The sequence below is a fragment of the Tachypleus tridentatus genome, chromosome 1, assembly GCF_004210375.1.
Source record: "Tachypleus tridentatus isolate NWPU-2018 chromosome 1, ASM421037v1, whole genome shotgun sequence".
NCBI classification, from domain to species: Eukaryota; Metazoa; Arthropoda; class Merostomata; order Xiphosura; family Limulidae; genus Tachypleus; species Tachypleus tridentatus.
Window position 1 is genome coordinate 120276697 of NC_134825.1, and position 144179 is coordinate 120420875.

General features: G+C 35.0%; 1 protein-coding gene across 1 annotated transcript; it reads right to left on the reverse strand.

Moving 5' to 3' along the window:
• Positions 1-48722: 48722 nt before the first annotated feature.
• On the reverse strand, positions 48723-85477 carry LOC143222482 (cell adhesion molecule 2-like). Its single transcript, XM_076449086.1, has 7 exons — positions 85336-85477; positions 72341-72433; positions 61624-61838; positions 60724-60859; positions 56152-56285; positions 54393-54624; positions 48723-51853 (listed from the first exon to the last, which is right to left on the reverse strand). Exons 2-7 carry the CDS (start codon positions 72381-72383, stop codon positions 51735-51737), a joined length of 879 nt encoding a protein of 292 aa, XP_076305201.1. The 5' UTR covers positions 72384-72433; positions 85336-85477; the 3' UTR covers positions 48723-51734.
• Between the last annotated feature and the right edge of the window lie 58702 nt (positions 85478-144179).

Sequence of the window (144179 nt, forward strand, 5' to 3'; positions counted from 1 at the left end):
TCGGTGAGTTTTGCTGTCGTTGTTATCAGTTTCTTTTGCTTATGTTTCAATGAACCTCGGTGAGTTTTGCTGTCGTTGTTATCAGTTTCTTTTGCTTATGTTTCAATGAACCTCGGTGAGTTTTGCTGTCGTTGTTATCAGTTTCTTTTGCTTATGTTTCAATGAACCTCGGTGAGTTTTGCTGTCGTTGTTATCAGTTTCTTTTGCTTATGTTTCAATGAACCTCGGTGAGTTTTGCTGTCGTTGTTATCAGTTTCTTTTGCTTATGTTTCAATGAACCTCGGTGAGTTTTGCTGTCGTTGTTATCAGTTTCTTTTGCTTATGTTTCAATGAACCTCGGTGAGTTTTGCTGTCGTTGTTATCAGTTTCTTTTGCTTATGTTTCAATGAACCTCGGTGAGTTTTGCTGTCGTTGTTATCAGTTTCTTTTGCTTATGTTTCAATGAACCTCGGTGAGTTTTGCTGTCGTTGTTATCAGTTTCTTTTGCTTATGTTTCAATGAACCTCGGTGAGTTTTGCTGTCGTTGTTATCAGTTTCTTTTGCTTATGTTTCAATGAACCTCGGTGAGTTTTGCTGTCGTTGTTATCAGTTTCTTTTGCTTATGTTTCAATGAACCTCGGTGAGTTTTGCTGTCGTTGTTATCAGTTTCTTTTGCTTATGTTTCAATGAACCTCGGTGAGTTTTGCTGTCGTTGTTATCAGTTTCTTTTGCTTATGTTTCAATGAACCTCGGTGAGTTTTGCTGTCGTTGTTATCAGTTTCTTTTGCTTATGTTTCAATGAACCTCGGTGAGTTTTGCTGTCGTTGTTATCAGTTTCTTTTGCTTATGTTTCAATGAACCTCGGTGAGTTTTGCTGTCGTTGTTATCAGTTTCTTTTGCTTATGTTTCAATGAACCTCGGTGAGTTTTGCTGTCGTTGTTATCAGTTTCTTTTGCTTATGTTTCAATGAACCTCGGTGAGTTTTGCTGTCGTTGTTATCAGTTTCTTTTGCTTATGTTTCAATGAACCTCGGTGAGTTTTGCTGTCGTTGTTATCAGTTTCTTTTGCTTATGTTTCAATGAACCTCGGTGAGTTTTGCTGTCGTTGTTATCAGTTTCTTTTGCTTATGTTTCAATGAACCTCGGTGAGTTTTGCTGTCGTTGTTATCAGTTTCTTTTGCTTATGTTTCAATGAACCTCGGTGAGTTTTGCTGTCGTTGTTATCAGTTTCTTTTGCTTATGTTTCAATGAACCTCGGTGAGTTTTGCTGTCGTTGTTATCAGTTTCTTTTGCTTATGTTTCAATGAACCTCGGTGAGTTTTGCTGTCGTTGTTATCAGTTTCTTTTGCTTATGTTTCAATGAACCTCGGTGAGTTTTGCTGTCGTTGTTATCAGTTTCTTTTGCTGATGTTTCAATGAACCTCGGTGAGTTTTGCTGTCGTTGTTATATGTTTCTTTTGCTTATGTTTTAATGAACCTCGGTGAGTTTTGCTGTCGTTGTTATCAGTTTCTTTTGCTTATGTTTCAATGAACCTCGGTGAGTTTTGCTGTCGTTGTTATCAGTTTCTTTTGCTTATGTTTCAATGAACCTCGGTGAGTTTTGCTGTCGTTGTTATCAGTTTCTTTTGCTTATGTTTCAATGAACCTCGGTGAGTTTTGCTGTCGTTGTTATCAGTTTCTTTTGCTTATGTTTCAATGAACCTCGGTGAGTTTTGCTGTCGTTGTTATCAGTTTCTTTTGCTTATGTTTCAATGAACCTCGGTGAGTTTTGCTGTCGTTGTTATCAGTTTCTTTTGCTTATGTTTCAATGAACCTCGGTGAGTTTTGCTGTCGTTGTTATCAGTTTCTTTTGCTTATGTTTCAATGAACCTCGGTGAGTTTTGCTGTCGTTGTTATCAGTTTCTTTTGCTTATGTTTCAATGAACCTCGGTGAGTTTTTTTGCTTATGTTTCAATGAACCTCGGTGAGTTTTGTTTGTTATCAGTTTCTTTTGCTTATGTTTCAATGAACCTCGGTGAGTTTTGCTGTCGTTGTTATCAGTTTCTTTTGCTTATGTTTCAATGAACCTCGGTGAGTTTTGCTGTCGTTGTTATCAGTTTCTTTTGCTTATGTTTCAATGAACCTCGGTGAGTTTTGCTGTCGTTGTTATCAGTTTCTTTTGCTTATGTTTCAATGAACCTCGGTGAGTTTTGCTGTCGTTGTTATCAGTTTCTTTTGCTTATGTTTCAATGAACCTCGGTGAGTTTTGCTGTCGTTGTTATCAGTTTCTTTTGCTTATGTTTCAATGAACCTCGGTGAGTTTTGCTGTCGTTGTTATCAGTTTCTTTTGCTTATGTTTCAATGAACCTCGGTGAGTTTTGCTGTCGTTGTTATCAGTTTCTTTTGCTTATGTTTCAATGAACCTCGGTGAGTTTTGCTGTCGTTGTTATCAGTTTCTTTTGCTTATGTTTCAATGAACCTCGGTGAGTTTTGCTGTCGTTGTTATCAGTTTCTTTTGCTTATGTTTCAATGAACCTCGGTGAGTTTTGCTGTCGTTGTTATCAGTTTCTTTTGCTTATGTTTCAATGAACCTCGGTGAGTTTTGCTGTCGTTGTTATCAGTTTCTTTTGCTTATGTTTCAATGAACCTCGGTGAGTTTTGCTGTCGTTGTTATCAGTTTCTTTTGCTTATGTTTCAATGAACCTCGGTGAGTTTTGCTGTCGTTGTTATCAGTTTCTTTTGCTTATGTTTCAATGAACCTCGGTGAGTTTTGCTGTCGTTGTTATCAGTTTCTTTTGCTTATGTTTCAATGAACCTCGGTGAGTTTTGCTGTCGTTGTTATCAGTTTCTTTTGCTTATGTTTCAATGAACCTCGGTGAGTTTTGCTGTCGTTGTTATCAGTTTCTTTTGCTTATGTTTCAATGAACCTCGGTGAGTTTTGCTGTCGTTGTTATCAGTTTCTTTTGCTTATGTTTCAATGAACCTCGGTGAGTTTTGCGTTGTTATCAGTTTTGTTGTTTCAATGAACCTCGGTGAGTTTTGCTGTCGTTGTTATCAGTTTTTTTGCTTATGTTTCAATGAACCTCGGTGAGTTTTGCTGTCGTTGTTATCAGTTTCTTTTGCTTATGTTTCAATGAACCTCGGTGAGTTTTGCTGTCGTTGTTATCAGTTTCTTTTGCTTATGTTTCAATGAACCTCGGTGAGTTTTGCTGTCGTTGTTATCAGTTTCTTTTGCTTATGTTTCAATGAACCTCGGTGAGTTTTGCTGTCGTTGTTATCAGTTTCTTTTGCTTATGTTTCAATGAACCTCGGTGAGTTTTGCTGTCGTTGTTATCAGTTTCTTTTGCTTATGTTTCAATGAACCTCGGTGAGTTTTGCTGTCGTTGTTATCAGTTTCTTTTGCTTATGTTTCAATGAACCTCGGTGAGTTTTGCTGTCGTTGTTATCAGTTTCTTTTGCTTATGTTTCAATGAACCTCGGTGAGTTTTGCTGTCGTTGTTATCAGTTTCTTTTGCTTATGTTTCAATGAACCTCGGTGAGTTTTGCTGTCGTTGTTATCAGTTTCTTTTGCTTATGTTTCAATGAACCTCGGTGAGTTTTGCTGTCGTTGTTATCAGTTTCTTTTGCTTATGTTTCAATGAACCTCGGTGAGTTTTGCTGTCGTTGTTATCAGTTTCTTTTGCTTATGTTTCAATGAACCTCGGTGAGTTTTGCTGTCGTTGTTATCAGTTTCTTTTGCTTATGTTTCAATGAACCTCGGTGAGTTTTGCTGTCGTTGTTATCAGTTTCTTTTGCTTATGTTTCAATGAACCTCGGTGAGTTTTGCTGTCGTTGTTATCAGTTTCTTTTGCTTATGTTTCAATGAACCTCGGTGAGTTTTGCTGTCGTTGTTATCAGTTTCTTTTGCTTATGTTTCAATGAACCTCGGTGAGTTTTGCTGTCGTTGTTATCAGTTTCTTTTGCTTATGTTTCAATGAACCTCGGTGAGTTTTGCTGTCGTTGTTATCAGTTTCTTTTGCTTATGTTTCAATGAACCTCGGTGAGTTTTGCTGTCGTTGTTATCAGTTTCTTTTGCTTATGTTTCAATGAACCTCGGTGAGTTTTGTTGTCGTTGTTATCAGTTTCTTTTGCTTATGTTTCAATGAACCTCGGTGAGTTTTGCTGTCGTTGTTATCAGTTTCTTTTGCTTATGTTTCAATGAACCTCGGTGATGTTTGAACCTGTCGTTGTTATCAGTTTCTTTTGCTTATGTTTCAATGAACCTCGGTGAGTTTTGCTGTCGTTGTTATCAGTTTCTTTTGCTTATGTTTCAATGAACCTCGGTGAGTTTTGCTGTCGTTGTTATCAGTTTCTTTTGCTTATGTTTCAATGAACCTCGGTGAGTTTTGCTGTCGTTGTTATCAGTTTCTTTTGCTTATGTTTCAATGAACCTCGGTGAGTTTTGCTGTCGTTGTTATCAGTTTCTTTTGCTTATGTTTCAATGAACCTCGGTGAGTTTTGCTGTCGTTGTTATCAGTTTCTTTTGCTTATGTTTCAATGAACCTCGGTGAGTTTTGCTGTCGTTGTTATCAGTTTCTTTTGCTTATGTTTCAATGAACCTCGGTGAGTTTTGCTGTCGTTGTTATCAGTTTCTTTTGCTTATGTTTCAATGAACCTCGGTGAGTTTTGCTGTCGTTGTTATCAGTTTCTTTTGCTTATGTTTCAATGAACCTCGGTGAGTTTTGCTGTCGTTGTTATCAGTTTCTTTTGCTTATGTTTCAATGAACCTCGGTGAGTTTTGCTGTCGTTGTTATCAGTTTCTTTTGCTTATGTTTCAATGAACCTCGGTGAGTTTTGCTGTCGTTGTTATCAGTTTCTTTTGCTTATGTTTCAATGAACCTCGGTGAGTTTTGCTGTCGTTGTTATCAGTTTCTTTTGCTTATGTTTCAATGAACCTCGGTGAGTTTTGCTGTCGTTGTTATCAGTTTCTTTTGCTCATGTTTCAATGAACCTCGGTGAGTTTTTCTGTCGTTGTTATCAGTTTCTTTTGCTCATGTTTCAATGAACCTCGGTGAATTTTGCTGTGGTTGTTATCAGTTACTTTTGTGATGTTTCAATGAACCTCGGTGTTTTTGTCGTTGTTATCAGTTTCTTTTGCTTATGTTTCAATGAACCTCGGTGAGTTTTGCTGTCGTTGTTATCAGTTTCTTTTGCTTATGTTTCAATGAACCTCGGTGAGTTTTGCTGTCGTTGTTATCAGTTTCTTTTGCTTATGTTTCAATGAACCTCGGTGAGTTTTGCTGTCGTTGTTATCAGTTTCTTTTGCTTATGTTTCAATGAACCTCGGTGAGTTTTGCTGTCGTTGTTATCAGTTTCTTTTGCTTATGTTTCAATGAACCTCGGTGAGTTTTGCTGTCGTTGTTATCAGTTTCTTTTGCTTATGTTTCAATGAACCTCGGTGAGTTTTGCTGTCGTTGTTATCAGTTTCTTTTGCTTATGTTTCAATGAACCTCGGTGAGTTTTGCTGTCGTTGTTATCAGTTTCTTTTGCTTATGTTTCAATGAACCTCGGTGAGTTTTGCTGTCGTTGTTATCAGTTTCTTTTGCTTATGTTTCAATGAACCTCGGTGAGTTTTGCTGTCGTTGTTATCAGTTTCTTTTGCTTATGTTTCAATGAACCTCGGTGAGTTTTGCTGTCGTTGTTATCAGTTTCTTTTGCTTATGTTTCAATGAACCTCGGTGAGTTTTGCTGTCGTTGTTATCAGTTTCTTTTGCTTATGTTTCAATGAACCTCGGTGAGTTTTGCTGTCGTTGTTATCAGTTTCTTTTGCTTATGTTTCAATGAACCTCGGTGAGTTTTGCTGTCGTTGTTATCAGTTTCTTTTGCTTATGTTTCAATGAACCTCGGTGAGTTTTGCTGTCGTTGTTATCAGTTTCTTTTGCTTATGTTTCAATGAACCTCGGTGAGTTTTGCTGTCGTTGTTATCAGTTTCTTTTGCTTATGTTTCAATGAACCTCGGTGAGTTTTGCTGTCGTTGTTATCAGTTTCTTTTGCTTATGTTTCAATGAACCTCGGTGAGTTTTGCTGTCGTTGTTATCAGTTTCTTTTGCTTATGTTTCAATGAACCTCGGTGAGTTTTGCTGTCGTTGTTATCAGTTTCTTTTGCTTATGTTTCAATGAACCTCGGTGAGTTTTGCTGTCGTTGTTATCAGTTTCTTTTGCTTATGTTTCAATGAACCTCGGTGAGTTTTGCTGTCGTTGTTATCAGTTTCTTTTGCTTATGTTTCAATGAACCTCGGTGAGTTTTGCTGTCGTTGTTATCAGTTTCTTTTGCTTATGTTTCAATGAACCTCGGTGAGTTTTGCTGTCGTTGTTATCAGTTTCTTTTGCTTATGTTTCAATGAACCTCGGTGAGTTTTGTCGTGTCGTTGTTATCAGTTTCTTTTGCTTATGTTTCAATGAACCTCGGTGAGTTTTGCTGTCGTTGTTATCAGTTTCTTTTGCTTATGTTTCAATGAACCTCGGTGAGTTTTGCTGTCGTTGTTATCAGTTTCTTTTGCTTATGTTTCAATGAACCTCGGTGAGTTTTGCTGTCGTTGTTATCAGTTTCTTTTGCTTATGTTTCAATGAACCTCGGTGAGTTTTGCTGTCGTTGTTATCAGTTTCTTTTGCTTATGTTTCAATGAACCTCGGTGAGTTTTGCTGTCGTTGTTATCAGTTTCTTTTGCTTATGTTTCAATGAACCTCGGTGAGTTTTGCTGTCGTTGTTATCAGTTTCTTTTGCTTATGTTTCAATGAACCTCGGTGAGTTTTGCTGTCGTTGTTATCAGTTTCTTTTGCTTATGTTTCAATGAACCTCGGTGAGTTTTGCTGTCGTTGTTATCAGTTTCTTTTGCTTATGTTTCAATGAACCTCGGTGAGTTTTGCTGTCGTTGTTATCAGTTTCTTTTGCTTATGTTTCAATGAACCTCGGTGAGTTTTGCTGTCGTTGTTATCAGTTTCTTTTGCTTATGTTTCAATGAACCTCGGTGAGTTTTGCTGTCGTTGTTATCAGTTTCTTTTGCTTATGTTTCAATGAACCTCGGTGAGTTTTGCTGTCGTTGTTATCAGTTTCTTTTGCTTATGTTTCAATGAACCTCGGTGAGTTTTGCTGTCGTTGTTATCAGTTTCTTTTGCTTATGTTTCAATGAACCTCGGTGAGTTTTGCTGTCGTTGTTATCAGTTTCTTTTGCTTATGTTTCAATGAACCTCGGTGAGTTTTGCTGTCGTTGTTATCAGTTTCTTTTGCTTATGTTTCAATGAACCTCGGTGAGTTTTGCTGTCGTTGTTATCAGTTTCTTTTGCTTATGTTTTAATGAACCTCGGTGAGTTTTGCTGTCGTTGTTATCAGTTTCTTTTTGCTTATGTTTCAATGAACCTCGGTGAGTTTTGCTGTCGTTGTTATCAGTTTCTTTTGCTTATGTTTCAATGAACCTCGGTGAGTTTTGCTGTCGTTGTTATCAGTTTCTTTTGCTTATGTTTCAATGAACCTCGGTGAGTTTTGCTGTCGTTGTTATCAGTTTCTTTTGCTTATGTTTCAATGAACCTCGGTGAGTTTTGCTGTCGTTGTTATCAGTTTCTTTTGCTTATGTTTCAATGAACCTCGGTGAGTTTTGCTGTCGTTGTTATCAGTTTCTTTTGCTTATGTTTCAATGAACCTCGGTGAGTTTTGCTGTCGTTGTTATCAGTTTCTTTTGCTTATGTTTCAATGAACCTCCGTGAGTTTTGCTGTCGTTGTTATCAGTTCCTTTTGCTTATGTTTCAATGAACCTCGGTTTCAATGAACCTCGTTTTTGCTGTCGTTGTTATCAGTTTCTTTTGCTTATGTTTCAATGAACCTCGGTGAGTTTTGCTGTCGTTGTTATCAGTTTCTTTTGCTTATGTTTCAATGAACCTCGGTGAGTTTTGCTGTCGTTGTTATCAGTTTCTTTTGCTTATGTTTCAATGAACCTCGGTGAGTTTTGCTGTCGTTGTTATCAGTTTCTTTTGCTTATGTTTCAATGAACCTCGGTGAGTTTTGCTGTCGTTGTTATCAGTTTCTTTTGCTTATGTTTCAATGAACCTCGGTGAGTTTTGCTGTCGTTGTTATCAGTTTCTTTTGCTTATGTTTCAATGAACCTCGGTGAGTTTTGCTGTCGTTGTTATCAGTTTCTTTTGCTTATGTTTCAATGAACCTCGGTGAGTTTTGCTGTCGTTGTTATCAGTTTCTTTTGCTTATGTTTCAATGAACCTCGGTGAGTTTTGCTGTCGTTGTTATCAGTTTCTTTTGCTTATGTTTCAATGAACCTCGGTGAGTTTTGCTGTCGTTGTTATCAGTTTCTTTTGCTTATGTTTCAATGAACCTCGGTGAGTTTTGCTGTCGTTGTTATCAGTTTCTTTTGCTTATGTTTCAATGAACCTCGGTGAGTTTTGCTGTCGTTGTTATCAGTTTCTTTTGCTTATGTTTCAATGAACCTCGGTGAGTTTTGCTGTCGTTGTTATCAGTTTCTTTTGCTTATGTTTCAATGAACCTCGGTGAGTTTTGCTGTCGTTGTTATCAGTTTCTTTTGCTTATGTTTCAATGAACCTCGGTGAGTTTTGCTGTCGTTGTTATCAGTTTCTTTTGCTTATGTTTCAATGAACCTCGGTGAGTTTTGCTGTCGTTGTTATCAGTTTCTTTTGCTTATGTTTCAATGAACCTCGGTGAGTTTTGCTGTCGTTGTTATCAGTTTCTTTTGCTTATGTTTCAATGAACCTCGGTGAGTTTTGCTGTCGTTGTTATCAGTTTCTTTTGCTTATGTTTCAATGAACCTCGGTGAGTTTTGCTGTCGTTGTTATCAGTTTCTTTTGCTTATGTTTCAATGAACCTCGGTGAGTTTTGCTGTCGTTGTTATCAGTTTCTTTTGCTTATGTTTCAATGAACCTCGGTGAGTTTTGCTGTCGTTGTTATCAGTTTCTTTTGCTTATGTTTCAATGAACCTCGGTGAGTTTTGCTGTCGTTGTTATCAGTTTCTTTTGCTTATGTTTCAATGAACCTCGGTGAGTTTTGCTGTCGTTGTTATCAGTTTCTTTTGCTTATGTTTCAATGAACCTCGGTGAGTTTTGCTGTCGTTGTTATCAGTTTCTTTTGCTTATGTTTCAATGAACCTCGGTGAGTTTTGCTGTCGTTGTTATCAGTTTCTTTTGCTTATGTTTCAATGAACCTCGGTGAGTTTTGCTGTCGTTGTTATCAGTTTCTTTTGCTTATGTTTCAATGAACCTCGGTGAGTTTTGCTGTCGTTGTTATCAGTTTCTTTTGCTTATGTTTCAATGAACCTCGGTGAGTTTTGCTGTCGTTGTTATCAGTTTCTTTTGCTTATGTTTCAATGAACCTCGGTGAGTTTTGCTGTCGTTGTTATCAGTTTCTTTTGCTTATGTTTCAATGAACCTCGGTGAGTTTTGCTGTCGTTGTTATCAGTTTCTTTTGCTTATGTTTCAATGAACCTCGGTGAGTTTTGCTGTCGTTGTTATCAGTTTCTTTTGCTTATGTTTCAATGAACCTCGGTGAGTTTTGCTGTCGTTGTTATCAGTTTCTTTTGCTTATGTTTCAATGAACCTCGGTGAGTTTTGCTGTCGTTGTTATCAGTTTCTTTTGCTTATGTTTCAATGAACCTCGGTGAGTTTTGCTGTCGTTGTTATCAGTTTCTTTTGCTTATGTTTCAATGAACCTCGGTGAGTTTTGCTGTCGTTGTTATCAGTTTCTTTTGCTTATGTTTCAATGAACCTCGGTGAGTTTTGCTGTCGTTGTTATCAGTTTCTTTTGCTTATGTTTCAATGAACCTCGGTGAGTTTTGCTGTCGTTGTTATCAGTTTCTTTTGCTTATGTTTCAATGAACCTCGGTGAGTTTTGCTGTCGTTGTTATCAGTTTCTTTTGCTTATGTTTCAATGAACCTCGGTGAGTTTTGCTGTCGTTGTTATCAGTTTCTTTTGCTTATGTTTCAATGAACCTCGGTGAGTTTTGCTGTCGTTGTTATCAGTTTCTTTTGCTTATGTTTCAATGAACCTCGGTGAGTTTTGCTGTCGTTGTTATCAGTTTCTTTTGCTTATGTTTCAATGAACCTCGGTGAGTTTTGCTGTCGTTGTTATCAGTTTCTTTTGCTTATGTTTCAATGAACCTCGGTGAGTTTTGCTGTCGTTGTTATCAGTTTCTTTTGCTTATGTTTCAATGAACCTCCTCGTGAGTTTTGCTGTCGTTGTTATCAGTTTCTTTTGCTTATGTTTCAATGAACCTCGGTGAGTTTTGCTGTCGTTGTTATCAGTTTCTTTTGCTTATGTTTCAATGAACCTCGGTGAGTTTTGCTGTCGTTGTTATCAGTTTCTTTTGCTTATGTTTCAATGAACCTCGGTGAGTTTTGCTGTCGTTGTTATCAGTTTCTTTTGCTTATGTTTCAATGAACCTCGGTGAGTTTTGCTGTCGTTGTTATCAGTTTCTTTTGCTTATGTTTCAATGAACCTCGGTGAGTTTTGCTGTCGTTGTTATCAGTTTCTTTTGCTTATGTTTCAATGAACCTCGGTGAGTTTTGCTGTCGTTGTTATCAGTTTCTTTTGCTTATGTTTCAATGAACCTCGGTGAGTTTTGCTGTCGTTGTTATCAGTTTCTTTTGCTTATGTTTCAATGAACCTCGGTGAGTTTTGCTGTCGTTGTTATCAGTTTCTTTTGCTTATGTTTCAATGAACCTCGGTGAGTTTTGCTGTCGTTGTTATCAGTTTCTTTTGCTTATGTTTCAATGAACCTCGGTGAGTTTTGCTGTCGTTGTTATCAGTTTCTTTTGCTTATGTTTCAATGAACCTCGGTGAGTTTTGCTGTCGTTGTTATCAGTTTCTTTTGCTTATGTTTCAATGAACCTCGGTGAGTTTTGCTGTCGTTGTTATCAGTTTCTTTTGCTTATGTTTCAATGAACCTCGGTGAGTTTTGCTGTCGTTGTTATCAGTTTCTTTTGCTTATGTTTCAATGAACCTCGGTGAGTTTTGCTGTCGTTGTTATCAGTTTCTTTTGCTTATGTTTCAATGAACCTCGGTGAGTTTTGCTGTCGTTGTTATCAGTTTGTTTCTTTTTTTGCTGTCGTTGTTATCAGTTTCAATGAACCTCGGTGAGTTTTGCTGTCGTTGTTATCAGTTTCTTTTGCTTATGTTTCAATGAACCTCGGTGAGTTTTGCTGTCGTTGTTATCAGTTTCTTTTGCTTATGTTTCAATGAACCTCGGTGAGTTTTGCTGTCGTTGTTATCAGTTTCTTTTGCTTATGTTTCAATGAACCTCGGTGAGTTTTGCTGTCGTTGTTATCAGTTTCTTTTGCTTATGTTTCAATGAACCTCGGTGAGTTTTGCTGTCGTTGTTATCAGTTTCTTTTGCTTATGTTTCAATGAACCTCGGTGAGTTTTGCTGTCGTTGTTATCAGTTTCTTTTGCTTATGTTTCAATGAACCTCGGTGAGTTTTGCTGTCGTTGTTATCAGTTTCTTTTGCTTATGTTTCAATGAACCTCGGTGAGTTTTGCTGTCGTTGTTATCAGTTTCTTTTGCTTATGTTTCAATGAACCTCGGTGAGTTTTGCTGTCGTTGTTATCAGTTTCTTTTGCTTATGTTTCAATGAACCTCGGTGAGTTTTGCTGTCGTTGTTATCAGTTTCTTTTGCTTATGTTTCAATGAACCTCGGTGAGTTTTGCTGTCGTTGTTATCAGTTTCTTTTGCTTATGTTTCAATGAACCTCGGTGAGTTTTGCTGTCGTTGTTATCAGTTTCTTTTGCTTATGTTTCAATGAACCTCGGTGAGTTTTGCTGTCGTTGTTATCAGTTTCTTTTGCTTATGTTTCAATGAACCTCGGTGAGTTTTGCTGTCGTTGTTATCAGTTTCTTTTGCTTATGTTTCAATGAACCTCGGTGAGTTTTGCTGTCGTTGTTATCAGTTTCTTTTGCTTATGTTTCAATGAACCTCGGTGAGTTTTGCTGTCGTTGTTATCAGTTTCTTTTGCTTATGTTTCAATGAACCTCGGTGAGTTTTGCTGTCGTTGTTATCAGTTTCTTTTGCTTATGTTTCAATGAACCTCGGTGAGTTTTGCTGTCGTTGTTATCAGTTTCTTTTGCTTATGTTTCAATGAACCTCGGTGAGTTTTGCTGTCGTTGTTATCAGTTTCTTTTGCTTATGTTTCAATGAACCTCGGTGAGTTTTGCTGTCGTTGTTATCAGTTTCTTTTGCTTATGTTTCAATGAACCTCGGTGAGTTTTGAACCTCGCTGTCGTTGTTATCAGTTTCTTTTGCTTATGTTTCAATGAACCTCGGTGAGTTTTGCTGTCGTTGTTATCAGTTTCTTTTGCTTATGTTTCAATGAACCTCGGTGAGTTTTGCTGTCGTTGTTATCAGTTTCTTTTGCTTATGTTTCAATGAACCTCGGTGAGTTTTGCTGTCGTTGTTATCAGTTTCTTTTGCTTATGTTTCAATGAACCTCGGTGAGTTTTGCTGTCGTTGTTATCAGTTTCTTTTGCTTATGTTTCAATGAACCTCGGTGAGTTTTGCTGTCGTTGTTATCAGTTTCTTTTGCTTATGTTTCAATGAACCTCGGTGAGTTTTGCTGTCGTTGTTATCAGTTTCTTTTGCTTATGTTTCAATGAACCTCGGTGAGTTTTGCTGCGTTGTTGTTATCAGTTTCTTTTGCTTATGTTTCAATGAACCTCGTTGAGTTTTGCTGTCGTTGTTATCAGTTTCTTTTGCTTATGTTTCAATGAACCTCGGTGAGTTTTGCTGTCGTTGTTATCAGTTTCTTTTGCTTATGTTTCAATGAACCTCGGTGAGTTTTGCTGTCGTTGTTATCAGTTTCTTTTGCTTATGTTTCAATGAACCTCGGTGAGTTTTGCTGTCGTTGTTATCAGTTTCTTTTGCTTATGTTTCAATGAACCTCGGTGAGTTTTGCTGTCGTTGTTATCAGTTTCTTTTGCTTATGTTTCAATGAACCTCGGTGAGTTTTGCTGTCGTTGTTATCAGTTTCTTTTGCTTATGTTTCAATGAACCTCGGTGAGTTTTGCTGTCGTTGTTATCAGTTTCTTTTGCTTATGTTTCAATGAACCTCGGTGAGTTTTGCTGTCGTTGTTATCAGTTTCTTTTGCTTATGTTTCAATGAACCTCGGTGAGTTTTGCTGTCGTTGTTATCAGTTTCTTTTGCTTATGTTTCAATGAACCTCGGTGAGTTTTGCTGTCGTTGTTATCAGTTTCTTTTGCTTATGTTTCAATGAACCTCGGTGAGTTTTGCTGTCGTTGTTATCAGTTTCTTTTGCTTATGTTTCAATGAACCTCGGTGAGTTTTGCTGTCGTTGTTATCAGTTTCTTTTGCTTATGTTTCAATGAACCTCGGTGAGTTTTGCTGTCGTTGTTATCAGTTTCTTTTGCTTATGTTTCAATGAACCTCGGTGAGTTTTGCTGTCGTTGTTATCAGTTTCTTTTGCTTATGTTTCAATGAACCTCGGTGAGTTTTGTTGTCATTGTTATCAGTTTCTTTTGCTTATGTTTCAATGAACCTCGGTGAGTTTTGCTGTCGTTGTTATCAGTTTCTTTTGCTTATGTTTCAATGAACCTCGGTGAGTTTTGCTGTCGTTGTTATCAGTTTCTTTTGCTTATGTTTCAATGAACCTCGATGAGTTTTGCTGTCGTTGTTATCAGTTTCTTTTGCTTATGTTTCAATGAACCTCGTGAGTTTTGCTGTCGTTGTTATCAGTTTCTTTTGCTTATGTTTCAATGAACCTCGGTGAGTTTTGCTGTCGTTTTTATCAGTTTCTTTTGCTTATGTTCCAATGAACCTCGGTGAGTTTTGCTGTCGTTGTTATCAGTTTCTTTTGCTTATGTTTCAATGAACCTCGGTGAGTTTTGCTGTCGTTGTTATCAGTTTCTTTTGCTTATGTTTCAATGAACCTCGGTGAGTTTTGCTGTCGTTGTTATCAGTTTCTTTTGCTTATGTTTCAATGAACCTCGGTGAGTTTTGCTGTCGTTGTTATCAGTTTCTTTTGCTTATGTTTCAATGAACCTCGGTGAGTTTTGCTGTCGTTGTTATCAGTTTCTTTTGCTTATGTTTCAATGAACCTCGGTGAGTTTTGCTGTCGTTGTTATCAGTTTCTTTTGCTTATGTTTCAATGAACCTCGGTGAGTTTTGCTGTCGTTGTTATCAGTTTCTTTTGCTTATGTTTCAATGAACCTCGGTGAGTTTTGCTGTGTGTGTTATCGTTATCAGTTTCTTTTGCTTATGTTTCAATGAACCTCGGTGAGTTTTGCTGTCGTTGTTATCAGTTTCTTTTGCTTATGTTTCAATGAACCTCGGTGAGTTTTGCTGTCGTTGTTATCAGTTTCTTTTGCTTATGTTTCAATGAACCTCGGTGAGTTTTGCTGTCGTTGTTATCAGTTTCTTTTGCTTATGTTTCAATGAACCTCGGTGAGTTTTGCTGTCGTTGTTATCAGTTTCTTTTGCTTATGTTTCAATGAACCTCGGTGAGTTTTGCTGTCGTTGTTATCAGTTTCTTTTGCTTATGTTTCAATGAACCTCGGTGAGTTTTGCTGTCGTTGTTATCAGTTTCTTTTGCTTATGTTTCAATGAACCTCGGTGAGTTTTGCTGTCGTTGTTATCAGTTTCTTTTGCTTATGTTTCAATGAACCTCGGTGAGTTTTGCTGTCGTTGTTATCAGTTTCTTTTGCTTATGTTTCAATGAACCTCGGTGAGTTTTGCTGTCGTTGTTATCAGTTTCTTTTGCTTATGTTTCAATGAACCTCGGTGAGTTTTGCTGTCGTTGTTATCAGTTTCTTTTGCTTATGTTTCAATGAACCTCGGTGAGTTTTGCTGTCGTTGTTATCAGTTTCTTTTGCTTATGTTTCAATGAACCTCGGTGAGTTTTGCTGTCGTTGTTATCAGTTTCTTTTGCTTATGTTTCAATGAACCTCGGTGAGTTTTGCTGTCGTTGTTATCAGTTTCTTTTGCTTATGTTTCAATGAACCTCGGTGAGTTTTGCTGTCGTTGTTATCAGTTTCTTTTGCTTATGTTTCAATGAACCTCGGTGAGTTTTGCTGTCGTTGTTATCAGTTTCTTTTGCTTATGTTTCAATGAACCTCGGTGAGTTTTGCTGTCGTTGTTATCAGTTTCTTTTGCTTATGTTTCAATGAACCTCGGTGAGTTTTGCTGTCGTTGTTATCAGTTTCTTTTGCTTATGTTTCAATGAACCTCGGTGAGTTTTGCTGTCGTTGTTATCAGTTTCTTTTGCTTATGTTTCAATGAACCTCGGTGAGTTTTGCTGTCGTTGTTATCAGTTTCTTTTGCTTATGTTTCAATGAACCTCGGTGAGTTTTGCTGTCGTTGTTATCAGTTTCTTTTGCTTATGTTTCAATGAACCTCGGTGAGTTTTGCTGTCGTTGTTATCAGTTTCTTTTGCTTATGTTTCAATGAACCTCGGTGAGTTTTGCTGTCGTTGTTATCAGTTTCTTTTGCTTATGTTTCAATGAACCTCGGTGAGTTTTGCTGTCGTTGTTATCAGTTTCTTTTGCTTATGTTTCAATGAACCTCGGTGAGTTTTGCTGTCGTTGTTATCAGTTTCTTTTGCTTATGTTTCAATGAACCTCGGTGAGTTTTGCTGTCGTTGTTATCAGTTTCTTTTGCTTATGTTTCAATGAACCTCGGTGAGTTTTGCTGTCGTTGTTATCAGTTTCTTTTGCTTATGTTTCAATGAACCTCGGTGAGTTTTGCTGTCGTTGTTATCAGTTTCTTTTGCTTATGTTTCAATGAACCTCGGTGAGTTTTGCTGTCGTTGTTATCAGTTTCTTTTGCTTATGTTTCAATGAACCTCGGTGAGTTTTGCTGTCGTTGTTATCAGTTTCTTTTGCTTATGTTTCAATGAACCTCGGTGAGTTTTGCTGTCGTTGTTATCAGTTTCTTTTGCTTATGTTTCAATGAACCTCGGTGAGTTTTGCTGTCGTTGTTATCAGTTTCTTTTGCTTATGTTTCAATGAACCTCGGTGAGTTTTGCTGTCGTTGTTATCAGTTTCTTTTGCTTATGTTTCAATGAACCTCGGTGAGTTTTGCTGTCGTTGTTATCAGTTTCTTTTGCTTATGTTTCAATGAACCTCGGTGAGTTTTGCTGTCGTTGTTATCAGTTTCTTTTGCTTATGTTTCAATGAACCTCGGTGAGTTTTTTTGCTGTCGTTGTTATCAGTTTCTTTTGCTTATGTTTCAATGAACCTCGGTGAGTTTTGCTGTCGTTGTTATCAGTTTCTTTGTTTCAATGAACCTCGGTGAGTTTTGCTTATGTTTCTTTTGCTTATGTTTCAATGAACCTCGGTGAGTTTTGCTGTCGTTGTTATCAGTTTCTTTTGCTTATGTTTCAATGAACCTCGGTGAGTTTTGCTGTCGTTGTTATCAGTTTCTTTTGCTTATGTTTCAATGAACCTCGGTGAGTTTTGCTGTCGTTGTTATCAGTTTCTTTTGCTTATGTTTCAATGAACCTCGGTGAGTTTTGCTGTCGTTGTTATCAGTTTCTTTTGCTTATGTTTCAATGAACCTCGGTGAGTTTTGCTGTCGTTGTTATCAGTTTCTTTTGCTTATGTTTCAATGAACCTCGGTGAGTTTTGCTGTCGTTGTTATCAGTTTCTTTTGCTTATGTTTCAATGAACCTCGGTGAGTTTTGCTGTCGTTGTTATCAGTTTCTTTTGCTTATGTTTCAATGAACCTCGGTGAGTTTTGCTGTCGTTGTTATCAGTTCCTTTTGCTTATGTTTCAATGAACCTCGGTGAGTTTTGCTGTCGTTGTTATCAGTTTCTTTTGCTTATGTTTCAATGAACCTCGGTGAGTTTTGCTGTCGTTGTTATCAGTTTCTTTTGCTTATGTTTCAATGAACCTCGGTGAGTTTTGCTGTCGTTGTTATCAGTTTCTTTTGCTTATGTTTCAATGAACCTCGGTGAGTTTTGCTGTCGTTGTTATCAGTTTCTTTTGCTTATGTTTCAATGAACCTCGGTGAGTTTTGCTGTCGTTGTTATCAGTTTCTTTTGCTTATGTTTCAATGAACCTCGGTGAGTTTTGCTGTCGTTGTTATCAGTTTCTTTTGCTTATGTTTCAATGAACCTCGGTGAGTTTTGCTGTCGTTGTTATCAGTTTCTTTTGCTTATGTTTCAATGAACCTCGGTGAGTTTTGCTGTCGTTGTTATCAGTTTCTTTTGCTTATGTTTCAATGAACCTCGGTGAGTTTTGCTGTCGTTGTTATCAGTTTCTTTTGCTTATGTTTCAATGAACCTCGGTGAGTTTTGCTGTCGTTGTTATCAGTTTCTTTTGCTTATGTTTCAATGAACCTCGGTGAGTTTTGCTGTCGTTGTTATCAGTTTCTTTTGCTTATGTTTCAATGAACCTCGGTGAGTTTTGCTGTCGTTGTTATCAGTTTCTTTTGCTTATGTTTTCATGAACCTCGAACTGTCGTTGTTATCAGTTTCTTTTGCTTATGTTTTGAACCTCGGTGAGTTTTGCTGTCGTTGTTATCAGTTTCTTTTGCTTATGTTTCAATGAACCTCGGTGAGTTTTGCTGTCGTTGTTATCAGTTTTTTTTTTGCTTATGTTTCAATGAACCTCGGTGAGTTTTGCTGTCGTTGTTATCAGTTTCTTTTGCTTATGTTTCAATGAACCTCGGTGAGTTTTGCTGTCGTTGTTATCAGTTTCTTTTGCTTATGTTTCAATGAACCTCGGTGAGTTTTGCTGTCGTTGTTATCAGTTTCTTTTGCTTATGTTTCAATGAACCTCGGTGAGTTTTGCTGTCGTTGTTATCAGTTTCTTTTGCTTATGTTTCAATGAACCTCGGTGAGTTTTGCTGTCGTTGTTATCAGTTTCTTTTGCTTATGTTTCAATGAACCTCGGTGAGTTTTGCTGTCGTTGTTATCAGTTTCTTTTGCTTATGTTTCAATGAACCTCGGTGAGTTTTGCTGTCGTTGTTATCAGTTTCTTTTGCTTATGTTTCAATGAACCTCGGTGAGTTTTGCTGTCGTTGTTATCAGTTTCTTTTGCTTATGTTTCAATGAACCTCGGTGAGTTTTGCTGTCGTTGTTATCAGTTTCTTTTGCTTATGTTTCAATGAACCTCGGTGAGTTTTGCTGTCGTTGTTATCAGTTTCTTTTGCTTATGTTTCAATGAACCTCGGTGAGTTTTGCTGTCGTTGTTATCAGTTTCTTTTGCTTATGTTTCAATGAACCTCGGTGAGTTTTGCTGTCGTTGTTATCAGTTTCTTTTGCTTATGTTTCAATGAACCTCGGTGAGTTTTGCTGTCGTTGTTATCAGTTTCTTTTGCTTATGTTTCAATGAACCTCGGTGAGTTTTGCTGTCGTTGTTATCAGTTTCTTTTGCTTATGTTTCAATGAACCTCGGTGAGTTTTGCTGTCGTTGTTATCAGTTTCTTTTGCTTATGTTTCAATGAACCTCGGTGAGTTTTGCTGTCGTTGTTATCAGTTTCTTTTGCTTATGTTTCAATGAACCTCGGTGAGTTTTGCTGTCGTTGTTATCAGTTTCTTTTGCTTATGTTTCAATGAACCTCGGTGAGTTTTGCTGTCGTTGTTATCAGTTTCTTTTGCTTATGTTTCAATGAACCTCGGTGAGTTTTGCTGTCGTTGTTATCGTTGTTATCAATGTTTCTGTCTCGGCTTATGTTTCAATGTTTTTTGCTGTCGTTGTTATCAGTTTCTTTTTTATGTTTCAATGAACCTCGGTGAGTTTTGCTGTCGTTGTTATCAGTTTCTTTTGCTTATGTTTCAATGAACCTCGGTGAGTTTTGCTGTCGTTGTTATCAGTTTCTTTTGCTTATGTTTCAATGAACCTCGGTGAGTTTTGCTGTCGTTGTTATCAGTTTCTTTTGCTTATGTTTCAATGAACCTCGGTGAGTTTTGCTGTCGTTGTTATCAGTTTCTTTTGCTTATGTTTCAATGAACCTCGGTGAGTTTTGCTGTCGTTGTTATCAGTTTCTTTTGCTTATGTTTCAATGAACCTCGGTGAGTTTTGCTGTCGTTGTTATCAGTTTCTTTTGCTTATGTTTCAATGAACCTCGGTGAGTTTTGCTGTCGTTGTTATCAGTTTCTTTTGCTTATGTTTCAATGAACCTCGGTGAGTTTTATCAGCTGTCGTTGTTATCAGTTTCTTTTATCAGCTTTTGCTTATGTTTCAATGAACCTCGGTGAGTTTTGCTGTCGTTGTTATCAGTTTCTTTTGCTTATGTTTCAATGAACCTCGGTGAGTTTTGCTGTCGTTGTTATCAGTTTCTTTTGCTTATGTTTCAATGAACCTCGGTGAGTTTTGCTGTCGTTGTTATCAGTTTCTTTTGCTTATGTTTCAATGAACCTCGGTGAGTTTTGCTGTCGTTGTTATCAGTTTCTTTTGCTTATGTTTCAATGAACCTCGGTGAGTTTTGCTGTCGTTGTTATCAGTTTCTTTTGCTTATGTTTCAATGAACCTCGGTGAGTTTTGCTGTCGTTGTTATCAGTTTCTTTTGCTTATGTTTCAATGAACCTCGGTGAGTTTTGCTGTCGTTGTTATCAGTTTCTTTTGCTTATGTTTTGTTATCAATGTTTCAATGAACCTCGGTGAGTTTTGCTGTCGTTGTTATCAGTTTCTTTTGCTTATGTTTCAATGAACCTCGGTGAGTTTTGCTGTCGTTGTTATCAGTTTCTTTTGCTTATGTTTCAATGAACCTCGGTGAGTTTTGCTGTCGTTGTTATCAGTTTCTTTTGCTTATGTTTCAATGAACCTCGGTGAGTTTTGCTGTCGTTGTTATCAGTTTCTTTTGCTTATGTTTTAATGAACCTCGGTGAGTTTTGCTGTCGTTGTTATCAGTTTCTTTTGCTTATGTTTCAATGAACCTCGGTGAGTTTTGCTGTCGTTGTTATCAGTTTCTTTTGCTTATGTTTCAATGAACCTCGGTGAGTTTTGCTGTCGTTGTTATCAGTTTCTTTTGCTTATGTTTCAATGAACCTCGGTGAGTTTTGCTGTCGTTGTTATCAGTTTCTTTTGCTTATGTTTCAATGAACCTCGGTGAGTTTTGCTGTCGTTGTTATCAGTTTCTTTTGCTTATGTTTCAATGAACCTCGGTGAGTTTTGCTGTCGTTGTTATCAGTTTCTTTTGCTTATGTTTCAATGAACCTCGGTGAGTTTTGTCTTGTCGTTGTTATCAACCTCGTTTCTTTGTGCTTATTTTGCTGTTTGTTTGTTTCAATGAACCTCGGTGAGTTTTGCTGTCGTTGTTATCAGTTTCTTTTGCTTATGTTTCAATGAACCTCGGTGAGTTTTGCTGTCGTTGTTATCAGTTTCTTTTGCTTATGTTTCAATGAACCTCGGTGAGTTTTGCTGTCGTGAGTGTTTGTTATCAGTTTCTTTTGCTTATGTTTCAATGAACCTCGGTGAGTTTTGCTGTCGTTGTTATCAGTTTCTTTTGCTTATGTTTCAATGAACCTCGGTGAGTTTTGCTGTCGTTGTTATCAGTTTCTTTTGCTTATGTTTCAATGAACCTCGGTGAGTTTTGCTGTCGTTGTTATCAGTTTCTTTTGCTTATGTTTCAATGAACCTCGGTGAGTTTTGCTGTCGTTGTTATCAGTTTCTTTTGCTTATGTTTCAATGAACCTCGGTGAGTTTTGCTGTCGTTGTTATCAGTTTCTTTTGCTTATGTTTCAATGAACCTCGGTGAGTTTTGCTGTCGTTGTTATCAGTTTCTTTTGCTTATGTTTCAATGAACCTCGGTGAGTTTTGCTGTCGTTGTTATCAGTTTCTTTTGCTTATGTTTCAATGAACCTCGGTGAGTTTTGCTGTCGTTGTTATCAGTTTCTTTTGCTTATGTTTCAATGAACCTCGGTGAGTTTTGCTGTCGTTGTTATCAGTTTCTTTTGCTTATGTTTCAATGAACCTCGGTGAGTTTTGCTGTCGTTGTTATCAGTTTCTTTTGCTTATGTTTCAATGAACCTCGGTGAGTTTTGCTGTCGTTGTTATCAGTTTCTTTTGCTTATGTTTCAATGAACCTCGGTGAGTTTTGCTGTCGTTGTTATCAGTTTCTTTTGCTTATGTTTCAATGAACCTCGGTGAGTTTTGCTGTCGTTGTTATCAGTTTCTTTTGCTTATGTTTCAATGAACCTCGGTGAGTTTTGCTGTCGTTGTTATCAGTTTCTTTTGCTTATGTTTCAATGAACCTCGGTGAGTTTTGCTGTCGTTGTTATCAGTTTCTTTTGCTTATGTTTCAATGAACCTCGGTGAGTTTTGCTGTCGTTGTTATCAGTTTCTTTTGCTTATGTTTCAATGAACCTCGGTGAGTTTTGCTGTCGTTGTTATCAGTTTCTTTTGCTTATGTTTCAATGAACCTCGGTGAGTTTTGCTGTCGTTGTTATCAGTTTCTTTTGCTTATGTTTTAATGAACCTCGGTGAGTTTTGCTGTCGTTGTTATCAGTTTCTTTTGCTTATGTTTCAATGAACCTCGGTGAGTTTGGCTGTCGTTGTTATCAGTTTCTTTTGCTTATGTTTCAATGAACCTCGGTGAGTTTGGCTGTCGTTGTCCTATTATTCCATAAATATCTATTTCAAATTTCATGTCCTTTGCAGGTTAAGTGGGTTAAAGGTTAAATGTTTGAAACGTTCTTTCTGACTTTCTACAAATGAATGAATAAATGTCTGTATTTGAAAATAATAACCTTCACTAGAAACGATCAAACTTGGAAGTTTAATTCCGTCATTACGTTTTTTGAATAACGAAGTTTAATAAATACCGTATTTTCTTGAGTAATTCTACCAAATTTAACAATATGACATCAAGTTTCTCTATTGTATAGCTCTCGACTATGTTCATTATTCTTAATTGAAGGTCCCCCAGTGGCTTAGTGGTATGTCTGCGGACGTACAACGCTAAAAACCTGGTTTCGATACTCGTGATGGGCTTAGCACAGATAGCTTATTTACTAGCTTTGTGCTTAATTCAAAATAATAACGACAACTAAACTCAAGACCACTGGGCAAGGACATTAGAGGAAGCTAAGCAAACACAGTTGTTATTTCAACTATAAAGCTGTCTTGGATGATCTATACTGACCAGATTTCCTTTGTATCGTTTGGTAGAGAAAATTAAGAGCACAAGACAGGTCAATAGGAAACAATAGAAAACACAAAACTATAGAACTAATTGACTTGAATACTATAAAAAAAAAGAATGACGAGAATTTCCAAGTCCACAGATTGTCTTCTCAAATGTACAGTCCACGCTCAACCTTAAGCAAAGCAAGGTGTACAAGTATTTTATGTTAACTTTTCAATATGCCAATACACGTGATAGCAAAAGTATTAATAGCAAAGATTACAGCGTCTAGCTTTTACTTTAGTAAATAAAGTAGTCCATGTTAGCAGCTTGAGATATCTGTTCAAATAATGTCATAACTGCAGTAAGATTGGTTTTGGTTTTGTTTTGAATTTCGCGCAAAGCTACACGAGGGATATTTGCGCTAGCCGTCCCCATTTTAGTAGTGTAGAACTAGAGGGAATACAGCTAGTCATCACCAGTCACCGCCAACTCTTGGGCTACTCTTTTACCAACGAATAATGGGATTGACCGTATCTTTATAACGCCCTTACGACTGAAAAGGCGTGTATGTTTGGTACGACGGGGATTCGAACCCGCGACCCTCGGATTACGAGTCGAGTGCCTTAACCACCTGTCCAGTAACCGTCTGACTGTTCTCTGGCGGACACTGGTTCGAAACTAGATTCGTAGGGATATAAACGCCGAGGCTTTTCACTTGGCCACAAGTAGGGTTGCTAGAAAATTCGATCAATTATCTTTTATAATTTTGTTATTAACTTATTATATCATTAAGAATACCGATAAAGTAAATGAATCATTAATTATTGTTGTTTTCTTAGCAAAAAGCTACAAAATGGGCTATCTGCATTCCGGCCACAGTGTTGTAAACAAGTGCACTTACTGCTGACCAACCGATTTGAAATGAAATTAACGTATGAAATATCTAGTTTATTTTTTTCTAAGTTAAATGCATCGTTGTCTTCTTAAAATATCAACCACTGGGAAAACTATTTTCCATGTCGAACACTAACAACACTTTGAAATGAATATGTTTTACTTTTGTACATCATGTCTTTACTGCGAGTTGATTTAAATAAAGAACAAAAAAGGAAAGAAAAATGAACATTATCGAACAGCAATAATATAAATAATACAAAACTAGAAATGAGGTTGTACCTAGTTTTTTATCAAAATTATAAAATTCTGTTGAAGTGCCTTTGGATAATCAATCAGAACAATATTAAGTAGGTATAACGTTCTTTTTAGTACAAGGAAAAAAAACTCTGTTCATAATTGCGAATACTTTATACGTTTAGCCTAACAACTTCATTTTTACACTATATTACTGACACTCCAGTAATTTTCTAATCATTTAGAGTACTTAGTGCCTTATAGACTGACCAATGACCTGCCGACCTTTTGCCTCTCTCAAGTCTAACTTATATTTTTTACACCTAACTTCATAACAAAATATTATGATTTCACGTTTGAGACCCGTTACCACAAGAAAGAGATGTGCACTTTGAGTAGTTTGCTTGCCAAAAGAGTGACAGTCACTACCTAACCAGACAATATTAGCTTAAGATTCAGCAGTGGATACAGAACTAGTTTCATTCCCCCTAATCTGTTCTCCAGTTAGACAGACTTTCGATTCCCCACAGGGAACACAGAAATATCTCAATGTGACTTTGGCATAAAAGAAACAAACTCACTGATATTATATATATTTAGAACCATGGTACCTGTCTTCTATTTGAAACGATACGCACTCAAAGTTCAATATTTACTTTCATAAATGACAGAATAACAGGCTTGAACAATGTTGATGGCGAATTTAATTTAATAACTAGGATATTCTACACTAAGCTATTAGTTGATATAATTTAGTGTAGAACTGAAAATGTAACTTAACTTTAAAATACAAATGTAAATTAACTAAATGTTATTGTTGAATAACTGAAACGTTCAACAATTACTTTTACTTGTAGATGGTTTAATCAACTCACAGTTTTGTCTCTGAGTGAATCCAAGAATGCGACACAATTAACGTTTTTGAAATAGTTTAAATCCCTGGATCAATTTTTCCCACCCTGGGGACGGGCATTTTGCTTGTTTGTGTATTATGTATTAAGGCCAGCTATTGTGTAGCTTTGTGCGAAAGATTTAACATTTTGAATCAACATCACAATTAATTTATATTTTCAACAGAAAACTACAAGTTCTTTAGATTTGCAAAACAATGTCCACTTTTTTAATCCTACTTGTTCTTAGTAAACCAGTTTAAAACAATTTAAAATCCAAACGTGCTATGAAACAAATATACTCTTCTCTGTGGTTCACTTTTCATCTTGTTACATTGTATAAAAACTATTCTGATGGAAAAAGAGATTCGTTGTGAATGAATAAGAGAAAGTACTGAATTAAGGTTCAATTTTTTTTAATTTCTTAAGTATGAACTTGATTAATTAACCTGCTTTAGAAAACTAATATACTTCAAATTCAATTGAAGAATTCAAACGTGGTTGAAAATAGTAGTATGAACATTTCTGAATTGATATGGTATTTGACACGGCTGATTAGTAAACTCATACGTTGTTTTAAGGTGTTGTTTCGGTTGAAACTCATGCGTTGTTTCAATGTGCTGTTTCGGTTGAAACTCATGCGTTGTTTTAAGGTGTTGTTTCGGTTGAAACTCATGCGTTGTTTCAATGTGCTGTTTCGGTTGAAACTCATGCGTTGTTTTAAGGTGCTGTTTCGGTTGAAACTCATGCGTTGTTTTAAGGTGCTGTTTCGGTTGAAACTCATGCGTTGTTTTAAGGTGCTGTTTCGGATGAAACTCATGCGTTGTTTTAAGGTGTTGATTTGGTTGAAACTCATGCGTTGTTTTAAGGTGCTGTTTCGGTTGAAACCATCAAATGCTAATTTAATCTTTTTTTGTTAGTGTTTTCTCAATGAGTGTGTTTTTTTTTATAGCAAAACCACATCGGGCACTCTGCTGAGCCCACCGAATGGAATCGAAACCCTGATTTTAGCGTTGTATATCAGAAGACTTACCGCTGTACTAGTGGGGGGCGTTTTTTTCAATGATGTGTTTTAACAGAGAATTATCTTTTAATTTCCTATCAGAATATGATGTATAAATATGTATATTTGTTAAACATTGAAAACGTGTGTGGTAATGGTAAAATATTCGATGACACAAACATAACTTGACAGAATGTGCAAGGTTTGTCAAACAAACAAAATCGAAACGAACAGATAAAGTAAACAAATAGATATGAAAGATGATTGTAAAATAATTATTGCCCTATAAAGCATTTTACAAGTCGACAGCACGCGCAAACGACCTTTCGTTTGTTCTTTAGCGCCAAAGCTATATACAATGCGTTATCTGTGTTCTATCTACTGCAGGTATCGAAACCAAATTTGTAGCGTTAAAAACTCTCAGAAATAATGCTGAACCACAGAGAACGCAATGAAGCTTGTTTTGTTCTTGAATTTCATGCAAAGATACACGAAGCTTATTGCGCTATTTGTCACTAATTTAGCAGTGTAAGACTAGAGGGAAGGCAGCTAGTCATAATAACCCCTCGCCAACTCGTGGGCTACTATTTTACCAACGAATAGTGGGATTGACCGCACATTATAACGCTCCGAGGGATAAAAAGTCGGGCATGTTTAGTACAACGAGGATTCGAACCCGCGACGCTAAGATTACGATTCTAACGCCTTAACCTACCTAGCCATGCTGAACTACGAGATTAAGTTAGAAATATATTTGTTTTCGTAAATAATAAATGACTACTTTCTGGATAATATGATTTTAGTTAATCTCTACACGAAATATTTAGGTCTCACAACTGGACGAAGTCACTACTTTTCGCAGTAATTAGTGTTGTTAACTGTTTACCTTAATATCATACTGAACTGCAGTTTGCACGCGACTCCGTATCACTGGAAACCACGTACCTTAAAAAGCTATAATCCTACAGACAGCTTGATAAATAAATGGTCTTCAAAAATGGGCCCGGCATGGCCAAGTGTGTTAAGGCGTGCGACTCGTAATCTGAGGGTCGCGGGTTCGCATCCCGGTCGCGCCAAATATGCTCACCCTTTCAGCCGTGGGCGCGCCAAATATGCTCACCCTTTCAGCCGTGGGGCGCGTTATAATGTGACGGTCAATCCCACTATTCGTTGGTAAAAGAGTAGCCCAAGAGTTGGCGGTGGGTGGTGATGACTAGCTGCCTTCCCTCTAGTCTTACACTGCTAAATTAGGGACGGCTAGCACAGATAGCCCTCGAGTAGCTTTGTGCGAAATTCCAAAACAAACAAACAAGTCTTCAAAAATTGACTGACAAAAACAAACTAATCTCTTTACTAATTCCATCTGACAACGTTTAAACATTTTTGTAAATATTTATATTGTTTTATTCATAATTTCAGTATTTTGGGCCCAGTATGTATTTCTTTGTATTGTAACCAACTGGGAAATGTTCTATGTGATCACAATCTGAGAGAATTTGGTTAAAAATTACAAGAACACTTTAAATGTCTAAATTATAGGTAACAAATAATATGTGAAATGTAATGTGTCTGATCTCGGAAAACATAAACGTGTCGAAACGCGAAAAGTTTTTACGTTTCGCACAATAATTTAAGGCACCTTTGTCGCTAATTTTCAAAGATATAACCTGCAGTAACACCAAATGAATATTAAACATACGGTTGTTATTTACACAAATTATAAACTGGGTCTTTACGAAATTGTTCTGAGTAACTAGTAGATATTTGAACAAACCGAGTAGAATATATTACGTTGTTAACTTATCATGTGGAAATATCAGGTCTGTAAAATTCGTCTTCATATTACAATTATTTTACTAAAACAAGTCTTAACGACGTTATATTGTTTACTGTAGCAGCTATAATGTTACATCATAAAATAAATAACGTTCGTAATATTCAAAGGTTATTTCACGAATATAAAAACACTGAAAATTGTTATAACTAGATTCACTGTTTATTATTTCTGAGGCCTATCCTCTTAGGAGTTTTCTGGTCTCTGTTTATTTTACATAAATGCTGAAGAAAAAATGGGATATTTCTTTAAACTTTGGAATATCTACCACACATATGTTTATCTTTCCAGTTTATGGCTCTGAGAAACGCGAAATGAAAGTAACAAATATAGGATATCGGTAATTCTTTCTTATTTCAAACTGGGAAAGTGATATACATAAGGGTATACTGTTCACACACGAATATATACAATATGTATATGATATGCGCAATTACATGACCAGGAGGAGCGATAGTGAGCTTAATGTTTCTGGTGCATCAGGGAAAGTTTTGTGCTTTGACCACTGTATATATTTCATCCTTTAGCTGTTGAGTTTCTAGCTGTATGTTAATAGAGTTCCAAAGTTACCAACAAGCAAATTAAAATACCTTTTGTGTTACACCCCTAAACCAGAGCGGTTAGTTTAATTGTATTAGGCAAAGACTTTTTCTCAGTACTCAGCATTTCTTTGGTTTTTTTCTATGGCAAAGCCACATCGGGTCATCTGCTGAGCCCACCGAGGGGAACCGAACCCCTGATTTTAGCGTTGTAAATCCTTAGGCTTACCGCTGTACTAGTGCGGAGGGGGTATTACTCAACATTTAGAATTTGATATTATAAAGTATAAAGTGCAAATTTATCGAATTAACTATCACTTAACTTTATAAGCCGTCTTAAGGTTTTAAGATTGTTCAAGATAAAAATATGTTCTTGATAAATACGATTACAATTTTTTCTTACACACACTGAAACACAGTTAGTATTACCAACTGTAATAATTATTTAGAGCTCTCATTGGCTTAATAATAAGCCTGAATGATACACAGTTCAAAAGCCGGGTTTCGATACTCTTGGTAAGCACTTCGGGTTTCACAACAAAAGAAACAAACATTACTTCAATAATCGCACGCATGACCAGGTGGTTAGGACGCTAAGAACGTAATATAAGGAACAAGAGTTCGAATCCCTGTCACATCAAGCATGCTTGCCCTTTTACCCGTGAGGACGTTATAATGTGATAGTCAATCCTATTCTTCGTTGATAAAGTCCAGCTCAAGAGTTGGCGGTGGGTGGTGATGACTGGCTGCATTCCCCATAGGTTTATACTGTTAAATTAGAGACGACTTGCTGAGCTAGCCTTCGTGTAGCTTTGCACAAAATTCAAAATACAAACAAATTAAATTATCAGTATTCACTGCACTGGAATGCTCGCCCTTTCAGCCGTGGGGACGTTATAATGTTACGGTCAGTCCCAATATTCGTTGATAAAAGAGTAGCCCAAGAGTTGGCTGTGGTTGGTGATGACTAAATTAGAGACGGCTAGCGCAGATAGCCTTCGTGTAGCTTTGCGTGAAATTCAAAACACCGAACTGAAATTATCCGTGTCAGTAAACTTAGAGGGTAATTTGTTTGCTACATGCTGTTTAAATTGTGATTCTGTTGAAAACTTCAAGAGTATGTAAGTCTTAAAAATTAATTAAAATGTTTCAATTTAAACTGATTTAGTTAACTACAAAGTCGTTAGTCGTCAAAATGAGAAAACTATTTACAATTTATTTCTTTGAGTCAATGTGAAAAATGGAAACTGCTTTTGATTTCGTTTGGTGGCCCGGCCTGGCCAAGCGCGTTAAGACGTGCGACTCGTAATCTGAGGGTCGCGGGTTCGCATCCTCGTCGCGCCAAACATGCTCGCCCTTTCAGCCGTGGGAGCGTTCTAATGTGACGGTCAATCCCACTGTTCGTTGGTAAAAGAGTAGCACAAGAGTTGGCGGTGGGTGGTGATGACTAGCTGCCTTCCCTCTAGCCTTACACTGGTAAATTAGGGACGGCTAGCACAGGTAGCCCTCGAGTAGCTTTGTGCGAAATTCAAAAACAAAGAAACAAACAATTGATTTCGTTTGGTACACTCGTGATACAACGAAGTTCTCTTTATGCGGCTGTTGATAATTCACAGTGGTTTGATAGTTTAATACGTGAGAGTGTGTGTTTTTATGAAACATACCGTTTTTCGTAAATTATGTTATCTCAGGAAAATATGGTAAATTTTCAACCAGTTTATGTTCCGCTTTATTTAAGACATAAAACATTTAGGAAACATAATATCAAGAGACTGCGAATAAAATTCATTTTTAATGCAAATCTAGGAAATCGTGGCAGGGTTAATATTTCCTCTATCGATTTATGTATGCTTGAAAACAACTCTTAGATTTCTTATCATCAATCATTTTTTCGATTTCCAGGCAGAATATTTCTTTTGGTAAACTGTAAATCTATTGTTTTTGCCATTTGAAAAATTTACAAAGTACGCCATCTTGTCTTTGGAACACTTTCTGAAACGGTAATGACGGTAAACATGTTCTGAACCACACTTATTTTTGCAGGAGTGATACTGATGCACTTAATCTTTCACCTGTTACCCATACCACATCTATTATTAACATGAAAAAACAAGTTACATTTTTGATGATACTGTTTAAATTGTGAGCTAAAGATTTGTTCGTTTGTTTTTGAATTTCATGCAAACCTTCGAGAGGGGTCCTTAACCACCTGACCATGCTGAGTCGGTAATTGTAAGAAATCTTTATATATATAAATGGGTCTGGCATGGCCAAGCGTGTTAAGGCGGGCGACTCGTAATCCAAGTGTTGCGGGTTCGAATCTCGGTAGCACCAAACATGCTCGCCCTCCCTTCCGTGGGGGCATTATAACGTGAGGGTCAATCCCACTATTCGTTGGTAAAAGAGTAGCCCAAGAGTTGGCGGTGGGTGGTGATGACTAGCTGCCTTCCCTCTAGTCTTACACTGCTATATTAGGGACGGCTAGCGCAGATAGCCCTCGAGTAGATTTGCGCGAAATTAAAAAACAAACAAACAAAACAATATATTTAAATATAACGTAGAACGTGTTTGAAGTATCGCTGAAACTTACTAAGTTAAATCAACCGAGTTGTTCTTCTGATTGGTATATTATGTTTGTAGACAGTTAATTCTTTAAAAGTGTTAATATCAGTCAGTGGCCATATCGGTTGTTCAAATCAAAATTTCCCACACATTTGAAACAACAGATAGAAATAACATGATGATAACAATTCTTAACATGGAAAACTAACAGAATTAGCTGACCCTCTGAGTCGACTTATGATCCAAATAGTTTGCATTCACGAAACACACTGAAAGGTTGATAAAACTTGGTAAATCGGAGAAATTGTCGAACCCCAGTACATCGAAATGATATAACAAAACTAACGATATCAACGTATCTAATTTATAAATAGTCAAATAATATCGTGTTGAGGTCAAACGTGTGAATGATAGACTAATCTACACGAATTATCCCCTTTGTATGGAATACATTACAGCTATAACTGGATATGATGACATAAAGAAAGAACAGATGAAATCAGATGAAATGCTCCAAAGCATCGAAAATGGAGAGACAACAATATTTGGCACCGGCTTAAATTACCATCTTAATCACCAGAAAGAAAGATTCGAAAGAGCACCTGGAGATCATTGCACAAGATGAAGCAATTAGAAACATAGTGACGTCACATCTCCTCGCAATAATAAGCACATTTTAAACAAAGAACACAACATGTCATCAGTTGCAAAATGCTACTAACCTTAGTGGTCAAATCGACTTTATGTAGTTGACATAAGCAAAACAGATCGAGTGAAAAGCTGTCAGAAGAGATCTTTACAATACGTCATGGAATGCTAGAGATAAGTATGGAAAGTGAGGACAAGAATAAAACGAGGAAGGTCAAAACCACACCCAAGATAAAACGGTGGTAGGTAAGGTCAAAACCATACCCAAGATGAAACGGTGGAAGGTAAGGTCAAAACCATCCTAAGATGAAACGATGGAAGGTAAGGTCAAAACCATATCCAAGATGAAACAGTGGAACGTAGACTTCCAGCAAAAGGAAGACTCCAAAAGAAAGATGTTTTCACATTTCAATGAAATTAATGTATAGAAGTAATCTAACACAAAAATATGGAACACAGTTAAAAGGGTTGTATTTCTGTAAACGCGAAATACAAAACAAAACCAGTGCAGTTGAAAAGAGGTGAATCTCTTGATGAAGATACTTGATAGTGGACCAGCATCAGCAAATGAAATAAAAGTGTATACAAAATACAGTAATAATTTAAAAATGTCTAAGATATGGTGGCATTTATGGACTTCACGGTCAGTCCCACTATTTGTTTGTAAAAGAGTAGCCCAAGAGTTTGCGGTAGGTGGTGATGACTAGGTGCCTTCCCTCTTGTCTTACACTGCTAAATTATGGACGGCTAGCGCGGATAGCCCTCGAGCAGCTTTGCGCAATATTAAAAAAACAAACAAACTGGGATAATACCGCTAAAAACCAGGTTTTGATAACCGTTGTGGGCATAGAACAGATAGCCCTTGTGTAGCTTTACTCGAAAGTAAAAACAAACAAACAAATAATCACAGAATCCGTTTTGATTTATATCGGAATACTCAAGAATAGATTATACATTCGCCCAGAGGATTCTGACTGAGAAATACCGAGAAAAGAAATCTATTCTAGTAAGCACTTTGGATTTGAAAGAATAATAATACAGAAAACCAATGGAAGTGATTTTTGATAGTCTAAGAAAGAAAATAATTCCAGGAAAGTATATGAAACGTAATTTGTGTGGTTATAGAGACTTGGTCCGGTTTTGTAATGTGGTTAGGACGTTCGACTCGTAATCTAGCTACTTTACAATAATTATAAAACCTCACGGGAAACATAAGAATTCACTCATTATTATAACGATATTGTTTGTAGAAACGTGTTGCATACACGAGCTTAAAAATCTAGTCTATACACTGACTAATATTTTGTGGCCGACATTAAAGACCAAAACAAAACAAAAGCATTACATTTGAAATAAAAATATGAAATTATTTTTGCATATGAAATTTAAAAAAATATAAGAAAAACTTCGCTCTTGTGTGTTGTAATACATATTTATTACCCACGCTTGCAATGTTATCAAACACGAGTCTCCAAAGTTTATTCCTTGTGATGTTGTCCACACGAAGCTTGTGACATGTTACAGTTGCAATTCCTTCTTTCTTATGCATGATCTATATATTATTAAATCACCCACACCCACGTTATTAGCATAACATGAATATCTAATGCAGGGGTTCCCAACCTTTTGGCACTCGCGACCCCTTACCTAAAAGTTTGAAACCCATGTGACCCCCTACTTAGGGCTTACTCTCAGCAGCTTAATTTCTTTTATTTTCTGTGGAGGAGAGGGAAAGAAACATCTAAAAAAAATATTTAAAATTTCTGTAATTATTTATTAGCAAATTAAATCACATTTGTCCAACCTGAATTCACAAAAAGAACATATATTTCTTAAAATAATATTAACATCGGTTTAAACAGCTATCCAACCCAGCTAGTGAGATGCCTGATGTTGCATTTCAGCAGCAAGCTTTGAAATTCGTGGCCGAGCGTTTGTTAGAGCCAGTCTTATGTCATCTCCAACATCCAATCTGTTCCTATTCTTTGTTTTTATACTGACAAGAGTGGAAAATCCTGCCTCACACAAGTAGGTAGAAGCAAATGGAACAAGGACACGTAAAGCTATCATGCTGACTTTGGAGTATGACTGATACATAGCGCACCAGAACTGAGTCACGGATTTCACCTTGAAGAGATCACGAGCTGAAGAGTCGTTCCTTAGATCCAGAAATTCATCTTGGATATCATCTGGGATGCTGGATACATCAAGTACACTACAAAATGGGTTCCTTACCAGGGCCTCCTGTTCAGCTAGTCAAAAATGTCGGCTAGGTACGCAACCCTTTTATTCCATGCTTCATCTTCGAAGTGAGCTACAAGATCTTTCCTTTCTTGAGTCTCCAGGAATAGCTTTATTTCATCTTTCATTTCAAAGACACGATTAATAACGTTTCCTTTCGACAACCAACGTTCTGCTGTGTAGAAGAAAAGGACTTCGTAGTCAGCATTCATGTCTTTGCATAGTTCTTTGAATGGGCGAGTGTTGAGTGCTTGAGTCTTCACATAATTTACAATTTTGATTACAGATTCAAGCACTTCCTACAGAGAGGCAGGGAGAGTCTTACTGGCGAGAGCATATCGGTGAATCATGCAGTGGATGCCCTTTGCTTGAGGTGCTAGCTTCTTCACTATCGACTGGAATCCTGATTTCGATCCCAGCATAGCCGGTGCCCCATCCGTACAAACCCCACACACGTTTTTCCATTGAAGATCTTCGTCTTGAAAAAAGTTGAAACTTTTTCCATGACATCATCAGCCTTTGTTGTGGTTTCAAGTGCACTGCAGAATAAGGATTCGTCTTTGATGTCACCTGAATTAATGTATCTCACGAAGACAAGCAACTGAGAACATGAACTTACATCTGTTGACTCGTCGAGCTGAAAGGAGAACAAAGGGGAATCCTTGATTTCAGTCAAAACCTGTTCCTTCACATCCATAGACATTTTAGAAATGAGCCTCTGTATAGTATTATTTGACAGGGATACTTGCTGCATCTTCTTTGCACTGGCTTCTCCAAGAATAAGATTTACTGCTTTCATCATGCAGGGTTTAACAAGTGTTTCTCCAATCGTGTGACGCTTTTTTTTGTTTAGCAATTTCGAATGCAATCTCATATGAAGCTTCCACTACGGCTGCACTCTGCTGCTGAAACGACCCATTTCTATCGATTCTTTGGCTTTTAAGACACCGTTCATGCCGTTTGAAGAAATCCAAATCCTTCTTTGCGTGTTATGGATGTTTTGTCTCAAGATGACGCTTGAGTTTTGATGGTTTCATTGACTCTTCACTCAGGACAGCATGGCACAAAACACACTGTGGTTTCTCGATGCCGTCGTTGGCGAGCACAGTGGTGAAGCCAATGTTGAGGTAGCATTTTGAGTATCTGCGTCGTTTAGCCATGAACAACAACTCACCTCTACTGCTTACTTATCTCCTTGTTAAAATAAAATAAAAATGTTGAATAATGAACGCTTTGGCAACTGTAGATCTTACACTGACTACTTGTGGGGGGTACAGGTAGAGTAATGATGGGGTAAGTATTGGGAGGGAAGGGAGCGTGGCCAGTCGCGCGTTTCGTCATCCACCAATCAGCAACGGACATGTGACTCACGTGTCGACAGCGAGCACACACACACTTAATCACAGCTAAACAGACACACAAGCATACGTACATGCGCGTGCACTCACATACTCGCTACTCACTAGTACACACATACATACAGTTGCAGACACATACACATTCACACAGGCACATTCACTCACAGGCACGCATACATACACCCATAATATCACCTAATGACATTGAACTAACGTAGCACACGTTTTGCTTTGCACCGAAACAAAACAAAAAAAAATGTAAAAGCATGAAAATGTAATTGATGAAATAAAATTAATGTTATCCCAAGCTACTTCTAACAAGGCTACGCGACTTCCCTGCCAAAGTTGGGAACCCCTGATCTAATGCTATATCGTTTATGCATATTACACAAATAAAGAAAAACACATTCCTCCAGTAACGGTTTTGTTTGTTTTTTTTAATTTTGCACAAAGCTACTCGAGGGCTATCTGCGCTAGCCGTCCCTAATTTAGCAGTGTAAGACTAGAGGGAAGACAACGAGTCATCACCACCCACTGCCAAATCTTGGGCTACTTTTTTACCAACAAATAGTGGGATTAAATGCCATTATAACGCCCTTAAGGTTGAAAGGACGATCATGCTTGGTGTCACATGGATTCAAACCCGTAACCCTCGGATTACGACTCGAACTCCTTAACCCACCTGGCCATGCCGGGGCTCCAGTAACTGCGGTAAATATTAGATGGGTAATATATAACTCTATTAGAAACAAATTAAACAAGATAATTCGGATGTCACTTGCCTCGTTCCTATAGTTAAACAGTGTATAGAATGTCAGCCAACAAAAGTGGGTAAATTAAAACCAATTGTGATTGAAAGGTTATACATATGTTATTGCTGTATGTTAATTCTTGTCTCTTTTGTTTACATTGTTTTTAATGGAATGATACCAGCCATCTTACATCTTCAGAAAGAAGCGCAAAGCAACCGAGGGCGCCCTACTCATGAAGTAATATTTTCCTGGGCAAGTGATTAATAGCTAAACCGAAGGAATGTTTATGTATAACAGTTATACTGCAAGGTTGATGACAAAAGTCCGTAGGTGGTTTGCGAAAGGTTAAATATTGACCAAAAAAAACAAACAACAACAACAAAAGCCTGTGGGGGGGGGGGGAAACGGGAGTACCCCGAGAAAACCCACTTTCACGATCAGGCCGCCGAATAATCTACCCTGACCGTGCCCGCAAGTTGCTGAAAAGGACATCACGGTTAGTGAAGCTTACAGGAAAAAAACAAACGACAAACATACGAATTAGAGCAACAATGGATCATGAGACCGGTCTAAGGCACCAGGAGGATATAGATATGCCGTTCGTGGATATAAAACTGCGTGATCGATTCTATTCGTATCGATGAGTCGTTCTATTTTTGTTTGAGCCGATTTGTGTCTTATTTCTAATCTGGTTTGTGCCTTCTTACTGAACGTGACGTTGATGTCTGTCGCGGCTGACGCGTCTGTTGTCTTGACTTGTGTGGGTCGAGTCTAACTCGTGTCTGTATTCTTCGGATTAGGTCGCTGTTAAAGATTAATGTTAATGTCGGCCAGAGTATCCTTGTCTTTCTGCTCAGCATTAATTGTAGAAATGCTGCTGGCAACAGAGATATATTAAGCATGGATGAAGTTTGATTGACTGACTTCACATGTTGAAGAGGAGTTAGTCAACGCCGGGGGCGTTCGGCACTAAAATGAAAATAATGTAGAGTGCATAGGGTGCATCCGTGGTTGAGTATGTAATCAGCGACCTGCTTATGGTGAGTCACGACTTTCACAAAATTAGTTGGTAGGCCTGTGGTTTTGGAGTGCATTCTGTGAGCCGCGTGGAGTTTCTAGGATGTGGTTATTTCCAGTTGTATTTCGACTGTTGTTATGGAAAGATAAACGTTCCTAATGAATACAAATTACTACAAAAGTAATCTTCAAGGGATAATTATAGCATCACTTGCATTAGAATTACAGTTCTTTTTTTTATTACTACTAGTTATTGAAACTATTTCATTTAAGCGAAACTGAGTTACACTGTTATTTGGGTTTTTGGGTTATCATGCAATACAAACAAAACAGAATAACTGAGAATAAGAAAGTCAAACTTACTGCTGTCATATTTACAGACCTTACCAAAGCTTCTGATTTTGTTCATAGACACTGTTGTAAAATGAAACACTGTATACTACTGTAAAGTTTTATTGAAACCTATTGAGAAAGTATGCATCATACTATTTCGATGAACAATTGGCATGTATTATAGTAGTAAGTATATTTATAAGACGTTCTCACGGCAAAAACAAAGAAAGCTTACGAGTCACCATTTATTTAAACGTACTATCTTGTAACATTTTACACTTCTGAACCTCTCACGAACCAGATTTATCGATGAAGCCAGTTTATAAACTGGTACAGGAACCGGTATGTACGAATCTGAAGGGAAGGTTTGTTCTTTGCATTTTGCATAGCTAAAATAGGGCTATCTGCGCTAGCCGTCCCTAATTTACCAGTGTAAAACTAGAGGAAAGGCAGCTGGTCATCACCACCTATCAATAACTTTTGGACAACTCTTTGACCAACGAATAGTAGGATTCACCGTTGATTTATAACGCTTCTACGGCTGAAAGAGCGAGAATGTTTGGTTTGACGGGGATAGGAGGAAGAGAACCAATGAGTTTAACCATTCCTTTTTCCTTGTTCTGCTCCACCAATGATCGAAACGTCGCAACGGCTAAATATAGTCTTTCTTACTGTAAAAGCACATATATATATATATAATTGACTTCAATAAATTTGAAGTTATTATTCATAATTCGGCCAGCGAATATTAAGATTACACTAATCAATCAAAAATCGTTCTTGTTGAGTATATATTGTTTCAATAAAAAAAAACCTCAGTTATTCGCCTTTATTTTCTTTTTAGAGCTCCAAATTATATAGCAACTGGGTAGATGTGAATTAATAGCACGCAATACGTCGATTTTGTACTACGAACAGTTTTAGTATATAAGAATGAGTTACGCAAGTTTTTGTTCATATAAACTAGATTGGGAGAAATGTCTATAAATGCCCAAAGTTTGTGCCTGAAAGTCATTGTAACAATCGTCATAGGATATGTAAGAAAAAATACATTGCTTTAAAAATCTCTATTTGAGAGTAAAGCGAAAATCACAGAGCATCTGACAACCATGCTGTTTAACAAATTTCATTTCTAAACTGACCGGTTTCTGTTTTCATGAAATTCAACCGTTCTTGTGATGAAAGTTTCTACTCTTAGAGAATAATATTATCCCGCCGGTTGACATCTAATTCATGTTATTATTCAAGTGATAATTCATGTTATTTATCATGTTTGTTATTCATGTTTTTGAGATTTCTAACTTTTCAGATGTTTTTTATTTGAAATTCTCATTTAGTTTTTAAAAATCATATATCCAAAAAATCAGTACTGACAATTTTTACAATGTCTCCAGACAGTTTGGAAAGAAAACGAATTATAGTTTATTTCGCGAATATGAGCTAGACGTTGTAGTGATATATCTTCACGTGTTATAAATAAGACACCCAGAAAATGTAGTGTTACAGAGGGTTTAGGCTTAGCAGTAGGAGAATCATCAATTACTTATAAATTATCTTTATTTATACTTTTCTTCCGCAATGGGCCCGGCATGGCCAGATGGTTAGAAGGCTCCACTCGTAATCTGAGGGTTGTGGATTCATATCCATATCACACAAACCGTGTTCGCTTTTCAGCAGTGGGGGCGTCATACTGTGACGGTCAATCCCAATATTCGTTAGTAAAAGAGTACCCCAGGAGTTGGCGGTGAGTGGTGATGTCTAGCTGCCTTACCTCTAGTCTTACACTTCTAAATTAGGATGACTAGCGCAGATAGCCCGAGTGTAGCTTTGCGCAAAATTAAAAAACGAACAAACAACCCACTAAAGAGATGATGTAATCTGACATGTAGTATGTTTACGAAGGTATTCTAAGACGCACTTGCTACAAGAAAACTTATGTATTATCGACTTATGTATTGGGAAATAAAATGTCACGTTTAGGTTGGCTAACAAGAAAGCTTAAGTATTACCGACTTATGTATTGAGAAATAAAATGTCACGTTTAGGTTGGCTAACAAGAAAGCTTAAGTATTACCGACTTATGTATTGAAAAATAAAATGCCATGTTTAGGTTGGTTAACAAGAAAGCTTAAGTATTACCGACTTATGTGTTGAGAAATAAAATGTCACGTTTAGGTTGGCTAACAACAAAGCTTAAGTATTACCGACTTATGTATTGAGAAATAAAATGTCACGTTTAGGTTGGCTAACAACGAAACTTAAGTATTACCGACTTATGTATTGAGAAATAAAATGTCAGGTTTAGGTTGGCTAACAACAAAGCTTAAGTATTACCGACTTATGTATTGGGAAATAAAATGTCAGGTTTAGGTTGGCTAACAACAAAGCTTGAGTATTACCGACTTATGTACTGGGAAATAAAATGTCACGTTTAGGTTGGCTAACGCATGACTTCTTTCTTATGGATAAGAGCAATATAAAAGAAATAATCTCTTTGATATACCATAAAGCATATCTATAATAATTAAGTGTAAGAGACTGATTAAAAAAGCACTTCGGTAACAAATAATATTTCTCACAACAAAAAACATATGCCATGTGTTTCACATCTTGTAGTATTATTTGCCATGTGTTTCACATCTTGTAGTATTATTTGCCATGTGTTTCACATCTTGTAGTATTATTTTAGTTTATTTTCATATACATTTTCCTACATTTATGAATAGTGTGTCCATACTTTGAACGTTTGTTTTTGGTGTGTTTTTTTTCTCATTATTTAATTTCAAGGTACTTTCTGGGAACAACTAAAGAATTTGATATGGTCGTTAGGTTTAACGTAAGTCGCCAAATGTGGTCTAGTTTCATGTTATAAATTCATCCTTCAAATAAAGAAACAACAAACGAACACGTTACTCTAATTATTGGAGCCCTTCGGCGCTGGTTCAGGACAAGTGACAAAAACCAAACCAATCTGTTTATCTACTTACTTTGCTTTGTAAAGTTTAAAGACTAGTTATTATTATTACACAGTTTGGTTGAGGTTAGTTTTATTTATCTCCTAACGTCTTATTATACCAGATGAATCTCTGTTCCCCGCTTCGATAAACCATTCATTATCTTTGTTGGCAACGTTATAATCTGAAGTAGCTAAATTAGTGACTTAACGGTCCATTTATATGGTGCCCAAACTCCTCAAACATGTCATTATTTCATGTCCCCAGGAAGTTAATTATAAGGTTACGTTTAAGTAAATACTGTGTTCGACAGCATTTCATATAGCCTCAAGTTTTGCTTGGAATGCTCCTACTCGTAACGATAACGTAAAAACTAATACTGCATAGTTTCATTATTCATTATGCAAACGGTATCATACATATGAGAATTAAAAATAATTAATGATATTTCTCATTGCATGGTGATCCGTATCGCCACACTCGTCTCAGTAATTAAAATGTTATATCTCTTACGTTTGTTTCTTTGTGTTTAATGGACTATCTAAGCTGGGAAATCAGTGGGTTTATACACATTATTTTTAATGTGTAAGTCCTATAGTATGCTGTTCGGATATAAGGGAGCTACAGTAATGATAAATGATATTTCTTTTAAAACATATTAGGTTTCTGAGATCACTGAAGTGTATTAATAGGTATATTGTGATACTATGGCGTTCATATCATGTAAAATAAATTGTATTACATGTTATGAATTTAAGAAATTACAAGAGAAATAATACCGACTAAGGTCAGGGGAAAATAATAAATTTTTATTAGAAAGTTAATTAATTTGTTTATTACATATGGAAAAGTTATATATTAAAGAAGAGAATGCATCATAAATAGTCCGCGGATTTGCAACTCTAACATCAGCGATTCGATTCTCCCTCGGTGGATTCAGCAGGTAGCCTGATGTGACTTTGCTATAAGAAAACACACGCACACCCATCATAAAGATAGCTCGAATATTACGCAGCTTATCCAAACTTTAGATGAAATACAAATAAATATAAATTAACGAGACAAAAATCGTGACAATAAAAAATATATCCAACACCAGAGCACAAAAGATGAATCGTGAATCATCGTGTAATGTGCTCCGGTTTATTGAAAGTTTATTGGAGGTAAGATCCAATCAACGGTGATGGGGGCACATAATTACGTGATTGAGGTTTGATTTTTAAATTTCGAGCAAGGCAACAAGAGAGCTATCTGTGCTAGCCGTCCCTAATTTAGCAGTGTAAGACAAGAGGGTAGACACCTAGTCATCAAACCCCACCGCCAATTCTTGGGCTACTCTTTTACCAACGAATAGTGGGAGTGACCGTTATATTATAACGCTTCTGCGGCTGATAGACGAGCATGTTTGTTACGACGGGGATTCGAACCTGGGCCCACGTGATTAAGGAAGAATAAAATTCAGCATATGTGGATTTTCGAGCTCATAACGTTCCACATCTTTCTCTTTCTGCAGCCAGATATGGAAAGGTGGTTTTATAGGATGGTAATATAACTTCCAATACAATAATCTATCTAAAGAGACCCACTCAGTAGCAGGGCTTATATAAGAAGGTAATATAACTACCACTACAATAATTTACCAAAAGAGTTCCACCTAGTAGCAGGTCTTATATAAGAAGGTAATATAACTACCACACAATAATCTACCAAAAGAGTTCCACCTAGTAGCAGGTCTTATATAAGAAGGTAATATAACTACCACTACAATAATCTACCAAAAGTGTTCCACCTGGTAGCAGGTCTTATATAAGAAGGTACTATAACTACCAGTGCAATAATCTATCTAAAGAGTTCCACCTGGTAGCAGGTCTTATATAAGAAGGTAATATAACTTCCAATGCAATAAACTATCTAAAGAGACCCACTCAGTAGCAGGGCTTATATAAGAAGGTAATATAACTACCACTACAATAATTTACCAAAAGAGTTCCACCTAGTAGCAGGTCTTATATAAGAAGGTAATATAACTACCACACAATAATCTACCAAAAGAGTTCCACCTAGTAGCAGGTCTTATATAAGAAGGTAATATAACTACCACTACAATAATCTACCAAAAGTGTTCCACCTGGTAGCAGGTCTTATATAAGAAGGTACTATAACTACCAGTGCAATAATCTATCTAAAGAGTTCCACCTGGTAGCAGGTCTTATATAAGAAGGTAATATAACTTCCAATGCAATAATCTATCTAAAGAGTTCCACCTGGTAGCAGGTCTTATATAAGAAGGTAATATAACTCCCAATGCAATAATCTATCTAAAGAGTTCCACCTGGTAGCAGGTCTTGAAAAAGAAGGTAATATAACTTCCAATGCAATAATCTATCTAAAGAGTTCCACCTGGTAGCAGATCTTATATAAGAAGGTAATATAACTTCCAATGCAATAATCTATCTAAAGAGTTCCACCTGGTAGCAGGTCTTATATAAGAAGGTAATATAACTCCCAATGCAATAATCTATCTAAAGAGTTCCACCTGGTAGCAGGTCTTATATAAGAAGGTAATATAACTTCCACTAGAATAATCTACCTAAAGAGGTAAACGCAGTGATAGGTTTTATACTGGAAGGTAATAAACTACCACTACATTAATCTTCATAGATATCCACACAGTAGCAGGTCTTATATAGAAAGGTAATATAACTACCACTTCATCTGTTTACTTGTACAAGATATTAACTATCCAATATCCAATTCCAGTTTTTCCTCTTACAATACATTTTAGCAATTATGTTTCATTATGCTTACTATAATATTGTACAACCCACTGTTTTGAAATTTATATAAATATATTACATATATATGGTTATTTAAAGTTTTTTCCCTTGGAGCCAATTAAAAAATGAAGTTTTGTACTAATATATTGATATCAGATACTAAGAACTGTACATTACTAGAAATTATACATTAATTATAAAACTGTGTGTAAATAATAATAATAATACAGAAATCCGAAAATTTGCATTTTTTGTTATAAATATTAAAATAATTGTTAATTACCGAAATCTGGATAATGTACTTCAGTATCTTATGTTGAAGTATTCTCAATCTGTGTGTTTGTGTGTCTTCTTATAGCAAAGCAACATCGGGTTAGCTGAGGAGGTCATTGAGAGGAATCGAACCCCGCCTGCTTTAAGCATTGTAAATTTGTAGATTTACCGGAGTATAATGCTACCTTTGTAATGACCTATTTGAGGTTTATTATTAATGATCAAATCGTCATTTTTTTCTGTATGTTAAGGAAAATAATTCTAAATTTTAAATATATGTGAATTTAGTTTCGTAATAAAGAAGATATAAATTGGCAAAACAGTTCGAACAACTAGTATTAACTGGTATATCTATTTTATGTTTATAAATGCAGTTATCAAGATGAATATAATTATTATTTACACAAACAAATAAAAGTGATTTTAAGCTTATTAGCAGTAAATAGTTTATTCTTTCTATTGATAGATCTATTAATTCATGTACAATGAAACAAGTTTAAAATATGGCGCCCGTGATACCAAATGGGTGAAAACCCCCACAAAATCCGATGTCAGATTTTGATATAGCTTCGCGAACATATACTTCTAAACCAGTCCCACGACTAAGTGAGATTCCGACTGCCTTGTTCTCCTATTGATACACGTTGAAAGGCTACACCATATACATAAGAAAATCTCCAACTTCAAGGTTGGGGCTGCTGGTTATGTGTTGTGATATTTTAATAAAATAATTTATTCAAACACACACTTGAAAAACCTTTCATTTTATTGTTATCTATGTTCGTTGTCTTTAGAGAAAATATTTCATTTCAAAATGAAAGTAATTGTTTGTATAACAAAAATGGTTCTTTAAAACTATCTTCTGGAAGCTGACATCGAAATATCGAATCTAAATTACCAGTGTATCCCTTTCATATTGTTTGCTCATTTAACTATAATCGTCCCTATTTTTGTTGATTTTAATATTCCAATTGTATATATACATATTCATGAGATGGTGTTTATAAAATATACAACACGTTGGATTATTTGTACATTTGTTGAGTGGCGTTGTTTTCAATCTTTGGCAGTACTATCCTGTTACACCTGTCTTTGAAGTTTTCCAAACACATGCTGAAACTGATTCATTAAATTTTCTGTAACCAATCTTGCTGACATTTCAGTAGAAAAATCATATTACAATGAAACCATTTGTATAACAGAAATATATACTTACATCTAAGTTTTCGTAGGCTTAACACCAGTAGAAACTGGGTTTTAATACCCGTGGAGGGCAGAGCACAGATAGCTCATTGTGTAGCTTCGAGCGTAATTCTAAAACCGATCAAATCAAATCACACCAGTAATACTGTATTTGTGTGTCTGTTTATATAATACAAATACAGATTTGTATGGCTTTATATGATGGAATGTATCTTTGAATAATCTGTTCTTGAATAGATTCCGTGTACAGAGTCGTGAATTGTATCCGTTACAAATTACCCATCTTCACAAAAAAATACAATACTTTCATTTTCAGAAACAAACGAGGAACCCACTTTTTAGAAAATAAAAGTTGGGAGACGCTTGGATAATGAATAAAGTTTGTTTTGAATTTCGCGTAAAGTTACTCGAGGGCTATCTACGATAGCCGTCCTTAATTTAGCACTGTAAGACTATGGAGAAGGAAGTTACTTATCACCACCCACCGCCAACTCTTGGGCTACTTTTTTACCAACGAATAGTAGGATTGAATACCACATTATAACGCCCCAACAGCTGAAAGAGGCGAATATGATTGGTGCGACGGGGATTCGAACCCGCAACCCTCAGATTACAAGTCGAACGCTTTAATCCACCTAGCCATGCCGGGCGAATAATGAATAAAACCACGAATTTGGTGTTATTAGGTCATTTATTTATATTAATAAGATAATATAATGTTATTATGTACATTTATAATAGCTTTCTCCACTATTCATCCAAACCGTCATTTCTGGCTTGCCCTTAAAGAAAAAAAGTTCACCTTTCGACAGCACTCTGGTTATAGAATATACTGTTTAATCGACATCTTGAAGCTACGTGTTTTCCCTAACATCGTGAACATGTCTTCATTGTTACATACGTTGTTTTATATTTCTGACTGAGAATAAAATATTCAGTTTATTAATTGATATTAATGTCAGTATATCAGAGCTGATGGATATTTGCACTAGTATGACTCTAACTATATAGTTTGTTTTGAATTTTGCACAAAGCTACACGAGGACTATCTGTGCTAGCCGTCCCTAATTTAGCAGTGTAAGATTAGAGGGAAGGCAACTAGTCATCACCACCCACCGCCAACTCTTGGGCTACTCTTTTACCAACGAATAATGGGATTGACCGTCACATTATAATGCCCCCACGGCTAAAAGGGCAAAATATTTGGTGCGACGGGGATTCGAACCCGCAACCCTCGGATTATAAGTCGAACGCCTTAACACGCTTGGCGATGCCGGGCCAAACTATATTAGTATATTTGTGTCATATCAGGTTTACTGCTTTCCCTTAGAATAATCTGGTAGGAGCCGCAAAATAGCAGGAGGCTCGACGTAAAATGTTGTGTGAAGTGTGAAGCTGAATGTTAACCTCCACCGAGTTTGAAACAGTAAATAAGAATGAACACAATCTTTTCTAAACAGAAGTACAAGACTAGTATATTGTGCACCGCTTTTAATTGGGAGCTTTCTATATGATAAAATCCTTTTATATATCTCAATTTAGAGAGCTATCCTATTCCAAGCTCAGAAAAATCACTTTATGTACGAAGAACAAGAACATTATTGTTCTGCAATGTTCTGACGGTTACTCTCACTAAGGGATTCTAGATCCTTAGCGTATCACCTGAGTTTCAGTGAAAAATATCGCTGTCTATTTCAATATATTCACAAGAATATTTCCCTCGAGAAAGTACGTGTGACATTCTAGTTGAATGGCACAGATCAGAGCATAACTAGAGAACGAGGAACTTAATGACTACCTTGACTGACATTCAATATAAAGAATAAATACTCGTTATGCATAGAAATGATGAAATATTCTATTTAAAAAATGATTAGAAAACGCATAGTATTCTTGACGATTACATCTAGACTGGGATTGACGAACGTTCTAATAATGTATTTGTTGTTGAGAGGTTATTCCAAGAAGTGCTCTCCGCACTTAAGGGCTATAGGTGCACTACAACAACGACGACGAAATACAATTATTTGGTCAAATAAATCAGTAATGATTTAAGGAATAACTTGGTTCCAAAACACGAATGAATGAATATGAAATATTAATGATTTATCGGTTGATTATTGTCTATCCAATTGAAATTATACATATACGCCTATAGATGTCGTACCCATTCGCTGAGATAATTTCAACATTACAATAAAGGATACATCTCCATAAGAGACACGTCTATAAATCATATAATAATCATGCTTCAGTGAAGTCGGAAAGTTTGTTGAAATAGTAACATCAGTTATTCTTTTACTTATATATATATATATCATTTATCAACCATACACGACATTTTGAACCTTAGGCTGTATTCATTCGATTGCTTGTCCTTTCCAATACACCGGAATATTAAGTTACTAGACGATTTCAGTTCTCTATATGTAAATGAAACATTTTACGTATAAGTCTAATTTTGATCATGTAACATTAGCTTATCAAATCTAAAATACCCAATTGATCACGGTGGAGAAACTGCTTTTCGAATGTGAATAAATATGTTTTATATATTAAACCACGCTACGTCAAGGGCTAAATCTGGTTGCAAAAGGGAGATTGTCCGAGAAAAAAAACATGTCTACTGTAAAAAGTAAGTGAATAATTGGAGAATTGTGCCACATGTTCGAGGCTAGTCAACAAAATCCGCTCAAATTTGATAAATCTCTTTTGCGCAAGTCTACGCAAAAAGTTACTTGAGCTATCGGTCTGAATTTTTTTATCTATAGCTTTAAATAAGAGTAAAAGTGAACCAGATTTACTTACCTGTTTTTTTATTTGTCATTCATATTAAAAATGGCTGTTTTATAGGTGTGTAACCATGCTGTTATGTAAGTATTGATTGGACCAAGCAAACTAAATTAGCAGTTTTTAGCTGAAAGTTTTCATATTAATCATAGAGTAAACTATTATTGATTATTCCTTGCCAATTTTAAGCATAAATTTCATGAACTTCTCCTAATTAAAAAATGCTTAGCGCCACGTGTTGTTAGCTTAAGAGAAAATTGCTACTCTATATTTAAAATAATTTGGTTGGTTCTGTGTAGTATAGAAACCTGTTTCTAAAGCTATTATTAGTTACTATAGAGTGTTACTTTCTTAGTTGTTGTGGTTTGTTGGTATGTGTTGACAGAAATCGTGATATCCAATAAGAAACAGTTTAGTTGTGAAAAGAGTTGTGGTAAAAAAGAACTGAGTAAAAGCACAATTGAAGGCGAAACTGACAGCTGCACTTATAGCACTGATAATAATTTTACAGCAAATATTTATTCATTAGTTAGCTAGACCGCCTATCTTGTATGACCCACATCATGCTCCAAGTTACCCGAAGAAACAGTTACTATTTTTAGCGTTAGTATACATGAACTATAAAGTAGTGATGCGGCTCTAGAATTATTTCATTGTTACGCACTCAACTGACGCACCGCTAAAATAATTTCAATATTTAACCTTTGTCCAGTATTTGAAGCAGAAGAATATAACTGAACTACAGATATACTGACTGAGACATTTTAAATAATTGATTCGGTTTGAATTTCGCGCAAAGCTACACGAGGGCTACGCTAGCCTTCCCTAAGTTGGCAATGTAAGACTAGAAGTAAGGCAGCTAGTCATCCCCACCAACCACCAACTCTTGAGCTACTCTTTTATCAACGAATAGTGGGATTGACCGTTACATTATAATGCCCCAACGGCTGAAAGGAAGAGAATGTTTGGTGTGACGGGGATTCGAACCCTCGACCCTCGGATAAGTCAAACGCCTTAACCCACCTGGCCATGCCGGGCTTCTTAAGATATTGGCACTGCAACTATACTTCTAAAAAAATTCGAGAAACCTCTTTAGTTTTCCATAAAAGATACTGTCACAGCTTACTGAACAAATATTTATCCGAATAATCCAAATTCGAAGTAATAAACTGGTAAAATGACATTTAAAATGCAACATCTATGGTGGTTTAGACTAACTGACACCAATCAACAACCATATTTTTCATCACGTAATTCTGACTGTTGTATTATTCAAATTATTGTAAACTTGATGTACTAGATACTTTTCACATAGAAGTAGCATGAACAACAACATATGAAGTTATTACTGGGGTTGTTTCTGGTTATAAGAAAGGCTGTAAAAACGAGCATGTTTGGTGCGACTATGATCAGAACCCACCACTCTCAGAATACAGTCGAGTGCCTTAACCACCTGACTACGCCGGGCCTTTTCAATTATTATCTTAGAGTAATTTACTGCGGTTTTTCATATAAGTGAGATAGAGCTATGGAGAAATGTTAATTTATCTGAAATTTGTAACTGTTTGTAGCATTCAAGTACAAATTTAGTATAATGTATTAAATATAGTTTTTTAATTATTTGTTTCTTAGAATTTCAAGTTCAACAAACTTTGTAGAACTATGAAAATATTGTTTTATTCCGTTAAATAATCAGTTTCGACACATTTAAACTCACAAAATGTTTGAACATCAATAATTTATTGTTAAATACGACGGATAATAATATACATACGTATACGAAGAACAATACCAATAAAGATTTATGATGATTTACTAACGTATGTCTGCCATGGTAACGTTACAGTGTTAAAAATACTTTATCTTTGAATCCAGTTAGAGTATTGTAAAACGTTGACACAACAATAGTTAAAGAACTACAAATATATGTACAATAATGCCCAGAACACTGAAGTTCTTTCAAAAGATTGTCTCTTTTTTCATTACTGGTATTATAAATATATATATATGCCAGTAAGTAAATTTCTATAAGATCGTTAAAGGGACCAATTCTATGTAACAGTTGCTTCAAAATACGCAATTACGCAATTAAAAATTATGTTTAGATTGATATCAGTTTCGTGGTTTATTTTAACATTGTTTCGATGGAAGCAAAATAAATATTTACATTTTATCAGAATCACTAATTAAACAATATCTCAAGTATTCAAATATTTGACGTTTATATAAAACATTGTGAAATGCTACCATAGAAATTCACCCAATTAACCGTTATTTTTCAGTTTTCAAAACGACTTTTAAATTTTAATTAGAAATATGAAAATAACCTGCAAAATGCTATATAAATAAGTCTATACTTTAATTATCTGAGAGATCTTTTTAATGTATAAATAATATAAATATAAAATCGATTTTCAAAACAGTGTTATATCGTCTTTATTCAATACGTAATTGCGTTTTCTTCAATACACATTTGTATTTTTTCTGCTGAGAGATAGTGTTCTGACACTGCTGATGTTTATAATACAATGTTCTAACCATGTAAACTGTCCACCCTTAAAAAGGAATACTGCCAAAGTCTATTTTTTATTAGAGCTTCAATTTGATATATTATAAGCCTGAAAAAATGATTTTTTTTCTGGTAAACATCTTATTATTAATGTTGTCTCTTAGTGGCACAGCGGTGTATCTACATACTTAGAACGCTATAAATTGGGTTTCGATACCCGTGATGGGTAGAGCACAGTGTAGTTTTGTGATTAATAAAAACGTTAATATTAATAACGTGATAAATATTATATTATCAATTGTGGTCTTGCATTTATATTTCATTTACAAAGCTGTTATATTTTAAAGTCTAAACTATTTTGACTTTTTAAAAGTGACCCAGTAGTAAATTGGCAAATTTTCATTTGTCGTATTCATACTGCAGCAAAAACTCTTAGAGATTTTCAGCCGCGTTATCAGATCGTAATTATTATGTACCTAGTTACATTAGTTACACTCAGATAAAAAAACAAACTTCGTCGAATTACAGATTAAACTAGTTTTGGCTCATGATGCATTGTAATCCCAATCTGCCTACGCCTAACTAATGCTGAGCAAAACGTGCCAGGAGGCTATTTCGTATTGAATAGGCGTAGGAGTAGGTATGTTGCTTAGGTAACTTAGTAACATAACTTTGTCAACACGACTCACGACATATTTTATTTAAGGATGTTTATTTATCTTTAGGTAACTGAATTATTTAATTACACAGATCTGCGATGGCTTTCTTATTGCCCTGATATGTTTACGTATTCTGCAACAATTCATGTATGTACATTGAATCCGAAAATGATATTAATAGTTCTCTAACATGTACATACTTTTCACAAAACGTAACACGTAGTCATTTTTATTAAACTCGGATCACGTTTTTTTATGCTTAAAATGCTGACAGCCACTAGTCATAGATTTCTCTAGACCAATCGCGACGTCCGAGTCTTATCGATCGTTCTTCAACCAAAACGTAAGAATATAAAATGTTTCTCGTGATAAACGAAATAATAATTTCCTCTAAGTAAGAGGTTTATTTATCCCGATTTTTAAAAAGGTCTCACACTACAGAAAATGAATATAATTTACTAAATCTAGCTGAATTATGGAAAATTCGTTTTTAAAACCAAAATAGCTTTTATGTAGTTTAAATTAGCAGGCTTATGTTATTATTATTCATACTATTTTTATTTATAGGCTTTACAAGTCAGTACTTACATCAGGACAAGTGTTTGTAATGTTTAAAATCTAAAATTAGCGTGTTTTTTTGTTTTTTTATTGTCCTTGATTTTTCAAGTGCAATACTTAATGCTTTAGTGTTTCACGTATTAACTTGATAGTTTGTCTGCCTCATGGTGATTTACTCTTGTGGTAAATAAATGTGATAATAGTGTAGCAGGAGTGTTACATTTTATTCGTTAGACTTTAATGTATGTAACAAACGTAAACTTTGAAGTAATATCTTTAATGTTTTGCTTCCCCCTACGTTTTGAGTTGAATGTTTTTTTGTGTTTTTTTTAATTTTCTTTAAATACATTTGTCTGCAACGTGTTGGTTATTGACTTTGAGTTGTACAAAAAGCCAGACCGTTGTTCTTGGGGACAACTGGACTGAAGACAAGGATACACAGTTGTTAGTTTTAGGATTAACTCTCTCTATGATGAATAGTGTATGAGATATGATATAATTAACCCCCAAGTGGGGAGTTACAGCGCGAGAAACCAGGTTTCGATACCCGTTGTGGGCAAAGTACAGAGGTCCCATTATGTAGCTTTGTGTTTAACTTTAAACAAACAAAAACCCAATTAAAAACGTGACAAACCCAATTCAAGATGTGTGTGCAAATATTATCTGTACACGGGGATCAAAATTTGGTTTATAATGTTTGAAAGTCACTCGACATGCCGCTGTATTAAAGTGGGTAAATTAAAAGTTGAATCATATGCAATTTTTATGTAGTTTTTCAGTTTGAAAGCGAGAAATCACTAAACGCAACGTAGCGAATAGTAATGTTTCAAGAAACCATATAGCACGTTCAGTTATGTTCTGTGAATAAACCATTTGAAATGTTTTTAGATATATGTAATCGCAACAAAAGAAAACCTTGAAATACATATAAAAACATTGTTTTGTGTAGCTTAACCATAAGTTTTTAAATATTTATTTATAGACTGAGAAACATCACTAGAAATACATACACGAATGTAAATTTTACGTAAATTAAACATTAATTGAAAACAAAATTCTTGTAAAAACGCTTGAAGCACGTGGTAAAACTGTTGGTCTGCGTAGAATAACCGTAGTTTCTTGCAGAATAACAGACCAAAACAGTTATTGTAGTGTAAATGCCCGTAGCATTTAATGGCTACTTCCTATAAATTAGGTTTTAAGTCTTATGTTAGATACTTAAAGCTTATTGTAATTACTTATATTTTTTTATCTTGCAAACTAAATGACATGTGATAACAAAGGAGAAACTCAACTGCTTTTTTATTGGATTATACTGATTAATATCTATGGAACCATATCACATTATTAACGTCTAGTTTTAGCGTTACATTCACTTTAAAATTTGTGTACTCAGAAACGTAATGGATAATCATTTAACATTAAAACAAAGATGGATATACAACACTTTTGCCTAAACTAATTCCACTGCATTACATATGAAACAACAAGCAATCTGTAGAAATGTTTTTCATCTTTCACATAATTTAAATGTTTGTTTTTCTTTCTCAGGTTCTTAATAATTGGTATACCTGTTGTTGTTGTTTTCTTAACCGGAACAAAGGATTGGAAAATGTCTTCATATCACAGACATATCACTAAATACACAAACAAACTGAGATGTCAACATATAGGTCAAACTGGGGTCATGTGGGTGAATAATGCTGAATGGTAATATAGTAGCATAAGAAACTCGATACAAACGGACATGTTCAGTTGAACCGGTATAGTTTTCGCTGTCGCTTTCCCACCAACTGCAAAGTACCAAAATATTTGATTACGTTTTTCCAAAAATAAAAGTATCCTGTTCTTTGTTTTTTGTTTTTTTGAAGTTCAGAAAACATACTGTGAACCTATAATGCTTTTCAACTTATCTTTAAATGGTGAATGTATTATAAAATTGAATTATTTCACTATTTGCATAACTTACGTAGACCACATCAAGATGTGAATTTTTTTATTATCATTTGATAATCACGTAATTGTATTTTAAGAAAGTTTGCAATGTATACATTTTCTAATTTCTTTCATAACAGATTATAACGATTCCCAGCGAGAAAACAGAAGGAAAATACAAGCAGCGTTATTTATAGAGATAAAAGATAAATGGGAATATATAGAGAGAAGTCAGTTTTTGTAGTAGGGACATGTCATGGTGATGGATAAAGAGGGTCCCGGATGAAATATCTGACGTGGATACCAATAGGAAAACGGTTCACAGGTTCGATTTTGTTTGACTTTTCTCGTGCAGCTACACGAGGGTTACCTGCACTAACTGTCCCGAATTTAACAGTGACAGGTCAGAGGTAACTCCTTTACCAACGAATATTGGGATTGATTGTAACATTATAATGCCTTCACAGCTGGAAGAACAAGTATGTTGGAAGACAGGGATTCGAACCCGCGACCCTCAGAGTGAAAGTAGAACGCCCTAACTGCCTGACTATATCAGTTCGATCCCTTACGGAGAATAAGGAGAAAATGGAAACAAAATATTGAAAAATCAGTTCAAAATAGTGAAGGAGACCAAGGTTGTGTTTTAAACTTCGCACAGAGCGACAACAACACTAACGGTCCCTAATTTAGTAGTGAAAACTAGAGGGAAAACAGCTTGTCATCACCATTCACCGCCAACATTTGGACTATTATTTTACCAACTAATAAGATTGACTGTCACATTATGACGCTCTGACGTCTAAAAGGGCAGTCGTGGGGGTGTTATAATGTTACATTCAATCCCACTATTCGTTGGTAAAATAATAGTGTCTTACACTGCTAAATTAGGGACGGCTAGCACAGATAGCCTTCGTGTAGCTTTGCGCAAAATAAAAACAAAAATCCAAAAGCAAACCAAACTGAAAAGGAGAACATGTTCGATGACGAGAATTTGTATCCGCGATTAACAGATTGTGAGGAGACGAGATACAGTTAGGAATAGGACGTTTTGTGGAGTCTTATCTTAACAAGAAGAAGGAGAATATATTAAAATCAGGGATAAACTGAGGATAATCCGTCAAAACTAAATCAAAACTAATTCCATCCAATTTTAAATTTTGTTTTCAGTGTTTGGTTTCTTCTGGTAAAACTCTCCGTTTGTGATTGGTAAATCTACTAAAACTCTCTGTTTGTGATTGGTAAATCTACTAAAACTCTCTGTTTGTGATTGGAAAATCAAGTAAAACTCTCCGTTTGTGATTGGCAAATCAAGTAAAACTCTCCGTTTGTGATTGGTAAATCAAGTAAAACTCTCCGTTTGTGATTGGTAAATCTAGTAAAACTCTCTGTTTGTGATTGGTAAATCTACTAAAACTCTCTGTTTGTGATTGGCAAATCAAGTAAAACTCTCCGTTTGTGATTGGTAAATCAAGTAAAACTCTCCGTTTGTGATTGGTAAATCTAGTAAAACTCTTTGTTTGTGATTGGTAAATCTACTAAAACTCTCTGTTTGTGATTGGCAAATCAAGTAAAACTCTCTGTTTGCGATTGGTAAATCTAGTAAAACTCTCCGTTTGTGATTGGTAAATCTACTAAAACTCTCTGTTTGTGATTGGCAAATCAAGTAAAACTCTCTGTTTGTGATTGGTAAATCTACTAAAACTCTCTGTTTGTGATTGGCAAATCAAGTAAAACTCTCCGTTTGTGATTGGTAAATCAAGTAAAACTCTCCGTTTGTGATTGGTAAATCTAGTAAAACTCTTTGTTTGTGATTGGTAAATCTACTAAAACTCTCTGTTTGTGATTGGCAAATCAAGTAAAACTCTCTGTTTGCGATTGGTAAATCTAGTAAAACTCTCCGTTTGTGATTGGTAAATCTACTAAAACTCTCTGTTTGTGATTGGCAAATCAAGTAAAACTATCCGTTTGTGATTGGTAAATCAAGTAAAACTCTCCGTTTGTGATTGGTAAATCTAGTAAGACTCTTCGTTTGTGATTGATAAATCTAGTAAAACTCTCCGTTTGTGATTAGTAAATCAAACGGTTTGGTTTGTTTTGAATTTCGCGCTAAACTACACGAGGGCTATCTGCGCTATTCGTCCATAATTTAGCAGTGTAACGCTAGAGAGAAGGCAGCAAGTCATCGACACCCATCGCCAACTATTGGGCTACTCATTTTACGAAGGAATAGTGGGTTGATCGTAACATTATAATGCCTTCACGGCTGAAAGGGCGAGCACGTTTGGTGTGACGGAGACTCGAACCCGCGACCCTCAGATTACGAGTCGAGTAACTTAACCATCTGGTCATGGCAGGGCGTAAATCAAATGAACTTTATTAAAGAAATAATTGTATTACCTTGATTTATAGTGTTACTTATACGTAAATCAGAAGCATGCCGTTGCCTTGTAAATATCACCGCTTCGTTACTCAACTCAACAGCCCTAGAAACGGTTGCTGTGCATCGTAATTTAACTCTTCCGTTCCACAAGTGGTCATCTCTGACGTCAAACCGTAATCCGACTGTTGATGTTTTCAAGCCATCACCGTGATGTTTAGTTGGAAATGTTGTGATGTATTCCGCTTGAACCTACACAGGAAATTTTAGTTAATGAGATAAAAAGATGTATTAATCTATTTTGTTCTAAATACAAAAACAATAACAGTAAAGACACTACGTCATTAGCTAACCTAAAGCTATCAACCATTGCAATCCTTAACATAAAAATCATAAGAGAATCATGTTTATTATGGTTTATATTTTCTCTGCTCTTTTTTATATCTTAATTTATCAATTGTAAACATCATTTTATGTCTGTATATCAGAAGATTACCAAACTACAATGATGATGAATCTACTCTTCGAGGAACTGTTTAGGAGAAGCAAAACTGAGCATATGGTCAGTGAAACGATTAGAATTCTGATTTTAGTAGAATCTGACTTGTTATTTTTTTCTTGCCTGTTTGTTTTGAATTTCGCGGAAAACTACTCAAGGGCTATCTGCTCTATCTGTCCCTAATTTAGGAGTGTAAGATTAGGTAGAAGGCAGCTAGTTATCACCACCCACCGCCAACTCTTGAGCTACTTTTTTTACCAACAAATAGTAGGATTGACCGTCACATTATAAAGCGCCCACGGCTGAAAGGGCGAGCATGTTTGGTGCGACGGGGATTCGAACCGACCCTCAGATTACGAATCGAACGCCTTTACCCACCTGGCCATGCTGGGGCCTTTTTTATTGTTTTTTCATGTGCTATTGTTTCGACCTAACCTAGAATTATTCAAATGGGATAGCGCACTCACAAAACAATTAACTTAGGAAAGTCCTCAACGAAAGAAATTATAAGGATTCGGTTTTGTAAACCAAAATCAGTATTTATTTGTTATTAAGCACAAAGTTACATTATGATGTAATTTTGTTCTACACTTCCTGGGTATCAAACTTGGATTTGAAGAGCTTATAACACCTAGCTTTAACAAACAGCAATATCCTGTTAAGAGGTTGATAATATAGAATATACCAATAGTATCAAATAAACCTAACGTTTAAAGGTTGGCCTCGTCTCTGTATGTTTGTTTAGACCTAGTGCAGTACTACTAATTAGAGATTATATGTTCCAGATCCAAAAGAACTATGAAAACTTAAATAATAATTGGGCCAATATCTTTTATTTATTTATTTAGAAAACTGTTTTCTCATAACTACTTTAAAAACTGTATGCGACACACATATCACCTCTAAACACGCTGCGTAACAACAAGTAACAACAGTCATAATTTACTTTAAATTACTCGTAATTAAAGACCTTCAATCTTTCCAATACGTCATTAATAAATCCTTGAGGTTTATAAAGTTAATTAATGTTGTTATATTGACTTAAAATAACTTGTAATCTGTGTGAAAATTAGATTTCGACAGTGTGGTATACCTACCGGTTTATTTCTAACGTACCAGTGTATCTTAGCTTCAGGTTAATTGAATTCTGTGTGAAATTCAGGTTCTGATAAAGTCTGTTACACCTATTGGTTTATTTCTTACGTACCAGTGTATCTTAGCTACAGGTTGGTTAAATTATTTGTGAAAAAAATATATATGGTAAAGTGTGCTGCACTTACCGGTTTATTATTTATATACCAGCGTATCTGAGCCTCAGGTCTGGATTTGGCTGAAGTGCAATTGATGTTTACTGTGTCACCAACTGCATACTCATGTCTTCCCCCATTTATACGAGGTCCTTCTGTTGGAAAGACTAAATTAAAAGAAAAAAAAACATACTTTTATAATGTTACAAGAAACTACTATTTTATAAATTTCAAAACAAACATAACACTACGTAAGAAAAATTTTACTTTTTCTTGTTCCTGGACAGAAAGTGTTATTTCCCAATTGTTTATGCCTAAAGTAAATGGAAAAGACCTATTTTTCTCTTCAAACTTTGCTTTTGTAACCTGGGAGCGTATAACAAAAACATGATGGGAGACTATATTTGGGGACTGATACGTGAAAATGATTTACATTACAGTCGCAAATCTCAAAAAACTACTCACTTCTAAATATTTTTGTATAATTTTAGTATAAATACATGTAAATCTTGATTCATACGTTGTTTTATTCAGACCTTATGTAAATGAAAATGTACAAATTTACCCGTTTTTACATACAAAAAATAGGTTAATTTCTAAATTTCATAATCCAGGTCACAAAGCAAAGTTTGAAGGGAATAATGGTCATTTTCTGTACTTTTACAATATAAGCCATTAAGAAATAACATATATTATCCTGGAACAAAATTTATATTACTTAGTATTATTAATCTGACTTAAAAGTACGTATATATTCCCGTGCATATAGTGTTTTTCTTGTAGCAAAGCCACATCGTGCTATCTAATGAGCCCACCGAGGGGAATCGAACCCGTGCAGATAGAGGTGATACATAAATATTAATTTAAAATAACTCACTTCTTATAGTTTCCTTTATCTTTTAAGATTTTTGTAGAACTAAACTTTCTATATTAGTACAGATAGCTAGGTTAGTACATGAGGATCCTAATTTGTGTTTATGAAACTTAATTTTTTTCACATTTTACTTGTTTGGTTCGTGTTTATTAGCGGTGGCGCGCGTGCGTGTACTCGATCCGATTTTTATTGCTCATCGACATCTCAACCAACCTGCTGTCAAATCTAATTATAAAGTAGCACACATATGTAGAAATGAATAGTAACGTACCACTCATTTCTGTTATAGATATTATAACCTCAAAGTTATTCAGATTTTGTAAAAATTGTAATAAATTACGATATTTTATTATTTATCTTGAAACGAAAAATAATATTTAATTTATTAAATAAAGAAACTTTAAATACAATTAGTAAAATATTCTGTGATAAATATATGACTATATTAAATAAATAAAACAAAGTAAATTAAAGAATTTCTATTAAACGTTCCTAATAAATATTTTTAGTTACGAATAAGGTCTTAAAACAACTCGGCACAACTTTATGCGGATGAACACCTTACCTCATATAAAAGTTTGTTTAGAGTATGAAAACTGATAGTCAGAGTAAACTTAATAAGTCATGGTTGGGAATTATGATTATAATTAATTAGGTCAAATCACTCATTAGAGCCTTTAATACTAGTATAATTAGTTTACTGGGACTACAAATTAGTGCCTGAACACCATAGTGGGAACTAGAAAACATCTTTACGAGGTAAGTTTATTTTACTTACTTATCTCCAAGTGCTACTACTTTATTATTATTCAATCTTTATTTTTCTTCTTCCTTACTTTAGAGAGCAGATACTTTCCCACAACTATTTGCAGGCAGTGAAAGGTGACAAAGGTGCTGAACGTTGTGAGTTTGAGCACTCCCATCTTACTTTCCTACTTTCAATTATTTTTATTTCAATTTCTATTGTTTGTTTTGAATTTCATGTAAAGCTAGACGAGGGTTATTTGCACTAGCCATCCCTAATTTAGCAGTATAAGACTAGAGGGAAGGCAGCTAGTCATAAACACCCACTGCCAACTATTGGGCTACAATTTTACTAACGAAGAGTGGGATTAATCATCACATTATAACGCTCCCTGGCTGAAATGGCTAGCATGTTTGGTGCGACGGGGATTCGAACTCGCGACTCTGGGACTACGAGTCGAGCGCCTTAACCACCTGGCCAGACTGGGCCTTTATTTTATTCCTTGACGTTATTTCTTTATGTGAGACAGGTGAATGAAGTCGACTGATAGATGGTGTATCCCCACCGTAATATAGGTCCTACTTTTAACTCACGTCCAGAACTCACGGTACATTTTATATTCCACATTATAACCTGTACCCTGGGGTTCCTTTCAATAGGTGTAGCGTTTTTACTTTTGTTTTGGTTTGTCTTTTTGTTATATATATATATCAGTATTCTTTTCGGTAGAAGAAAAATTACTGGGACCCCAGACGAAAGAGTTCTATTTAAGCATTAGAGCGATGAAGGTATTTACTTTTTCTGTACGCTTGTCTGGAAAAGTCACTTATTTTCTTACTTGAATGAAACTTTGTAGAAATGGTAACTTCGATGTCCTCAATAAACAGGTATATATAGATTTAGAAAACAATATGATTTAGTTTGGCTCGGCCGATGCTCTGAAACAATCGTTGTTAATATTCAAACAATTGAAGCTGGTTTTAAACAAGTAATTTTTATGGCCGCCATTTGATTTTATTACGGTCCCTTCTATTAAGTGCTACCATACTAAATGATATATAGTAGATAATGACACTAGGTACGTGGTTTCTTTGTGTTGTTTCTAGAAAATGAATTGTAATAACCCAAATATAAGTTATAAGGCGTGTGAAATACGAAGTGTTCCTACTAAAATAATTGCTTCTACAGAGTAAGGTAGGCCCCTACTACACTTACCACGTATTGAATATTTATGAACTCCAATAAGGAAGGTTTTGAGGGAACTTGCGACAAATAATGAAACATTAAATATTAAATCTACCTTCAAGAAATATGTTTTGTAAAGGCTTAAGTTAATATGTTTTAAAAGAGTTTCAGGCACCAGTGTTTGTTAGAGTTTCAGGCACCATTGTTTGTTGTCTAAAGTAATTTGTTTTGTTTTTTACATTCCCATTTAACCCTTTTCAGTCGACCTGGGTGTCAAGGGTTGAACATATGTTCTGTGGAAACAACAAAACTACGAAACTAATTACATAATTTTATTTGAATGGGTCAGAGTTTCGTTCACTTTTAGTAAACTGGGCTGTGATAATGTAATTGTACTTTTCAATGCTTTATTGTTTTTATCTCTATGACGAGTTAGGACAGTTTCGTCCTGCATTCTCTTCAACAAACGAAAAATGTGCATAATTGAAATACACTATCTGTACAAACCTTATTGGTGATAATTTTAATCTAAGCAGTTTCATAACTTGTACAAGCAAGTCGTTTAGATCCACACTTCTGTAAATTAACACCTACAGTATCCTATGGAGAAATAATACTTGTTACTTACACACAAGTTATAATTAGCTAACGTTTTAACAACAATTATCCAATGAAAAACTTCATTAACTTGTCTGAGTTTTTTATTATTAACTATTCTGAATTTTAAACATTTGAAGTAAAAGCAGAATTTATCGAACTTTTCCATTAATTATGTCTGATAAAGATCTATGTATAAACTGGCTGTATGTTTTTTCAAACACAATAAGTTCGGAGATTATATATTTTGATGATTATTATCACAAGGTTATTTCAAGGAAATGATAACAAAGTACGTTCTGTTTTATTCGTTCTTCCAGTAGCCGTTTAAAAATAATTATTGACTTTAAGTTTAATTTCTTTGACATTCTCGTGTTAATTTAGTTACCCTAACTCGTATTAATGTGCTGAAAATATTTTATTGTGTATGACTATATAAAAGTATATATTTCATTTGAGATTCAAATGTTTTGGTTCTGGTGGTTCATGGCCAGGTGGTTAAGTCATTCGACTCGTAATGTGAGAGTCACAGGTTCGAATCCCGGTAGCATCAAACATGATCACCCTTTCAGCCGTGGGAGCGTTATATAGTGGTGGTCAATTCCACTATTTATTAGTAATAGTAACCCAACATTTGGCGGTGGGTAATCATGATTAGCTGCCTTCCCTCTAGTCTTACACTGCTAAATTAGGAACGGCTAGCGCAGATAGCCCTCGAGTAGCTTTGCGCGAAATTCAAAACAAACCAAACAGATCCAAAGAGTAAATACACAAGTGATTTTCATTTAATTTACGCACTGTATGATGGTGTATGTAAAATGTATTAATACTAGAAATAAACAACTTTATAACATCAAACTGATGCTTTGAATAGCTTTACAGCTAGTTCAAAAGCGTCCAATAAAATACAAACTGAAACTGACATTTAGGTATCAATAAGGTCGTTTGTTTTGAGTATCACAATTGCTTTGCTTTATCTGCTCAGTATAAGTATACATACAAGCGTGTGCGTGTATATATATATATATATCTATTGTACACGTATAGAAACTGGCATAAAGTTCGCATCAGTTCGTTACGGTATTTTCAAGATGGTATCTTTAAGTCCTTTTTAATTGTATATTCCTTTTTTATGCTAAATTTTCTGATTTAAAAAGAGAAACAACAACTTAAACCTCGTTTTAACATAAATTACAACACATACCTGTGACTTCCAATTGTTTACTTGCTTCGACTGTTTGAAAAGAGGGCGCTTCAGCAGAAACTTCACAACGATAAATTCCAGCAGATTCCAGACTAATGCGATTTAGGTAAACCTTGTTTTCACCTGACTTCGAAAGCTGGTGAGAACAAAAGGAAACAAATAGCACGTGATGGTGTATATTTAGTAATAGTTCTTAAGCTGATTTTATTTTGAGCTATTTTCTAGCCAATTACAAAAATATATATATATATATAATGCCCCCAAAATGTTCGACGTTTAATCATAGCGTCATCAAGTTGATTAGCTTTCATTATTAGCCTAATAAGTGATCAAGTTAGAGCAATTATACCAACTTGCTGTAAAAATCAAACTAAGGTTTATTTTAATAAAAATAATTTATTTACTATCGTTGCCACATTGTATGGTGTACAGAAGATTTTTGGAATAACTAAAGTCTAAAAGACGGCAAATATGTCACTCTTCAGTTTTTATATAAACTCTTGTGTCGACTTGTGTCGACCAGAACAGAAATTGTTTTTTTTTCAAAGTTTATACCTTTATCATACTGCATGACGTACAAGGAATTTGCTAAAAACTTCAATGTAGTTTCTTGTTTTTTCTCCTTTTTTTTGCTCCGAGCTGTAGTTTTAACTCGTTTGGAAACTAAGTTTGAATCCGCTCTTTAATTATATAAAATTAATTAGTTTAACTACCTTTTAAGAACTTCGTATACAACCTAAAAATCAGTACTATATTTAGTATCAATACAATGTCTTGAAGCAACAGTTGTGATACTTAATGGCTAAGTTTTATAGTTTTTTTTTCCAGTTATCTGCTTGTCATAACCTTTTGAAAGTATCCATGTGTAAAACGTCATCAAAGAGTGCAAACTACACTTACGTCAACTCGTACGCCTGGCAAGGGGAGGAACTGACCAGGGGGCCAGTCATTTGGTAAATATCTGTAGAATTCTGTGTTATTCTTGTACCACTTAACCGAATAAAGTTTGTCACCGTCCAGTTCATAAGAGCAAGTGAGTTCAATAGACTGCCCCGAAGCTGTCGGCGACGGGATATCCAATACTTTCAGGTGCACGCCCACAAGCTGTTGTATGTCTACAAATATAAACATATTCATATGAGTACCAGAAATAAGGGTCGAAAGTATCCAGTTGGCTTTATCTCCTACGGATACTAATGGTCCGCAATAACTTCATTTTTTTTTCTGTTTTTTAAATACTTGATGCAAACTTTCGAGCCATGAATTGGTTTTATTTTAACATCTCATGTAATCTGTAGTAACAACTGATTACGTAAATAAGCATAACATAAGAATTGAAGATTAACCGTACTAACATTTTCTGTCAACATGAATATCGTAACATGAATATTAACTTGGTGATTATCTATTATAGTATAGAAACTGCTTAATAAATCTGGTAGTAAAATCACCATTATACCACGATTTTATCTTCGAATAGTAAAATAAGACGATCATTCGTAATGATGAGAAAATACAAATAGTTGGTTAGTCTCTGTAAACACCAAAATAGACGATTGACCAATGTCCAGTCAAGCACTGTAAATTTGTTTTTGAATTTAACGCAAATACACATGAGGGCTATCTGCGCTGGCGTAAGACCAGGGTGAAGGCAGCTTGTTTTCACCACTCCTCGCCAACTCTTAGACTACTCTCTTATTGACGAATAGTAGGATTGAACGTACTATTATAAAACGCCCATGACTAAAAGGGTGAACATGTTTGAGAGGAATGGCCCGGCATGGCCAAGCGCGTTAAGGCATGCGACTCGTAATCCGAGGGTCGCGGGTTCGCATCCCCGTCACGCCAAACATGCTCGCTCTTTCAGCCGTGGGGGCATTATAATGTGACGATCAATCCCGCTATTCGTTGATAAAAGAGTAGCCCAAGAGTTGGCGGTGAGTGGTGATGACTAGCTGCCTTCCCTCTAGTCTTACACTGCTAAAATAGGGACGGCTAACACAGATAGCCCTCGAGTAGCTTTGTGCGAAATTCAAAAACAAACAAAACAAACATTGTTTAAGAGGAAGATTCCAAACCGTGGCCCTCAGATTGCGAGTTAAGTGGCTTATCTATCTGGCCATGCCGACACTAAATAAACGAATTGAGCAGTAAAATTGTAAATAAGTGACCTGACCACTAGCGATGAGACATTGAAAACAAGCATAAATATCGTTAGTGTTACGTTAACCGAAGGATACCTTAAATGTAGGTATTTTTGTCATTCACATGAGTACATTAAATACCAGCCATCTTCTGACGACTGTGAATTTCAATATTCGCAGTTGAATTTCCAAGAATATTGTTCTCTCCAGCTTAAAAGATGGTTACAACTGGCTGATTTGTGTTAAGCTACGATTTGGTAAAGATTTAAGAAAGTGCTACAATACAACTAAAACAGAAGCACATACTCTCCACCCTAGGAGTATAGCGGCATGTTCATAGACTTGACGCTAGAAATTTGGTATCCAGAGTACATGTATCTCTTTATAGGAGCACATATGTTGGACTTTATTTGACCTGTGTCATTCTTCGTCTGATGCAAAGTAAATAAAGACACCTCAGAACTAACGAGCTTTTTATACCAGTAAAAAGTATATAGCAGTAAACATATACGCTTGTTTGATTTGAATTTCTCTCCAAACTACACGAAGGCTATCTGTTCTAGCCGTCCCTAATTTAACAGTGTAAGACTAGAGGGAAGGCAGCTAGTCATTACCACCCACCGATAATTTTTGGACTACACTTTTATTAACGAATAGTGGGATTGACCATTACATTATAACGCCCCCACGGTTGAAAAGGCGAGCATGTCTGGACGACGGGGATTTGAATCTGCGACCCTTGGATTACAATTCGAGTACCTTAACCACCTGGCTATGCCGCGCCTCCCATATACTTGTAATAAGTTCTTTATATGAATTCCTAATGATTCTAGTCGGATCACAGCTGGTAATTGTATCAATATGCATGGTTTTTATTCAAAATGAGTGACTATGCCAACATTTTATCCCACTTGAAGTTTTAGACTAAGTTATAGCACTAATTATAACAATTATAGCAGTTATAGAAATGTACTGTTTATGTAAATTTCTGTTGGTTTTTTTTTCACTCGTACCAGGGTTTAACTTAACCCTTGCAATAATTATCTTTAAGTTTTTTTCTCAAATAACTGAATAAAATACACATTACTATTTACCATGGACAATGTTAAAGACAAGTTTTTGAAAAGATGTGTGTGCCGGGCAGGGGAAGTTTCTTACTTTACCATAAAGGTTTTATGCCTCATAGTAGATATATAAAAAAAAGGTTTTATGCCTCATAGTAGATATATAAAACTGGATCGGATTGCGTATAAGTAGGGAAAACTTTTAGCAGATATAAGGAAAGCCTAATTCGCCTGAGTTAATGGCACCGATAATACGTAAACACAATCTGAATTGGATGAAACGGAACTTATCGCCAATGCCTTTCAAGGCGTTTCAAATATTAAGAAAAATTTCTAAGAAATCTTAAAACTAATCTGACTAAGTGTACAGCACCGATAATATATAAACATCGTCTGGACTTGTTTACAGCCAATACCTTTTAAAACGTTATAAAACAAAACCCTAGACTTGTCTGCAACAAGATGAAGTACCCTTTAACTGACGGAGGATGTGTAAGCTTATACAAATTTTACAGCAAATATATTTGAAAGAAACAGCTTGAACGTAAATGTTAACACTAATTTAATAGTATAAAAAGCTTCTTCAATTGACTCTTCAGTTTACCTCTCATCTTCCACCCTAAAGACGTTGATGGATTCCGCAATTGAACACACTTTATGATCTGAATGACCATCACAAAAATATGGTGGTTTGAGGAACAGTTCAGTACCTTTTGATATTTTGAGCTTGAATCCCTTTAAATATTCAACATGATCTGAATCATCCACCTGTCAAGGTTGTTTGAGATAGACTTAAGTTGTTTTTGAATTGAGCTCAAAGTTACACAATGGGCTATTTGTGTTCTTTCCACTAAGGTCAAAGTGAGTTTTTAAAGTAATTTAACTAGAGTTAGTGTGATCTGACAAAAGGACCAGACAGTTATTGGAAGAGTAGTATATCACTGTAGTAACTCGCGCTATAATTGTAGGTGAATTATAGAAAAAAAGGAAATTAGTTCAGCTTGGCAGTTGAAATTCTAAAGCAATTGAATAGACCTAAGTGAACTTTTGAAAAGAAAATTTGTATAGTTTTTGATATGCCTATCCATCTCTTTAGTGTAGGATTTGTTTTGCATATGTTTATTTTGAAAACAAGTGAAGTGCGTGATGGTCGTTTATTTTAGAACTTATCGCCAACAAGTCACAGACACCTACCGTACAAGAATCCTTAGCCCAACACCCATATTACTCAACCTAATTGCTAAATGCTTCTCTATAAAATATTAAGAATAAGTTTATTGCGGCAGATACACATTTATAGATACTGAAACTTCATTATAATTTTATTCTGGAATAAGTCTTAGTTTCAATACGACAAATTACTATTTTGTAAAATTAAAAAGATACTGTTATATGTAGTGAAATTTCGAGTTAACAAAACTTTTGAAACATCATTCTAAACACCATTTTCTTTTTTTACACAACAGGTAGTTACTGTCCATTCTACTTTATTAATGTATACTCTACCAAAAAATAAAGCAACGTTATCTCTTTATTCATCGAAATCGACATGAACATTGAGAAACCAATGCATAATCTACTTACATTTTTGTAACTGCAAAATGCATTACTTCGTTTTAAAATTAAGAATTTAAGATGAACATTTTCTCGAACATTAAGTATGTTTTACTTAGTTAAGGAAGCTGGTGTGACTGTTTTTTAACTTAGCATATTAGTTCGTTGTATGGGTGTAAAAATATGCTTTTGATATGAAAATCGATGATAGCCTCACTATTCACAAACATAACTGAGTTCCATAAAATCGACCGTAAGGGTTATGCTAAATTAATTATTGCATTTTAATTTTCTCTAACCAGTAGCTGGGCGTAGAGCAGTGGTTAATTTGCCGCACTATAAATCCAAAGATCCATGGTTCTCTTCCAGTTACCGTTCAGTTTTGCTCTACATTATAAAAATGATGGTTAAATCCCACTATTAGATACGAGTAGCTCAAGTACTGGTCTTGAATCGTTGTATTCTCACTAGTTTAGTTAAAACCAAGGGCGTTAAACGCAGACTGACCCTTGTCTGTAGAAATATTTGAAACAAACATGCACAATTCTAGGGCTTAAATTTCCCTACATTTTCAGTTGGATGACTTTGAGCTCTTTGAATGAGCATCCAATCAAAAGAAAAGTGCTTCTTACACTTTAAAATAGATTCATTATTCCTCACCAAAAACCTCTTCTAAAAAAAGTAAATTCCAAAACGAATGTGAGCGACTTTACATGAATATTAGTGTAACTTGTTAAAATTTACATGAATATTAGTGTAACTTGTCAAAATTTACATGAATATTAGTGTAACTTGTTAAAATTTACATGAATATTAGTGTAACTTGTGAAAATTTACATGAATATTAGTGTAACTTACTAAAATTTACATGAATATTAGTGTAACTTGTTAAAATTTACATGAATATTAGTGTAACTTGTGAAAATTTACATGAATATTATTGTAACTTGTGAAAATTCACATGAATATTAGTGTAACTTGTTAAAATTTACATGAATATTTGTGTAACTTGTGAAAATTTACATGAATATTAGTGTAACTTGTGAAAATTTACATGAATATTTGTGTAACTTGTGAAAATTTACATGAATATTAGTGTAACTTGTAAAAATTTACATGAATATTAGTGTAGCTTGTTAAAATTTACATGAATATTTGTGTAACTTGTGAAAATTTACATGAATATTAGTGTAACTTGTAAAAATTTAAATCAATATTAGTGTAGCTTGTTAAAATTTACATGAAAATTTGTGTAACTTGTGAAAATTTACATAAATATTAGTGTAACTTGTTAAAATTTACATAAATATTAGTGTAACTTGTTAAAATTTACATGAGTATTAGTGTAACTTGTTAAAATTTACATGAATATTAGTGTAACTTGTGAAAATTTACATGAATATTAGTGTAACTTATCAAAATTTACATGAATATTAGTGTAACTTGTTAAAATTTACATGAATATTGCCCCCCCCCGCTAGTACAGCGGTATGTCTCCGGATTTACAACACTAAAATCAGAGGTTCGATTCCCCTCGGTGGGCTGAGCAGATAGCCCTTTGTGGCTTTGTTATACGAAGAACGCTCGTACATGAATATTTGTGTAACTTGTGAAAATTTACATGAATATTTGTGTAACTTGTTAAAATTTACATGAGTATTAGTGTAACTTGTTAATATTTACATGAATATTAGTGTAACTTGTGAAAATTTACATGAATATTAGTGTAACTTGTGAAAATTTACATCAATATTAGTGTAACTTGTTAAAATTTACATGAATATCAGTGTAACTTGTTAAAATTTACATGAATATCAGTGTAACTTGTTAAAATTTACATGAATATCAGTGTAACTTATTAAAATTTACATGAATATTTGTGTAACTTGTTAAAATTTACATGAATATCAGTGTAACTTATTAAAATTTACATGAATATTTGTGTGACTTGTTAAAATTTACATGAATATTAGTGTAACTTGTTAAAATGAAACTTAAACAACATGAAGGAACGTAAAGTAAACGGACATGAAAGTTCATTATAACAGGCCTAACTGTGCTGGTGAGCCTGGAACCTGAAACCCTGTAGTATATGGTACAGGGTATAGTCAATCAATTAATGCATTATATCTCTTTCTACATCACAGATTATTTTTCCAATTTCACCTTTTATGAAAAACAAAACTCTGTTACTATTAACATCATTTTACCTGATTTAAATTTCCAATTTAATCACCTGAAACATTTTCACAAAAAGGATTCAGTTACGTTTCTTATTGTAACGCAATCACGTTTCGATGTAAAACACAAAATAGCGAGTTAAGTGTAAAATAAAATTAGTGATGTCGAGAAAACCCACTTGTAGAGAAAAATATATATGTAGAAACGGATGGTTTGGGTTGAGAAAATATTTTACGTAAAGGAGCGAATAACTTGCACACCTTCACACGTTTTCGAACACTGCAAGTCAAATAAACACAACATAACCATAGAAAACACTCAAATACTAAATAAAGAAACAAACATAAACAAACGCAAAATTAAAGAAGCCTTACTTATACAACAACTTAAACCCAAAATAAATCAATATAAAGGAACGCCTTTATACCTATATTAAAAATAATATAACAAATAATAATAATAAAATAAATAATATAAAATTATATATTCAAACATCTAAACACGCCCTCTACATCCCGACACTCAGTTACACAACCCATTTCAAACATGTGGTCAGCTTCCGGTCAGTTACCTTTTTCTTTCTTTGTTAACCTGACGACGACCGAAGAAGGTCGAAACGTTGTTCGCTCCTTTACGTAAAAAAATTTTCTCAACCCAAACGAGCCGTTTCTACATATATTAAAATAAAATTAATAGCTTAATTATTAGAAGCAACCTGTGTTTTAAGTAGAGCATGCTTTTTGTGTCAAGTGCATATCAATTCATCATGGCGTATCCAAATTGTTATAAATTAGCGAATTTTTATATTTGTAAACATTTGGATGATTTATAAAAGAAGACATTATCTTCAGTTTTTTAGATATCCAATAACATACACGCGTGTATTACTTATACAATTAAAATTTAGTTTGAAATCGGACACATGTTTAACTGCTATAATTTTTGAGTACTCACTTGAGAGAAACAGTTAACGAAGGTCGCGTGTTGTAGTTTTCTGAGTTCTTGTGACAGGGAACTGTAACTAACGATAGGAAAGTTTCCGACTTAGAAAAAGAAAACACTTCATAATATGGGTCGCACTTGAACTAGAAAGCAATTATGTTCTAACTGGTTAGCGCAAACCACTCTATCGCCAAGAGATAAACGAAAGATAACGAATACTCATTACTGGATTTGCAGACGGTATACCCAATCAGTTAGACAAGAATAACTTCAGTGTTTGGGGCCTAACAATTATTCTTTTTTTTCTGATTGGTTATCTGGAAAAGTGGTCTTGTTATATGATGAGTCACAAACGACTACACAAATCATCACATCTAGAAACGTGTGGCAAAGTACAATAACAATCTTTATCTTGAGTGAACTAATTTGAAGAAATAAAATATTTCTTCCACAGGTTTGGTCAAAAGCGAAGGTAGAAAGGCAAAGATGGATGAAGACCAGTTTATAATTACAGACAAATACATGGAGGAAACACCAGAAATACGCCATCTATATGAAAAATCTAAAATAATGAGTGTGGAAAATGTGCTACAGACTTGTATATTAGTTTGAAGATTTGTTATAAAATTTAAATTTTGTCAATTTGCACAATACAAGAATGTGCCCATTTTATTTATATGTCAAATGTGGTGTATTGATATTATGAAGGTTCTCGATCATTTCCGCACATTACGAAGCTTCTGTAGTGAACATTTACAACTGTTTTTATAATTTTTATTATGCTGGAAATAAAAACAAACAAACAAACATTGTACATAACTACGAGCCCGACACGGCCAAGTGGTTAAGTCACTCGACTCGTAATTCGTAGGCCGAGGGTTCGAATTCCCGTCGCACCAAACATGCTCGCTCTTTCAGCCGTAGGAGTGTTATAATGTGACGGTCAATCCCACTATTCGTTTGTAAAAGAGTAGCCCAAGAGTTGGAGTTGGGTGGTGATGATTGGATGCCTTCCCTCTAGTCTTACACTGCAAAATTAGGGACGACAAGCGTAGATAGCCTTCGTGTATCTCTGCATGAAATTCAAAAAGAAACAAGCATACCTAGGTGGCTAAGCTGAAATATAATCAATTTGTTTGATATAAACATAAGGCGTCCATACTTTGCTGTTTATAAAAGTCGTAACTTCACTGAATTGAATGCGAGTAACAACTTCTTTTAATTTAAGATGTAGACATTTGGTATAAAATGTGTAAGATTTAATCTCTCTGTTCTCAGTGTAGTTTTGCCAACGAAACACAAACGCTGCAAAAGTACCCATTAATCATGACATAGTAATTATATCTGAGCTATAATGCTATGTGTACAGGAAACTTCACCTTGTTAAAACGGTAGATCACATGGCACGAATCTCTAAAATATGTGCTTGCTCTGAGAATTGCTGGCATATTTTCGACAAAAATACAAAGTTCACATTTTATACGCACGGACACAGTTACGAATATGCATAATACGATATTAATAGCTTATAATCACACTTTGCTGAATGTTTAACTTGCGTGACAAAATAAATCGGGAAAACAAAGAAAGTAAGTGTACTATTTGTAAAATTACTACACAGCTTGTTAAAACGTTTTTAATGAAATAAAACGCACGACGGTTTTGTACAACTTTTAGTAGGCCTTACATGGCGTGCGACTCGTAATCTGAGGGTCGCGGGTTCGCATCCTCCTCACGCCAAACACGCTCGCCGTTTCAGCCGTGGGGGCGTTATAATGTGACGGTCAATCCCACTATTCGTCGGTAAAAGAGTAGCCCAAGAGTTGGCGGTGAGTGGTGATGACTAGCTGCCTTCTCTCTAGTCTTACACTGCTAACTTAGGGACGGCTAGCACAGATAGCTCTCGAGTAGCTTTGTGCGAAATTCAAAAAAACAAACAAACAACTTTTAGTTTCAATATTCAGGATAGGAACTAATCATAAGAACTCTTTTAAACTTTGTAACAGTATTGAATAAGAATTTTCTTTCGTGATTTAAAAATCGCCATTACATGTACTCGTATTCAATGGCTAATAAATTTCAGGTTATTTGTACTCCAGAGTCAGTGATGAATCCCATGTACTCTTGAAAAGGTTGCGAGTTTAAATTTTGTCCGATAGATGTAGCTGCATCTTGAAAGGCGCTTTAACATGAAATGCTTCTCTTCACCTAGCTGTACAACAGGCATCAATGACTTGATTGTTTGGTTGCAGTTGAGCACGAAGCTACACGGCGGGCTGTCTGCGCTCTGCCCAGAACGAGTATCGAAACTCTGCTTCCAGCAGTGCGAGTCTACTAGCATACCGTAATGCTACAAGTTGCTGGGAGTCAGCCTTCAATGGAATGACATCCAATCCAGGATGATTTTGTCACTTGTATCATCTAGTTAGTACCTTAGGGACTAAATATCAAATTACTTGTATATATTTACCAATTAATTATTCTCCTAACTTTATTTCGACCATTTTGCAATTTCATTAGAAATGTAGAGTGAAATATTTTTCGAGGCTTAAATCATATGACAAATAACAAAATGTAAAACTTTATACGACAAAAAAATAATTTTAAAACAATTTTACAAACACATAGTTTCTCCCTCTGCTATGCTCCCTCCCCTTCCAGTGACACAGAGGGATGTCCGAAGACTCGCACTGCTAGAATCCGGTTTGATATGCGTGGTAGGCAGAGCACAGATAGCCCATCATGTAGTTTTGTGTTTAATTCCAAGCAATAAGCCTTTTCTTTTTTCTTAAAGACTAAAATAATTTTATCCTACGTAATACCCTTGTAGCCGTGTCGGTAACCGACGGGTCAAAGACAAGCTTAAGATCTTTCAGTGTTAAATTCGGCGGTTCGATTCCTTCCAATGAATCGAGCACAAGTAGCCCATTGCATTAAAACAAACAAACCAGAATAATTATTGGCTAATTTAAGAAAAAAATAATTTAAACGGCATGCTAATATTATTGGCTAAGTAGAATATGGTTGAAGAACAGTTTTGTTCTACCAAGCGGGGTAGACCTCGTAAAAGAGTATTGTGTGACCACATAACTGTAATGTGTAAGCTTCCATCTCTACGCTTCCATGGATATTAAATCAACTTATCCTTCTATTTAGTGCCGGATTCATTGTAATTTAGCCTATATCATATTTAATCAAGAAGAGGTTTAAATGCAGTTGTTGGTCCTGTGGTAAAGTTCTGAATTTTTAGAGCTTCAGATATGAGTTCAAGTTCGTACAATATAACAATAATGTTTCCCACAATTTAAACTGTGGGTGTGCAATGAGTGACACGCTTCTCGTGGATGGTGAATTTTATGGTGTTGAAAACCAAGTGCCTCCTCTGTGGTCAGCAGTTCAAAATCAAGGAAATTATATATTTGCGAAATTCAATACAAAACAAAGTCTTTATTATAATGTTCTAATTATTTGTTATCCTTGTGAATAGAGGGTCAGCATTCTTAAAAAATAACTTATTTTATATTGCCATAACTAAAACTGCATTCCTCTTCTTGTTTTAATGTGGATAGGAAAAATGGATTAGATAGGAATAAATGGATAATTTTCATGACTATGAAACTTCAAAATAGGGAGGCAAGTGCTTTCATTGCATACTTCCCAAATACAAAAGTCTTCAGGATAATGCATTATATGTTTCACTTCGTAACTTTAAATTGCTTGGCGTGTACTCACCTTTGAATAAGAGAACCACTAAGATATGAAAATGCAAAGCCATAGTTCTTAAAAAAATGCTTCTCGGATCTCACATTCCACTTTGATATAACGCTGAAAAAAACAAACAAAAAACAATTTTATAAGTATAATTTTCAAATATAGTATGTTAGTTAAAGTGTTACCAATTGTCTGTCTTGGAATGTTTCAACTCCGAAATCGGTAGTAACAGTAATTCATATAGTTATTTCAAATAACTAAATTTTAAAACATTTCTCCAACTAATATCATGATATTTTCTGGCATTTCTTGTGTTACAGTAAATGGAATTTGTGGGAAGTATAAGACAATACTATAAAGGTAAAACTGAGTAGTTCTTAACTTAAGAAATTCATATACGCGATAAAGGAACCTAATTTCTTCAACTACCTAGTGACTGAATATTACTAGTTTATTATTGATGAGTAATAAAGGAATTATATTTTATATGACAAAAAATATCGCAAAAGAACCTTGATATAGAACTGTGTGAACACGATAGTCGTGATGTATCAATAGAAGGTATCGAATAAGACGATAATGTATGCTTATACCTTGTAAACGTTATTGTAACAATTACAATAGACAAGGCTTAGCTCCGTAAAGTGCAGCTTATATTTTAAGTATTTGTAAATGGTTAATATACTCGACATAATAACCATAGGATTTCGATTATGTTACTTTAATACAAGTTTGAAAATTGCAATATAAATACACAAAACTGATTTTCTCGATTTTTTGCCACAAAATGGCCCATAAAAGTACCCCAAAATTTGGAGAAACTGGTACAATGGAAATTGACAGAAGTGATCAAAACATAAACTCGTATGCACATAAGATTCGTATGTTAATTTAAAATTAATATTGCTTTAGAACATTAGAATTATTTTTAGAAAGTATCTGAGGTTTTTCTATTATTGTAAAGTTGTGGTTATATTTCACGAAATATAATACCAACTTGTTTTAAAACTACTACAATAATTTTTTTCTCTCAAGTCAATATTCGTCAAAATATATATTTAAATTTGGATTAACCAAAACTTATTGTCTAAAAACCAAAATCTTGTTCTTATATATACCAACGTTATAAACAGTTAAATCATTATTTAGTATTTAGTAAGTACAGCGAATACCTAGCGAGGGCTAACTTCAATTATGAAAATTAGTGGTTGATCCTACAACATCAATTGATTCTTTAGATACTCAACACGGACACAGCTCTTTCAATTACAACAAAATACATTTCCTGTCTACATCTGTAAGTATCGTTTATCAGTTGACCCAGCTAAAAATTTTCAATTGTAATTTTAATTTAAGTTATATTTTATTTAAATATGTAAACATTGTAAATAAATTATATCAGAGAATCTATTGAGCGTTATAATACTTATTGAAAAGAGCTCTGACTTCATGAACTTAAGTTTTAGTTTTCCGATGGTATTTGTTTTGGAATTTCGCACAAAGCTACTCGAGGGCTATCCGTGCTAGCCGTCCCTAATTTAGCAGTGTAAGACTAGAGGGAAGGCAGCTAGTCATTATCACCCACCGCCAACTCTTGGGCTATTCTTTTACCAACGAATAGTGGGATTGACCGTAACATTATACACCCCTACGGCTGGGAGGGCGAGCATGTTTGGCGCGACGCGGGCGCGAACCCGCGACCCTCGGATTACGATTCGCGCGCCTTATGCGCTTGGCCATGCCGGGCCCCGATGGTATTTCAAGTTCAGCAGTCACAGACGAAAGAGCCCGCCATGGCCAGGTAATTAAAACACTCGACTTGTAATCTGAGGGTCACGAGTTTGAATCCCCGTCACACCAAACATGCTCGCCCTTTCAGCCGTGGTGGTGTTATAATGTTACGATCAATCCCACCTTCGTTGGTAAAAGAGTAGCCCAAGAGTTGGCGATAGGTAATGATGACTAGCTGCCTTCCCCTTGTCTTAAACTGCTAAATTATAGACGGCTAGCACGTATAGACCTCGTGTAGCTTTGCGCGAAATACAAAACATACAAAACACAGACTATAGAATTCAGTGTTGTGACCTTTTCGAACCTACCATTTAATTTTACAACTAATATTTTCACTTAGTAATTAACTTTTAATACAGCAACCACTTTTAGTTTCATATTAAAGTCTGAATTGGTTCCTATTTGTCACTATCTATATAATAGTACTGTATATTGTATGTCCATGTAACTTCATAGGATTTATATGGATATTCACTAAAACTGGTATGGAGGTCCGATATGTCTATACAAGAGTACATAATTTTCGGTTTTTGGTTTCTCATCACCACTTTAACTCCTAAGATAGAACTTCACCAAATTATAAGTTTTTTTGTTTGCTTATTTTTAAAGAGAGCGCAAGTCTTCACGTTGTTTTAAAACCTTTTACTTGTTATGAGTTAACATAACTTTGGTCCAGAGGACAGGTGCCCCAGGTAGTAGATAAATATATTAATATCATAATCTGATTTGCATCGGAAATGTTTTTCTTCAGCTAATTAAAATTCCATTTTTTCTTGACATAAATATGCCAGCTTCAGGTAATGTATTATTAGGGACGCAATTAGAACATCAAAGAATAACGATTTTTGTCGAAAGCACACATGCTGAATTATATATGTATATGTTACGTATTACGATTTCAAATAGCCTGAAACTGAGTTTAAATAGTAATTTGTATTTAGAAGTTATATACATAGACAATTGATTTGTTTGCCAACAAAATTGATACACACGATTTTCTTTCTTAACACAAATATATTTTAATATATATATATACGATTTATAATCGCGGTTATTGCAAACAATGATTTACATATTTTACAAACTTACACAGAGTATTGTTTTCTATTTGGTCTGAAACTGAATATTTTATCCATGGTTCATGATGAGTGAACTAGTTCCAAGTTGATATAGGTACAATTCATTTAACAAGGAGCTAGCTAGTTCTTCGCTGATCACACGCGAATTTTTACCCCTGAAGTTGTTTAATGTATTCGTAAAATATTAACGTTAATCTGTTGAAGTTAAACAGCTTTCAATGTTCAAAATCTATAAATGATTCTGGTTGAATATTTGGAGTTCCCGATTAATAAGCATTAACCCCAGTTATAACTTCCGAAGTTTGTAGCCTACCAACTGCTGCAAACCAACAATACATACTGTTTCTTCGCGTTGAGTTGGTTACCTATTATAAGCTTGGGAGAAGAATTTCTAGAAACTTCAGTTAAGGCAACAATATCGACAATCGCTAGTATTTACACACACACACACACAGTACATTGTTGATTCTTACAATCGAATATTCTATAACTTTAGGGATTAGACAGAAATTTTGCAATACATATTTTATAGAAATACCATACGTTTGTAAAAAAAATTACTTCAAGGGATAATTATAATTCCAGTATAAACAATGATATGGTGCTTTCATCTCTTGCTTTGCCATAAAGTATTAACATTCTTACATTTCGCTATTAATTTAATGTATTATTACTCACTTTCGTAAGCATTAACTTCTGTTAATGTTTTCAACACAGTACTGCTACTCGACGCTGTAGTTAAATGGTAGCAAGTGGCAAAGATGTTAAACTATTTTAAAAGTTACATTGGCAGAAGTTCAAAGGGTTTCATTGGGGAAAACTGGATGAAGTTTTGTGTATAATGAATGCGTTAAGCTCTTAAAGAGACATGGAATTAAAGATAATTCCAACTCCTAATGACAAGGCAAAACGTTATCTTTCTAAGAGCAAATCAATTTATAGCCTAAATTACAAGTTGCTAGTGTCTCTTTTCCAGTTAGACTTTCTTTAGCACTGCAGTTGAATATTAACGTGGTTCTTGTACACTACGCAGAGTTTTAGACCAAATATATTTGGAATAGCATATAGAACATTGAATTTTATGTACAACGTTTGAATTTTAGTTAGAGCAAATTGGATTTTTATTAATATATTTTACCAAAACGTCCTATGCGATGGAAATGATTTCTGTACGAAGCTGTCAATGAAATATTCACGAAATAAAAGGCCTAACCAATACTACATGTGTTCTAATATTCATTAAATAAAAGGGCTAGCCATTACCACATGTGTTCTAACTGTTCTCCGAGTTTTCTGTTACGTGTCTTGTTTCAGATGATCAGTTCCAACCTGATGAGCACTGGATGAATAACAAGCATACTGTACTATGGATCTGCATACTGTACTATGGATCTGAGAACAATTATGAAAGAGTTATGAAAGAGTTAGGTTACGATGAAATCACGAACAATACTTTCTTCGTAATATTGGGTGATGATGGCTCGATGCCTTCCACAGAGTTCAATAATTGAAATTAGGGACGGCTAAAGTAGACAGCGCTTGAATATTTGTGTGTAAATAAGCAAAAATAAATATGAAGTTAAATATATAAATTTTAACTTCCGGTAAATGAAGTATTCTGATGTGGATTATTTTGTTAATTTTTAATATTAGTTTGTTTGTTTTTTAATTTCATGCGCAGTTACACAAAGACTATCTGCGTTAACCGTCCCTAATTTAGCAGTGTAAGACTAGAGGAAAGACAGCTAGTCATCTACGTACATCAACCACCTCTTGGGCTACTTTTTTTGTCAACGAATAGTGGCATTGACCGTAACATTATAAGTCCCCCATACGGCTCAAATGGCGAGCATGTTTGGTTTGACGGGGATTAGAGCCCGTGACTCTCGAATTACCAGTCCAGCATTTTAACCACCTGGCCATGCTGGGTCAGTTTAATATTAATTGGACAAAGTGCCATCATGAATTATTTTTATGTTTTCAGTTCCAGCAAAATAGTTGTACTTTAAAATATGGCGTCAAGAACCTTAGAACATGTTTGTAAAAGCGTGTGTAAATTACTTTTATATTTAATAATTAATGTGCTCTCTGTATATTCTTATCGTTTTAACAAAATCCTTTCTTTTAGCTCGGATATTAAGCAACACAAGTGTGGGAATTCTTATAAGTTTTCTTAATTTATATCGTGTTACCAAGAATTAATACAAGTTTTATAGCTAGCAATGAGCACTTAGATTTCTGTGCCTCTATTAACTAATAAATCAAACTAATCGAGGTTTAACAAACACTTGATTTTTCTTAAATGAATAGTTTTCAATTGTAGTTTCTTTACAACTATTGAACTTTAACATTTAACACGCAGTTTAAATTCAATGCACTTGCCATATTCAGTTATAACATAGGTCCCGGCAAGGCCAGGTGGGTTAAGGCGTTCGACACACCAAACATGCTTGTCTTTTCAGCAGTGAGGCCGTTATAATGTGGTGGTGGATCACACTATTCGTTGGTAAAAGAGTAGCCCAATAGTTGGCGGTTGGTGGTGATGACAAGCTGCCTTCCCTCTAGCCTTACACTACTAAATTAAGGATGGCTAGCGCAGATAGTTCTCGTGTAGCTTTGCACGAAATTAAAAAAAAAAAACAATTATAACAACTATAAGAATTTTAATTACTAAGAAATTAATTAGATTTAGACAAACCATTCACAATATTTTTCGCGTTTTCGAAAACGTTCTGTAAATTAGGGTAGTTTTTGTTCTGCTAAAGTTGTATACAAAATCGTTAAACCCGTTTTCAATGTTGTCGTTACTCAATATAATACATTTCATTTCTCTTGTGGAGTAAAAACATTGAAGCTGTAGGGAACAGAATCACACACTTTTTCTGGGAGTAAATATTTCTATTTTGAATATTTTTAATTGAAATTAATTGTCTTTAACTTGACTTAACTCGTGTTATAGTTTAATCAGAAAAAAATAAGTTTTTGCGCTCCAAACTTTATGAAAGTTTAAAAGTTTCATGAGCTGCGAGAATGTTAGCATCAATTAATATATTTTCGTTCAATGATCGCCTGACGAAAACTTCGAAAACAGCTAATATAGTATGATATATTGTATCATATATCAGGTTTGTTTTGAATATCATGCAAAGCTACACGAGGGCTATCTGTACTCACCATCCCTAATTTAGCAGTGTAAGACTAGAGGAAAAGCAGCTAGTCATCACCGCCAACTCTTGAGCTACTCTTTTACCAACGAATAGTGTGATTCACCATCACATTATAACGCCCTTACTGCTGAAAAGGCGAGCATGATTGATATGACGGGGATTCTAACCCGCGACCCTCTGATTGCAAATCGAGTGCCTTAACCACCTGGCCATGTCAGGCCAAGCTGGTATGAGTCTCTACATGTGGATTTAGGGTTGATTATTCAAAGTTCACCCAAGGTCAGAAAAGTCAAACCCAATTTGCTAACACTGTCGTAACTTGAAATGTACGGAAATAATTAGATTTCAGGTCGCATCTCGTCATATTAATCATGTACACGTGTAGATGGTTAATAAATATGAAAGATTTGATTATTTTCTTAGCTAACAACATTAATGTTTGTTTGTTTTTACATTCCAATATGTACAGTTCATGTTCCATAAATTGTAAAAATAAAACAAAAAGTCATATCTTTTGATATTAATAAATAGTACATGTTCCAGCTTCACGATATTGTGTTGTAATTGGTTTATATGGTACTCTTAGACCTCATGGACTGAAGAACTTCCTTTTTATTTTCGTTTCAAGACAGAGAAAAATAAACTGAAGCAAAGTCCACTTTAATTAAATCAGGAGTTACGTCACTCAGACAAATAGATCAGTTAAGACTTCGAGCTACGTTTCGTCATCTGTGAGTAAAGATTGTATGAAATTTCCTCCACTTGGTTGGGTCTGTTGGTTTTGAATTTTTCGCAAAGGTACACGAGGGATATGAGCTCTGACCGTCCATAAGTTACAGTGTGAGACTACAGGAGACACAGTTGGTCATCACTGCCCAAAGAAAATGCTGGAACTGCTATTTTACCAACGAATACTGAGGTAGACGGTGATAATATAACGTCCCCACGGCTTAAAGAGGCGAGAATGTGTTTTGGGGGTGGGGTTGTGAGCTGTCTACTTCGCTGTGTTATAAGCCATTAGACGACAAATATAATATTCTTTACTTAATTATGTAAGTTTGACAACTTACTATAAATACGTCCTAAATGTTTTTTAATACTCTACCTTTTGAATTCGTTTATTTGTGTTTGTACTTTAATATTTTAAGCCGACGGTTTACTAAAATCTAGTTTAGTAAACATTAGTAAACAAAGACGAACATTAACTGAAATATGTTGTTTTTTATTTACATAATGCAAAACTATTTTCTAGACGTTTTTAGACAAAAATCACTTATTTGTATTTTAGCAGCTTTTGAGATAATCGCGTTTATCTGTGCTTTATACCATCAAAATGCGGGTTATGTTCATAAATGTTAAACACATATCTACACTGTTTTAACGTTGAAAAAGAATTGTTAAATATCTTCCATAGCTTATAAATTTTAACCCATATATTTCACAGACTTTTGTATTCGATTTGTCTCGAACTTGTTTGTTGTTTTACATATCCTTAAGCAAGCACATCTGTTACCCAAGGAAGAGTTTCTCGTTAGCAAAATGAAACTTAACGGCATGGCCAAGTTAAAGCCTGTCTTTGACTTAATTGTATAACATCAGTAATAATGGCTCATGCTTCGAGGAAATGTTCAGGTTGCAACCGTTGAGTCGCGGATCTACATCTCAAAGTGGATGAGTCATTTTTAAAATACGCCATTTTACTCGAGAGTCGCGGTGGTAAAATATCATATCATATCCTGTTTGAAGTTTGTATCGCGGTAATTAGAAAACACACGTGTCTCGATAAACTGGACTGCTGCGACCTCTAATTTCCGTAATACGCACTTTTTCGAAAATGACTTGAGCTTCAATATGATACACACGTGTCACAAATAACTTGACACACTTGGCATTTATTTCTTTATATACTTGCTTTAAACCTAATTACAAGTTTTCAGATAACTCGAAATGTTGGCTTTATAACATAAATACAGGTACTGTTAGCACACAAGTGTCCATATAACAAACCTCAAAACGTACATGCTTAAATTAACCTACAAAAGATACCCAATCAGCCATGTGCTCTGCTCGCAGCGGGCATCGAAATCACATTTTTATTTTAGCGTTATAATCTTGACTTAATTTGAAAAACAGCGACATGAAAGGTAAGTGTTGGTGTTTCAAATATGTGATCTCGTTTGTTAATAATTCGTTTCCACAAGAAAAAAAAATCGAATATATCTTGTTGGCAGCGTAGTTTCAAGAAAAATGGGGGCCCGGCATGGCTAAGTGTGTTAAGGCGTGCAACTCGTCATCTGAGGATCGCGGGTTCGAATCCCCGTCACACCAAACATGCTCGCCCTTTCAGCCGTGGGAGCGTTATAATGTAACGGTCAATCCCACTATTCGTTGGTAAAGGAGTAGCCCAAGAGTTGGCGGTGGGTGGTGATGACTAGCTGCCTTCTATCTAGTCTTACACTGCTAAATTAGAGACGACTAGCGCAGATAGCCCTCGTGTAGCTTTGTGCGAAATTCAAAACAAACAGAAGAAAAATGGATTGATATTCCTAAAGGTAATTAACAATATAACCTCAAAAATGTACGATTTTCTAGTTTAATTGTGTTATTATAATCACGAACAATTAACGTGAACGTTGTAACCGTAATTAAACGTTAGCAACAGTAAAAGTTTGTAGATGTGATCACACATTAAATAAACACCAGTTGATAATAAACACCTAATCTGAAGAAACACTGCACGTGTGGTAATAATAGCAGACGAAAAGCTTTTTTTAACACTTCATAACTTTACCTCTTTTTTTAATACGATCTTTCAAGCCTAATTACTAATAGGTAAATATTTTGTACTATTTAGTGCGAATATGATGGGTAAGTGAAGACAAGAACACTCATCACTATTAAGCCTAATTATTAATTAGTTACTAATTTGTATTATTTAGTGCGAATATGATGGGTAAGTGGGGACAAGAACACTCATCACTATTAAGCCTAATTATTAATTACTTACTATTTTGTACTATTTAGTGTGAATACGATTGGTAACTGGGGAGAATACTAATTAATTTAGCAATTAATAATTTAATGAGCTTTAGGTAAACACGCGCACTAACCACGATTACCCATTAGATAAATTGCACAAAAACAACAGTCAATATTTTAACACGAAACGAGACAGCATAAAAGCCATAAAGGAAATGAACAGTGAACTTCAGAAAGGTTAAAAGGATAAGAAACTTCATTAATAAACTTCATAGCATCTTTTATACTGGATCCAAAAATGGGCACTTATCTAAAAACAAAACTATAGGCCCGGCATGGTCAGGTGGCTAAGGTACTCGACTCGTCATCAGAGGGTCGCGGGTTCGAGTCCCCGTCGCACCAAACATGCTCGCTCATTCAGCCGTAGGAGCGTTATAATGTTACAGTCAATTCCACTATTCGTTGGTAGAAGAGTTGGCGGTGGGTGGTGATGACTAGCTGCCTTCCCTCTAGTCTTACACTGCTAAATTAGGGAAGGAAAGTGCAGATAGCCCTCGTGTAGCTTTGCGCGAAATTCAAAACAAACCAGACCAAATTCATCCTGATAAAGTATTCCTGCAAAGGCTCTCCTCCAACTAGTGACATAACGGTACGTTTGCCGAATTGTACTGCTGGAAAGCGGGTTTCAATACTTATGGTCAATTCAAAGATAGCTCATCGTTCAGCTTTGTGCCTAACTTCAAAATATTAACACAAATCGTTCAAAAGTTGGATTTATGCTTTATTTTTCAGAATTCTACATGTTGTGAAGATTAATCATTATACAAATTATTTCAAATTGATTTTTTGAAAAATCACTATAGTGTAAAAACAGATCAAATTATTGTTTATGACGTAATACACTAAGCTGTCCATTACTAATATAAATAACAGTACATTGTTATATAGTGTTCTGTAGTACTTTTTATTATTTTTGCGTACAAAAGCAAACATGAGAACAGATTACACTATGTAACAAAACTTTTACTTTTTCTTGTTCCTGGACAGAAAGTGTTATTTCCTAATTGATTTTGAACTTAAGTAAATGGAAAAGACCTATTTTTCTCTTCAAACTTTGCTTTTGTGACCTGGGAGCGTATAACGAAACCATGATGTGAAACTATATTTGGGGACTGATACGTGAAAGTGATTTACATTACAGTCGCAAATATCGAAAAACTACTCACTTCTAAACATTTATGTATAACTTTAGTATAAATACATGTAAATCTTGATTCATGTTGTTTTATTCAGACCTTATGTAAATGAAAATGTGCAAATTTGCCCGTTTTTACATAGAAACTAGGTTAAATTCTAAACTTCATAATCCAGGTCATCACAAAAGCAAAGTTTGAAGGGAATAATGTTCATTTTCTCTACTTTTCCAACATAAGCAATTAAGAAATAACATGGACTATCCAGGAACAAAACTTGTGTTACATAGTGTAATCGATACAAGTATTTGCACATTACTAATGCATTATCCACCACACTCTAGGAAACAAGTTATCTACGTTTGTGTTAGAACTGGAAACGTTAACTAAATATTTACTTTGTGGTACTAGTACATCCATGTCTTGGAAGCACTTCTGCCTACGTTCTCAAGCAATTATGGTAGATATACAAGTTACACTGGTAACGTGCCTGAACTTCATAAGTATGTACAAAGTGCGAAGTGTATAGCTTTCAGTTTTAAGGTATTGCATGCCAGGTATGTTTGATATCTTTTAACTTTTTCAAACTGTGGTTAGATGTTTACTGCTAGTTAAAGATTCGGGCTACATATCTCAAAGCCCAACGTTTGTACCGTGATGTTTCTGAACATCTGTGGATGTGTTGCGAGAATGACAGACATGTAGTATGCAGTTCGAAAGCGGATAAAAGTAATTGCTGATTGGATGTCTTTTTTATAATCAGTATTTCAAAATTAACGAACCTTAAATTCTGTTCATTAAGCCGAAGTGCGAATAATATACCACTCTATTTGAAAATACAAATCCCTCTTCTAGATTGAAAACATTCAGGGTTTCGTAATAATAATAATAAAAACCAAACATCAGTGGGTCAGTCTTCACGCTCGATTTCTCAGAATTTGTAACTTACACGAGTCCAATTCTACACTTGTTTTTTTTTCTTTTTTCATTGCCCAATTTTTGTTGAATTCAATCGCTAACATTGTCCTAAATAGCTCCCAAATTTTGGCACTTTTGTCTCTTTATACAAAAGCCTGTCAATAAGGGAATTTTTATATCAGGGGTTTATTTCTGCTATATAAAACCCACCAAGAAAAGTTTTTATACCCAGGGTTTTATTTGGTACAAAGTGTAATTAATTTATTCTTTGTAATGAAGATAAGGTTTCAAACGATGGTAGAGTATTTATAATAAAAGTAGCTTTAAGAGAACTATTGTTACAATACAGTTGAACCGATTACAAAGCAACTGAACAGTGAACGATGTTGGGAGGAGACACTGTTTAAAAAAGCAGGATCATTGACGATAGAGTTTGGTTACTCTGATCCAGAAATCACTTTACATTTCTTATGTTGGTCTTCAGGCCACGAACTTGGAAATTTATATTAAAGGATTTAACACGTTGGCTCCAAAGCCTGTTTTGCCAATACTTTCCAGGATCCAACAAGTCATTTTACAATTCCTTTATTAGAGCAGACTGTATATGTAACCGTTGTGTCCCAGCAAAAAAGTGGCCCTTTAAAAAACAAAATAGAACACGACTCACCGGCGGGTTTTACTGGAAGACTATCACGACCCACCAGTGGGTCCATTGGGAGCCAACGTATTAAATATGGTAGGTTTTGGTTTTCTTTCATTTTTGACGGGTTTTTATACTAGTTTCTAATAAAGCCTTACAAATTGGGAAATAAAGGAAGTTTCAAATGAACTGTTTTTTTTAATTAACTTAATTATACTCTGGCAACAAAACCGAATTTGACCTTCACTCTTATACCCACAGAATCACGTTTTTGCCCCTGGTAATTTCAGAACATTTTGACATGTCCACAGTGGACATTTAGATGTTTTAAATGTTTTCTCAAATGTCTATAGTAAATATTACACCTGATTATACCTGTTCCTATATTGAGCGTTTTCTCACCTTCTGTACAGTAAATATTACACCCGTGTTTCTTTGAGACGGTTTCTCACGGCTTACTCACTTTTATATAACATGCAGAATTGAAGAGTTCCTGAAGGGGTAATTGGTTCCTATATCTAAAATATTATCTATTTATCAACTGCATTGAACTGCTTTAATAAATTAGCTTTTTTAATATAAGATTCAATGAACATTAAAAATACAATCAGAAAGATGAATAATAAATTACTTTCGATAAATCACTCAATACGTTTGTTTTCTAATTTTCGCGCAAAGCTGCACGAGGACTACCTGCGCTAACCATCCCTAATTTAATAATGTTAGACTAAAAGGAAGGCAGATAGTCATCACCACCCACCATCAATTATTGGGCTGCTCTTTTACTAATGAATAGTGGGATTGACCGTAACATTATAATGGCTAAAACAGCGAGCACGGTTGGTGGGATGGGGATTCGAATCCGCGACCCTTAAAATACGAGTCGAATGCCCTAACTACCAGGCCATGTCTGGCCTCTTTTAAGTAAAATGCTATCATATATATAACTTCTGAACTGCGGAACATATTAAGATCCTTTATATAAATATTAGTGTCTTAGCGCAAAGTTACACATTACACTTTGATGCCCTACTTCTCGGAAGGATTGTAATCCTGGAGTTCGATGTTCGAAGTCCAAAATTTACTGCTAACCAAACAAATTGACTGTTGCAATGTATCAGTCTTACTTATTTAATCAACTCTTATATATAACAAGAGAGGATACCGGATACTGTTTATTTTTTTGTAGGTAGGAAATAAGACAACAGTATATATGTATAAACAAAAACTATTAACTATATTATCTCACCTTCCGAGATAAAAACAACTTGTCTTCTTTTTAATTCAAATACCCCTCTCGCAATGTAACAGGCAGTCAGTAGCTCTGCTTAGCTCGAGACTCTAAGTTACACTTAGCGATATGGCTCGTACTCGGGAATACGTTCAACTGTAATCGTTGGCTGTCGGTCCACTCTTACGTAGGGCTAATAACAATCGGTTTTGTATAGACTGCCCTCTGGCGGCAATATAACTCTGAATCCTACAGTCACAGTTGTAGAAGGTAAACCTAGTCATCTCTTGTAAGTTAAAAAACGCGCGATTCTTCAGAGGTATAGTTATTTGCATAATTTATATAAGGAACTGGTACTTTCTTTTTTTTAACTAAAGTGTAACAAAAGTATCCATCGCAACAAGATTAGTAGAAAAAAAACGCGCTTTTCTTCGAACAAGTATCTTCGTTGCTTTATTAATAAAAGCTTTGATACCCATACCAGCCGTTCTTAGACCCATTTTTACTTCAAGTGAGTTTCTCGTCATCATGAGGTTTGTTTCAGCATTTTATTTTTCAGTAACTAGTATTTTTAACTTCAATCTCACGTCATTTTTCATTATAATTAAAATAGGTGATAAGTAAACGATAGATAAAACAATGGATTTATCGGTCACGTCGCACGTGCACTCTTCATCCAAGGGATTGGATTGTTTTCATCGTTTACACATATTTTTTACCCATTTAAAACAAATTACATTGTTTCAACAGATATCTATCTGACGAATTAACTTTTACATTTTACGCCTCTTTAAGATAATTTTCAAATCTCTAGAGGAAAAATTTACATCCGTATTACACCATTTGTTGACGTTATAACAATCTAATTACACCACTTGTTGACGTTATAACAATCTGTTTAATGTTGACATCTCTTCATCATTGTTTTTGGTGGATCGATTCGGATGCTTGGTTTGTTTTGAATTTCGCGCAAAGCTACAGGAGAGCTATCTGCGCTAGTTGTCTCTAATTTTGCAACATAAGACTAGAGGGAAGAAAGCTTGTCATCATCACCCACCGCCAACTCTTGGGCTTCTCTTTTACCAACGAATAGTGGGATTTACCGTCATATTATAACGCCCCATGGTTGAAAGGGCGAGCATGTTTAGAGTTGTGGGGTTTCGAACCCGTGACCCTCAGATTAGGAGTCCGAGTACCACCTGGCCATGCTGGGCTTATTCGGATGCTACTGGAAGAGATGAAACAACTGATATTTTGAAATAAAGGTCCTGTAACTTCATGAATATTACGAATGTATTGTTACCGTAATGGTCAGTAGATGTTAAGGCAAAGCTGTAAATTCGAGTGACGACAAACATTTTAGACAATATATATTCAAACTGTGTTTTCAAGTTTTAGTTTCGTCTAATAAATGCGATAATTAATTTAAAAAGCTAATTAAACTGGACTGAAAAGCGTATAATGAAATTATACCTTTCCCATGTTTTGTTTTATTTTTAACGTTTGACCTGAAGAGCTCAGTGAAAATTGTTCTAATGACTTTAATTTCTTTTTAATTCACTATACAAATGACACTTACCACTTGCAAAACAAAACGCACAGCATGTCACACCGAACTTCTATAAAAATTTTCAAAGACAAAAGTTCCTTAATTTTAACATTATTTGTTTTTGTTTCTGAATTTCGCGCGAAGCTACACGAGAGCTATCTGCGCTAGCCTTCCCTAATTTAGCAGTGTAAGACTAGATAGAAAGCAGCTGGTCATTACCACCCACCGCCAACTCTGGGATTCCTTTTTGCATTGAATTACAACTGTAGTGTTGTGTCTATCTTCTAAAGTTAACCAAAGTTAACGACATAAGTGTTCGGTTTGTTTCGCAATTGTTATGTGTGTCTCCAACTGTTATCTGAAACAACTACACCTATACACATGCCACGCATCATTTAGGTATCATACACAACTACTTGATTAGTTTAGTATAACTAGAAACGTAATAGAACAGGTTTTAATTAACAGTATTAGCACGATGAATCATTACTGTGATATGGTTAACATTACTACAGGTTAAATATGGAAATCCGTGCAAAACTACTCGAATGATATCTGCTCTAGCCGTCACTAATTTATCAGTGATCGACTAGATGGAAGGGAGTAGTCAAGATTACCCAGCATCAACATTTGGAATTGATCGTTACATTACAAAGTTTCCACGGCTGAAAGGACGAATTCGGATCACCAACACGTTGCAAGTCGACTAGCACCAGGTCAGTGCAGATGGCCAATGTTTGTTTTTTTGTGAAGTGCATCACAAAGCTATACAATGGGCTATCTGTGATCTGCCAAGGACGGGCATCGAAACTCGGTTTCCAGCGTTGTCACTCCGCAAACCTATGGCTGTGTTACTAGGGGCATAGGGTTATGACCAATGTAAATTTGATATTGGAAAATGTTATTACAACATTGTAATACAGCATAGCTGTGTTACTAGGGGCATGGGGGTAATGACCAATGTGAATCTGATATTGGGAAATGTTATTCCAAGTCAAACAACGCTGTAACACAGTGTTATATCCAAGCCAAACAACGCTGCAATACAGTGTTATATCCAAGCCAAACAACGCTGCAATACAGTGTTATATCCAAGTCAAACAACGCTGTAACACAGTGTTATATCCAAGCCAAACAACGCTGCAATACAGTGTTATATCCAAGCCAAACAACGTTGTAATACAGCATGGCCCGCGATATAAGAGAAACTAGCTTTAATCGGCTCATACAGGAATTTTAATTTAATGTGGGCGAAAGTAAGCTGTAGATATTGTATCTGATGGGTATCTCTGAGAACAGATGAGGCGAGGTTATTCTCTTAGTAACCAACATAGGATTTTTGTTGTCTATAGGATCGTCCTTATGCGATGCAAGCAGACTCACTTGCTGATCCTAGACACCAAGATTTTGGTAGCACCTAAGTCCTAACCAGTCCTGAGAAAGGTAGAATCACATTCTGAATCACAGACATTCTGCTGCAAGCCATCTTGTTGAAGTGAATGTAGTGTTATGCAGATAAATTCATTACGAAAATTAAGGTTCATAAGCAAGAATACTCACCTAACTTCATTCATCTTTAATAGTAAGATATTATCTCTGTTAAAATAGGAAGAGGGGCTGTTAGTTTGCTGCTTTCCAGCTCTACAACTTTGTTTTGTTGTATTTTGTTCTCAGAATACAGCTATAAAGGCTATCAGTTGAGTTCATTGAAGTGAATCGAACCCCGGATTTTAGGGTTGTAAATCCGGAAACTTACCGCTGTCCCACGTAATGACTTTTTGTTTTCTTAGGTAAGTGAAGTTGCACCCCCTTCCTCACACTCCACTGATGACTGTTTGAAATATATTTATTTTCACTGAGTGACGGTGAACCCATCTGAATGGAACACTTATCAACAGATTGTCGCTAGTAACGAACTAAGTTACACTTCAGGTAAAGTCTGCATTCTTGACCCAGCGTCAGGTTGGGACAAGACCTGAATTAATAGGTATTTAATTACTAAAATTTTGTTTATTGTCAGCGAGTTTACTGAAAGGAGTGATATTTATTATTTGATAATTCTATAGAAAGTGAGATATATAATTTTATGAATAAAAGCTGAGATCGAACATTTTAGCATCAGTACTAAGTGTCTGAAGACGAAAGTTTTCCAACTTTGTCTACCAGCTTTTGTGGAGTGAAAAATTAAAACTGGCATTGAGTCTGTAGTGACGTATTGGCCACGTAGAGTAGATAATATGGTTAAGTTAAAGCCATTTTCAGGTAATTATTTTACAATACTTCAGTACTCTTATAAAACACGAATTCGGAACTAAAGTGGGATTAGCTGTTGTCTATTTGTTTGTTTTTCCTTTTGGTTTTTAGGGATTTGTTCAGACGTTATTTTCACTGAGGTTTTAATTTACATAAATATTTGTAAAATGTTTATTATTAAACTAGCTGCAGGAAAATTTAAATTTAAATTAAATTTGACGCATATTTTCCATGTACAGAGGTCAGAGGTCAAAAATACGCCTCGTCCTCACTTCTGGGAAGTGACATCGAAAAAGAATTGATTTATAACATATTTTAATAAAGGAGCAGTTTTAACCTACCCAGTGTTTTATTCCTCTAGTCACCGGAAAATGGTCTTATGGTTTGTTTGTTTGTTTGAAATTAAGCGCAAATCTACATAGTGGACAATCTGTGCTCTGCCCACCACAGGTATCGCAAACCAGTTTCTAGCGGTGCTTGTCCGAAGACATACCGCCGTGCCACTGGGGAACAGCGTCTTATGGAGAGAAAGACGAGTCATAACAGGTTTTCAATAATAGATATTTTAGTGAAAGATAAAATTCGGAAAAGCGAATTGTTTTCATTATTTGTGTCATATTTTACTATGTTCCATACAACATTCGACTGTTTCAGAACAGGTTATCGTTATATATTATTTAACTGCAAATCTGTGCTGACAGAGATGAATATAGTGAGTGTCTTTCTTAAGTGGTTATGCTTCGTTTGTTTTAAATTTCGCGGAAAGCTACTTGAAGGCTATATGCGCTAGCCGTCCCTAATTTAGCATAGGGAAGGAAGCTAGTCATCACCACCCACCGCAAATTCTTGACCTATTCTTTTACCAACGAATAGTGGGATTGAACGTCACATTATAATGCCCCTACGGCTGAAAGGAAGAACATGTTTAGTGTGATAGGGATTCAAACCCACGACCCTCAGATTATGAGTCGAACGCCTTAACCACTTGGCCATGCCGGGCCGAATCTTCTAATCGCTGTGTGATTATTTTGTAGGAATATTAACCTATAAAGACGTTGGTGGTTTTAAAGGTACAAAGAAATAGAACTTAGACAAGTAAAAACTTCATTAACATCCTTGCACTACACGCAAAACATAAGATTAAAAAACAACAATATAAGCTAAACTCATAATATAGAAAGTTTTAACCTAGCCCTCTCAATATATAAGTCATGATAAATGAGAGATGTGCCTAAAATGTAAAGCATATTGTTAATAAGGTATTTTTAGTGTCAAATATATGAAAGTATAATAAGTTTCTTAGTATATTTGGACCTGGGGTTGAGATCAGATGGAAACAATGATTTAAAAATTATCAGATGTTGGTCACTGTTATAGTTGTCACAACAAGGTGGTTTTTAACGTGAACTAATTGATCAGTGTAATAACTCTTGTGTTAAGAATGGTCGATCAGACTTTCGTTTTCAAAATGGTAAAAAAAGAAAAATTACAATAGTTCTCAAACGTAACAAAGCATGATTTAAACAATGAAAACATATTATAACAAAGAAAAAATCATGAGCCAATGTGTGCTTTCAAACTTATTAGATATTCCGGTCAAAACCAGTACGTAATCTACGCCGTTTGATGTTGATCGACTTTGTTAACAGTACTTTAAAACCGCGTTTGAAATCCACTAGACTAGACCAGGCATTCGTATTCACTTCTGTTTTGTACTAACTAACACGAATAATGCACAGACGATCATTATTGTAACGATTTATCAAATAAATAGTGTGTGTGTTTCCTTATAGCAAAGCCACATTGGACTATCTGATGAACCCACTGAGGGGAATCGAACTCCTGATTTTAACGTTGTAAATCCGTAGACTTGCCGCTGTACTGGCGGGGGACAAACAACAATGTACTTAACTAGTGTCCCAATTTGCGCTACGTTAAGCAATTTCATTCATAAAGTTAAAAAGTATAAAGTTATCACCCCTAAATTAAAACAACCAAGAGCTTGTGGAGACATGTCCTTCCTCTCCCAAATAAATCATTATTTTTATAAATTATTGTTTGGCAACTTTCTATTCTTGCAGTTCTGTTTGCTTTCAATAGGTGTATAATTATAAAACTACGTGAAGTATCTTATGTTAAACACGTTTACAGTCGGAAATAGAGTATAGTAACTGTGGTGAAATAGTTTTACCAGGTTAACCTGGCATTATCTGTGGTCGGATGGATACACTGATATTTGGTGGGTGAAGTAACAAGACTACAGAAGATTAAAAATAAAATTAAATAATTACCCACTGTGACCAAACAACCTTCCACAATTTTTCTTTTGACGAAATTTACATTTTTATAGATTAATTTGACCGATTTCCGGTTCATTCTATGATCTGTTTTCGTCCTCCACAGAAAAACTATTTGTTGGGTATTTGTAACATCTTTATTCTTGTGTTCTACAGTGTTGTTAAACTTGACCAATCAAATACGTAGTGTATCCATCCGCTGGTTTGTCGTATCGTTCATGTTGAGCTCGCTTCATTTAACTGTACATAATGATGCCAAATTGATCTGGTGAAGCGTTGTAACCACAAGTACAATACTCCGTGTATCCAGAATTAAACAGTGCATAATTACACGAATAACTTCTCATTAAAACAAACAAAACATTTTAAAACATATCGTAAAAATTGTCAAACTTTGGGTATGTTTATTAGATAACACTGTGTAACACATATAACACCATGTAACACAAATTTTGTTTCTTAATAGTATGTGTTATTTCTTAATGGCTTATGTTGTAAAAGTACAGAAAATGGCCATTAGTCACTTCAAACTTTCCTTTTGTGATCTGGATAATGAAATTTAGAAATTAACCTATTTTCTATGTAAAAACAGAAAAATTTCCACATTTTCATTTACATAAGGTCTGAATAAAACAACATATGAATCACGATTTACATGTATTTATACTAAAGTTATACAAAAATATTTAGAAGTGAGTAGTTTTTTGAGATTTGCGATTGTAATGTAAATCATTTTCACGTATCGGTCCCCAAATATAGTCTCCCATCATGTTTTTGTCATACGTTCTCAGGTCACAAAAGCAAAGTTTGAAGAGAAAAATAGATTTTTCCATTTACTTTAGGCATAAGCAATTGAAAAATAACACTTTCTGTCCAGAAACAAGAAAAAGTAAAAATTTTGTTACACAGTGTAATTTAAAGTATCGTATTAAAATATCTTATTTTTAGTTTAATTGAGAACCTACATTAGTAAGTTTGGATTTCTATGTTAAGACTACTTCAATTGATCATTTATTGTTTTATGTTTCTTGTTATCTGCTTTTGTCTTATTTTTTACTCAAGTTCAACGAATTTACTTGGAAACATTTGTTATGTGAATAACCAAAGTATATTATCCATCTAGACCATGCGATGAATACTTTGTCTTTCAGTAATGTTTCTATGTTAGATTAATCTTTGTTGATCGAAACCTTATTTGATTTTGATTACCAATTTCGTGAAACATATTTGCTCATATTGGACATCAAATCCCGTGATAAACTTACTACAGTTTCGAGATGCATCAATCCCATCAGCCCAGCGAGATTGATTGTTTCGGTAACTCGAAAAAAAAACACGGATCAGCTAGCCACGATACGTAATTTACAATCCAGTGGAAACAAATGTTCTATACTTTAAATTAGTTTACCTTAGGGTGAATGAAATCGGACAGTACATCAAATTCGTAACTAAATTATCTGAAACCATCTTTCGTAATGTAATATTTCACATGTTTACGAGTAAATAAATATAAGGAAGTTCTTTCGTCATCAGCTTTAAACTAAATGTATGAAGTTTGTATAAACAAATTCTACCAGCTAGTGTTTCTTTTCTTATTTAATCGGGCCTGGCATGGCCTAGCGCGTTAAGTCGTGCGCTTCGTAATCTGAGGGTTGCGGGTTCGCGCCCGAGTCGCGAAAAACATGCTCGCCCTCCCAGCCGTGGGGGCGTTATAATGTGACGGTCAATCCCACTATTCGTTGGTAAAAGAGTAGCCCAAGAGTTGGCGGTGGGTGGTGATGACTAGCCGCCTTCCCTCTAGTCTTACACTGCTAAATTAGGGACGGCTAGCACAGATAGCCCTCGAGTAGCTTTATGCGAAATTCAAAAACGAATTCTTATTTAATCCGAGGGTTCGTGGTTCATAGACGACGACAGCATGAAGCGGAAGCGTGTTAGTCGTCATAAAGGTTATTGTATTTTATTTTTTTTGCTACGTTTCAGACAACTGTCGTGGTTCACTCCAGGGCTTCACTGTACATGTGACGCTCTTAAGCGAAGTTTCTGATTACTTGTAACACCCCGCGGAGTTTTTGTTTTGTTTTTTTTTACAAAATTTGTTAATCGGAAAGTGAGTAACGAAAATATATTCAGACAACTAAAACTTTTAAATATTGTGTGAACATACATTTAACATGCGATAGCGGTGTGTTTTTGTTTGAAATTAAGCTCAAAGGTGCACAATGGGCTATCTCTGTTGTGCCTACTACGGTTATTAAGACGCCGTATCTAGCGTTATAAGTACGCAGATGTACCACTGTGCCACTGGGGTGTGAATACAAAAATATTCTTCCTTCTGTAATGCATTTTCAAGTCAGATGGCTAACACTTAACAAAATTCCATATCATAACATGGATAGATTTATGAATAACATCTTATTATATATCGAGTCTGTCATATACAAGTTATTTCTTTATTGTGATGTCCGGAATAACTATGTTGTTAAGGCCATGAACTCGTAATCTGAGGGTTGTGGGTTCTAATCCCCATCCCATCAAACGTGCTCGCCCTTTCACCCGTGGGGGCGTTATAATGTGACGGTCAATCCCACTATTCGCTGGTAAGAGTAGCCCAGAAGTTAGCGGTAGGTGGTGATGACCTAGCTGCCTTCCCTCTAATCTTACACTGGTAAATTAGGGACGGCTAGAGCAGGTAGCCCTCCTGTAGCTTTGCGCGAAATAAAACACAACAACAAAAATCTTCATTTTGAAATGATTTTAATGCAAAGCGCATGATTCTAGAAATAGCAAAATATTTCTCTACGTATCATTTCGATTTTTTTTAAACAGATATATGTTTACAATACCACACCTTAAGGTAATAAAGTGATTTACTATAACTTTAGAACACTGTTTTTCAGGTAATCAACAATGTGACAACACTAGTTTTCAGGTAATCAACAATGTGACCACATTGACGAAGGTTTAATTTAAACTTTTCTTCTTGGACGTGTTTGTTAATTATTGCAAAACCTGTCTGTCGGTGAGATCTGAAGGAAACTCTTCAAACATATATACAAAGAGTAAACACGGTTCTTAACTGACGAATATTTAGAAACTATCTACACCGAGAACTGTTTTTTATTTATTGTAGCACACTAACAGTCAGAATTATGTACCGTTTAAAAAACAAAACATCCTACTTTATAAACATAAACATGGAAAGTAAAACAGTTGTGTATTACCAAAAATGTCAGTCTTCTAGTAATTTCTAATTTCTTCCGATAAAGGAAAATGCAAAAAACTCAATAGGCTGGTAATTTTATAAACATTGTAACAATTGCTGTATAGTTCTATACATGGCATGAAGTACTGTTTGTTTATGTATTTATTTTGTAACAGAGGGAAAGATTGGTGTTCCTTTTGTAGTTACTTTCTTACGGAAATAGGAAGATTTTCTTTCCTTTACAGCTATTTTGTTAGAGGTAAGTATTACCCTGGTATTTTTATGTTCTCACTTTATAGCATAGATATTGCGTATTTTTATTTCTGTAGTATTCCGATCGTGGTAATAAGAGACATGTTATTTTTCTTTTTTCAATTAACTATAGACGTACAATTAGGATATACAACTGCCTTTTGAGATAACTACACGTTTGCTTTTACAAAAATCATCTTTATAAGAAAAATATATATTCTTCCTTACAAAAGCCCCTCTTCTCTCTGAGTGGCACAGCAGTAAGCCCCCAACAAGTACAGCGGTATGTCTAAGGATTTACAACGCTAAACTCAGGGGTTCGATTCCCTAGGTGAGCTCAGCAGATAGCCCGATGTGGCTTTGCTATAAGAAACACACAGACAGACAGAACCAGGTTTCTTTACCCGTGATAGGCACAGCACAGATAGCCCATTGTGCAGCGTAACTGTAAAGTTTGTTTTGGTTTGTTTTGGAATTTCGCACAAAGCTACTCGAGGGCTATCTGCGCTAGCCGTTCCTATTTCAGCAGTGAAAGACTAGAGGGAAGGCAGCTTGTCATCACCACCCACTATAAACTCTTGAGCTACAATGTTATCAACGAATAGTGGGATTCACTACCACGTTGCAATGCCTCTAGGGCTGTAAGAAGAGTTTTTGTAGGACGGGGATTCGAACCCCTAAACCTGAGATTGAGTCGAGCGCCTTAATCACCTGGCCGTGCCGGGCCCAAGGGTTATGTACATTGTAAAAGAAGAAAAAAAGTTAAAAGACCTCGTGTTTTTTATCATTGTAAAATTATTATATTTAATAATATTATATTGTATATCTAATGTACTGGAATATGTTATATTGTATAAATCTGTGATTGAACCTGAAATGATATGCTTTAAAATAAAACTTAAGCAGTTCTTTGTTTTTTTCCATTAAACTGCAGTGTTCTGTTACTGAAAGATGTCGTTCGCTTTAATCAGAGTAATATTTGAATTTTAATTAGAATAATCACTCAAATCTATGCGTAGATGTTCTAGTAAAATCGGTTTAAATCTTATGCAAACGTACATAGAATCAACACAGTATCTGTGCTTCTTTCTGCATCTACTTACGGATGTCAAACAAAACCGCATAGGAAACAGAACCTTTGCGATTTCAAATTTTCTATTCAATGAAAATTTCTAATTTTCCTTCAGAGTAATTGGATGAGATCCTCACAATAACTGAAGGTTTGAGCAAGAAAGTTTATCTAGAGATGAATTCCATCAGCCAGTTTAGCAATAAAGGACTGGATATAATAGTTAAATAATATTTATTGAATGTGACAGGCAACCAAAATTAATTTACTGCGAATGGCACCTCTACTGAAAATTTAGGAAACACCTGAAGTCTGTTTATTGCTAACAAGGTTATACAATGGGCGATCTGTGTTCTGCTTACCATGTTATCGAAACCTAATTTTCAATGTTATAAGCCTACAGAGCATACACCTGAAAAGAATAAAATCAGTGCAGAAAATTCAAAGCACTAACACATAACGTTACACCAGGGCTATCTGCGCTAGCCGTTCATAACTTTAGCAGTGTAAGACTAGAGAGAAGGCAGCTGGTCGTCACACTTACCGCCATTTCTTGGGCTACTCTTTTACCAATAAATAGTGGGATTAACTTTCACATTTTAATTCCCCCACGGCTGAGAGGGTGAGCATGTTTGGTGCGACGGTGATTCGAATTCGCGACCATCGAATTACGAGCTCGGGCGCTTTAACCACCTGACCATGTCGGGCTCAGCAAATACGTTTCAGAGTGATTTAAAAGAAACAAAAACACCAGAACAATGTATAACTTGAGCAAAGGGAAGTTAGCCACTTCTTTAAATAATGTTTACCCGATACCACAGTTCTTATTGCTCTTTGAATTATTCAGTTGAGTATGTTCCTAACGTGTCGTGAAGGTACTAAGAATTAGTATTGAAAAACTATTAAGAAAATAATTTCTACGTATTTTTGTTTGAGATAAGGGTTTTGGGTTAACTTTATGTTTTATTGCTAAGATATTAAGTACCTATAAATAAATATAATCAGCATATATAAAAATATTATAAAATAATGAAATTGTTTTTAAAATATGTTTAGAATACTCACTTTTTACGATATGCCTTAAATGGTTAAAACTCCATCACAGCGGTTCGGCATGGATGGGCAGTTAGGGCGCTCGACTCGAAACCTTCAAAAGCTAGTCATCACCACCCACCGCCAACTCTTGGGCTGCTCGTTTACCAACGAATAGTGGGATTGACTGTCACATTATAACGCCCTCACGGCTGAAAGGGCGGGCATGTTTGGTGCGACCGAGATTCGATCCCGCGACCCTCGGATTACGAGTCGAACGCAATAACTATCTGGCCATGCCAAGCCCATGAGCCCAGACATGACGTTGTACCACTAGGAGGCAGTTACCAACAAAACAACAGTTTTGGTTTGCATTCATATAGGCCCACTTATTTGTAATGAGCACTAGTTATTTCTGTTTATAAATAGGTAATATAATTGAATAATTATACTGCTCACTGTATTGTGAACATGAGTATTTGTACTAACAATTACTTTTATTACGTTTCTCATGACAACCAAAAGTTTCATTCAATTCAAAGCATAACTACTTTTAATTGTGAATAAGGTCATTAGATAACATGACACAACTTTATCATATAAAGACTTATTTAGAGTAAGACAATTGATAGTTACAGTAGACTTAATGGATGGTGGTTGGGAGTTATACTGGTTTGTTTTAGTAACTAGTTTGGGCCCTTCATACTATTATAATTCGTTTACTCGGCTTCCATTTAGTGCCATTATATCATAATGGGGGCTGAAATGCTAACTTCAAGTGGAAAAGTTTTAACTTTCTTACCCCAAACGGCAGTGCCTTATTTTTATTTTTATATTTTCCAATTTATATTTTTTCTTTACTTTGTGGAGCAGTCGCCTTCCCACAACTGTCTGCAGGCAGTGAAGGGTGATACAGATGTGGGACGTTGTGGGCGCCGGCACCCACGTATCATTCTCCTGGTTTATATTTCTATTTTCTTTTGAATATCTATTGCTCTTCATATATTTTATTTCTTTATATGAAACTGGCAAATAGAGATGAAGACGGTGTATCCCTACCGCAATGTGGGTCCTACTTTTGTAGTCACCTCCAAAACTTAGGATACATTTTATGTCCCACATAATAGACTGTAAACTTGGATCCTTTTTACTGGTGGACCGTTTTTGTTACAACTTATTTTTGGCTATAACAAATTGATATTAGTCAGAAGTTTGGATCTACTGTTTTTAAATCAGTTCTTTCTTTTTAGTTTGTTTTTATTTTACTTAATCCTTAATTATTAACATACATCTCATTCTTTGATACAGGCTCGTAAAAAACTAACTTGTGTATAAACTTCAAATGGAAATCGTTAAGTTTCTGTCTACCTTCTATATTAACGAGTGAAAACGGTAGCTCAGTGGAAGATTTGAAAACTTAACCCTGAAATCCGGGTTTCGATACCCGTGGTCACTCTGTTTGTCTGTTTTTTTAATTTCGCGCAAAGCTACTCGAGGACTATCTGCGTTAGCCGTCCCTAATTTAGCAGTGTAAGACTAGAGAGAAGGCAGCTAGTCATCACCACCCACCGCCAACTCTTGGGCTACTCTTTTACCAACGAATAATTGGATTGGCCGTCACATCATAATGCACCCTCGCCTGAAAGAGCAAGCATGTTTGGTGCAACGGGGATTCGAACCCGCGGCCCTCGGATTACGAGTCGAACGTCTTAACCCATCTGGCCAGGCCAGGTCCGATAGCCATGGTGAGCAGAGCACAGTCAGTCCACGATATAACTTTGTGCCTAACAACAACTCGAAAATCGTATGGAACGGATATTTTAATTTTAACAAATCGACAAAATATACATACGTTTCTACTTATAATTAATTATCTTTCTCATAAAACATTGTGTTAAGCTTATTTTTATTGACAGTAAATTCCTAATTTATCTCCAGGGATTTTCAAGATTCGAAAAAGTTTGTAATGGTAGAATTTCAACTACATTATGTTCGTAATATCTATTCCTAAATACGCGTTTTGTTTTATTACAAAACTCTTCAGCACGCTATTGGTCGAAACTCTATTAAGGTTATTTGTTGAATGATGATTGTGGTGGTGTGAACACCTCTTACAAGCAGTTGAAACATTATTATAATTAATTACACTTATCGTATGACATTGCATTAAACCTAACACAAATTCACACCTTTATTAATTTGAAAGTGTTCCTTATCCATAGTGACCCGAAGTTTGAGCATTATTTGCAACGTAATATATTATTTAAATTCCATTTTCACATTGGTATAACCGTCCTGCAACGGAATTTCCTTAAATATTTCACATTGATATAACCGTCCTGCCCCGGAGTTTCCTTAAATTTTTCACATTTGTATAACATTGGTTATACATTGGTATTGGTATACCCGTCCTTCAACGGAATTTCCTTAAACATTTCAGGGCGTTTATATATGTCTTCTCGAAACTTCAAACATTTTTATGAAAAAAAATATCTTTCCAACCACTAAACATGTTTAAGAAACGGGAACGTTACTTCTGTGAAGGACTTACTAAAATACTTGCCAAACAAGGTTCTAAAGTTTTCACGTTAATCAACACACGGGCCTGGCATGGCCAGGTGGTTAAGGTGCTCGACACTGGTAATCTAAGGGTCACGGGTTCGAATACCCGTCGCACCAAAACATGCTCGCTCTTTCAGCCTTGGAACGTTATAATGTTAGGGTCAATTCCACTAGTCGCTGGCAAAAGAGTAGTCCAAGAGTTGGCTGGGGGTGGTGCTGATTATCTACCTTTTCTCTAGTCTTAGATAGCTAAAATTAGAGACGGCTAGCGCAGGTAGTCCTCGTGTAGCTTTGCGCAAAATTCAAAAATCTGATAATAATCAACACACAAGCGAACTAATTAACCTTGCTCCCGTCCACTTCGTATCACTCGTGGATTACGTTTCACAAAAGCCAAAAATAATTACCATTATTTAATGTTTTGATTCATTTAACCGAAATGTAATTGCTTTTCTGAAGACGGTACTTACGAACAAAGTTACAACAATGTTCCTCATTACGAACAACCTTTTTAACGACTTGTTCTTTTCATGGTACAACTCATTAGTGGATTACGTAAGTTTCAGTTTTGTTAGACAAGACACCACTTAGAATTGTTCAGAAAAGTACAATCAAAACTGAACAGTAGGACCTCCATTATAGCTTGTGTAATAACGTGGATTTTTTTTTTTCTAAGGAGCCCCCTCGTTAAACTTATCCCGTGTGTGACACGCCACACATTGTTGACATAGTGTTCCAATACAATAATTCATTGATCTATCATCTGAAGGGTATCCCAGAATCCAATCTACAAAACTCGACGAATGATTAAACGAAAATGATTTAAACGTATCAGATTGAATAGTTATCTGTCTGTCTGTCATCCCTCTGTATACTTATCAGTGTGCCTAAATATTTATCTTTGTATGTTATAGTGAAACATAATTGTTATTCTTTGAATTAATATTCTTAGACACTGATCATCAAACTAGAATATCATTAAATGTGAACATTAAAATATTTTATTTATTCAATGGAACGATGCCAAATTTCTCTGAGGTTTAGTTATTACGCTATGAAAAATGTTCCCCGCTAGTACAGCAGTAAGTCTATGAATTTACAACTCTAAAACCAGGGGTTCGATACCACTCGGTAAGCTCAGCAGATATTCCGATGTGGCTTTGCTATAAGCATGTTTTGGGTAATGGGGATTCGAACCCGCAACCCCTAAATTACGGATTGAGGTCCTTAACCACCTGGCCATGCTATGCCAATGACGATAGTGTTTCATTTTGAACTCTTAAGGAATTACATAAAACCCTAATAGAACGTTCAGTGAAAACGCGCCCTCATACAAACAACACTTCAAACATTTACTATTGACTACTAATACTGGACATATGTATTAAAATGTACAGAAAAGCACGCACGTGATTTTTGGGAAAACTCAATCCGCTGAAAAGGCCAGTGTATAATTATTCTTATGATAATTAACAACATTCATCAGAAACATGTTTTGTATATTGTACTCAAATCTTTTACAGAATACTGAATTAGTGTATTGTGAAGGTTGTAGAAATAATTAAAACATGTTTTGTATATTGTACTCAAATCTTTTACAGAATACTGAATTAGTGTATTGTGAAGGTTGTAGAAATAATTAAAACATGTTTTGTATATTGTACTCAAATCTTTTACAGAATACTGAATTAGTGTATTGTGAAGGTTGTAGAAATAATTAAAACATGTTTTGTATATTGTACTCAAATCTTTACAGAATACTGAATTAGTGTATTGTGAAGGTTGTAGAAATAATTAAAACATGTTTTGTATATTGTACTCAAATATTTTACAGAATACTGAATTAGTGTATTGTGAAGGTTGTAGAAATAATTAAAACATGTTTTGTATATTCTATATTTAACGTAGGTTCTTACAGCACATGTAGTGTAAACCGATGTTTTCAGGGAGCTTATACTATGTACGAAGTAAAGATATACAAAAAAGAATCAACATACACACATTACTTTATTACAGATTCACAGAAAATTACTTTAAAAAATGCTAATGCTTATATAAAGCGATGTTTTATACGCGTTTAGTGGGAGTTGTATCTTTGTCTAAATATGCAAACCCATTTCTATGCTTTATATACAGAGAATTTGGATACACAGAAACAAATGTTCATTATGTTATCAAAAGTGTTGTTCTGAATCATAACATTTTACATCTCGGACTAATGTTATCAACTAGTTTATAGTTACAGTTAATCATCATGAACTATATTAGCTGGCTACTAGTTGTGTTTATTACCATTACTATGTAAAAAGATAGTTACCATATCAAGAATGCTTAGTGCATAGTTAAACATAAAAATATCTAGCAGACAAGATAAATAAGTTACTAACTTAAAATCCTGCAAATAGGAATTGAAAAATATAACGTAAGGAAACCAAGACTTCACGAATATTGTGTACATATTTACTCACGGTGTAACACATCTGTGAAGACTAACGGTGTTATGCGTGTTTCTTTAGTTATTTACAAGCACGTTCAATTATAAAGATAAGAACAAACAAACACCATATTTGGTTGAATAATTTAAGTTCTGCAATGGTAGTATTTTGATAATTTATTTTTTCTAATCACGAAACTAACCTTATAACAATTATTGAAATCTCGGTGGTAAAGAAAGAGCTGATTTATTAATTAATTATACTTGTCGTAAAACACTGTGTTAAAACTAACATTAAATTCACACTTTACCAATTTGAAAATGTTCGTTGTCTTTAACAAAAAGTTTGTGCACTGTTTTCTAGGTGATGTATTTATTTACGTCGCAAAGTGTTTGTTTGTTCGTGTTACTTCAAGGATTTATTACAATACTTAGATCTTCAGAGACTTGATGACTCGTTATTCTGAATAATATTTTTTGAACTTCATTAGAAACAGCTGTTATTGCTACCCTGTACGATCACGCAATTGTAACTAATTAATTAATTTGTTTTATTATCAGATGCTAACTAACAATTACATTTTTTTCCTGCCTTTCGGTTACTATCCTAAAAAGGACAGTTTCTGGTAGCAGTATGTGTTATGTATTGGTGACATTATAAATGCTAATCATTGTAACTTTTTCAAAACTCGTCCCTAGAATTCTTCATTTAGCACTACACCACTGATATATAATACAAGAATATCACGCACTACACCACTGATATAGAATACAAGAATATCACGCACTACACCACTGATATAGAATACAAGAATATCACAGATTTTAAACGGCAAAAAAACAAAGGAATGTGCGTCAAAAAAACGTGCGTCATACATATATTCAAAAATATTAAGAGAAAACAGGTATTTTAATAGAATTCCAAACACTGCATATTGAAAATAACCTAATTACCGTGAATTTGGAAGTGATTAAATTAATGACAATAGCAAAACTGATTTCACTTTAGCAAGAGAAAATCCTCAACAACCGCAGCTGTAATTAATCTCAAAACTGAATAGACGTAGCTAAGTGTGTGTTTTTCGTATAGCAAAGCCACAAAGAGCTACCTGCTCAGCCCACCGAGGGGAATTGAACCCCCGATTTTAGCGTTGTGAATCCGGAGACATACCGCTGTACTAGCGGGGGGCAGATATAGCTAAGAATCAAACCTTTGTTCTTCAAAAGATAAAACTCGAAACATTCTAATGAGCCGTTTTGCCGCGGCTGAAAATTTGAATTAGAATGTCGTAGATCCTGTCCTCATTACTTAAGTGGATTAATTTTCTTACATCTGCTTCATATGTTCATATGTTGGGAATTGTAAATGTCATGTAGTTCCAAAAGAGGTCGCCTCACAACTACTACAAGCTTATTTATATGTGACACACGAGCAAATGAGAATAATGAGTAGTGTCTTTGCTTTCAAACATGGTTTTGATTCTAAATGTTAAACGCAAGTAGCTTAATTAGTGGATAAAATGTCCTCATTGCGTTTGAATCTGAGATTTGGGAAACAAACTTTAAAACCCATACTTCAGGAGATCTGAATCGAGCGACACACGTTGTCGGTAATAGACAAATATAATGTGGATAGTATTTTTATTATAAATACTTTTTAATCTCAATTGCCTAAAGGAGTAAATGATGATTTTAAAAGTATAATATATTTAAGATTAATGTGTGTGTGTGTGTGTTTTTCTTATAGCAAAGCCACATCGGGCTATCTGCTCAGCCCACCGAGGGGAATCGGACCCCTGATTTTAGCGTTGTAAATCCGGAGACATACCGCTGTACTAGCGGGGGGCGATTAATGTGTCAAGAAATATATGAGTAATCACGAAGTACACGTGTGTCTCACGGTTTATCATGAGTAATCATGAAGTACACGTGTGTCTCACGGTTTATCATGAATAATCATGAAGTACACGTGTGTCTCACGGTTTATCATGAGTAATCACGAAGTACACGTGTGTCTCACGGTTTATCTTGCTTTCCAAAATGGTTTTAACATTTGCAAACCTGTTTAAGTTCAAATATATAGAAAGGTATCTGAGGTAATTGTGAGAAGATTATATTTAAAAAGTTTAGTGACAACCAAAACAAATACATCATGGAAGAAACAGTTCTTCTGAATTTAAAAAAAAATAAAATAAAAATAAAAATTAAACATTGAAAGTTTCAGTTTTGTTTGTTGTCAGGCACAAAGCTACGCAATCTTTACCTGGCCCAAAGGGGAGTGTCTAAACCAGATGTTCAGTTTTATAAAAAAAACAACCCAGATGTCCCAATGAATCACTAGTGTGCGTTGCTAAAGCTTTTTCTTTAATGTATTTTACGTATTCAACAATAGCAAACAAAGGTTAAGTTTCACTTGTTGAAAAAACCTTTGAAGAAATTTTAGATTTATGAAATAGGCCCGAATTTACAGATAACACAATATAACACAAAGTGTGTTCCTGGAAAGTATGTGTTATTTCTCAATTGCTTATTTTGTAAAAGTACAGAAAATGGCCATTATTCCCTTCAAACCTTGCTTTTGTGACTTGGATAATAAAATTTAGAAATTAACTTATTTTCTATGTAAAAACGGGCAAATTTTGCACATTTTCATTTACATAAGATCTGAATAAAACAACATATGAATCAAGATTTACATGTATTTATACTAAAGTTACACAAAAATGAACAAAAATGTTTAGAAGTGAATAGTTTTTTGAAATTTGCAACTGTAATGTAAATCACTTTCACGTATCAGCTCCCAAATATAGTCTCCCATCTTGTTTTCGTTATACGTTCTCAGGTTACAAAAGCAAAGTTTGAAGAGAAAAATAGGTCTTTTCCATTTACTTTAGGCATAAGTAATTGGGAAATAACACCTTCTGTCCAGGAACAACAAAAAGTAAAATTTTTGTTACACAGTGTAATTTAAAGTATCGTATTAAAATATCTTATTTTTAGTTTAATTGAGAACCTACATTAGTAAGTTTGGATTTCTATGTTAAGACTACTTCAATTGATCATTTATTGTTTTATGTTTCTTGTTATCTGCTTTTGTCTTATTTTTTACTCAAGTTCAACGAATTTACTTGGAAACATTTGTTATGTGAATAACCAAAGTATATTATCCATCTAGACCATGCGATGAATACTTTGTCTTTCAGTAATGTTTCTATGTTAGATTAATCTTTATTATCCTTCTTATTTATATTTATTTTGAGCATACGACCACATTCCACTATCCCATTAATGGCCTGATGTAAGCTATTATTGTTACGAGGAATTAAAGATTACAATATCTTATTTCATTTTTTTTTCTAGAACGACTTAATTTTCAGCTGATTTTTGGGGTTAAAGATATCGAAGCTTTTAATCCGTATTACTTTCAGATAAATATTAAACCAAGAATTTTAATCAACTCAGATTTGATAGTCTTGTAATCCTATTTAAGCATTTATATAATTTGGTATCTTGAGTTTCACTTAGGCTTAGCACAAACACATCTTATTACACCACGACGCAACTTCATTAATCAAAGTTTGAACTTTATCTGCTGTAATCAAGGGTCCCATGACGTGCTGCAGACTGTCATGGGCATGCTGAGACGTGTGCGTAGAGAACAAACTGGAAAAAAAAAACATAGAATACGAGACTTGTGACCGTCCTTTGAGGGACTTGCACATGTTGTATACGGTTGACTTTGATACTATAGAATTTATAAATCCAGCGCATTAATTTTACTGGCAAATTCTCATAACTCCTATAATAAACAGTTTCCATGCTGTGTCGGTTTTTTTTTTATCACGTCCAGAAAACGCGTGACAGTAGAATGTTTATAATAAAAACTATGGGAATCTATTTCCATTAAGCGGACTGAATGGTCTACGGTCTCTCTGTTGTTGCAAGATACCATTCTGAACGTCTTATAGGATAGTATTTTTTCCAGGCACTATAGATAAATCTAGTTACTAATATCTTTCTAAACGTTTTCAGATACTATAAAGCAGGGGCTATAGTTACCAGAATTGTTTTTGGGTTGATTTAGAAGTTACCTTTATTTCTACTTTCAGATTGTTGGGGGTTGGGCCCGGCATGGCCAAGCGTGTTAAGGCGTGCGGCTCGTAATCTGAGGGTCGCGGGTTCGAATCCCCGTCGCACCAAGCATGCTCGCCCTTTCAGCCGTGGGGGCGTTCTAATGTGACGGTCTTTCCCTCTATTCGTTGGTAAAAGAGTAGCCCAAGAGCTGGCGGAGGGTGGTGATGGCTAGCTGCCTTACCTCTAGTCTTACACTGCTAAATTAGGGACGGCTAGCACAGATAGCCCTCGAGTAGCTTTGTGCGAAATTCCAAAACACAAACAAACAAACATCAGATTGTTGGGCAAAACTCCGATTTGTAAGATAGGTTGTGCGGCGAAGTTTCATAGGACATTAATAGGGAGGTTTTCACTACGCGGCTGGAAATACCATCTTTGACTGTAGCGCTATTTCTACTATGTATAACCTCTTCCTCAGTGACTGGTCAAGTTTGGGCATGGTTCGAGTTGTGCACGACCCTTGAAAAGGTTAGCTAAATAGAGTAACATCGTTTCAGGTGTGATTGTTTACAGTTCCAGCTGTTTGTTGTTGTAGGTGGGTAAACTGGGAGTTATTAAGCAAGATATTCAATACATATTTTTTTTCTGCATTTTCAATCGATGAGGTATTGTTATAAATAATGTTGTGTGAGAGTAAGTCTGGCTACACAAGGATCTGAACTTGTTTCAAAATTAGTAGTGATTAAAATAACCAATTGAAGCTGTCTCAGTTGACAATCAATTGCCAACTAATGAACATACGTACTTCATTATTTTCTGTGTTATTTAGAATCTTAATTTATCTGTCCCAGTTGAGATGAATAAGCACCATATGCATCTTTCAGTGATGTGTTTTGAATTTTGCGCTCATCTTCCTTAACTTTGCAGTGTAAGACTAGAGAGAAGGCGTTATTACCCACCGCTAATTCTTGGACTGCTCTTTTACCAACGAATAGTGGGATAAGTGACTTATTTCCGAAGGAAAGTTCCGTATTATTTACCTAATGAGGACATAATAACGTAAGTTTTGGTACGTATTTCTCAATAGCTTCTGGTTACTAATTAATTGATACAGATTCTATATGTGTTCTAACTGGTCTCAGTTAGTTTTTGTAAAGTCATGGATCCATGGTTGAAACATGATATAAGTCAAAGGCTAATGGGAGATAATTTCTTCTTGTGTTCTTGGACCTGGAAGATTGAGATGTGAGGAAAAATATTTGGAGTTGCTCCAGCTAGAAGCAACATGGCTAGAGATTCGGCAACATGGATGAGGGTTGGTAGTTGCAAATAATGTCGTGCTTTATGTAACATTAAGCCATTTCTCTGAGTGTTTTTGCAAAGAAAGTCGACCCGCTTCGAAATGATGTTGCCTTCGATAATGGCATGAATAAATAGCACAATATAAAAACAATGGAATTCGAAACGTGCTGACAATTTGCATTTTTATGTTACTTTGTTTGTTCTTCAGATTACAATGTTTTTACTGATATTATAAAGTAAAACTCCGGTTTAATGTCTTTAATTTTTGCATTAATGTGCTGTTATATAAGGGAGATCAAAATGAAACAAACTGGTAAAAAATATTTTTTTTTTTACTAAATCTAGAAACGTTTAGTTTAAATGTCAATATTTATAGATCTCAGCATGTATTCGAAAGGGGAGAACACATTTAAATGATCGATGTACATCAAGTCCGTATGAACAGCACTGGAAATTATAAAGTAAATATTATCTAAATTGTGTAATTCCATAAAAAATATATGTTGCGTTTCATAGAAGTGTTCTATTTTGAAATCAGTGTCGGTTTAAAATGACAAGTGGTAAACCTACTTTTAATGAGGATCATTTTCGTTGCTGTCAGTCATTGATCTAAGAGAATGACATCGTGGATAAAAATCTACCTTTTACCTTTCGACAGAATAAGTGGTAATACATTTGCGTACTTTCTTGGAATAATTGAATAATTGAGCAAATTATGTTTAAATATTGAATTAAGTGTAAAGAATATTCAATGTTTAAATATTGAATTAAGTGTAAAGAATATTTCCTTAGTCGTTGTTCATCGCAAGTTTTGAAGTCCAATGTCCATTTCACTCTTCTGGTTGTTTATAGCGGTTTTGGAGCAATTATACTCACATTCGGACATTTCATGCTAATATACATTTTAATATTAGCATATGTACTTACAGCTAAGACATTTGAAAAACATTCACTGGATTTCAATGTATCGCTAAGCATCAGTTTGAAGAATTCAGGGTTTCTTCCCTGACCACTTTTATTATCGATAAAAATAAACGTTTTATTTCTTAACGTATCCCATGTGGCCTTTGTCTTTTGGAATCTACGAGTGCATCAACCATTCTAAAGCTTGGAAAAATATGATCCTCTACTTTTACATGAATCGTACTGATGTGGCATTCTCTCATTAGATAACACCCAACCACGGTGTAAACTGTAAACACATTATTATATTCTGGAACGATTAAGGCTTATAAAATAGAAAGGAAGCTATATTAAATTACTAACATTTTAGTCATTCACTGTATCCAAAGTCATCCCAATCCTGCATATATATCTGTTTTCATAAATAAATTTCGAAGTTATATTTATAACAAAGAGATGAATTGTTTTTTTTTCTTTTTTCGTCTACTGTATTTAAAAGCAAATTTATCAATCATTACAAATCCATGTTACCCTTTCAATTACAAAACTTAAATATATATTACGCTAATTGGATTTTGTTTGACAATTTTTATTTTCTCTCTTATTTATCACTTGTATTTCTAATTGTCAATCACGTAACCTGATTACAGTTTATGCAAATTAGAAAGTTCTAATTTTCTGGTTTACAGCGATGTGCTTGTGTTTTTCGTATATCAAAGCCACATCGGACTTTCTTCTGTGTCCACCAAAAGAATCGAACCATTGGTTTTAGCGTTGTACGTTCGTAGACTTACCGTTGTCCCAGCGTTGTTCTACAAATTTGAAAAGAAGAACCAACCCTTTCAATTTCTTATCACTCTTGGTTATAACTATACAACAACTTCCAGTGACAGAAGTGGTAACAACGTATTCTTGAATATAAAACAGCGAGGCTATAGAGATTAAAATTAATAAAACACACGTTCCAAAAATATCTTTTAAACCATAAATGCTTTCTGTAAACGTATATATTTTTTCATTGACATTCTATAATAATAATTATATGAATTGATTGGAATCACTAAATACTTTAATCACTCGTACCGACAATTTTGCATTCTTAAAATCGCATCGTATTCAAGTCAGTTTTACTTTCTTTGAAGCTCACTTGGCATTGTCTCGATAACGTAACTTACATAGACGAAAGTAATCATACCACCTAATATGATGGGTATGATAAAATTGGATAATCATGATACAGCACGTAGTGCCTTATCGACTTTAAATCGTAAACGTTATTCTTTCTGGATATCTTGTTTTAATTAGTTTAATACTACGTAGGCCTAATTTTAAAAAAAACTAATTTTACTGACAAACATTTTTCGCGAAATAAGGAAAATCGATTTTAAGTAATTACGTTTATAATGGAATATTTCTTTTGTTGAATCATATTTTTTCTTTAACATTTTTTGTATGCCTGGTTTTATAAAAATAGAAATCAATAATTATAATAAGCAGGTCTTGTAAACGTTTTGCTTAAAATAGGTATGGGTGTTATTTCTGTGAGCCGTAAAATGTACATCTGAAGGAAATAGACTTTACCAAAAATACATTTGTTCAATCCTCGTTAATAACCAAACAAAACAGAAAAAAAAAGTAATCTAAAAATAACATAAACATTAAACAGGTTTAAAACATCTGAAACCTAAAATAGATAATATTGTTAAGGTAACCTAATCAAAAAACACCTTAGATGTAATAGAAAACGGCGTCCAAAAAAGATTGATCGTACGTTGTGAAAAAAACAACAAAACTGACGGCCAAACTGGTAGCTACACTTAAAGCATTTATAAGTTTTTTTACAGAAAATATCCGTTCATTAGTTAATTGGACAGGCATGGCCAAGTGGTTAAGGCCTACCACACCAAACATGTTCGCCCTTTCAGCCGGAGGGTCGTTATAAAGTACGGTTAATCCCACTATTCGTTGGAAAAAGAGTAGCCCAAGAATTGGCGATGGGTTGTGATGATTAGTTGCCTTCCCTCTAGTCTTGTCCCTAGCTGGTACAGTGGTAAGTCTAAGGATTTACAACGCTAAAATCAGGGGTTCGATTCCCCTCGGTGGACTCAGCACACACACACACGTTACTAATTTTACCCCCCAGAGGCTCAGCAATATGTCTGCGGACTTCCAACGCTAAAAACCGGGTTTCGATACCCGTGGTGGGCAGAGCACAGATAGCCCATTGTGTAGCTTTGTGCTTAATTCAAAACAACAACAACAACTCCCCAGTGGCTCAGCGGTATATCTGTGGACTTACCACGCTAAAAACTTGGTTTTGATACCCGTGGTGGGCAGAGCACAGATAGCCCATTGTGTAGTTTTGTGCTTAATTCAAAACAACAACAACTCTAGTCTTACACTGCTAAATTAGGGACGACTAGGGTAAATAGCCTTCGTGTAGCTTTGCGCGAAATTCGAAACAAACTAAACATTAATTAGTTAGGCAGCAATTTGTTCAACAGGAAACATGATGGTGGGTAAAACAACATACGAGGTAAATCTACCTAATGAATTAACATGTGTTGGTCTGAAATGTTAACAACACACAGTGTTTTCTGTAGGCTGTTTTCGCCGCACAAAACTCTCCCACATGTCTTGATTCGGTCGTTTAATAAAAGTATTTATTAAAACAATTTTTACAAAGCTAATTACGAAACAAAATGTCATTATAGAATGTTGTTTGTTACGTGATTCTTTAACTGCAATAAGTTCAGTTTAGCATTTTCTTAAATTTTAAATGGTTAACATAAGCCAGGCAATACCAAACAAATTACTAAGTAGTGTTTATTCAGATAGCGCAGATAGGCCTCGAGTAGTTTTGCGCGAAATTCAAAACAAATCAAAAATGTTTCAGGCAACAAGTTTCTCTTCATTTCCAACTTTGAAAGCTTCTGGTCGTAATAAAGTAGGAACTCATAAACAATGACGAAATATATGTTTGTTTCCAATTAAGCACAAAACTGCACCAAAGTCTGTCTGTATTCTGTCCACCACGGTTATCGAAACCTGGTTTCTTGCGCTGTAAGTCCGTTCTGCCACTTGAGAGCGTTAAGAAATGAACATAGCTATTAAATATATCATTAACTTTAGAGATATACAGTTTCATTGTTTTCCGTAATGACGTCATCAGATTTATTCAACATTAGGCCTAATTCATATAATTCCTCATAAATGAGTTTCCTCGAGATGCTTCCTTCCCATGTTGTTGTTAAATTTGTTTCGTATTTTTATTCCATACCGAAAGTAAAAGATTCACATGAGTTATTTGTTTCTTTTTGAAGAAGGAATAAACTTGTACCTCAAAAACACAATATGAAAGCCTGACAAAGCGTAAAAATTGAATCTAAGCTTTTCGTACCAGAAGTTTGAAAAATGACAGTAGGCACGTAAGGGTGTTATTACTTCAGAGCACAGTGGGTCGTGAAAAAGTTCTCAATAAATCAGTCTACAAAGGTAATAAAAACCACAGGTTGATATACAATCAAATTAACTTGCCAATATTGGTATGATGGTCATATATATATGACATGTGGAAAACACAGAAGTAAAATACAATAGTATTATATAAAGTTTAATTTCCTTTTTCCTACGGCGTCAATTGACCATTGTTAGAGCTCTGGATTTCGGAAATTGACTAAAGCTTAAGTCACTGTGAAGCTTTAAAATGTTCTAATCATACTTAGCTGTAAGTGCATTATAAAAGTGGAAACCAATTTCTTAAAGCTGTCTTCCAGTTGTACAGAAACCGGCTAGGCCAGGTGGTTAAAGTACTCGTCTCATAATCTGAGGGTCGGGGTTCAAATCCCCGATAACATGCTCGCCGTTTCAGCCGTGGGGGCGATATAATGATACGATCAATCTCACTATTCAAAGGTAAAATAGTAGCCCATAAGTTGGCGATGAATAGCTGCCTTCTCTCTAGTCTTACACTGCTACATTAGGGATGGCTAGCGCAGATAGCCCTCGAGTAGCTTTACGTGAAATTCAAACCAAACCCATTGTACAGAAGCTCAGTTATAGCGGCAGTTAGGCTTAATAAATAAAAACAAAATACAACAAACATATATCCTGACATTTATCAACTGATTATCCTTGCTATTCATTATTATGTACTGTGTACTCATAGACAGAGAAACGGGATAAAAAGCACGAGAAACACGAGTTGTCAAAAGAAAAAAAGAGGTGAAACATGAAAACAACAGGAAATGCTAGAATTTTGAAGACGATTTCTCAAGGTTTACGAAAATTAAATTTATTTGTAACAATTAATTCAGAATACTTGTAAATTTGTAGTTTATAAGATGCTTATTCCTGTAGATTAATAAATGAAAAAAGTTAATTTTTCAAATTATGGTAGGATTCGAATTCAATTGTAATTTTTAATGTCACTTCTATCTGATTTGATGCTATGTGTGGAAACGTTGTAATTTCCAATTAAAATTTTAACTTATTTTGAATTAATTGTACACCAGTTTTATTTAAAACTATGTCCGAAAACTATGACACCATAGACATCTTAAGGAGCTTAACAGAATGTATTTCACACGCTGTCCTTACTATTAGGGACAATATGTCCTTCATTTTTCAACACATATACTTGTCACTTCCACTGTCAGTCTCCATAAATTCAACCTCCAACTTCCCAACATCACTGTGATGAAGTTTTTCTCTCTAAATAGCATGCACCGATCTTCTCTACCACACAGCAAGATTAACCCAACATGCTTTGGCAACACCAGAATCAGTCACATGCCTGAATTTAAGAAAATGTGAAAATTACCTATAGTTTCAGACCTGGGGCTTTTGGGACACTTTATATATTAAGCTTTCCTGTATTAGCTTCAAGCATCTTATTGATATTTAAAAAAAAAAGCTACCCAAGGAAACTGAATAGACGCAAACCTTGATTTCATAATTTTCTAATAATTTTGGTGCATTATTTGTTAATAAGCTCTGGTAAAGTGTTTTGAGAAACAGCGTAAAGGTAAAACATTCAATTTGAAAAGTAATTACAGTGGAACCTCTCTTATCAGGCCAGTTTGTCTCAGTCTCAGGTGGCTGCTTTAGAGGGGTTCCACTATATAACCATAATAATATAAAAAATCTAGAATATCAATGAACCTTATTTACGTAGTATAACATAAAATATAGAGAGAGAAGTAAACCAGTTTACAGTAACACTTTCTCCAAAGCATGCACTATAGTGCTACATTCACCTAGAACTGCAGTAGAGATAGGTTTGTACTATCGAGAGTTTACAATAAAATCACAAACATTTTCATGTACATCATAAAACTTCTTCCTAATATATAATTAACAGATTTTTGAATCTGGTTTCTTATAAAATAATTAATTGTATCAGTTTATTTTTTCAAACAAGCATTTCAAGTATACAGACAAGAAAATTGAAAATGCCTGAGCCTGTTTTAACCAAAAGAAACAACGTAAGTAGATTGGAGCTAAGTTAAAAAACCAACAATTAATATAATTTGTTTTAACACGTCGTTTTAACTTCAATTGAATACCCTTGCTACTAGAACCATTTTAGAACGTTTCAAATGTTAGTAAGGCTTTAAATCTTGGAAATCAGATATCTGAATGTTACACTCCGGTTATCTCACATATTTAATTTAATAACATTTTAAAACTATTTGATTCTATCTGAAATACAACAAGAGTAGAAGTGAATAAACCGTTATTACTGTGTACACTCCTACCGGTTATTTACAGATTATCTGGGTTCTTGTCCACGTTTTAAGTTTATAACTACTATGTCTCTTGAAATATATGCTATGCTTTTCTTTTTACAATGAAAATAACGCTTAGTAAGTAAGGTTTTTTGTTATTCATTGAATATTTAGACTATTAGTAGAGTGCAAGATAAGAAACTAAATATTCGTATAATTGTAAGAACTATTAGTGAAAGCAAATACTGCTGAACGTTAAAACCACAAATAGTTTTTTTTTTTTCATTCTGTGATAATTTATCTTAAGATATGTCATATATAATGTTTTAAAATTCTGAAACAATATTTGTACTTTGGTGACAATAATTAATAATACTCATCCGCCCATTTCCGTTTCACCCTAATAATATAGTTATTATATAAGGTCTAGCAGCATTGTCTTATAGAAAATATAAAATCAGAAATGAATAAGACATGATAATTCAAAAATGTTTTTCAGCAATTGTTCTCATAATGTCTCCCAATGTTAAAGGTTCGGTATGACCAGATAGTTAGGGTACTCGAATTGTAATCTGAGGGTCGTGGGTGCGAATCCCCGTCACACCGAACCTTTCAGTCGTGGGGGCATTATAATGTTTCAGTCAATCCCACTATTCGTTGGTAAAAGAGTAGCCCAAGAGTTGGCGGTGGGTGGTGGTTACTAGATGCCTTCCCTTTAGTCTTACACTGCTAAATTAGGGACGGCTAGCGCAGATAGCTCTCGAATAGCTTTGTGCGAAATTCAAAACAAGCCAAATTAAACGTAACGTTAAAATTTGTTTATTGTTTTCAAATAAAAGTATTTATAGTTTGTTTACTTGAAACAATATGCAATATTTTAGACTACTAGATCTCTATTCGATTTTTTCCAGTACTTTTACCCCACTTTTCCATTTCCTTTTCCTTCGTACTCCATAACAGTTACTCACGAAATAATGCTACAATCGATGACTAATTTTTTTCGTCTTTTCCAACTTCGTCATAACTTTGTCATCTTGAACAAAGCTTATGAAAAATGAGGACAATTTGGGGACAAACATGTCAGATCAATTGACGAAAAACCTCTTGCCATATTTCTTATTTATTTCTATTCCTGTTGTTAGGGGGAAAACAGTCCAGTACATAGATCTTCTATATAGATTTTCCGTTTGGATTGTTAATGAAAAATGTTTCTAAGCTAAGACCACCACAGATTTCTTTTTTTACAAGATTTATAGGAACAACTTTGTTAGTGTGAGAGTTAGTTTTTTCAGGATAATGTATTTTACTAAGAGGGAAAAAAGTATTTTCGATCCATTGTGACGGCTCACATTTATGACACCAGAACGATCAATTGCTTGTTTTTGAATTTCGCGCAAAGCTACACGATGGCTATCTGCGCTAGTCGTCTCTAATTTAGCAGTGTAAGACTTGAGGGAAGGCAGCTAGTCATCACCACCCACAGCCAACTCTTAGGCTACTCGTTTACCAACGAACGGTGGGATTGACCGTCACATTGTTACGCCCCAACGGTTGAAACGGCGAACATGTTTGGTATGACAGGTATTCGAACTCGCAAACCTAGGATTACAAGTTGAGTGCCTTAACCACCTGGCCAGGCCGGGCTCCACTACGATCAAACTAAATTCAAAGAAAATTATTTGTTTGCTTGCTACATACTAAGCTTAAAATTGCAGAAAGAGCCAATGGTGCTCTGCTCACCGCGTATTTCGAAACCCGGTTTCTGGCATTGTAAGCCCGCAGATATAACCGTTGCGTAACTGAGGGGCAGAACAATTGCACGTATCTAAACAAATCCTGTTTGATAAATATCGTTTACTGATATACACTAAATATTTTGATGTCAGTATGATCATATTTGACTCTCCAATAATTATTACAGGATGTATTTTTATTGGAACCTTTTATTGGTTTTTATTTCGTTTTTCATAAATTGTCTTGTAAGAATTCTACATGTAGTTAGCGTCATCGTTGCAAATCGATTGAACGAAGACTCTCATATGTGTACAGATGGTATTGCTACAGCACTTTATATGGACAGATGCGTTGGAACACGTTTTTAGTAACGGTGCTGAAAGACACTTAACAAAACTACAAGCCATGTGTACTCCTTGTATTTGCTGTGTTAAAACGCACGAATAACACCAGCAACACCCGTGTAATTCAAGCAATGAAGGTTGCACTTCCTACAATTTCTTTATCCTTAACAGTGGAAACTCGGCAATATTTGTGTGTTGTTACCCCCAACGTAAGGTCCTGTTCTTGATGACGAGAAACCCACATGAAATAAAACTGTATTTCAGAACGGCTGGTTAAGATGACCCAGGAAGATCTCTCCTTATCAATGGTGTTAATACACATACCAGCCGTTCATGTTCGTTTCTTGAGTTGACACATGGGTATACTGTAAGTTACCAGGTAATCTCCTTGATGGTTGAGTTGGTAATCTAAGGAATGTGGGATATCACACTAGAAATTCGGCATGAAATAAAAGAGGAATGACAGTTTTCCGAATGAAACGGAATGAAATATACTAATAGCATAAAAACATTGGTGTTTTGTTGTTTGTTTATTAACGAATACATTAATTAATTATTTACAAAGTTTTGCTAATTGTATTTCTATCGTTGTCTTTCCTCAAAATTATTCTACATTTGACATTTCCGGAATCTGCAAAGTGAGAATATTTTCTGACACCTGTGGGTGTACCTAAAGACTACATTGTGGGTGTATCTAAAGACCACATTATGAGTGTACCAAAAAACCACATTGTGGGTGTACCTAAATACTATATTGTGGGTGTACCAAAAGACCACATTATGGGTGTACCTAAAGACCACATTGTGAGGGTACCTAAAGACAACATTGTGGGTGTACCTAAAAACCACATTGTGGGTGTACCTAAAGACAACATTGTGGGTGTACCTAAATACTACATTGTGGGTGTACCTAAAGACCACATTGTGGGTGTACCTAAAGACCACATTGTGAGTGTACCTAAAGACCACATTGTGGGTGTACCTAAATACTACATTGTGGGTGTACCTAAAGACCACATTGTGGGTGTACCAAAAGACCACATTGTGGGTGTACCTAAATACTACATTGTGGGTGTGCCTAAAGACCACATTGTGGGTGTACCAAAAGACCACATTGTTGGTGTACCTAAATACTACATTGTGGGTGTGCCTAAAGACCACATTGTGGGTGTACCAAAAGACCACATTGTGGGTGTACCTAAATACTACATTGTAGGTGTACCTAAAGACCACATTGTGGGTGTACCTAAAGACAACATTGTGGGTGTACCTAAATACTACATTGTGGGTGTACCTAAAGACCACATTGTGGGTGTACCTAAATACTACATTGTGGGTGTACCTAAAGACTACATTGTGGGTGTACCTAAAGACCACATTGTGGGTGTACCTAAATACTACATTGTGGGTGTACCTAAAAACCACATTGTGGGTGTACCTAAAGACAACATTGTGGGTGTACCTAAAGACCACATTGTGGGTGTACCTAAATAACACATTGTGGGTGTACCTAAAGACCACATTTTGGGTGTACCTAAAGACCACATTGTGAGTGTACCTAAAGACCACATTGTGGGTGTACCTAAAGACCACATTGTGGGTATATCTAAATACCACATTGTGGGTGTTCCTAAATACTACATTGTGGGTGTACCTAAAGACCACATTGTGGGTGTACCTAAAGACCACATTGTGGGTGTACCTGAAGACTACATTGTGGGTGTATCTAAAAACCACATTGTGGGTGTACCTAAAGACCACATTGTGGGTGTACCTAAATACCACATTTTGGGTATATCTAAATACCACATTGTGGGTGTACCTAAAGACCACATTGTGGGTGTACTAAATACTATATTGTGGGTGTACCAAAAGACCACATTGTGGGTATATCTAAATACCACATTGTGGGTGTTCCTAAATACTACATTGTGGGTGTACCTAATGTACATTTACTTTTCCTATTTATGTAATTAAAATTTCATCAAGCATCTTTAACCATATATATGTTATAATTCGAGAAATTTTCCTGACTTTAAAAATGTTTGTTATCGATTATTTCACCGTTTTGTCAGGCGGGATCCACGCAGACGTCAGGGGAGGTTCTGCGTATGTCGATTTAATAACACGTTACGTTTACAATTAAGCAGTGAACTGTCACGTGGTAGACGTGTTTAATATCTTTTAACAGAAGTTAGACAGGGTCGAATTGTTAATTACATTTTATCAGTATAACATAGAACGGTTCAAATGCTTCTTGTAAGCTGTAGAATTTATCGGTTGATAATTAATACTTAATTAATCATCTTGTGATGCGTTTATTTAAGCGTAAATCATTACGTTCTATATTAAATACATATAATGTTATTTCATTACAAACAAAACAATCAAATGAAAAGAAACACGATATATTTTGGCGCGTATCACATAGTGCAAATGAATTTACTACAATAATTAATTAATTTTTTACGTCTTGAAAACCATATGCTTCTCAATACCAGTTAATTATGTGTGTTATTTATTAACGTTACAACCACAGCTAAAGCACATGTATTTGTACAAGAATTATTAAATGTTAAGTCAGTTGATATCGATATAAACACTAATTACAATTTAAATGTTTTTGAATGTATACGAAGAAGTTGTTTGTCTATTTATTTGTTTTTGAATTTCGCGAAAAACTACATGAGGGCTATCTGCGCTAGCCGTCCCTAATTTAGCAGTGTAAGACAAGAGGGAAGGCAGCTAGTTATCACCACTCACCGCCAACTCTTGGGCTACTCTTTTACCAACGAAGGATGGGATTGACCGTAACATGTTTGGTGCGACGGGGACTCGAACCCGCGACTCTCAGATTATGAGTCGAGTGCCTTAACCACCTGGTCATGCTATAACTACTTTTTGATGACTAAGACATTTATATCCAAATAAGCCAAACAACAAATCTTGCTGTATTATCATGTATGTATGTATACACATTGGACCTTAACCGTCATAATAACGTCAGAGTGACCACAGTAAACGCCCTGAACGCAACACATTCTAACTTAAAGTAACATACTTACATCCAATAGAATTACCGACCAGGAAGATAAATGTGCTCAGACTAGCCCTCTTGCGGAAGATTGTTGAAATAAGTAATTATGTACTTTTTTTTTAATATCCATTCCCATGACGACTGATTTTTAATGTCTTGGAATTAAAAATTCCTGGATATTTTAAATAAATTTCCATATATATCCGGCTTGATATATAATTAATGCGAATATACTTATAACTTAAGGCAATAAAAATAAAACAAACAATAATGTAAAAAATGGATTATTCCTTCACTTTAAAAATCACCCCACCGTAACCCTAACTTTTAAGATGCATTAACTGTTGAATGAACAATTTAATAACGGTCCACCTTATAGCAATATTATGACGAAAAAAAGTTTCACCATTAGTATTGTGTTATGAAGTATGGATATGGTCAAGTATATTGTTAAATTGCTCGCCTAGTGGTAAAAAATGTAGGCGTGGTTAAATATATCTGAGGAAGATTTGGGGTACTGTTGTATTATAAGATTTTCGTGGCCACATACACCTGAAGAAGCCTTTGCCTATCTTATATTACAAGGGTTTAGTTTAGGTTGGTCAAAAACACCTGACGAAGAGCTCGCATGTATTTGTTTGACCACGTGCTGTTATAAACGGATTCACCTGGAGTTATATTAACATACACACACACACAATGTTTTTTATTCTGTTTTACACATTCACACACACACACAATGTTTTTATATTCTGTTTTATACATTCACACACACAGACACACGTGTATTTATATTCTATGTGCAGTAAATATTTATTTCATTCTTTCTTTCGGCCCGGCATGGTCATGTGGTTAAGGCGTTCGACTTGTAATCCGAAGGTCTCGGGTTCAAATCCTATCACAACAAATATTCTCGCCCTTTCAGCCGTGGGAGCGTTGTAATGTGACGTTCAATACCACTATTCATTGGTAAAAGAGTAGCCCTAGAGTTGGCGGTGGGTGGTGATGACTAGCTGCCTTCCCTCTGGTCTTACACTGCTAAATTAGAGACGGCTAACGCAGATAGCCCTCGTGTAGTTTTTCGCGAAATTCAAAATAAATTAATCGTTCTTTCTTTGGAACTTAATCAATTCGTTTTAAATTTAATTTTAAAAAATGGTATTTACAATATTCCCAACAAATATTACCATTTCTTACTGCAAAGAATATAACATTATGACTATGGTTAGTTATTTGTGGAGCATATAAACTATTAAAAAAAATACTTAGACAATTTATTTTAATTCAATGGAGATAACCGAATATATCTTCAAACGGGTGTTTCTGATAAAAATGAACTAAAACTCTCACATAATTTTATAATACTCAGACTCAAAACACTTTAAACAAAGAGACACATTCGTTTAAACTGTTACTTACTAACTTTCACTTTCAGTGCAAAACAAAAAAGCAATTTGTATCAGTACCTCTACCATACTGGGATCACTCTACCACACTGAGGTCACTCTACCACACTGAGGTCACTCTACCATACTGAGGTCACTCTACCACACTGAGGTCACTTTACCAGACTGAGATCACTATACCACACGGAGGTCACTCTACCAGACTGAGATCACTCTACCATACTGGGGTCACTCTACCATACTGAGGTCACTCTACCATACTGGGGTCACTCTACCACAATGAGGTCACTCTACCACACTTAGGTCACTTTACCAGACTGAGATCACTATACCACACGGAGGTCACTCTACCAGATTGAGATCACTCTACCACACTGGGATCACTCTACCACACTGAGGTCACTCTACCATACTGAGGTCACTCTACCACACTGAGGTCACTCTACTACACTGAGGTCACTCTACCTTACTGGGGTCACTCTACCACACTGGGGTCACTCTACCACTCTGAGGTCACTCTACCATACTGGGGTCAGGAATACTAAAAACAAGAGGTAAGTATTATCTTATTTACCCCCAAATGGTAATACCTTATTTTCCTTATTTTATTTTCATTTTTTTATTTTTTGTCTTTTTATGTTTATCTTTTTTCTTATTCTTATTTTAACTTGGGAAAGCAGTCACCTTCCCACAAGTGTCTGCAGGCAGTGAAGGGTGATATAGATATGGGACATTGTGGGCTTAAACACTCACATTTCTCTCTCCTAACTTCTAATCTTCTTATATGAGACGAGCGAATTGGAAGTTAAGACTGATAGACGGTGTATCTTCAGCTCATTGTGGGTCCTACTTCCGCAGCCACCTCAAAAACCTAGAATAAATTTCATAATCCCACGTTGTAGCTTGTACCATAGGATCTTGTTAAAAATATTCAGCGTGTTTTATTTATGGGTTAAAATTTATGGTTATTATGGTATATATACTTTCTCTGAAGCTTGTTGTGCTCTGATGGATAGATCACTCGACTCACATTTTGAGCGTCGTAGGTTCGAAACCCCATCACCAAATATGCTCGTCTTATATGGTTGACATGTGGACCAGCCATGTGGGGATAAAATTATTTGGCTTACTATATTACCGGTTAGTTCCAAATTAGTTAGGATTATAGACGTTACCAAAGAGAGGACTCAATTATTGTGTTAGGTGTTGAACTATGTTAGTTCTAGAAAAACTTTAACAAATTAGTGAAACATTTAGTCCAATGAAAGCCAAGTCAACTCATTAACTTTTCGAATCCAATCACTTTGTGATGCTCAGTGTGATAACATTTCTTCTCTTCAGTCAGGTGGTTATGGCACTCAACTGGTAATATGAGAGTCGTAGATTCGAATCCATGCCCCACTAAACATGCTCACTTTTTCAGTTGTGAAGCGTGATAAAGTAACAGTCAGCCCCACTACTTTTAGTAAAAAGAGTAGCTCAAGAGTTTGCGGTGGGTGGTGATGACTAGTTGCCCTCCCTGTAGTCTTACGTTGCTAAATTAGGGATAGCTAGCGCAGATGTCCCTTGTGTAACTCTGCGTTAAGAAAAAAAACGAAACCAATCTTTGTTTTCGTATATAGCAGACTACATCTCTTCAGAATATTCATGAATTAGCTCTATACGCTCACTTTAAAGTGGAATAATACATTTTTTTTGTTACTTTTCCAACCATTCCTTCTTTAATTTATGATGACGTAATCTCTGTCTTTCAAGATTGAAGTGTGAACTTTGTTACCTATTGATTACACAGCAGTTTCTTTTATTTGTTGCTAAGTTCTGGTATCGCTATTTACGAAGTTATTTGACGTCTTAAAGTAACTTCTGTCCGTTTCTTTTTTGTTGTTATTCAAACAAAATTAGAATCGATACCCTGTGTCAAAGTAAAATAGCATTTGTACTTGAATTGTGTTAGGAAGTAATTAGAGACAAACAAAAGCCTGTTTCTGATACGATTTCTTAACACTAACAATCTTTCATACTCACTAGTTATTTTTAGTTTATTTTTAATCCAAAATAAATAATTATTATGATAATGAAAAGCTTATTAGCTAAGATCTCAGTGTCTAATTCTTTGGATCATTGATATAATTTTCAGATGAAAAAGTGCCGGTGAAATACGTTCGATCAACATAAAAACGTACCAAAAATGAAAACAAAAATTAATAAGATGTCATTTACAAATTTCAATTATGGGAATTTAAAAATTCGCAAATATGATTTAAATCTCGTAGCTGAAATTATCCAACTGTTTAATTATTATGTAATCATCTTTCAGTTATGACTAAGTCGATGTCACACGTTTCTCGTATCTTTCATAAACCACTTATTCCTTACAAGAATGTTTTAACAGATCTTCTATGGACTATATGGAATATTTTAACAGATCCTTTATGGACTACCAATGTAAGATATTGTGGTAGACGACGTTCCATCTGTATGAAGAACCAAGCATACAAGAGTTCTCACAAAACTGCAGGCAGATGCAGCTTAATAAAGAATCTACTTAGACTCTAACGCCACCTAAAGAATAATCTTTAAGAAATGCAATCCATAGAAACTTCAAAGCAGAAACTCTGTTCTTGACCTTAGTTCCTAAAATATCTTGCAATACAAGTAACAAATTTAACCAAATATAACACTAACGAGAGGTCATTATTAGTTTCAACTAGTGTTACGGACCGCAGTTTGGAATACCAAACAATCCAGTCACGAGAGGCAACGGTTTTTCTTGTTGTTTATTATTAGACACAAAGCTACCCGAGACCCTCAGATTGCAAGTCGAGCGTCCTAATCATCTGACCATAAAGGGCCCAATTAATAGGAAACAAGTATCAATTACAATGGCCTTTTGTAAATCTAATATTTCTGAAAACGAATAGTGGGATTCTTGTTATGACACCCAAAAACAAAACACAAAGTTGCGTCTGGTTGAGGGATTGATCCTATGTTAAATAACAATAATAAGCAACATATTTTTTATATCTAATTAACTGCCGTAATGACATTAAGCTTAGCTATCAGAATCCCAATATTGCGTGTTCAAACTTCCATATAATGTTAAAAGAAAGCTAATGTATAATAAAACGTTTTAAGATAAGTATGTAATTAATCCATTAAAAAAAAGAGAAACAAACAGGATAAGTTATATACAATACTGTACTTTACACGCTTTCTATTTTTATACAGTTACATATATGTGTCTTACATTTACAACATATACTAGATAATACGAATTACTATGCTTGGGTACTAGTTAAGGTGCTGATTGTTTATTCATCTACTTTGTTTAGTAAATCCATTACAATTCATTTCGGTTTTCCTCCAATGATAAATAGCTTTTGCTCACCCATAACTTCTGCTTTGTTCTGATGTTGGATGTAAGGCTTTTGAATTACGTAGACTTTTATCATTTGTTTGTTTTTGAATTTCATGCAAAGCTATACATGGGCTTTTTGCGATAGCCGTCCCTAATTTAGCAGTATAAGACTAGAGGGAAGGCAGCTAGTCATCACCACCCACCGCCAACTCTTGGGCTACTCTTTTACCAACGAATAGTGGGATTGACCGTCACATTATAACGTTGTCTACGGCTGAAAGGGCGAGCATGTTTAGTGTGATAGGGATTCAAACCCGCGACCCTTAGATTACGAGTCGGATGCCTTAACCACCTGGCCATGCCGGGTCCCGTAGACTTGAGGGTAAATAGTTCTATACCTTTATCTGCACTCACAAGCCATAATGTTAAACCGATATTCCTCGTCTAAGAAATACAAAATGTAATTCATAAGATTACTTTACTGTTTCCGTCTACTATATTTCATAGTTTTTAATAAGAAGAAATACAAGCGCGTAAGGCGTGCGACTCGTAATCCGAGGGTCGCGGGTTCGCGCCCGCGTCGCGCTACAACATGCTCGCCCTCCCAGACGTGGGGGCGATATAATGTGACGGTCAATCCCACTATTCGTTGGTAAAAGAGTGGCCCAAGAGTTGGCGGTGGGTGGTGATGACTAGCTGCCTTCCCTCAAGTTTTACACTGCTAAATTAGGGACGGCTAGCACAGATAGCCCTCGAGTAGCTTTGTGCGAAATTCCAAAACAAACAAGACAAGAAGAAATATTTTTAAGCCTTCTCTGTCATTCCAGGCTAAATTTCGTCTGGATTTCGTAGAGATCTTTATTTGTAATATTAATAAAAAGTGGCATGTTTAAAGTGATAGAAATCTATTCGGATGTTTCTACGCGCAGTCGTAAAGCTCAAATAATTTTCTAAAACGGTAGTGTAAACTGTAGAAGACGAGCTATGTTTTATTTCTCTAAAATATTCACTACGTATAAATAATAAATATATACCAGCGCCGCGCCTTATTTTGCTTTACATGGTTCTAGCTGTTTTAGAAAATGTTATTGGTAGTTTTCTTTGTGGCAGACTTAGTACTATGGCTATTGCTCAGTGCTCACGTGACTTGTTTATGACCACTGCTGTAGTTTAATATTTTATAAAACGTATTATTACTTTGACTTGGTCTGCAATATCTATGACTTTTATCTCAAGGTAGTATGAAATTTGAATTCTATAGAGGTACGTTTAGACAATAAATTTTTTCAACAAGCCTTTAGGATAATATAATCTTTTTTTTTTTTTAATATATGTTATTTCACTTGGACAACAAGTGAAAGATGTTGAAAAACTCATAATGTTTCTGTCCTATTATGAAGGTCTAGATGCAAAAAATGATATCAACTATTCCTCATCCATGGCCAAGCGCGTAAGGCGTGCGACTCGTAATCCGAGGGTCGCGGGTTCGTGCCCGCGTCCGCCAAACATGCTCGCCCTCCCAGCCGTGGGGGCGTTATAATATGACGGTCAATTCCACTATTCATTGGTAAAAGAGTAGCCCAAGAGTTGGCGGTGGGTGGTGATGACTAGCTGCTTTCCCTCTAGTCTTACACTACTAAATTAGGGGCGGCTCGGTGCAGTGGGCTAACAACCTACTCACTTAAATACCTGTTGAAGAATCCGCAAGCGATTGCGGCCCTATGTTCCTTGATGAAATCAAATGGTGAATGAATGAATTCCTCATCCATGCCAGTGAACAAGATCGGTGCTTAACATAGCCGGATTTAAAGTTTTTTTTTAAGGCAGTACCTTTAAACTCTGTTATTTTCGTACCCATGATAATTCATCAACCTTGATCTAGAAGTTTTTGTTAAACGCAAATTAAATTGTAATTTAGTTTTTGCTATTATTTCCCACGATGTTCATATCTGATAAAATTCTGCAAAGAAAGTGTTAAGCCACGATTTCGGGATACATTATATAAGTATGTAAATAGAGACGATTGGCTAAATTGGAAGTAGCAGATGGTAAAATTCTATCCAAGATCAAGCAAAGGGGCTGGAGCAACAATATGCCAAACTAGTCAGAAGTCACAAAACAAAATAAAATTAATTACCTCGTTTTCAATTGGAGTGCGAGAACTGAAAGTACACAGGTCTTATTTCAGTCGTACAATTATTTTATTATTGGATGGGTGCTAGATATAAGACAGGCGATGGTAAACAACAAGCGCATTATATTTGCAAATGTAAGGAATACTCAAAGAATGAAGAATATATGTTTGCTTCCACAGTTGATACGTGAAAATGATGAAACTTTAGTTTATGGACTCTGTAATTTCATGGCAAATGTAGAGGAAGTTTGTTTTAATGTGGGCGCCCTATTACAGAAGCTCCTGTCAAAATAAAACGTTATAAAGTTGTAACTAAGTAAAAGTCTTACCGACTACCATCAGCTGTATTTACCAGTTTATGGCTATATCTTATAATATAAATGCCCCATAGGTGTATTCTAACTCGTATCTTCAATGAACTATATACGTATTGTGTTTAATGGTTTATAAAAAGTAAAAACTAAAGGACTCCTCACAACGACATTTTGATAACTGACTTAATTTTTGATAGCTAATACAGTTTCATGAATTACAATCACGAATAAACTAAAAACCGAAAATCGGATAATAAATCATAATCTAGAATATTTTCCCCTTTACCTTAAAGTTCAGTACAAAACCCTTCAAGAAATTAATTTTACTTCTGCTAAAACAAAACAATCAAATAAGTTCAGAAGTTGACAACATCTTTCTAATACCAACGAGTCCACCCAAGAAGATTTCTTTAAGACTTCTTTGGTCCTTAATGCCTCTGGAAACATACATATGGTATTGTTATTAGTTCCATGATTTGCAAGCGTTGGACGAACAATGTGATGATGATTATGTGATAATTATTCATCTATTAGTAAGGATGTCTTGAAAGAACAGTGTGGTAAAATATTTGATGGATCACACGTGACTCCTGAAGTATATTCGAACAGTTATAGGACTTCAAGGATTATAGTCCCTCGAGTTAAGGCTGTTTACTGCAAGTCAGTAGACAATCCATCTTGGAGATTGATCACAGATGTTTTCTACACAGTATGAAAATCCTTAAATGAAGAAACAAACAATTTGAGGTTGTGGTTTAGTGAGAGATTCAGATGAAGAACACATCAAGATCATGATGGAAGAGTGGCCTTATAATTCATCCCAGTTTTCCCTACATGGGTGCGACACCTGATGGAATTAGATATTGTCATTATTGTAGAGAAGTAGTAATCAAAATTAAGTTCCCCTATTGTGAAATAGATTCACAGATGCCTAAATCTGTTGAGTGACAATGTTAAATTCTTCTTGGAAAGGTCGCATGTCTATTATTATCAGATAGAATATCAGTTACTGTTGTGATTATAATGAAGATTTCGATGTCACAGATTGTGACAATGAAAACTGTCCTCACTTGTGGCTTCCTTCTTTAATGCGTGAAAACCGAAAGGTTTTTTTGTGTTTTTGAATTTCGCGCAAAGCCACACGAGGACTATCTGCGCTAGCCGTCTCTAATTTAGTAGTATAAGACTAGAGCCAACTCTTTGGCTACTGTTTTACCAACGAATACTAGGATTGACCGTCACATTATAAAGCCCTCAGGGCTGAAAGGGTAAGCATGTTTGGTGCGACGGGGATTCGATCCCGCGACCCTCAGATTACGAGTCGAACGCCCTAACACACCTGGCCATGCCGGGGTAAACCGAAAGTCAAATGGTTTTTGTCTAAAGTACAAAATCTTTCTTGGTTAAAGAAAACAAAGTTAACCGAAAAATTACAACGAAGGGTCTCTTCCTTAATGAAGTGTAAAATTACTGTTTGTCTTGTGAAAATATTAAATATTAAAATGTAGCGTTGTAAAAATATTAAATATTAAAATGTAGTGTTGTGAAAGCATTAAAATGTATTATTTGTTTTTTCTTTTCGTGATATAATTTCCCATGTTCACTATTGGAACACTTAATCCGTCGTATAAGAGGCTTTTTTACACAAAATTTTATTTGAATTGACAAAAAGTAGAGACCCGGATGAGGCGGCTCATTCTATACAGCTTAATCTGTTTCTTATACTGGGTGTTGTCATCACTTTAAGAACTAGCCAGTGACTAACAATAATAGCCTAACATAAAACATCCTATCACTGAAATTCATCTTTGTTTAGAAATGAAGGATGTATTTTCGACTAACGCTAGATTTTTTTCTCCTTCTAAATATTCCTTTAATGTAAAGTGACAATGTACTAACCCCACGCCTTACAGTTCATTGCATGGCAGTTCGTTTTGTAAGTCTCGAAGTGTCGTGACTGCACAATGCCGTACTCGTTTGTTGTTTTATCTTGTCTCGCTTGCTTATAACGTTTGACATCAGATATTGACACATCCGTAGCCGTAAAGAGATTGTTCAGTCTAGACTGGTGCTGCCATAGAATTCTGCCTTCTTTCCTACAAGTGTATAGGGTGGCCCGTAAGTCCCTATCTATCCATATGTTGTGTCTAAACAACGTTATAATACTAATGATGAGTTGAAGGCAGCTGTTACCGCGGCATTTGGAACAATAACCCCTGCTATGTTGAGGAAAATGTCTCACAGAACATGGCGTCGCATAATATTATGCAGCAAGAATGAGGGACAGCACACAGATACACTGGATACATAAGATATGTGGATGGCTTATTTCAGAATACACAAAAATATATATGCAGTCATTAGTATAACACACAAGGGTGTTATATATACAAATTTATAACAATCAATTAATATCTTCTTTGTATATGGAGAACATAATTGTTTTGTTGTTCTGAATAATACTTATTGATTTTAAAATCACGATTTTTGTTTAAAGAAAAACTATGTGTCTACGGTATCGTATATCTATATATATTGCAAAACTTGAGTTACTCAAAACAATGGTTTTAGTGAAATAATACGTATTTCTATAGTTTAAACCACAACACACACATATGAAAACACTTACATTTCTTCAAAATGTACAAATCTAGAGTTTTCTATGTACCGCTAATAAAATGGCCTGAACGCACTTTGATCTGAAGTTTGCTTGGATGTGTATTAAGTATTTCCTGATTTATTATCTCAAGCCATAATAATCTCCTTGCTGTGGACAATCATTCTCTCTTTCTTCATTGATTTTTAATAATTTTTGTTATGTCATAAAATCGTCGTTTAATATTTTCGCTACCACAACTCAAGTGTTCACCAACTTCACAGAGTAGAAATCGATAAAAATGATTTGTTTACTTTCTTTGCACGGTCGATTGACACTGTTGAAAAGTTTGCCATACGAGATATTTAATATTGTAACGTCATAGTAAAACTATCTATAGCAAACGTGGTTCGTTTGTTTGTTCTTAATTTTGCGCAAAACTGCACGAGGGCTATCTGCGCTAGCCGTCCCTAATTTTGCAATGTAAGACTAGAGGGAAGTCAGCTAGTCATCGCCACCCACCGTCAACTTTTGGGCTACTCTTTTATCAACAAATAGTGGGATTGACCGTCACATTATAACACAACACCCCCACGGCTGAAAGGGCGAGTAAGTTTGATGTGAGGGGGGACTTGAACCGACAACCCTCACGTACGAGTCGAGTGCCTTAACCGCCGACCCATGCTGGGCCACCAAGCATGTAGCGCGATAATAAAGACAATGTTAAAAACGAAACTACAAGATGGCGTACAGCGAGATTATGGGTAATATTATGACGTCATAGGAAAAATCTGTGTACCAAGCGTGGGGCACGGTAATAAAGACAGTGGTGAAAAACAACAACCAATGAAAAAGACAAAAAAATCATACAAAGGGATAAAAAGTCCTATTGTTTAGGAATGAAAAACCAAACCCCGAATTTAATTAAAAACTGCATTAATAATAACTTAATTATTAACTAAGTTGATTTACATGGTTTCGATAATTTATTTGGCTTTTATTGTTACTTTCTGTTTTGGTTTGGTTTGTATAATATTCTTTATTTGTTTCTTTAGGGGTTTTTTATCTTTATAATCTACATTCGGGGGGGAACGTATACCCATTCTGAATTTAATACTCATCACGACCTGTACCAACCTACCCTCAAATCTAATAATAAACCAAACGTAGCGAATCGTCCGTTTTATATACAGCTGAAAGAAGTTTAAAGAGTCAAACTTGCTTGTCGTGGGAAAAACGTCGTCGTTTCGTGCAAGTTACATTTCGGTCGCTACTTCAACGGCCGAGATGTCGTTGTAATAAGCAGACGGCGTTTCGTCTTTGTACAAGTGGAAAGGTTAGATCACATCTGTCTAATGGCCCCTATTGCACTTCACACTTACAGTCCATCATGTAACATTTTGTAAAATATACACCAACTTAATATGTTTTATGGATTACATTGATCTAGAAATATTATATTCGTAATTAATTTGAACACCACGTTTGCTTTCAGCTCCGACACTTGAACTGACTTCATATAACATCATTTAACACTTTAACGATAACGCTTGGACAGCTTTTACATTAAACTACTTTATACTGTTAACTGTTAAGCAGACAGAATATGCAGTCTGTTATCAACATCCATTTATTTCATTTTTTGCTAACAAGTGATAGTAGTTTAGTTCATTCACTGTGAGTTACAATAAAATGTAATTCTAACATTGTTTGTAACAATCTTCGGTGCAAATTCCCCTTTGTTTCCAAAGGGAAATGCTATAAGAATAAGGAATTGTAGTGAGTACCTTGGGTATAAGACCCCAGCCTGACCAGGTGGTTAAGGCACTCCACTCGTAATCCGAGGGTTCGAATCCCGTGACACCAAACATGCTCGCCCTTTCATCCATGGGGGCGTTATAAAGTTACGATCAATACTAATATTCGTTGGTAAAAGAGTAGCCCAAAAGTTGGCGGTGGGTGGCGATGACTAGCAGCATTCCCTCTAGTCTTACACTGCTAAATTAGGGACAGCTAGCGCAGATAGCCCTCGTGCAGCGCTTTGTGCGAAATTCAAACCTATCCTTGGGTATTTTAAAAGTAAATATTTAAACTGCAAATTGTAACTGCAGATCTTATATATTATATTACACTACACTTGTAAGCCTAAATTGTAATTAATATACGAAGTTGAAATGAATATGAAACTTAAATCGATTCACAACAAAGTATTTTCTCTAAAATGTTGATTTTTCACGTTTTCCACGTCGTCTTCGAAAGTAAACTTGTAAGGCACAAGTGTCATATTTATCCTATTTCAGTTAAGCCACGTGGCCTGTATGTAGGCTTATTATTTATACATAATTCTTAGCGAAAGTCACGCTATATTCTTACACGGATATTCGCTAGTCCTTCTTTATAATTAATAATTCATTGTATTCTTTTTATAAACTTTATAATTTCCAAAGATTAAACGAAGGGTATTTAGTAAAACTATTAATGTTTTTTTCTTCCATGATATCTTAAGTTGTGTTTTTGTACATGGTCAAATTCTTTTGTTCGTTCGCTATAAATTTTTCTACATTCACACTTTCGGTCAAATGTGTCCCTCCCAATAGTACAGTTGTAAGTCTATATTATTTACAACGTTAAAATCAGGGGTTCGATTCCCCTTGGTGGGCTCAGCAGGTAACCCGATGTGGCTTTGCTGTAAGGAAACACACACATACTAGTTAACTGTACGTTGTCTTGTTTATCGGTTTAAGTGTGAAGTAAAATATTTGTTTTTACACATGTGTTATAAATACACTAGTAATTAAACCTAGAACGTATGATACATTCAAACATTCTCCACTGTTTTGTTTTTACACATGTGTTATAAATACACTAGTAATTAAACCTAGAACGTATGATACATTCAAACATTCTCCACTGTTTTGTTTTTACACATGTGTTATAAATACACTAGTAATTAAACCTAGAACGTATGATGCATTCAAACATTCTCCACTGTTTTGTTTTTACACATGTGTTATAAATACACTAGTAATTAAACCTAGAACGTATGATGCATTCAAACATTCTCCACTGTTTTGTTTTTTACACATGTGTTATAAATACACTAGTAATTAAACCTAGAACGTATGATACATTCAAACATTCTCCACTGTTTTGTTTTTACACATGTGTTATAAATACACTAGTAATTAAACCTAGAACGTATGATACATTCAAACATTCTCCACTGTTTTGTTTTTACACATGTCTTATAAATACACTAGTAATTAAACCTAGAACGCATGATACATTCAAACATTCTCCACTGTTTTGTTTTTACTTTAATGTAATACTTTGATGAATTATTACTACAATAGTTAAGTTAAATTTTCTTTCAATTACTGTATTGTAAAACTTATTTTTATCTTTTCTTCTTTCGTACCGTACGTATCTTCAAAATTCCGTGGACATAAAAAACACAGATATTTTGCGTGTGATTTAAAATACCACAGTTCCTGATGTGGTGGTACAACAACAAATAAATATTTTTAAATTTCCTTGTTCATTATTTTTAACCAAACCATTTAGAAAAGGAAAACTGTTGTTTTTCTGTCACACATGTTGGTAAATTGCATAGATGGTATTCATATGGCATGCAAACTATGCTGATGTCTTATTATGGTACCTCCTCACAAAGAATGCGTTATCTACACATTCAATCTAAATATCACTTTTGTCTTTTCTACCATTTATAGGTTTCATTTGAAATGCATCCACGTACACGTGACTTAACAATAGCGAAAGTGTTGTTCCCTTTTTTAAACCTTAACTTTCTTTATAATGAACATTGTTAACCTAAAAAATGGATTATTTACACACAGCGTTTTAGGCTAATCATATCTATAGTTTTAACTACTGAAGTTTTATTTTGTGACAAGGTATTTCTGAAACAATTAACTGCATCGTCTACTGACACTTATATAAATAGTGAAAATACTTATAAATAGTGAAACCACATAAAAAAATACTAACAAATACTCTTCACCCAAGTTTATATTTTTATTATCCACAAATTCTAAATTATTTTCGAACTGTAGAATGATTTTTAATTTTCAAGTAATAATAACACTCAGTCATATATATATATGACTATTTGGTATAATAATGTACCTACATTCGACACTATTAGTCTAAACTTCCTGTTCATTTTTGAATGTACATAAAATTACTTAGAATCAATCTATTCTTCTCTGTATCTTCCATTCTAGTGTTTGAAAGTTTAGAAACACACTCTAAGCCTACTTGATATATTTAACTGATTACTGTTAAGAAATATAAATAACTCTTTTTGTTTTTCTCCTTTAGTTTTATTTTGTCGATTCTACTTACAGCTGACATATCTTCTTTTTTAGTTTGGATTTATGACGTTTTTTTAGTCCATGATGACGAGAAAAATAGACACCAGATTCAATGAACACAGAAAAACACACGTTTTTCAACACTGCAAATCAAATAAGCACAACATAACCATGAAAACCACCAACTAGATACGGAAACAAATAGAAACAAACACAAAATCAAAGAAGCCCGAATCAGTGATGTCGAGAAAACCCACTTGTAAAAAAGTATATATGTAAAAACGGCTCGTTTGGGTTGAGAAAATATTTTTACGTAGAGGAGCGAACAACGTTTCGACCTTCTTCGGTCATCGTCAGGTTCACAAAGAAAGAAAGAGGTAACTGACCGGAAGCTGACCACATGTTTGAAAGGGGTTGTGTAACTGAGTGTCGGAATGTAGAGGGCGTGCTTAGATGTTTGAATATATAATTTTATATTATTTATTTTATTATTATTATTTACTATATTATTTTTAGTATAGGTATAAAGGTGTTCCTTCGTATTGGTTTATTTTGGGCTTGAGTTGTTGTATAAGTAAGGATTCTTTAATTTTGCGTTTGTTTATGTTTCTTTCTTTATTTAGTATTTGAGTGTTTTCTATGGTTATGTTGTGTTTATTTGACTTGCAGTGTTCGAAAACGTGTGAAGGTGACTTTTTATGTTCTTTGAATCTGGTTTCCATTTTTCTACTTGTTTCTCCAATATAGAAGTCGTGTCAGTTATCACGTATTTTATAAATAATGTTGGTGTGGTGTTTGTCAGTGTAGTTTTTACATAGTATAGACCTCAGTTTTGTGCCTGGTTTATGAATAAATTTGGTATTAACTGGAATGTCATATTTTGTTACTAGTTTTTGCCAAATGTTGGTTATTTGTCTGCTGATATCAGGAATATATGGTATACAGCAGTATATGGTTTCGTGATTTTTTGATTTGTGAGATATATTTACTTTTGTTAGTTGATTTTGCTTTCTATCTAGGTGTGTGCGTATAATGTTTTCTACGGTTTGTGGAGGAAACTTATTGATGTTGATGAAGTATTGTTTTATTTTGTCTAATTCATCGTTATTTTTATCTGGTGAGCATAGTTTTATGGCTATGTTTATTTGGTTTCTTAGTATGTTGAGTTTTTGTTTTGTTTCATGTGCTGAGTGAGTTCCAAGGAATGTATAGTCCAGCATGGGTGATTTTTCGGTGGATTTCTGTTTTATATTGTGTATCGGTTCTTGTAATTGTGAGATTAAGAAATGATATTTGATTGCTTTCTTCTTGTTCACATGTGAAGTTAATTTTGGGATGTAAAAAGAGTTAATGTTATTGAAAAAATTAAGTGTGTGTTCTGTAGATGTGAATCCCGCAACCGTGTCATCTACATATCTGTACCAGTATAGTGGTGGATGTAATGTTGTGATAATAGCTTGTGTCATAAAAATATTGGCTAGAACTGGTGATACTGGGTTGCCCATGCTTAGGCCATTTGTTTGTATATAGATGTGGTTGTTTAACATGAAGTTTGTCTTCATTGTGGTGAATTCTATGAGGGTTGCTAATTGGTTGCTGGGAATGTCTATAGATGGGTTAGGATCTCGGATATAAAGTTCTAAGGCTATCTTGCAGGCTTCAGTGGTTGGAACTTCTGTAAAGAGGGATATAACATCGAAACTGGCCATTAAGGCTTTATCATTAAGTTGATTAAGATTAGACTTGACATTAAAAGAGTCTTTGATGAATGAGCTGGCTGATGTTACATATTTGGAGAAGGCCCATGCTATGTATTTACCAAGATTGTAATTAAACGATTCATATGTGGACATTATTGGTCGTAATGGACAATCTGGTTTATGAGGTTTGGGGATGCCGTATATTTGTGGTGTGCGTGAGTCGGTTTTACGTAGGTAGGAATAAAGTGTTTGTGAAATTGTGTTGGCTGTTTTCATTTTTAGTAGTATTTTGTTTAGTTGCGTTTCGTGTGTCTTTGTTGGATTTGTGTGTATTGGTTTAAATTTGTTAGTATCTGATAGGATGTTCTTCATTTTTTGGATGTATTCATTCGTTTTCATTATGACTATAGTGTTTTCTTTATCTGCTTTTAGAATTTTTATGTTTTTGTCTTGTTTTAGATTTTTAATGGAATTAATGTCTCTTTTTGTAAGATTGTTTTTTAGCTTTTTGTTTCGTGAAATTATGTTGATAGTTTTGTGAAAAAATTATTTGAAAAAATCGTTTAAGATGTTGTTTTCAGGTGTTTCTGAAAAATATAAATTTTTAATTTTTCCTGGGAAGTTTGGCTGTTGGATATCAATAAAATTGTCTAAGTTGTCTTTTTTCTGTTGGTTGTTTTCGGTTGTTTTCTGTGGAAAGTATCACAAGTCTTCTGGCTATATCTTCTAAACATGTTTTTATTTCTAAGGTTGGAATGTACCTAGGTGTTATTACAAAGTTGAGCACTTTGTTAAGTAGATGTATCTCGTCTGTGTTTAATTGTCGGTCGGATCTGTTAATTATGAGGTTTGTCAATAGTTTGTCGTGTTGGTGTCTTTTCTGTTGTTTACATCTTAATTTTTCTAGTTTTTTGTTCTTGCAAATCTTTTTGTCTCTGTCATTCCTAGTGTTGATTTGGTTTATGTTTCGTTGTATAAGTCCGTAAATCTCTGGTTTGATGCAGCATGCCAGTTGATGGTCTAGGCTGGCAGCCTTCCCTGTGGTCAGTAGCTCGAAATTGAGACAGGTCGTCTTAGTAACTTATCCATAAACAAAAAATACGAAACAGAATAATAAAAAAATAGATTTAAGGCGCAATACAATACAATATATATACAATACAATATAAATACAATACAATACAATACATATGCATATACAATACAATACAATGAAAATAAAAAAGAAATAGAGTATTTTTTCGAAACATTTCACTGTGAAAAAAAGTAACCAATGTTCGCCTTAAGGCAATGGATCAGATTACACTCCATTTTCAGTACATTGAGACTTTTCTGAAGTATACTGTAACGCAACTTATGACCAAACGGTTTATCGAACCCATTGTGTTTGAACAAGATCGACATAGCCATTAAACAGGTGAGGTTCTACGAACTACGACTTGTTTGATGTGTACTACTTACTGTTTGTGACATCTGGTACATTGATTTTCCCATCAAAACCTTCCGAGGCCCCCAAAATGTCATTTGTAGTACATCGGAGACCCTGTCACTTTGACACTGTATGTTTCTTTTGGTTTTTTAGTTAGTGTTATTGGTTGTTATTGTTGTCTCTTTTTCTTTTGAGTCTACAGAGAAATAAAGAACGTGTTGGATATACGAGAATAAAGACAAAAACAGAAATATTGTGACCCATATTATACACATGCATATGTTGGGTTTAATAATAGTAATTGAAGTCATTTAATGGAAATTATTTATATTAAACCTAAAAAAGTTATTCTATTAACTTGGTCCCCCGCTAGTATAGCGTATGTCTTCGGATTTACAACGCAAAATCAGAGGTTCGATTTCCCTCGGTGAGCTCAGCAGATAGCCCGATGTGGGTTTGCTATAAGAAAACACAAACACTCTATTAACTTGTTATAGTTTGTCTAGTTATTAACTTTGTTTGTTTAATTTTATTAATACTATTCAGTGTTACAGGAACAGGCACAGAAAAGTAAGTCAATAAGTGTTCATAATAATTTGTAAAGTGTTGTGTTTCATATTGCTAAATATAAATGTTTCTGGTGTTATAAATATAATTCACTATACTTACTTTTGTCAATGGTCCAGCATGGCCAGATGGTTAGGGTGCTCCATTCGTAATCTGAGGGTCAGGATTTTGAATCCCCGTATCGCCAAACATGTTTTCGTTCTTTTATCCATAGAGGCGCTATAAGTGACGGCCAATCCTATTATTCGTTGGTAAAAGAGTAGACCAAGAGATGGCGGTGGGTGGTGATGACTAGATGCCTTCCCTCTTGTTTTACACTGCTAAATTAGAGACGGCTAGAGCAGATAGCCCTCGCGTAGCTTCGCGCGAAATTCAAAAACAAAACAAACAATCTCATTTGCATTCGTATTCAATTTATGTATTGTACGATACGACGAGTTTCCTACATCCAACTAGCTTGTTACTCACGCATTTCTATAACGCATTTGAATAAATACATTATATAACTAAATATATCAAACTGCAAACATTACGTTTTACGATTTGTGAGTGCTTTAAACCCTGCATTTATAGCAGTTACCTTAACATTATAACGCCCCACGGCTGAAAGGGCGAGCATGTTTGGTGTGACTGGGTTCAAACTACGTTCAGCTGTTTAAGTGAAGATGGCCCGGCATAGCCAGGTGGGTTAAGGCGTTCCACTCGTAATATGAGGGTCGTGGGTTGGAATGCCAGTCGCACCAAACATGCTCGCCCTTTCATCCGTAGGGGCGTTAAAATGTTATGATCAATCCCATTATTCGTTGGTAAAAGAGTAGCCCAAGAGTTTGCGGTGGGTGGTGATAACTAGCTGCCTTCTCTCTTGTCTTACACTATTAAATTTGGGACGGCTAGCGCAAATATCCCTCGTGTAGCTTTGCGCGAAATTCAAACTCAAAACAAACCAAACGATTGTGTCCTTGTATTAACCCTGAAGTGAAAGCTTTCTTATAATCGTCTAGAGTGTAAATGTATTATTTTTACCTCTAACTTTGTTATCAGACTGTGTATTTAATTTAGTTTAATGTATTAAGTATGACGAAGTGAACAGGTTCTGATGATTAAAAAACATCTTTTCTAGATATAAATTTAAGCGCCTACGCAACAGTGTGGTAATGTGTTTCACTTAATATCTCCGTAATAACGTTAATAGTAATATTTATCCTTTGCCTCGAGAACCATTGAATATCGAAACATAACTTTGTCTTTTTATAATAGAGCATGCGATGTATATGTCCAAAACTGAGCTATCGGAAACTACTTCACCGATCATAACTGGGTTATATTTTTATAAACTACTTCACCGATCATAACTGGGTTATATTTTTATAAACTACTTCACCGATCATAACTGGGTTATATTTTTATAAACTACTTCACCGATCATAACTGGGTTATATTTTTATAAACTACTTCACCGATCATAACTGGGTTATATTTTTATAACTATGCAGTTCTTTTAAATATACAAAACAATTAATATTTCCACAAAAGTGATTCGTTTTAGATTTAACGAACAACAATGATAAAAATAGCATCTTTCAAATACAAAATAATCAAAACAATAATTTGTTTTTCTGTAGTGATTATCTCACCGGTGTTGCAATAAGAAAAAGTTGTTTTCATTGATAACTGTGTCTACAAAGAAATAATTTATTAAAATCTGTGATGTAATGCTATGACGATTGCTCATTTGTAAATTAAAATTTCAGTATAATCATTTTTCTCGTGAATGTTGAACATTATTCAATGTCAAGCACCAGTGTACTCATTGTTGTAGAACTGTCAGAAAATTCCAGAAATGAATGTAGATCCAATAGCTTTTCGCTGTATCGAGCAATTATACATGCTGGAGGCGCGTGAGGCATAAGTGGTATGAAATAAACAAAAATAAATGAATAAACTGTCCATTGTCACTGAACTAGAAATCGATTTGTTTGATAATTATACAGTAACAACATCTGAGAAGTCTGATAAAATGTTTTGTTGAATGATGTAAATCAAACGTATCTGCTATTTGTTTCAATTTGCTTTCCCAAACCACAAGTATCAGCTGAAAATCTATTCAAACATCAAAAAGGTTAGTCGCCTCATTATTTCGCCTTATAATTCGTAAACGATTAGGGTAAAAGTTTCAACCTCAAGAAATTCTACATATGATAACTTAGAACATAATCTCATGATACGAATTACCTAGTAGTGGCTCATAGTTAAGTCTAAAAGCATAAAATAGGTTTCGATAACCAGGGTGGGCATACCACACATAACCTGTTGCATAGCTTTGTGATTAAGAAGAAATAAGGCCCGACATGACCAGCTGGTTAAGGAGCTCGGCTTGAAATCTGAGGGTCGCGGGTTCGATTGTTGTCTCATCAATATGATCGTCTTTCCAGCCATGAAGGCGTTATTATGTGACGGCCAATCCCATTGTTCCTTGGTAAAAAAAGTAGCTCAAGAAATGGCGGTGGATGATGATGACTAGTTGTCATTCCGCTAGTCTTATACTGTAAATTAGTAACGTTTATAGCGCAGATAGTTCTCGTGTAGCTTTGCGCGAAAACTTCAAAACAAAGAAGAACGAATGAAGAAATAAAATTAATACACATTAGGCTTTGCAGCATGTATTGTATATAAGTTAGGCCTAATAGCTGTTAACATTAGATTATACAAGCAGAAACGCCCCCTAGGGACGGTTGTTTGTGATATTAATTACTAACTGTAGTATCGTACATTATTGACAAAAAATAAAAACTTACCATTTTCTATACAAAATGATTTGAAAGTACTTAATGGGTAAAATGTTCGGATTGTGTTGGTTTGAACTGTAATGTTTTTATTAAAAGTGCTACCCGTTATAAAACAAATAATTGTAACTATGAGCTCCTTTTATTAGTATATTATTTACAAATTACATGAATAAAGACATAATCAAACCCCTACGTAATGTCTCAGTGAAAGTAAAATTATGTTCTGTATAAAGAAACGGTTGTTACACACACCATTGTTATTTCTAACTACACAAGAGGTTGCCTGGGGTTCCCCGCTGGTATAACTGTAAGTCTACGAACTTATAACGCAAAAATCAGCGTTCGATTCCCCTCGGTGGACTCAGCTGATAGTCTAGTGTGGCTTTGCTATAACACACACACTTCATATGGGCGCTAAACATCAGAAATATAGTTCATCTAATTAATTCGATATCCTCTTGAGTGAATGCCTTTATGTAACCCTAATATTAAGATTATAGAGATACTTACTACAGTGACAAAAAATTTAATATTAAAAGAATTACAAACACAAATAATTTCCTCCAGGTTTATTAATGGCAAAAACAAACAAACAAACAGAAACCGATTTAATAAATAGTGACCAATAGTTAGGCATAGTTTCGACAATTAAAACTTTTAACGGCAGTTTAACCTATCTTTCTAAAACAATGAATCAAGCCTTTAGGATATTTTTTTGGATTGTTTAAATGCTGATATACTGGTATTTTCATGAATTAATATTAACATTAGAATAAAACTCCGAAACAGGAACCACAATTAAATTATATTAGCATATCTTAGTGACGTCTACACCCTCTTCTATTGAAATACTTTAGGAATTCTAATTTCGAACGATCTGAGGCTACAAACGTCTCTGTGCTCACATGGCAACAGAAAGGTTTCAGGAGTAGAAGTCAGTAACTCAATTTTATAAATTTGTTCGATACTTTCAAACTAGGATTTTGACGTTTATCAAAGGCGGTAGTAATTGTTGTTGTTGTTGTTGTTTTGGAATTTCGCACAAAGCTACTCGAGAGCTATCTGTGCTAGCCATCCCTAATTTTACAGTGTAAGACTAGAGGGAAGGCAGCTAGTCATCACCATCCACCGCCATCTCTTGGGCTACTCTTTTACCAACGAATAGTGGGATTGACCGTCACATTATACACCCCCACGCTGGGAGGGTGAGCATATTGTAGCGCGACGCGGGCGCGAACCCGCGACCCTCGGATTACGAGTCGCACGCCTTATGCGCTTGACCCGGTAGTAATTAAAGCGCTAATTGCAAAGAGCAGTAACTTGAAAATTTCTACATTGAGATTTACGAAAAATAGAATTAAAGTAGATTTAACCTCATCTCAGAAAAAGGCATGTTTCGTACTGTAGTCATCATTATTTACTTCAAAACATCATTCCGAAACAATAAAAACAACTTATTAGAATAATAAATAGTCAACTTGATAAAAAATATTCAACAGAAACAACCTATTAAAATAATAAATACTCAACGCGGTATTAGTTGTAAGGCCCGGCAGAGCCAGGTGGTTAAGGACCTCTACTCCAACTCTGAGAGTCGCGGGTTCGACTCCCTGTTACACCAAACACGCTCTGCCTTTCAGCTCTAAACATTATCCCTTTATTAATTCTTTATTCATTGTTTTCCAAATATAAGTTTCCGAACACAATGAACTTCGTTTCAATATACGTGACTTTACCAAAATACGTTTTTTAAGTGTCTTAACCCTAATACTTACTTAAATTTTTATCGATCTCCTGATATGACGATGAAATACATATATAGTTGCTTTACATTAGATAGAATTGTTTGTTTGGAATTTCGCGCAAAGCTACTCGAGGGCTATCTGTGCTAGCCGTCCCTAATTTAGTAGTGTAAGACTAGAAGGAAGGCGGCTAGTCATCACCACCCACCGTCAACTCTCGGGCTACTTTTTTTCCAATGAATAGTGGGATTGAACGTCACATTATAACGATGCCCACAGTTGAAAGGGCGAGCATGTTTGGTGCAACTGGGATTCCAACCCGCGACCCTCAGATTACGAGTCGAACGCCTTAACCCACGTGGCCATGCCTGGCCTGATTAGATAGAAATTAATTTAATAATATTCTGCCAGTTGTCTTATGAGTCCGTTAAGTAATTATATTAAATTATTTTGTGACAGAATTATTTTTTCTGCTGTTTATAACTTTAATACCAAATCAACTCTTTTAAAAAAGCTATTTGAATATGATAGAAGGTTATGTTGTCGAATCTCAAGGGACATGTACTTGGGAAACTGGTTATCCTGAAAAAGCTGCAGTCTAATAAGTGATAGATGTTTGAAAATAGTAGAAATGGTTTATTTTGACATACGGGATTTCACTGGACACTTATGAACTGTTTTTTCTAGAAGAAAGAAACATAAATTAACAAGGGATGCTAACTTATAAGATAACAGAATGTGTGAGTCTATATCTAAGATTACGATTGTGTGAGTTTTTCAGATGTCTTGATAATTAATCCAACTATCTCCAAAGCACAAAAGCGACCTTTCCTCGTAAGACTCTTAAAGCAGTTTATCGCAAAAGCACTTTCACAAGAAACACAAAGTACTAAACAACTTAGAACATCCATAGTCTTAAAAAGCAAACAACTGACTGAACCAAATTTGGAGCAAACTTTTTAGTTATGACTTCCACAGTATCACCTAGAATATTTCATGATTCTGGAACACAGATCATGAATGAAGTGTTTGAAGCGAAAAACGTTCCAGATGGTCAGAAGTATTCTGATGTTGTTATCCGAACTACTTGGTTTTAATCGAAGTAATTGGGGGTATTTATGCAAAATATAATCTCTTTAAATTTATGAGAAAATATTTGAAATTTGAAATAAGTTTTTAAGGAAACGAATCAAGAGAGTTTTGAGTTTTAATTTTTTACAAAATATATCATGATGTATAGTATTATCTTAATTTTTTACGCGTTTTTCCGTATTTATTGGTTTGTTCACCAGTTAATGTCTCTGCACTGATTTTACAGATAGTTTAAAAAATTTGATAAATAATTAACATTTATAAATAAAAATATTTTATGAAAATTTTAATCTTTAATAAAACTGTATCATAAGCAAATTTAATCAATTTTACATAATACAGCAGTATGTCTGCGGACTTGCAACGCTAGAAACCGGGTTTCGATACCCGTAGTGAGTAGAGCACAGATAGCCAATAGCATAGCTTTGTGCTTAATTCAAAACAAACTTAAATGTGTTTTACAAGCATTTACTTCATTCAATCAAATTACATTACTATATATTATATATACATCTTATAATACTTGTATTTAAGTTCGTTTATCCAGCCCCTCGCTAGTACAGCGGTATGTCTCCGGATTTACAACGCTAAAATCAGGGGTTCGATTCCCCTCGGTGGGCTGAGCAGATAGCCCTTTGTGGCTTTGCTATAAGAAAAACACACACACTCATTTATCCAAGCTTTTTTTGTATCATCTCATGTCAGTATTACCAGGAAAGATGGAGAGAAAGAATGTTTAATTTGTGTTCTTGTCTCATTCTATTATTAGTAGCTGACGTATGCGAACCTGAACGTTTACTGTACATTGCTATAAAACTTTCAGAGTGGTTACGAGAAAATCCATTTACAACGAAAGCAACAAAAAACAAAAGGATGGTGGACATAGAAGTCCTTTCGTGAGCACAATACACATTAAAAGATTTCAACAAATATAGTGGAATAAAGTCCTCAAGAGTATTGGGAAAGTAAAATGAAATAAATGTATTAACGTGAAATTCTCTACTGTATCCATCTTCTAAATCCAACATACGTAGATCCTCAGTTTAATAGGTTTAAATATATCCTTCGAAAATACGTCTTTAATCCTACGAGAAAAAAAATAGAACCTTACAAGTCACATTTTTATATATACTACACTTAAATGTCATGAATATGACGCTGAATAACCTAGTTAAAATATCCTAAGAGTTATTATATGTTAAACGTAATAAGCTGTTATTTTCATAATTATAACATAATATAACTATTGTAAATGAAGTAAAATTTTTGTAATCAAAACTCAAATCGTATTATTATTTACATGAAATTGATTAAGGTAATTGAATATACTGGAACTAATATTTTTCACACACTTAAAAGATACGCGAATATAAAAGGGTTTTCAGGATTAGAATACGTTTCTCATATTAATGGTCAATTTACTCTATTACTTTTATCCACTTATTTTTATGTAAAATATTCCTAAATACGCTATTTGTTTATTAACAACAACGATTTCGAAAGAAGTATATGAACATAATTCGTAATAACGGGATAACAATATTAATTTGGATAAAATGAAAACTACTTAGCATTTTTAGTATTTTTATGCATTCAGAGGCCAAATCTGAAGTTAGTTTTAGTATGAA

What these genes read in the sequence shown, in the direction of transcription:
- LOC143222482 (XM_076449086.1), bottom strand. Translation starts at nt 72,383, where the DNA reads ATGGCTTTGCATTTTCATATCTTAGTGGTTCTCTTATTCAAAG. An exon ending in GGTATATAAATAATAAACCG is followed by an intron (nt 54,625 to 56,151) that starts GTAAGTGCAGCA and finishes TTTCCTGTGTAG; the next exon opens with GTTCAAGCGGAATACATCAC. An exon ending in AAGTAACACTATAAATCAAG is followed by an intron (nt 51,854 to 54,392) that starts GTAATACAATTA and finishes GGTACTTTGCAG; the next exon opens with TTGGTGGGAAAGCGACAGCG.